Source organism: Perna viridis, chromosome 1, assembly GCF_037379345.1.
Source record: "Perna viridis isolate PV_CMFRI_1.1 ecotype Kerala chromosome 1, ASM3737934v1, whole genome shotgun sequence".
NCBI classification, from domain to species: domain Eukaryota; kingdom Metazoa; phylum Mollusca; class Bivalvia; order Mytilida; family Mytilidae; genus Perna; species Perna viridis.
The window spans coordinates 47572088-47679712 of NC_142445.1; the positions used below are offsets into that span (position 1 = coordinate 47572088).

At 32.7% G+C, this 107625-nt stretch overlaps 4 protein-coding genes across 14 annotated transcripts; 2 read left to right on the plus strand and 2 right to left on the minus strand.

Moving 5' to 3' along the window:
• Positions 1-3397: 3397 nt before the first annotated feature.
• Positions 3398-23132, minus strand: LOC148629078 (3'-5' exoribonuclease HELZ2-like). 4 transcript variants are annotated; one of them, XM_088543442.1, is made up of 11 exons: positions 17496-17950; positions 16096-16249; positions 12267-15688; positions 11849-11934; positions 9232-9369; positions 8812-8949; positions 6774-7414; positions 5177-5404; positions 4629-4770; positions 4094-4261; positions 3398-3601 (listed from the first exon to the last, which is right to left on the minus strand). In XM_088543442.1, exons 2-11 carry the CDS (start codon positions 16171-16173, stop codon positions 3489-3491), a joined length of 5154 nt encoding a protein of 1717 aa, XP_088399568.1. In that variant the 5' UTR covers positions 16174-16249; positions 17496-17950; the 3' UTR covers positions 3398-3488. The 4 variants fall into 4 exon arrangements, with proteins under 4 accessions (XP_088399568.1, XP_088399586.1, XP_088399577.1 ...); XM_088543460.1 differs by lacking the exons at positions 16096-16249; positions 17496-17950 and adding an exon at positions 23073-23132; XM_088543451.1 differs by lacking the exon at positions 16096-16249.
• On the plus strand, positions 22622-50427 carry LOC148629079 (3'-5' exoribonuclease HELZ2-like). Of its 5 annotated transcripts, none has more exons than XM_088543418.1 (18): positions 22622-22699; positions 24206-24631; positions 27048-27087; positions 28211-28302; positions 29235-29441; positions 30954-30990; positions 32683-32822; positions 33794-33931; positions 34165-34225; positions 34528-38170; positions 38938-39023; positions 39570-39710; positions 40862-40999; positions 42309-42907; positions 43160-43381; positions 43708-43864; positions 44218-44385; positions 46128-50427. In XM_088543418.1, the coding sequence occupies exons 2-18, from the start codon at positions 24293-24295 to the stop codon at positions 46352-46354; spliced, it is 6435 nt and encodes a 2144-aa protein (XP_088399544.1). In that variant the 5' UTR covers positions 22622-22699; positions 24206-24292; the 3' UTR covers positions 46355-50427. The 5 variants fall into 5 exon arrangements, with proteins under 5 accessions (XP_088399544.1, XP_088399543.1, XP_088399542.1 ...); XM_088543417.1 differs by lacking the exon at positions 22622-22699 and adding an exon at positions 23198-23305; XM_088543416.1 differs by lacking the exon at positions 22622-22699 and adding an exon at positions 23296-23395.
• Positions 50428-62732: 12305 nt separating this feature from the next.
• Positions 62733-92990, plus strand: LOC148629080 (3'-5' exoribonuclease HELZ2-like). 4 transcript variants are annotated; one of them, XM_088543482.1, is made up of 18 exons: positions 62733-62882; positions 63979-64055; positions 66725-66764; positions 69501-69607; positions 69966-70241; positions 70682-70718; positions 72169-72302; positions 72829-72960; positions 77270-77336; positions 78464-82028; positions 82711-82796; positions 83678-83815; positions 85740-85877; positions 86709-87310; positions 87607-87828; positions 88290-88431; positions 89283-89450; positions 91073-92990. In XM_088543482.1, exons 2-18 carry the CDS (start codon positions 63990-63992, stop codon positions 91195-91197), a joined length of 6045 nt encoding a protein of 2014 aa, XP_088399608.1. In that variant the 5' UTR covers positions 62733-62882; positions 63979-63989; the 3' UTR covers positions 91198-92990. The 4 variants fall into 4 exon arrangements, with proteins under 4 accessions (XP_088399608.1, XP_088399626.1, XP_088399617.1 ...); XM_088543491.1 differs by lacking the exons at positions 62733-62882; positions 66725-66764; positions 69501-69607; positions 69966-70241; positions 70682-70718; XM_088543500.1 differs by lacking the exons at positions 66725-66764; positions 69501-69607; positions 69966-70241; ... (1 more) ...; positions 72169-72302; positions 72829-72960.
• Positions 92991-99140: 6150 nt separating this feature from the next.
• Positions 99141-100221, minus strand: LOC148629081 (uncharacterized). The gene has a single exon (XM_088564746.1). It carries the CDS (start codon positions 100092-100094, stop codon positions 99396-99398), a length of 699 nt encoding a protein of 232 aa, XP_088420872.1. The 5' UTR covers positions 100095-100221; the 3' UTR covers positions 99141-99395.
• Positions 100222-107625: the final 7404 nt, after the last annotated feature.

The window sequence follows — 107625 nt, forward strand, 5'->3', positions numbered from 1 at the left end:
CGATAAACGTGGTGACTTTTCATTCAGTATTGTCAACTTTCCTTTCATCTGTGGCAACATCCCTTGTGGCGTCCACCACACTGGACAAATATGTTGTGAATTAAAAATTCCAGCATTTTGTAAACATCTTCCTCTATATATATGGAAGATGATTTGGAATTATTTCTTACAAAGTATGAGGAATCTCTACCAAGAACTATATATTTGTATCTAGGCGTACCATCTTTTTTTGGAAAAACAACGATGTATAATGTTTTTAAGTCGGAATTTTAACTGAGTAAGTGGAATAGAAGTATACAGTGTTGAAAAATCATAGGTTTTAATGCTATTATATTCAGATAATAGTCTTGAACTGATTATCTCCAAAAGATCTTTCGAATTTTTCAGGATCCACATTAGAACTTTGGTTTCCTTGATTACTTCTTCATTCTTCTAATGATTACAATCAGTCCATAAGCAGTCATACCTCTTTGGTAAATTGATTTAATTCATGTTTAGTCTTTTGTTTTGTGTGCTTTCTATTTGATTTCTATAATCATGGTGTTGTTTCTGTCGCAGTTTTTGTTTGCTTGTTTGTTATTCATTCTTTTGGCTTCGTCCTTATTTTGTGCGATCTTGATTGCCCTTGATTGAACTTTGATTTTACATATTGGCTTAATAAGAATGTTGAATAAGATATTCAACATGAAACTAAATCAATTATAAAATCATAGGTCACGTAAGGCATATAATAGTATAAACAAAATTGTAATTGTAGAGAACTGTACACACAGCAACGTATTAGTGTTAAGACTACAGGAGAAACTCTTACGGTATCATTTCTTATTGATATTATTAGAATCATTATTAGTATAATTATTTTATTAAGCTGATTTTTTTCGAAACGTAACATAATAGCTGTGCCTCAACATGTTATTGCAAAAACATTAAGATCATCATTAAGACTGATTTGTACAATAATATTTCATCCGACTAGATTATTTTCCTTTTAAAATCACTCTGTAGACAATGAAAACATAGGACCTTCAACATTCGTTTCGAATGACATACGGTATATCGATGTTAATTGCTTTGATCTAAAGCCTTGTTATTGTAGAGGTATATATTTTTTATAGTTGTTAGTTGCCTGTCTAGATAAGCATATTTTGATTAAGTCATTGTATCGTTAGTCTTGTATTCAGAAGTTTATTTTTATCATCGTCTTCAGCGGTTTGCTAAAGTACATTATCATGTAACATATATAGGATGTTGGTTTAAGTAGTTATCACAGTTTTTGATTTTCTATCAAAGTTGGTGTTAAATGTGTGCTTAATTTAGGTTAGTTATGCAAGATATTATAATAAATATAGTTGGCGCAATTATGGTATAAAATTGATGTCGAACAGTATATAATGACGCTGATTTTTATTTGAGATTGGGATTTGATGTTGAGGAATATACGGTTTTGGTCTGGAGGTATGACTGCAATTTATTTTATGTGGCTAAGTGTTTTTGACTTTGAAGACAGGTGATGCAAATGGAATATTTTTTTTGAGATTCGTAACTGGAAGTTAACTTGTTTTTATTGATGTACTTGTATTCCGGACGATATGTTCCGAGATTCCGGGCGATGGTGCGAAATGTATATGATTTGTTGATGAAAGGTAGTTCGATACGGTTAGGTCAGTTCTGAAAATTTCATCTCATTTTGTTGAAATAAAGCTGTTTTGAGGCACTTCGCACAGAAATTTCAAGTGTTTTCCGTCATAAAACTTTACATATTTTTCTAATCCTTGGTGTGTGGAGGTTCAAGTAATTTATAAGTTATTTAGTGATTAAACAGTAGCCATGGTAACATACACTGAAAAAATATATTACTGAGTTTTAGTACAAACCAGGAGTGCCTTTCCAAAACTAACAGCCAAATACTATGTTTTATAAAATATCAGGCACTTAGACTCTAGCACAGGATGAAAGCATGCATGGAGTAGGTGGAAAGTGTAAAAATTATAACACCCTTTTGGATTGACAATTTTAGTTCCAAAATTTCGTCCGAAATAAGGGTTTTCAGCCAGCTAATGGTGAGGAGATAACCTAATACGAAAGGGGACTGAAAAGTTCCGGATACCATTTTTCATTAATATTACACCTGATATATTACATCTGTCTATGCATAAATGCTTAACTACATTTAAAAAGTATATCCACCAAGATTCAACTTTTTAATTTTACATTTTAAAATTTGACCTGGTCAACTTGGTGTGCGAAACAGTGCGCCTAACTGTATCTGTTTAGTGCACCGTAAGTATAAATTGTAATTACAGGAAGTAATCGTATTCTGGACAAGGGTCCGAGGTTTCCGACAGTGGTCCAAGGTTATAGATTGAGTAATGTTGATGAAAGCATCACTTGCCTTAACAGGAAGTTATTGCTATATGGAGAATTCGCTTGATGTTGTCTGTTGCGTTGTTCCCCTGTACCATATGGATCCAATCGGTATCAATTTAGGAATTTTATAACTTTTGGAGAAGAATTTGTTTGAGTGCACCGTATACGTTATTATCATTCTGTTACATGTAGTTTCTGTATAATTGTTATAAACTGTAGATATTTGACAATTCTTTTTATTTTGTGAACCCGCCTGGAACTTTGAGCAACTAAATGTCTATGGTTTAATATACGAGCCAAAAGCTCTGTTCACACTCGGTTGCCATGGCATTATAGAACAATGATGAAATCCACGGCAGATAGAAACAGAATTTGTTTTGAAAGTTTGCCTCATTGAGTCCTTCAAACTTGCCGAAGCCCGAAATTTGATAGTTACTTGAAACAGATTTAATGCATTTGAAATTCTTACCTTAGAAAATATCATGAAACTCTGAAGTCGTTTTAACAAGATATCAACACCAATTATTTTTGTTGACTTGTTGTAAATTAGAAAATGACAAGGTAAAATGTTAACGATATGAAATTAATCTCAAGTATTTTAACTGTAAAAAGTAAAACCCTTATTAGACATAAGAACACATATAAGAATTTTGGTGTTTTGCAGCTCCATTTTTTGTTTATTGGGTCTGTAAAGTTCATTGAACGGTATACTAATAATATCCCCTTGAAGGTATCCTGAAGTATTAATTCAATATACTGAGAGATTAAATACTAGTAAACAAATACTTCACAAGTTTTTTGGATCTTCAGACTACCTAAAGTTTAGTATGATTTGTACTTTTTGTTTGAAGAGTTTTTAATATTAGTTTTAATAAAAAAATATTTTACTCTTTTGGTGTTTCTGGTATTGTTTTGTGGATGGATTTTCTCAAAATTGCTTGTAAACAAAACTAAAACCTTGTCATCAAAGTAGCAGGACAATATCTTTCAATGATTTTGCTTAATAAGTGCTCTCAAAGAAATGTCCTCATAATTTTCACTCAACGTTTTATGTTACATAATAGTATACAACTGCTATGTTCGTTACTCGAAATCACACACGAGGATTTTACGCAAACTTATCAACCGTTTCTTATGATTGGAAAGTCTTCTGCTTTGAATACACATCCCTTTCTTCTGTAGTCATTTATCAACGCATTCCATGTAGCATCACATTTTAAAAGAGTTGCATTACCTGAAATGTACAAAAAAAATAATGCACTTGTGTTCCCTTCTGTACCTCGATATGACCGAAACTGTATAATAAAACTGCAGTTTCTACCTCACACTGTATTTGTTGGCATGGATCTGACAGTAGACAGAAACAATTAAGGTATGGTTGATGTCAAAATAAACATGGCATCATTTAGGTACTGTTATACGTATTTTTGTTTTCCTTATTTAGATTTTGTGCAAATATTTGAGTTGCATGTTTTAAATGCAAACTGAATGTTTGTAACTTGAAGAGAAGGTGTTGCACCGAAACCACAAACTATATGATATTTTATTCAAAAACCATTTATTCGTTTCAATTTCTCATATAGTATCTATGTACAGCAAAAGTCAAACATATATAATGTTTAAAATTGTATTTCTAGACATGAACTATTTCCTGTTTTACAATTTTATATCTTAATTCATTAATATACTATACGAAGATTTTGTCATTTTCTTATTACATATCTACCTATTAAAATGAGTCCTCTCTTTGCACGTGTAAGGGCTACATTGATTTGGTTTTGGTCTGTGATGAATCCTAGTGCCTGATTTTTCCACCCTGCCGTTGGTTGTTTTGGTATGTTATAATCAGGAAGAGATCTTACCAAGCTAAATATCACATAATTCCATTCACCACCTAGGTAAATATTCATAAGTTGCTATCATCATCATGATATCGAGTTAAGTAGTAACAGGGATTTCCAATGTTCCAATTAACAATATTTTGCTATTTCAATCGAAAAAAAAACAAATGCTTTAATTTTAAAGGTTTTCTTTATGTTTTAATATCCAGTGAAATTGTTTTACTAGATTAAGAAATGAAATAACTCATCATTTCCAATAAATATCCCATAAATAACCGTCTTTATAAAGATCATCGCGAGACAGGCCTTACACCTTTCTCCTTTAAAGAAGACTCAAAACCTAAACTTGGGTCTTCATTGATAAACATTTCAAGATTGTGTTGTTCCCGTCATGACTGTGAAAGGAATACTTAAACCAACCTTGACTTTGTACAACTGTAGAAATATTGGCGTCGGGTAAAACCTCCCTTAGTCGTGTACATTGAGCGTTATACTGCAATATGATTTTAATGGTCTCTTGAGGTACAGATTCTTCTCTTTGTAAGTACTCAAATAATCGAACCTACATGTTTAAGATATCACACGCTTAAAAATTAAGTTTGGGTAAATAGATACATTGCATTGATGATAACAAGATTTTTTTTAAATAATTTCAGAAAAGATTTTTTTTTACATTACATCGTCACATCAAAAGTCACATATTGTATCAACTATTACAACTGTCATATCTCCTTGATTGAGCGAGGACGCTGCCGACGTTAATACTTATACACCTTGACTGATTCTCGTTGGACAGTTTGTCGTTACAAGACAAATGATGTCATGTTTTTAAGGGGAAAAACAATGCTTAGTGTCAATTTTCATGGCTTTCGCTTTTTTGTTCCCTTTCTGTGTAAATTAACAGAAGCATTTAAACACGATATTACATGATACCGTGTATTGCTTTAAGCTAGACTAGAAGTATTTACCACATGGTCTACTTCATCTGTGTTGTATCTCGACTGTTCGTTACCAGCTTCGGTTTTGACAACAAGCCTCTCTTCCTCACCATCTACATGACAAAATATGTGTGGATAATGATCGCCACCATTATGTGGCCAAATCATCAGTGGTTCATAGTCTGATCCTGTTCCTGGAGCCGTACGTAATCTGTCGTCATAGAACTTTCTTGATGGAAATTCACAGATGGCAGGGTGCTGTTTTCAAAAATAAAATAATATGTTAAAATATATATATATGTATTTGTATATGCTATAAAATCATTTTCTTCGGCCTTTTGCAACCTAAGCATATTTTCGGGTCTGGTCGCTAAATCGGCTTGCTTAGGTTAAAAAAACGTGGAATTCAGTTCAGATGTTGTGTTTATATAGAGATACATACGGATATAACGGTCAAGAATTAAAACCAAAGTACTGCATAATTCATTTTGTTCTGAATGTTTGCATTATATAGACATCGAGAGCATAGAATATGTTAAACACTCAATGCAAGGTTAATTTATCTCTTATCTTAAAGATTGTATTGCACCTGCTTACAGTGTTAAAGTCAGCAAACTCGCCTAATGAAGAAATATTACAGTTCAGTTTAAAATTTAAGAGGCTTTCTATTTAGAAACCAGGCATTTCCTATGATGTGGATAACACATGATAAATTCTACCACATGGAATTTTTCTGTTCCAGTGTAATGTTTATATCATATATATGTCCAATAGTGCAAAAATTTTGTTGAATTGACAATGGACGGCTCAGAAAAAGATTTCACACTTCCCTAAGAAGGCAACCACATTTTGCAGAAAACGAAAGGATCTCTTTTTCAATAAATTTCAATGCTTTCTATGTAATTTCTTTCTTTTTAACCGTTGCAGTTCTTCAAAAAAACACATTCAACTTTGAGGATGCATTTGTGATATGAAATAGATGGATTTTTAAAACATATGTCAGGTGCCATCCACAGCCTGGTTGCTCACTTAAATGTAAAAACTACTGCAGTCGGATCGTAACTTAACAGCCAGTAAAGGACTATTCAACTATTTTTTAGAGCTAAAAGCCCTTTTTAATAACTGTTTAATCGAGGATTGCTTTCAAGTTGGTTTGTTTAATTTGACAAAGTTATGCGATCAAATATATTTTCGAGAAGTTAATGGTCTCCCCTTAAAGTAAGTCATGTAAGAATAACTTTGTATAAAATTAAAAATCTCTAATCGATTTCTTTTGGTTGCCTTTAGTTAGACTCAACTAATAGGAAGGCTTATAATAAATGAAATGTAATTATCATAATAAGAGTTTGTATGTTTGTTTGTTTGTTTGTTGGGGTTTAACGTCCGAGCAGCAATATTTCAGCTATATTCAGACGATCATAATAAGAAAATTGTCTTTTGATCTTGATACTGACTTTATCATAGTTCTTTTCAAGTTCGACTCGACTGGCTCAACTCACATGATCCGTGATAAAGTCACCAACAAAATTGAATGACATTCCTTCCATACATATTTCACATAATGCCATATATACATAAGTTATAGCTTGTTTTTAATCATATCAATACACAATGTACACTGACTTACCATTCTGTATTGGACATTTAACATTGTCGTATATGTATGGTTGTTTGAGTATCTTTCAAACAACGACGTTTCAAGTCCCAACTTTGCTGCTTCACTACATTTTACTATTGGCCTGAGCTGTTTATGGTCTCCTATTAAGACCACCTGCTTTGCTGCACTAGCAATGATAGGAACAATAGTTGATGGTTCTGAACACATACCGCTTTCATCTATAATCAACTGGTACACTTTGCTTTTAACTGCTTTTACAACTTTTGGATTTGCAACCATTGACGCTGTACAGAAAATAACGTCATAATTTGGTAATTCTTCTTTCGTCGCTTTACTTTGGATATCTCTGTACTCCTTAATATGGTCCATTGTCGTCCTGATTTGTTCTCTATTATTTAGGCGACGAACATCTTCCATAAATTGCACATCAAGCTCTTGTAATCGTTCTGCATACGGCTTTCCTTCCTGTCGGACAATGTGATGTAGAACTACTCCACGCTCTTCGAGATAATGATCTGTTTTTGAGTCACGTAAACTCCATTGCTTATCAAAAGCCTTGCCAGGTATAGGATAATCAAGCTGTTCAATGGCGCTACCATACACTCGAACAATTTTTGGAGCTCGCTCTTCAAAGTTTTCAAGGACCAGTCCTACATGATTACGCATGAATTTTAAAAACTGTTGTACAGAAAGGTTCTGTCAATACCTCAATCTACTTCCACCTATTGATTTAACGATTTTTACAAATATAATTTATAAATGATTATTCTTCAGCTGCACTTAACCTACGTAATAGTATGACATTAATGTACAGTCAAACCTCGGTAGTTCGAACTCCAAGGGACCATTAAAATGTGTTCAAGTTATTGGGAGTGTGAAAAGTTCGTAGATTTTTGGATATTTTTCGTTGCCGGTCCGAGTTCGACTATATCGTTAGAAATTGCTTACTTCCAACGAAACTTTCTTAGTTCTAGAATATTTTTCATTCGCTTTTGGAAAGTTACATTGATTTGTTGACATTAAAAATGCTGTGTTTGCTTTCAAAAAATTGTCAGAGTTCGAGTTCATTGGTCAATAATATATTAACATTTAATTTTCTTAAATGATTTCACCATGCAGACTTCCGAACATTCTCGAACTTCAATCAGTACTTTGTTAGATTAAAACTATCTAATTAGTGATGACATGAATATTACATGTACCTGTATTTAACTTAAATGACACTTTTATTAATAATAGGGTTTCAATTTTTCACACCTTTAATTACCCAAGCTAACAAAACAGCTGACGAGGTCGAGTTAGTAAGATTTATTACCGAACGGACCGACTACCCAGTTCGAGAAATCCAAGGTTATTTACGTTGATTATAAATGTATAGGAGAAACGTTTGGTACTTTGAATTGGGTTCGAGAAATCCCGGTTGTTCGAGCCATCCGAGTTCGAGCGAGTGAAGTTCGACTGTGGTTAAACCTGGGATGTTCATTTCTTATTGAGCTTTTGGTTACCTTGTTATCTTGTGTATTCAATTTTTTTATTGTATTTTTGTGGTCTAGTCTTTGTCACCGGATCATGAAGTTATTTTTTTCTTTTTTTTTAAGTTATTGCTCCTTGACTTTTCTAGTAATTACTTATGTACCAATCTATGCGATATCTTAAAAAGGCAAATAATACAAACTTTGATGGTTATTTCAGGAGGTTATCAGGTATAAATATCTAGTTAATGCAGTAAAATCTCTGGGTTTTTTCCTTCACGTGCCTTACCTGATGGTCGATTCTTAGACAGAGAAGTACTTAAATGTAAAAGGTATTAAAATTAAAACAAATCAACTTTGTTCCTTAATAGCAAAATATTAATCATTACACTTGGTACTCCTTATTGCAACCAAAAGCGCATTTTAGTTCTGTTGTATTTTTTTCACTGTACTATAGAAATCAAACAGGCTATATATTATTAAATCAATCGAAGTATTAGTCAATTTGTGAAACGTATATCATGAAAGTCATATAAATATCCATTGACAATCTTTTGAAAATAACATGTACTTACTTGCAACTAAATCTACAGATTTATTCGAGGGCCCACAAAAAACTATTAGGTACTTCGGGTCGCCTCTATTCTGCATGATGTTGTTGACTTTGTTGAACAAATAAATGAGTTTCATTCCAATATACGTCTTACCAGTGCCTTCAATATGTATATGACAATCTTGAAATAAATCTCGTTTGGACTATATCATTAACTCGGTTTTCCACTTTCCAAATACTTGTAAACTTGAAAGACAGTGTTACAATGACAACATGATTATACAACAAGAAATACACAGATGCATAAGAACAACATCATAATTATAATAAAACAAAGCTTATTTTAAAAACTTCATAATAAAATCATTAACTGCATATATGGTACTTCGGAGTTTAGCACCACTGATAGTAGTATTTTAAAATACGTCCACAAAATATTTACCAGGTGGACCTTGAATTAACTTGAATTTCCGTTGTAAGCTAGTTTTTATAGCCCAGTATTGGTTTTCATTATTTTCCCACAATTGAGCGTCAAGGCCATCTTCAATCACCTGATTGGCTATCAGAAAATGGTTCTGATCTAAAACAAGAATATAATATGAAGTTCAGTAATTCATTTTACAGATGAGGTATTTAATGTGACATTCCAAACTAAAGAGCTATTTGAGGAATATAAACTCTTAACCAGGAATAACTCTTTATCTACCCCGTCTGTAATCTGAATACTTTTTATTTTACGAATTCTATCAGATTATTGGTTGTTTCTATTTTGTTTTTTGTTTTGTTTTGTTTTGTTTTGTTTTTTGGGGTTTTTTTTTGGTTTTTTTTTGGTTTTTTTTTGTTTTTTGTTTCTTTGGTTAACGTTACCTAGAAAAAAATATCCATATTACGGTAGTAGACCTGGGATAAGGGAGGTAATTCAAATTGAAAGGATTTTAGTCACTAGAGCGTTTGAATAACTCATAATATGCAAGCTTCAGAAAGATAATGATATTAAATGGAAAGAACTCCAAGAAAGGGTTCAACTTCTCGAACAAAGATGCCAGTCCCAGTAACTCTGCTCATTTAAAGTATTAATTAAATGTTTCAAATAGATAGGTTGAGCAATATATTTTTATAAGGTGGGAAAAAGTTTGAAATTGAAATGATGACTTCTACGCAAACCTTAAATAAAATTTTCAAATTGAAATATGAAAAAAATCTCTGTCATGAGACAGTACGGCTAACCAATAACCTTGGCAGTTTTATAATTCTTAACCTTTTAGAGATAAAAAAATATACTTTTTTCAGAATTTCTCATAAGACTACAAGCTTTCTGTTTTCATTTTGTTGCTTTGTTCAGCATAAGATTCTATCCAGCATTGAACTATGTTTAACATATAAGTTTGTCCCTTCGTGCAGAAGTATGAATATTTGTTTATTATTAATTTTTTGTTATTTTGGTAAATTAAAAGCCTAGTATCTCATCTACGAAATGGATAGAAAATATTCCACGTTAAATCTGATATGCCAGCACTCCACAGTATTGTAGAACTGCCTAATTTTGGTCTTGTAATCTGATGCTTTGTAACATTTATCACTTTAAAAAATTGTCAAGCATCTGTAAATCTATATATCTACAAATAGCTCAAGCCAAGGCCTTCAGGATGCAGTTAAAATTTTATGGAAAAAAATTACCCACAGCATATAGGGTTACCATAGAAACCATGCAAAAATATGCGAAAATTTGCAAAAAAGTTCATAAAATCAGGTTTAAAAATATCAAATTTCCCGCAAAATATCTGAAATTTTTATTTCAATCCCTGAAACTGTTCGAACTTTTCCCTTCAAAAACCCCTTCCTCATATGGGCATCGCAGGTTAGATTTTGAGCTATTTCACTTTGTAATCCACTTATTAAATTTAGCATGGTAAAAAATTGACTTACTTTCACTTTCACAATGAAGTCAAATTGTCATTGAAAAAAAGCCCCTTCAACATTGAAAATATATAAAACATTGCAAAATACTTTTAAAAGTCCCCTTTTTTCAGAAAATGTTTTATCAACAATAGATTCTTCATTTTTAATCACTATAGCAACCACCGGTTTCCATTTATGTCATTTTTCATCCCTAGCCAAAAGTGCGAAACTAAACTAAACTGTGGAGTGCTGGCTATATTAATCACTTTTAAGTGAATTTGACTTAATATTCAGTTATTTATTGAAATATATTGTCAAAATGACCCCAAAATACCATATATGGTTCAGTTTAGCCAATGATTCAGATTTCTAAAAATAGCAATATTTAAGTCTTCATTGTTCAAAATCTGGACGGTGAATTTTCTGAAAACATTGACAAATAATGCGCCACAGTTAGTATAATATCAGGTACAAATTTAAAGAAAATTGAATTATGGCAACAATGTGGGGGTACCCCAGGTCTACTACCTTGAAATAATAGAAATATGTTATTTGATGTCATTTAGCAGATGAATAGATTGATTTTGATGTTAAACTGCCTTAAACATATCCATATTCGTATTTGTTTTTGTGTTTTGATTTGTGTACTCTATGTACAGCGCTAGTATCTATCTATACCTGTATTAAAATAGATAACAATAGAAATATAACTTTGTCGCAACAATTCATCAATTCCGTATGAAGAACTACTAGTAATTTCCATATTTTCCCTTTCGAAACTCTTACATCCTACTGAGTTAGGTTCTGGCCAATGTATGTACTGAGTGAATATTAATATTCGAAAGCAAAGCCTTTGTCACTTTGTATCAATTAAATAAGCAACATTTCAACAACAGTTAATGTATATTTCAATATTTTTCAATAATGTAATTGTTTAAATAACGATTAAAACTGTTCTTATAAACGACAAGTGAATACAGCTACACTGTGATACCAATTTTAAATAATTCACAGCGGCCAATATTCAAATTTTGTTACTTTAAATTTTCAAATTGAGTAAACTCTGTGTTAAAACCCTGTCTGTGATAGGGTATATATCCTGACATTCTCGGACTTGCCACCAATTAAGATATGTGTATGTCACTATATGTTAGTTTTACCTGGAACATTGATTTCCTGTCCTAGAGAAATATTTTTGGCTAGATCAGTTGCATGCTGTAGAACTTTTAGGTTTGCTTCAAGTCGCCTAGGCGTCCAGAAAGTGTGTAGAAAATTCGTATATAACAAAGCAATCAAGGCAATGCGAGTTAATGAGTCTAAAGTGTGACATTGTCAAGACAACCTACATCAGTATTATCAAACATTTATCATTTAGAAAAAAAAAACAATAAAATGTAAACGAAATGTAACAAATGTTGACATTCATTTCTTCATTTCTTAATGTCTAATTTGCATATTTTTTTATTAATCAATTCAGGAAATGCATTGACACAACAGTTTGAATACTATCAAATACAAATAGTCTTTGTATTTATTATATGATATGTTTACGTGTAGCATTTTCTACCTAGGTCATACCTGTCAACAGTTGTCTTGTGTAAAACTTCAAGCCTACAATCAGCAAACCTATCTACTGGTGGCAACAAACTTTTCTCATGCATTTTAAATACCACGCTAAGTTTCCTCCGCCTAATTTGTCCACCTCCTGTAAGCGTTTCGATCTTGACATATTTACAAATTTTTGAAGTTTCAGCGTGACCGCTCCAGATAACCTTGTCTTCGTACAAGAATTCATTTCCAATTTTGTTTTTTGACCCTTCGTCAAGTTCTTGTGAAAACATGATACATAGAAAACTACCACTCGAAAGTATGTGATAATTCCTTCTATCATCCACTGTTGTTCCCATATCATTGTCATCGGTCTCGGGAATGTACCCAAAGTCGAGGTCGCGTATGTCACAAAAATCTTCATTTAATTCAAACTTGCCTTGTCCGTGTCTAAACTGAATAGGAACGTTGTTAATGACTATGGGAATTCCATCTTTTACTGCATTTAACGTAGATTCCATTTCTACAATGGGGATCCATATTTGTTGGTACTCTCGAATGTTTCTATAACTCCTATCTCTTATAGAACTCTTCTCGGCATATCTTGAAAATACCTTAATTGGATCTTGAACATGAGGAAGACACAGTTTTACATTGTTTGTCAAATTCAAAATCTGTGGGACTGCTGTGAGAATTCCTGCTTCCTCTACCGATGTTAACTGGACCGAAATATTTTGACCACGATGAAGGCACATTCTAAAATGTATAGCGTGTTCCACAATGACGTCATCATTTGTTTCTGAACTAACATCAGGAACATGGTCGTGAAAACAATGTAAATTCTCTAGATCTTGTCTGATTTCTTCTTGAACTTCATCATTTGTAATTGAAAGTATTTTGTCTCTAAGCTCCTGGTTATCTTTAGATATGATGTGACTCATCACCTCTTTCCAAAAGCTATATCGAAGAAAAGCAGTTTGTTGATGAGGATCAATCATTAAAAACGTGGTTTCATCGGGAACCGCACATACGATACCTTCATAACTGTACAGACGTAGTCGCCATTCAGCAATTAATCTTTTGTGGTTTTGATCATTCATAACATTTTCCTCTTCCTGAAAATCATTTGCAACGACAAAGTTTTCAGGTAAGTCTGCTCTGCTTTCTAAATGAACTTCACAATCTGTTTCAATTTCGGGAGGATAAGGAACATTAGAGACGCCAATATCTTTAAATTTTATTGCGAATTTTTTCGTCACAGGTTGAAGACCAGGCACTAAAATACCAATTTTTTCCTCGGACAAATCAACAATAACGCATTTGAATGAAACGGAGTTCTGTTTAAAATACGAAGCAATTTGGAGTGTTTGATATTGGTCATCAAACAATTGTTTCTTTGTCATTTGTTTATTGAGCTTTGCACATAGTAACCTTAGATCTCCTCTAGAATATGGAGATGCTGTGTTGTCAATATATGAATGTACAAATCTTTGTGCAATGATATCACAGTATCGGTCAAGAGGCTGAGTGAAATGAACGACTGGGCGTCTTGTGTTTGCAGAAAACATAGAATATTGAATAGGAGGATACTGTCTCATAATTTCGCTCAATGCTAGAAACTGTTTTGGATACAAACTATCACAAGACAGAAGAAATATGGCTTCACTGTAACGTTCTTCATCTAAAAAAGCGTGTATTTTACTTAGTATTTGTTTTGGAATTGAAACAAACAATTTTTTTTCCACATCGTTCTGAACATAAACGTGCGTTTCTAGATCTCTGATTGTAAAACGTGGAAAATCTATAAATTGTTGGTCTTGACATTGCATAGCCAAATTCAAAGTATTTTTGTTGTTTCTATACCACTCTACTCTTTCACTGCCAATAATTTGATTAGGAATGGGTAAAGTGCCGTAGAATATAATGTTGTCAAGAAATCTCTCCTTTAGAAGTTTTCCAATTGTTTGTTCAGCAAGTACAAGAAGTTCTTCAACCATATTTCTTGACTTTACTGTAGTCATGAAACATTCAACGGACGAAAAATCTATTTTAGCATCTATTGAAAAAGCAGCACTCCTCATTCTCTTTTCTCGCAATTTCTGAGCAGTAGCATGTAGAACTCTTATACTTTTAGCATGTTCGCGTGTTGGTAAAATGTTTTCAATTATACGTTTAGATTCGGAATACGTAAAGTGTTCAGATGACTGGACAACGGTCTTGGAGAGATTTTCATGAATGATATCTCCGTCATCATTTACATCAACAAAAATAGATAATGTGTGCCTTCTTTCGCCTAAGTTAAGACTGCAAAGAACACTTACTTCTTCTGGGAGCAGTCTTGCATTATCACCATTAAATGAAAATCCTTTTTGCTTGGCTGTGGCATTCAAGGGGTGATTTTCATGAACTATTCTGGCAACGTCAACCACGTGAACACCAATACGCGTACTTCTAGTGGAATTCTGTTCTGATACACTAAACCCGTAGCTAAGAAACCTCTCTCCGGGCTCTCCTATAGTGAATACACGCTGTAAATCAGGATTTTCAAAATCTCTTAGATTTTGTCGTAAAGTTTGAAATTCATTCAATTCTAAATAATCAGACCATATTGGTAAATTGTGTTGTAATCTCATTAGGGTCATCGATTCCTCGATGTTTTCAGCACAACTTATTACCCCTAAGACAGCACCTAGTGGATAGATATTAGAAATTTTCCATTTTATTAAAACTACTATAAAAAGATAATCTTGTCTGTTGTCCTCTTTTATGGTAAAAAAATGGTCGAAAACAAGGCGACATGTCTCTGGAACATATTTATGAATCTCAACACTTGTTCTCAGTCTGTTTGGAGTGATTCTGCCATGAAGCACGTTGATTTTGGGAACTGTTGTACAAACTGGTATCATTAAATGTCCTTGGTGTCGGTCCTTTGTACAAATAAGAACTGGATGTTCTATATTTTTAAATCTCTTCCTTTCAACAAGGGAGATTACTTTCCCGTAGTAATTACCGTCTACTTGCGGATTACCATCGTTATCTATCTGCACATAAACGATGTCATCTGAATAAGCTTGACCACAATTATATCTACCTTTTATAAGTATTTCTTTCTTTCTACGTTGTGGTTCATTTGTTTCTATTGTGGTGCAGACAGCCTCTTCTGAAGATTTTATTTTCAGTTGAGATTTTGGGAAGATAAGTGGTTGGTTTAGATGTATATTGTTCAATGGCGTGTGAATGTCATGATAACGAAAGGGCTGGTCGTTTTCAGTTCGTATAGGTCGTCTATGAGGGTATTCATAACCGTTAATTTCTAACCCCTCTCTGAACCAGTCTTCATGCCGGTCGAAAAATGATTGAACAGTCTGTGTTTGCACTCCACTATTCATTCGTCTCTGTATCTCATTGTCCCACCATTCTGTATCGGAATCGGAATCCATTTCATGTAATACCTTTTAAAGGGGAAAACTCGTATACATGAAACTGAATTTATCACTAACAGAAGTGTTAACAAGTTATTCCTCTTTGTTTTCACGATGGTGCATTTACTACGTTTCAATTAAGCCATTGGATTACAAAAATACTGTAAACGTATTAATTTTTGCGGGTATTAATTTAAAAAAAAAATTATTAAAAAAAATGATATGAGTTATTAAGTGTAAAAAATCAATTTCGAGTGTACTATTTTTCGCGGTTTTCTGTAAAACACGGACATTGGTTTTTTTTTTTTTTTATTTTATTTTATTTTTTTATTTTTTTTTTTTTATTTATTATTATTATTATCATTATTTGTTTCTTTAATTGTCACTGGTACGATTTTACTTCATGATACTGTGAAAGTACTTAAAGTCGTGGATACCAATTTTCGTGGATCAGAGAAGATACACAAAATCGTGGATTCTCGAATTCGTTGTTTTGAGGTTTTCAGTATACACATCGATGGATATCCGCTTTCCTGTGGGAACCAAATTTTGTGTTCGGGTTAACCCACGAAAACAACGAAAATCGGCACCCTATGAACAATAGAACTTTAACAGTAAACAAATACATTTAGGATAGACTCAATCTTTTAATTCTTGCAGATAACGCAATACGATTTTTTTTTATTTCAAAGCAGCTTGTGTACAGCAGGTACACTTGTGCTCTTTCTTTAACACACTCTAAAGTGGAATAATATTGTAATAACAATGTCATGAAAATCGCAATCACGGACATTGTCAAACCACTAGTATAACTCGATTGTTAACGTATTGTTCCCATGTTGAACCGAAAATTCTCTTTTTTTCTACAACAGCCAAGTATTAACCAAGCCAGCCCCTTTATTTCCCTTAAATGGTGGTGTCGTGACCAGAAAATGTACAAGAAAAAAAGACAAGAGGAGCCCACCGGAGCCCAATTACCAGATTGATGAACAGAATCCGAGAGAAAATCAAGAAGGATGGGGTGGAGAAAATATCGGAGATATCCGCAATCATAGCCAGCTAGGCTATAGCTAGGCCGAGTGGTCTAGGGCGCTGGACTTAGTGCAGGCGGTGTTGCCATAGATGTCACAGCGGTACGAGTTCGAGTCCCGCTGAGGGAACGACCAAAATTTGCTTCGCAAATTTGACAGTTCTAACATCGTTGGGAATTTTTCAGACCCTTCTATAAGTTTACGTTATCTTCCCTGTAACAATTTGATCCGATGGAGCAGTGTAGAGAATAGAGTCGTCACATTCTGAAACGTTGTATAATATTGATTTGTTGTGACATGCATCATTAATTTGATCCTCTATCCTACATAATAACACCTAGGTGAACTGTCCCGTACTACCATACATCGTGTACTAAGTTACAGCCCTAGATTAATCCTACGAGGAGGAATCACCCGGCCAGCGAACGCTATATTTTATATAGCCTAGCTGGCCGAGTGGTCTAGGGCGCTGGCCTTAGTGCAGGCGGTGCTGCCATAGATGTCACAGCGGTACGAGTTCGAGTCCCGCGGAGGGAACGACAAAAATTTGCTTCGCAAATTTGACAGTTCTAACATCGTTGGGAATTGTTCAGACCCTTATATGTATATATATTATTAACAAAAATAAAAATGTGTAGCTGTTTTTCGGGGTGTATTAAATATTACAAAATGAACATGATTCTTACAAAGACTACTACTAAAATGTCTTGTTACTATCAACATCAATATGCGTTATTATGAACACAAAATTCGACAGTTGTTTATGTTACTGAATGTGGTTAACGCCGATATAAATAGCCACCTACCTGTTTTTTTAATATTTGTAAATTAATTCAATATCATCGAGTTCTTGTATTATGAGTTTGTCCTAAACGCTGTCCTAATGGTAACTAAGTCAGGAACTAAGGACATACTAATAAAGATTGTATTATCTCACTTGTGTTGTTACCTTTAAACTTAAAAAAAATCGATTATTCAATGCGCCTGAGTTTTAAGTATTTCTCCTTCTACGAATCGGGCAACATGTATATAAGGTGTGGCACATGAAAGGAAAAAACGCAGAAATTTTGTTCATTAACCAATTAATTATACTTGATTATACTTGGTAAACCACCATAAATAACCATCAAAGAGTTTGTAAATTTGCCTTTTTAAGTTATTGATAGTAGAGGGTTATGTGACATTATTTAGTAATAGTATCTTTTGTTATCTTTTCAGATGACCGAGGTCATTGTTTGATGTAATAGACATAAGTAAACAAATAGACAACGTTCTTTTTTATGACCACGGTTTGATGCACAACAGACTTCAAAATGTCTGCCGTAGGATGCCCAATACCTGGATGTGATTACGTCACTGTCGACTTGACGCCGCTATGGTTGCTGCTCTCATTACAGTGCATAGTGCAGCTAACGCTCGCGAAGTGACCACAATAGCAAAGGTGGAAAAGGTGAAATGTCCAACAATATCAGGAGCTGGAACAATTGAGGAATGGTCATACTTTATTTCCCGATGGACAGACTATGTCGATGCTACAAAAATTGACGGTCGTGATAAAGTAATTAAACTTTTCAAACAAGAAAATACCATGGTATCTCGAGTAACACTGAACAACATGCGACAAGACCGTGACGAACCCGTCAGAAGTTACTGTGCGCGTTTGAATGGACAAGCAGGCGTTCGCAAATTCATTATGAAATCCTCAAACTGCCAACAAGATGTAAATTACACCGATTCAATCTTGCGAGTTGTCTTAGCTCGCGGAATTGCAGATCCTGATATCCAACTCGATTTATTGGGCGACACAAATCGGAACACGACTCTTAAAGAAATAATTCAATTTGTAGAAAGAATCCGGTAAACGTTCTGCTTCACGTTTAATTGATTCACAGTCCGTAGAAGCTGCTAGTAGTTCATACAAGAAAAAGAAACAAGCAGTAGTGAAGGACAAGAATGAATTAAGCTCATACTGCGGGAAAAGGGGACATGGAAAAGTACACAAGCTCGAATTCGCAAGAAAAAATGTCCAGCATATGACAACAAATGTGGACATAGCAATCATGACCACCACTCCACTTTGAATCAGTATGCCGAAGCAAAGAAAAACTGAAATCAAAAGTGAATATGAATGATTGTGAAGGTGCCGTATTTGGTGCTCTCTGTGCAACCTATGATTCGAATGAATCACGACGACAAAACAGGACACCAATCACCATGGATCACCATCTTTATTATCACTTATCTGATTCCAGGATTAAAAAGTGCTCATGGCCACAACCATATATCAGAGTGACAATAAGCATGGCTATAATTCTTTTGGAATCGATCTATCGACATCAACCAAGTCTATTAATGTCATTGCCATGGCAGACACAGGATGCCAAAACTGCCTCACCGGTATGAAAATCATTCATAAATTCGGACTAAAAGAGCCGGAACTTATTCCAGTCACATTCAAAATGCATGCAGCAAATGGAAATGGGATCAGAATCCTTGGTGCGGCTATCTTACGAATCTCTGGGATGAACGACAAAGGAAAGAGTTGAAGACATACATTACGGATTGTTCCCACAAACTATTCCTCAGCAGAGAAGCCTGTATGATCTTGGCAAACTATCGGAAACACACATGGGTCCGTAATCGCTGACACTATAAACGACGATATAAACATGTACGAGACCACTAGCTGCACAGATGAAGCGACATTATGTGATTGTCCAAAAACGCTCACTCCCTCCAAAACTACCAAATCAACTCCCATGCGAACCGACGGAGAAAAATAGGACAAAACTTCAGGAATTTCTGCTAAATCACTACAAGGCAAGCACATTCAACACTTGTGAGCATCAACCTTTACCAGTAATGAAGGGCACACCTATGCGGTTAATGATCGACCAGAATGCGAAGCCAGTGGCCAACCACACTCCAGTACCTGTACCATTACATTGGCAGGCTGAGGTAAAAGCTGGACTCGATCATGATGTTCGCTTGGGTGTAATTGAGCCTGTACCGGTTGGTGAACCTGTAACATGGTGCCATAGAATGGTCGTGTGTGCGACGAAAAACGGTAAGCCACGCCGAACTGTAGATTTTCAGCCATTAAACAAATATGCATCCCGTGAAACACACAATACGCAATCGTCGTTTCACAAAGTACGTAGTGTTCCACCGAACGCAAAGAAAACTGTACTGGATGCATGGAACGGATATCATAGTGTTCCGATTCACGAAGACGATAGACGCTTTACCACGTTCATAACGCCCTGGGGTCGTTATCGCTACAAAACCGCCCTCAGGGCTATATAGCATCCGATAATGAATACACACGCCGTTATGATGAAATTGTTGCGGATATTCCAAATAAAACAAAGTGTATTGATGACGTCTTGCTTTGGTCCGATTCTTTGGAAGAAAGCGTCTTTCAAACTGCTCAGTGATGTACACATGTGGAGAAAACGGTATTGTACTAAACCCAGATAAATTCTTCTTTGGGGAAGATGTTGTCGAATTTGCTGGATTTGAAATTACACAAAGTAACGTCCGACTATCCAACACATACCTTCAAGCTATTAAACACTTTCTAACGCCTTTGAAAATTACTGGCTTTCGATCATAGTTCCGATTGGTTAATCAGGTGTCCTACGCCTTCAGCATGATAGAGAAAATGCTACCATTTCGTGAACTACTGAAACCTGGCGTGAAATTTAAATGGGACGAACACTTAGATAAACTCTTTAACGATTCGAAGTCTGTGATTATTAGCGAAAATATTTGACCGTAATAAGGTGACATGCTTGGCGACAGACTGGTCAAAGGACGGAATAGGATTCTGGCTATTCCAGAAACATCGCGAGTGTCAAGTAGACAAACCATTTTGTTGTCCTGAAGGTTTGAAATTCGTCTTAGTAGGCAGTCGTTTCACACACTCAGCAGAAGCTAGGTATGCATCTATAGAAGGAGAAGCTCTAGCTGTAACAGATGCGCTCGATAAGGCACGATACTTTGTCTTATGATGTGTCAAGTTAATCCTGGCCGTGGATCACAAGCCTCTTCTCAAAATACTAGGAAATAGATCTCTCGAAGACATCCCGAATTCTAGTCTGAGAAATTTGAAAGAGAAAACGTTGCGTTACCGATTTACAGTGGTTCACATACCAGGTATCAAACACAAGGCTGCTGATTGTTTATCTCGTCATCCAACAGGTCTACCAGAAAAACTTATCCTTACGGACGGTATAGCAACAATGAATGATGACACTATAGATAACTTTCTGACGACAATACGTCTACCAAAACCAGTGCACTGTCACCTCGTAGAAGACTTGGTAGCTGCATCCATATCCACACTTGATACGTTTAAGTCAGTTACATTGGAACGTGTTAGAATCGCCACCTCAAATGACGAAACCATGAACGATCTTTTGAGTATGATCGAAAGTGGTCTTCCTGAGAATCGCAGAGTGTTTCCTCAGCCACTTCATGAGTACTTTTAATTTAGTCAACACCTCAGTTCACTAGATGGTGTCATCCTCTATAAGGATAGGGCCGTAATTCTACCGTCACTTAGGAATGAGGTTCTAGACTCCCTTCACGCTGCTCGTCAAAGTGTTACTGCAATGATAGCTAGAGCTGAAGCCAATTACCGGAAATTCCTTATTTTACGTATTTTAGAGTTATTGTAACCCCAAAAAGAAAAGCTTAGCGCCTGGATTGATCAGAGATGTTGGGTACATCATTATCTTTATGAGTTTACAGTGTCGGTATGCTGTGAATGAGAATTCTGGTTAAATTGAGACCAGATTTCTAGGGTAGGGGTAATATTTTTAACATTTTTTTTAATTATAGTAGTTTGTCATGGTTTATTTATATAGAAATTTAAATTATCTATCGAATGAAACCAAATTTGAGACTTCATAGTTTACAGTGTCGGTATGCTGTGAACAACAATTTGTAGAATCGAATTTATGCGGTTATTTACAGAAAAATCGAAAATCCCATTTTTTTGCATCTGATACATTAATTCTGACTACGATAATCACCACAAGTCATCAAAAGAACCCTAGAAGTATTATTATGATAAAACTAAACAGAAAATACCAAAAAAGCCATTTCTTTACTGACGTATAAATACTCTAAGGGTTTTGACATTGAAAAAATGTCAATTGAAGCGATTTTTCGCTGGGGTATTGATACATGTTACAAAAGTGGGCGTCCCATTTTTTGACAATAATTCAAATACTTTTCCAATAGTTCTCATGACACTTCATGATTTTTTTTTTTTTTCGATTGATGTAATCTCTTTTCCAGAAGCGGTTCTATATATTAATTAAAGGGGGTTTCGATCCAGGACTTTACTAGTTTGAGACAGAATGAGAGGGGTTCAGGATATTATTGTCTCATTTTTAAATACTGTACATTTACATCAAATAGGTGGTTCCCGCTCCCCCCGCCCCTCCCACTTGATTAATTCCGCCCAGGGGCGGATCCAGGATTTTAGATTATGGAAGGCGTACAGTCAAAATTTCACCGAGCCCGCAAAATAATTTTTGAGGTTAATTTTTTTAAATATTCTTCTAGAGTGGGTGTAATGTTGATATCTTTTGTGGTAAAATTAACGAGAGATTAAATCTACCACTGACAACCCATACTTTGCAAATTTTAGGGGGCGCCGCACGTCCGCCACGCCCCCGCCTGAATCCGTCCCTGTTTGCATGGCTATAGTGTCAAAAATGTCATTTAACATTAGCGACATTCTATTGTGCAATGCCTGGGGTTCAATATGAGATGTACATCAGTGTTTATAAATAGCCTTAAATATATTATCTGAAAGTTTTCATGTTCCTCGGTGAACTATGTACACGTACACCAAAGTAAATGCATACCAAAGATATTTCTGGAAAGTCGTAAATTTCCCTATTGCTATTTTTAGAATATAATTTTAATTTCCGAACTATAAATGCGTTAAAATTGCACCCCGTTATTTCAGTGTTATTTCAGTAAATCGAAGAAGGTAGGTGAAGTACGATATATATACTTTTATATTCTGCATTTTTTTCTAGTGTGCATTGAAACTAATAATCAAAATACGGATAGAAAATTAGAATATAGCTGTAATTTTAAAGCATAATTTTTATGACGTAATATATAAGTGCTTACTTGACCTTGAGCCTGGGGCCTTCTAATGCTATGGGTTTGAGTCAATCATTATGCTTGTGGAGGTGCGTTAATGGCCTTTTGTTACAATTTCAAGGAGACAGAAATTGAACAAAAAGGGGGGTGGGCAGACTAGTGCTATCAACTGCTCATTTAAGCCAAAACAGTGAGTAATATAAGTCCTTGGCCAAAATAATCAACAAAATTTTAAACAAAAATAGGGATACAACCTCGAACCTTCTCCTTCTCCTGCTTTACGTGATGTAATATTATGGTCAAGTTTGTTCACACAAAACCGAAAGTAAAATCATTCGTTGAAAATGAAAGTAGTGTTTTGATTGGCTGATCCTCATGGATTTTCCAACATCGCTACCGTTTTCCAGTAAGTGAAGAAAATTTTCAAAGCAAGTATGAAAAGATTTCGTCTACAAAACAGTTGAACACAGTGGTCGTCTGTAAACAGGTAATCAGTCATATGACGTAATTATTAGCATACATGTAGATCTAGTTCACAATTTTGTGCGCGAGCGTGAAGTTATCAATCATGTTTCACGTGAGTTGTTTAATTTCCTAATATTTTTTTTAAAACAAAAAAACTTTTTGTATGTATAGATATTATGTATATTGTAGAACGATGACAAGTGTTGCTTTAGAGTGACCATAGATGTATCTTCTAAGATTTAATTCACATATAGATGCATTGACATGTTAACATTTTTTAATGATCGTGTGCATGAAGTTACAGATTATTTATAATTCCTGGATCATGTCCAGAAATATATTTTCTGCAATCTACTTTTCTAGGTGCTATTTGTTTTACTATATAGGTAAATTTTTATGTGGTAGTGATTACTAATAAACATATTTTCCATTGTAGTCAATCCATAAGACGCATTGTGTTATTCATGCAGTTTCTCTATAAAATGCTGTGTAATATTTAAAGGTGTAATGGGGTATAAAATGGCGGGAAATTTTCCCCAACCTTTTCATGGCAGTCACTTTGACAGTTTATATAGATCTACTAAACCCAACTGTTGCTGTCAATGTCAGATTTGACATTGTAAATAGGTTTCCCTATAAAGATGGTTCTGTGTAATAGACATTCAAGAACAGTGGTATTCCAGGGTCAGATGCAGGAATTAATAAACGAGAATTTGCAGGCTCTTAATTTGGCCATTTTATCCTGATTGTTTCACAGAAGTAATCCAAATGACTAATTCCCTGGATCCCAGCCCATATCATCCAAGCTTCCCCTGAATATACACTATAGGCTCTACTTCAGGCAGTTTGTTTGTACTAAACACTGTTAGTTAACAAATAGAAATGAAACATTACCTATAACAACATTTTGTCTTACTTTTAGGCTTTGAAGAATTTTGGTTACAGAGTTTTAAACTTATTTACATCAGAAGTTGATCCATATAACATAAGTGAAAAAAGATCAGACACTATGGATGACTCAATGTCAGATGTAGATCCATATTATAGTGATGATTCTGTTGAAACTTATGTTGATGATATTTTAACAGAAGACAATAAAACAGTACTATATGACAGAGTTAAGTCCTCTTTTATGGATTTGGAATGTTTATCCAGCACTGACCAATCAAAAGATTGTTTTGATACAGTGACTGAATGTTTGAGTAAAACTGTAGCCGATTTGGAAAGATGTGATAATGAACAAGCAAGAAAGCACTGCACACAGGCCTATAGTCTCCTGAATGATGTAACCGACCATAACTCTAAGACCCTCATTGGCTATGACACATGCTGCACCATATTCCAGCAGGTGACACATTTATCTCATTTGAACTGGTACCTCACAAACAGTGATACTTTTACAATACTAAAGCTCTTTATATACATCGTACTTTGATTTTGTGTGCAGTAAATTTACTATATACTTTGTATAATTAAATTGTTTGTATAATTATTTGAAGTTTTTATACATGTACATGTACACTCTTTGTAAAGGGGGTGTGCCAGCTGAGGTTCCTAAAAAAAAAAAGGAATATTATTTGCCATTTTTTGTCAATTTTACACAGGAAAATGACAATTTTTTTCAAATAGAAAGGAAAAAAAAATTGTCATTTTCATGTGTAAAATTGACAAAAAATGGCAAATAATATTCTAGCACCCCTTTTTTTTCAAATAGAATAAAAGAATAGAAAAAAGAATAGGCCTGCAGCAGCGCTAAGCTTGTCGTAAAAGGCGACTAAATAGTGCTCAGAACCCTAGCCGGGGGCTAGGGCGCTCTGCCCACAGAGCAACTGGGTTGTGTGTCTAAGGTGTTGGAATGGGGTACCCCTGGTGTGTTACATGCTGGGGTTGTCAGGCTATAATACGGAAAACCTGACCACAAACCATAGTGGTGTACCATGTTGGGAAAGATGCCACGTTCCTCACACGTTAAAGAACCCTACTGTGGTATTCTCCCGGTGTAGGAACCATAGGGCTTTGCCACAGGAGGCTAAATTGCCCGACCCTACCTACCTCTCCAAATATCCAGTGGCAATCAAAATTTCTCGACCCCATTATCCTTGTGTCCCATCCCATTTTTCATTTCATCATCATTTCATGTTCATTATTTCATCCACTTCATGTTCATCGCCTGAATATAGCTGAAATATTGCTGGTCAGGCATTAAACCCCAACAAACAAACAAACATCAAATAGAAAGGGGGTGCCAACCCCCTGCACCCCCTCTGGATCTGCCACTGCATGTACATGTAAGTAGCTTGAAAATTTTTGTGGATGGGATTTGTGACAGCAACTCTTTTAATTTTCCAATGACTTGCATATTTTGTCAAATAAAAAAAAATTCTCTAATCTTCATGCTCACTGCTAAAAAATGAATGTTTTTAGAAGTTCCTAATACTCCCAATATACACAAAGTAAGGGTTTAAATTTATGTGTTGTCAAGTTAGATTGTTTGAACTTTCAATTGATTTCAGGCATCAGTATTATATATAACACTATATTCAGTCTATAATATTCTAAAATGTCATTAAATTTTCATGTACATTTCCAAAAAATTCTGACAGTAAATTGATTTGGACTGTTAATGTTTTTAAAAAGTTTCTTTTTTTCAAAAATGTATTTTATTTTCATAACATGTACAGGTATGGTTTACTAAAAGCCTAAATAGGAATATTGAATAGAAATGGAAATCAATTTTTTAAAAACCTTTACCTTTTATCACCTATGTTCTACAATCAATATTGTATATGGTTGGTTATTTACTATTACATAAGGTGTATATTTATCTTTTAACAAGGAAACATAAACATCTATATGGCATTTTACTTCCTCTTCGTATGAAAAAAACTTAATAATAATAATCCAATATGATCAAAACAGAGGGGCTTGAGGTATGAAATGAAGTATTGGATTGAACACATAAATATGTAGGTACTAAATGACTACTTTTTTTAATTCCTTATTAATTCGATTATTATGTATGGAAATGTTTTGCCAGTCAGCCATCCATAGAAGTTAAAAATTATGATGTCGTTGCCACCATTGTAAAAAAATAGCATTTTGGGTAGATACTTCTATATCTCTAGAAGGCTATATCACCAATGGTGGAAGCTGGTCTAATAGCCACTCAACTCTGTCTGTCTATCTGTCGTGCTTATAGGGTATCTTTTTGTGTTACTTAAAAAGTCTATAACTATTGTTATTCAAACTTGGCTCAGTGTTTATATTTACACATTGAAGATTTGATATTTTATTATGGAAAATTTAATTATTTAGAAGTTATAGTTATTTTTTCACATAAATAATTTAGAATGTGAGGGTTTCAGTGTTGATCAGATAGTGCATTAGTTTTTAGATGGTTTCAAATTGTTTCCAGAAATACTTATGTATTCTCTTCCAGTAATGAGTGGTTTAAATTATTTCTCCACTCAAGTGGTAAAATCTGAATTTTACCATAGAAAAGTTGAGAAATATTTTAAACAAAGAATAGACAAAGAGTCAGTTTCTCCCTTGATATTTGTAGAAAATTTTTAACATGTGAAATGGCAGGAAACCTCTCCCGGAAATGCATTCCCCAGCCATTGGGTGAAAAGTTGTGCATTTTTCATTATTAGCTCAGAATGAGAAAAATTATTTTATTAATGATCATTGTTGATCAGGTGCTTAAAGATAAGAACTAACCAATAAATTGGATAAAGTTTAATATTTTCTCTTATATATTTCAGTGTGGTGATCATGAATTGGCATTGGAGTGCTACTACAAAGGTATGGCTTCCTGGTTTTATTCTATAAAAACCTTCATGTACAAATATACATATATGATAAGTAACATAGTTACAAAGTTATAGTTTATACCTTATCTACGTGTACTTGTAGTACACAGATGTATGTTCAACCTTCAGTTTTGTTTCTAGTTTTTAAAGTCAGAATGTAATCCATAATATTTTTATGGCAGATTTGATGATGATGGTCATGTAGTTAAGCTGGTCTTCTATTGGTTAAATGACTATCACCTATTGAACTTCTTTCGGTAGTAAACTGGACAAAGAAAATAAAACAGGAATATCACAAGAAAAAGAAACCTCTATCAGATAATTCGAAAGGCTATTTAAGGAGGTAGACCTACGATAAGGGACACAACTCTTACAAATCATTGGAACGTTTGTATTCAGCATTTCACATCAATGTCATGTAAGCATCAAAGAAACTTTTGATTGATTTTATTCTGTGTCAAATGAAAACTTGTTAGGCTTTGGTGAAATTGAATATGATACAAACTTATCACTGATTTTGTGAGTTATGTCCCTTACCCTAAGTCTACCTCCTTAGTCAGAAAGACCAACTCTTTTCCCTAAACATCATCATTATATTGTATGTTTCAGTATGAATGAACTTTTGCTTGGTAAAAAAATATTGCTCTGGGATTATTTGTCTTGTAAAATTGCAGACTCAAATGTTTGAAACTATTTGTATACATCATGTATACAGAATTGTCAAAAGCAGTTGATTTCTATAAGATATCCCTACCACACTTACTGAGGTGGAATACTTTCTGGATTGCAAAAGCAATTGAAGATTTCCTTTATTTATTTGTTTTTTTTTTCAATTTCTGTATATGTAGTTTGCCCTAAGAAGAAATTTGCATTCAAATAGACCATTTTTAAAATGTTTGCCTGTATGAGGCACAAAATAAATATTTGCATATATTTAATGTATATTTGTGTTGGGGGGGCTTGTATAAATAATTAAAAATTATCTTGGCTGTTATAAGTTTACATTTATTATGATATGAAGGGAGCGTCAGAAGACCAGTATTGAGACTTCAGTCAATTTAATTTAGTTTTACATGTTACACAAAAAATCTAAATCTTGGTTGATTTTATTTCAGCCTTTTGGCTAAGAGAATTTGAGAACTACCCAATTCATGCTTCAGAAGTGTTAGTTTATTGGATTCCCATTATAGAGGGAGTAACTCATATAGTAAGTTTGGTCACCAATCTATCTTAACAGTTTAAGTATTACATACTTGTGTGTGTGTGTGTGTGTGTGTGTGTGTGTGTGTGTGTGTGTGTGTGTGTGTGTGTGTGTGTGTGTGTGTGTGTGTGTGTGTGTGTGTGTGTGTGTGTGTGTGTGTGTGTGTGTGTGTGTGTGTGTGTGTGTGTGTGTGTGTGTCATTAAATCAAAGTACTCATGTACTGTGTCAATAAATATAGTATGAGAAACTTTAAATTAGATATCATAAAAATATTGGAAAGAATAAAATGCTATTAAGGTACTAGTTTAAAATGGGATGACTTTTCATAGTGTTGCATGCACTTGCTTGTCCCAAGCATTCATTTCTTTACATCTAGGTTATGATGCCCTTATATAGAAAGCATGATTGGATTTTTCAACAAATAGTTTACTTATTGCAAGTCAGATCAGAATGATAGAAACTGAAACTGATTAAATCAGAAAGCAAATTGTTCAGCACATATACATGTAAATGTTTGCAAGTCATAACCTACATACATTTTTTTTGTTTGAAAGATAAAACTAAAATTTATTTATTAATACCTGGGACTTTTGATAACAAACTTGTGAATGTCTATGGAATTATTTTCTGCAGAAGGTATGTACAGGTTTTGCAAACATTTTGGTTCAGTTGACTGCTTCATGCATCATGTATGTCGATTTCAATCATCTTAATTTACAAAATTAATTTTCATACAGAGATTGGGATGGTTGATTTACATTTTCTAATGGATTAAATATTTATATTCATTTGATGTTTCACTCTTTTAGATATTGTACTGAATATCACAATAATTTGCTAATTGTATTATAATAATATCTTTATTTACAGAAAGAGAATGTTGAAGTAAAAACATCATCAAACCTTGTATTCATATCAGTAATTATTTTTCATGTAGAAACTTGTATCCTGTATTAGAAGAATCAAGACTGCCACAGATAAAAAGTTTAAAGAGAATCCAGCTGAAAATTGGCATAAAGCTCTGTTCATTTACCTAGATCTGAACATATCTTTGAAAAGTATTCACGGGCCAAACTTTTACTCAGCAGTTATTGATGATGTTAGGGGTGTCCTTTTACAGATAGCTAAATGCTTCCTTTGTGGTGTAAGTATTATTTTTAGGTTCCAAGTTGATGCTGCCAGCTATACTCTGAAACTAGTAAATCATGTTCATAAATCTTGAAAATTAAGTAAAGTGAGTTCTGAGAAAAAAATGAATTTATTAGTTTTGAACAATAAAACATTCTTTAAAGGCAAGATTAATTGCAAAAAACAATTATTTTCTTACTGAACTCTTACTCGGCACACATTTTCAGTCGTTTCAGATTTCTGAACTATGAGTTTGATAAAGCTACAAGCTAGGGAAGGTTTTTTTTTCTTGTTTTACAACTCTCACAAAGCTACTTCACTTAACTTTCCATTAGAATCATCTGAGATATAGTGTTATTTTGCATTTATATTGGTTGATATTGTCCTGAGCAGATATTATAATGCACTGGTTTTGGAGTGGAATATGATACTCTGTGAGAGATAATATTCACCAATATAAATGAAATAACTCTTTTTTATTAAGAAATTAGTATTCTAGACACCCTGTTGCTTGTATGGATAGGATACATCCTTCAACAAAAATGTTTGATATTGAATTAGTTTTGATATCAATTAGAACTTTATATTTGAACTAGTGGAATATTTTGATCCACTCAGTCATTTTAATTCTGAAATTTCTGTTTGACAATATTAATCTCATCTGCATGTTCTGTCAGTATATCCATTTTTGAATTTTAAGAGGTTACTCATGTAAAAAATCAGTCAAATCCTGTGATATGGTTGGCATATGGTAAATTTTATCCCGATGAATTTTTCTTGGTCCAATGTAATGTTTATATCATATGAATGTCAATTCGTAAACAGATTTATTAATGCGACTGTGGACAGCTCAGGAAACGATTTCAAAGATCCCTAACAAAGCAACCATATTTTGCACCAGAGTAAAGCGTTATCTCCCTTTTTCAATGAATTTCAATGCTTTCTGTGTAATTTTTTTCTCTTTATCTGTTGCAGTTAATCAAAAACCAACATTCAACTTTCAGAAACGATGCATTTATGATATGAATCGGATGAAAAATTTTTGAAAACAAAATTAGTCTTGTGCAACCCACTGCCTGGTTTTTGCATAGACAGCCTCTTTGTTCAAAATTGTCATTTTGTATTTACTCTTGACAACTATGCAACATATCTGAGTTTGTATTTATCAGGTTTTTTAAATGATAACTTCCCCTATGCAAATGCAGGGATATATTGCACACTCTTTTTCTCAGGATTTTGAAATGAAGAAATGCTATGTAGTTAGTACATTACTGGTATATTCGTGGAAATTAGAAAGAAAACAGCTACTTGTTTGTGCCCTGACCAACAGATTAATGCTTTTATAGTCAATCTTGTAGTGGTCATCTGTTTTTTGCAAATAACTGGTCTTTAAAGAAATCTTTAGGTAGTGCATTGTATGATTGATTAAATTGTATATAAAGACCACCTATCTCCTTTGACCATAATTTTGCTTTCCCTTGGAGAGTCACTAGACATATTTTACTGTATGTAACTTGACTACTTTCAGCACAAGAATGTAGAGGCTTGTCAAATTTGCAAGGACAGTGAGTATTGCTTAATGTTGTTTCATGTTAATTTAGCTGTTTCCTCAAATTTGTCTTTTATCAATGATTTTTTTTTAATCAAATAAACCCATCTATCAGCAGATATACTTTGGTTAACTGGCATATCATATTTTATTGTGTAGCTGATAAGGCCAAGTAAAATTGATTAGTATATATTCATCCCCTCCCACCCTTAAAAAAATCAACAAAAACTTTAAAGATTGGGATGGAAATTTCAGGATTTTTACATGTCAGTTTCTAGTATTGAGGTACTAGAACACACAAATCTTTAATTTTCTGGTGACAAGATTGATGTTTCTTCTTTGAAACTAATGTGGCTATGGATTTAAAACAAATTTTTACTTCAAATAGCTAAAATTAGGCTACCAAAAATTTGGAAATGAATAAAATATAAAAAAAAATAAAATCCTTCCACCCGGCCCACATTTTTTGTGAAGGTTGAAAGAAAATTTTCCATTTAAGTTTACATGGCCTAACCTTAACTTAATATTATTTTAATTCTCTTACAGTAGAAAAAATGACAAAAGGAAATTGAAGGAATGACTGTTATATTTGTTATATTCTTTTGTCTGAAGTAAAAACATAAATTACTTGGCACACACTAAATCACCATCAAAGTATATTTATTTCAAGTGTGCACCATAGACATTGAGATTACAAATATTTATATAGGTGTAACCTCTTTCTGGTGTAACCTATTTCCAGTGCAGTCACAAATTCAGATTTTTTATAACAAAGAGCAAGGGCTTGCGTGTGTGGATCAATACGTCATCAAGGTTATGTTGAGAGGTGTATTCCAACATATTCAAATCAGCTCAACATTCCATATATGGTATATTATTCTTTTTATAAATTCCCCATTGCGATTTACTGTATTCCTTAAACTAAAAATTTAATTCACATTTTAATATTGATTTTTAACCCTCAATGAAGTAAACAGAACTTATTAATGGTCTGCTATATAGGAGGCATTCTTTGCTAAAATCAGATCATAATAAATGCACCCATGACCAAGAATTTCACCCTTGCACAGGAAACAAAACAATAATGACGACCAATGACACTTGTCATCCATTCATCCCTTAAGTAGGTTGGCATAAATTTTTTACAATCATGATGATTTAATTTGACGTTTAAATGATGAATATCCAGACTATGTTTATAGAAACAATTGTTGTTTTTGAATTTTTATGGAAGGCTAAATATTTTGACCACCAATGTGGGGTTAATCCAATATAACAGTCATTCTGTATAATTTAATTTTAGTATCAAAACTTAGTAGATCATCAGAAAATGTTGATGACGTCACATTTAGTCTATGCAACAATAGACAAAATTTTGTATCCTATAAGAAAGCTTGTTATTTCTAAAATTTAAAATATCATGGAAGAGTCATTACATGATTAAAAAAAATTACTTTTGATTTATTTAAATTATTAAACTTAACATTGGACTTCAGAAAAAAAATCCTATGGTGTTAGTACATGTAGTCAGTTTGTTACACTTTAAATGTAGTTTGAAACTATATATAAACAGTATAAAATTCCATTTCTGAAAATGACATTATTATATGAAAAAAAGTATCCCACAAATTTTAGGAAGGGAAGTCTCCAGAAGACACATTGGCACTTTTGCCTTTCTTACTTTAGCTTGTATTTCTACTTTTTTCAGTTCAAAATAAATTCCCTGGTGGAACCAATGCAATGAAAATAGAACACTTTATGACCTGGGCACAGGCTTTGTTAAATCTTTCCAATTTTGAAGTGGCAAGAAAGAAGGTGGAACAAGCAATAGATCATATATGGGACAAGGTAAATTGCTTTATATTTGAATTGAATTTAGAATTTATACTTAAGCGAGAAAAGTACTTTCAATTCCATCTTCAAATTTGGCATTTTTTCAAATGTAATTTATCATATATAAAAAGAAGAAAAAAATATCCATGAAACATGTCTTAACCAAATCCTGAAGAATCCAAAAACCAGTCTTAACTAAACCCTGATTCCAAAAACAGGTCATACCCAAACCCTGAAGAAACCAAAGACCTGCCTAAAACAAACTCTGAAGAAGCCACAAACTAGTCTAAACGGAACCCTGAAGAATCCAAAAACAAGTCAAACCCAAACCCTAAAGAACAAAAACTCGTCTAACCCAATCTCTGAAGAAGAAAAAACTGTCTAATCCAAACCCTGAAGAATTCAAAAACCTGTCTGAACAAAACCATGAAGAATCCAAAAACCTGTCTAAACCCTGAAGAGTCCAAAAACCAGTCTAAACCAAACCCTGTAAAATCCCAAACCTGTTTAAACTACACCCAATAGAATCCAAAAAACCTGTCTAAACCAAACCATGTAAAACCCAAACATGTCTAAACAACACCCTGTAGAATCACAAACCTGTCTAAACCACATGCTGTAGAATCCCAAAAAATGTCTGAACCACACCCTGTAGAATCTCAAAACCTGTCTAAACCAGTCCCTGAAGAATCCTTACCAAATCCTGAAGAACCCCAAAACCTGTCTGTTTTTTTTGTTTTTTGTTTTTTTTTTGGGGGGGGGGGGTTATTTTCTAAATATTTTGAACCTCTGTACTTTTCATGTACACATTTGAGTTATACTGTGTAAGTACTTGAATTAGTGGATACCAATTTTTGTTGATTGTGAGAGAAACATTAGTTCATGGATTCCTGAAACCACGAAAATTAGTACCCAACGAATTATAGTACATTTGATGCTATTTTTGACATTATAAAATAATATTTAATTTTTTTTTCATTTCATAGAAAGATCGGTCAGCAGCAAGATCATTGCTATTAGAAATAGACCGTAGAGAAGAGAAAAAGAGGAAAGAAAATGACGACGAAATAATTGATAGTGACAATGAATATGTTAGAGATTCTAACTACAGCAACCTTGAACAGGTAATTATTAAAAATAAAATAAGTGGTTACTTGATAAAAAAAACTGGCTGTTGTAAGAAAATACAATAAAAGCTTAGTGCCAGTGATGTTTTTTATTTGTTTTATAAGTCTTGTTACAGAATGCAGTTTAACAACATGTACTAAAATAATTCAATTTTATTTTTGAGGATCAATCAAATGCTTATCTTTATTTTTAATTTAAAAAAAGTTTGATTCTACTTTGTTATTTTCAGATGAAACAGAAAAGACATGAAGCAGAGGAAAGGCATAACAAGAAAGGACCCAGACATAGACGTAAGTATTGAAATGTAGTGGCCATGTCTCAGAGATTTTATTCATGTCTTTTTTATAAATTTTCTGACTCTTTGTCTTTACATTAACAGGTTCAAATGGGACTTGATTAATGATTTTGATCGTGAAATCTTTTAGTTATACACATCAAAGTAATTAAATTTAAGGTTGGGCTACAACTATTTGATTCATAGTGCAATTGTAAAAATGCAACTGAATTATTGTAACATAAATGAGATTGCATTTGATGGCAGTACCTTTAAATGTCTGAAAATCAACTTGAAAAATGTTTTTTTTTTTAATAGCAAAAAGAAATTCAGAGTCTCAAGACACACAGTATATGTTAAATGCAAAATGGACGGATGTTCCTAAGAAAAGAAGGGGAAGAAAACGTCACCTGACTGCTTCATCTGTCAGTAGCCAAACCCCATCAGAGAATTCTGACAAGCCATTACCAGAGGCACACACAGATTCTGACATTGATAATGATCCAGATTTTGATGCAATGTCTACAAGGACGGAGCTGTATTATAGTGCAGACTCATCTAGTGATGACGACACTAACTTTGAGGACTTTACAAATGTTGATCAGTTTGAGAGATGTTCATTAAAGTATGCTACAGGTACAGATGATCAAGTGAATGAGCAGGATTTGCTTCAGAATGGAATAGAACTGTCTGACAAATTTATTGATGGTCTAAGAAAACCAGGTCATTTCACATACCCAGAACTTTATAGCAGAGAAAAGAATGAAGAATTATGCAGGCGTAACCCTTTTAAGTTTAAGAAATGCAGAATCAAAATTGAAAGTTCACATGGAGCTGTGTGCACCAACCTGGACCATTCAGACGATATACAAGAAATAGAAATATCAGGAAGGTCTAAGATAGGAAAAGTTTTTAATGATGATGAGGTGTATGTGGAAATATTGTCTGATGAGAGAGATGCATACAAAAACAAAAATTTCATCCCAAGACTCCAGAAAATACTTGATCTGTCAAAAATGAGTCTCAAAGTGTATGGACAAGTAAGGGGAGTGATAAGAAGACATAAATACCAAGATATAGAGCATCCTGTCTTTGTCTGTGTATTAGATGAACAAGAGTTTCATTTGATGTTACCTATATCCAAGACAGTTCCCAAACTCCATGTCTTAAAAAGTCATTGCCAGAACAAGTACCAGGTTGATGTCTACAAGTATGATGAGGTAAAGGGAGAACTGAAACACAAAGAATTATTCAATGTTAAACCTGGTGAAATCAAAAACTATATATTCTTAGTAGCCATGATATGTTGGGAAAATCTGTATCCACTTGGTGCAGTCATCAAGGTTATCAATGCTAAAGATGGATTGAATTCTGGGATGGAAATCCTTAGACTTCATCATCAAGTACCTACTGAATACAAGTTTGAAACTGTTGAAAGTGTCAAAAGAATGTTATTGCAGAAGAATAGACAGAATAAAAAGGGCAGCACAAGGGAAGATTTGACAGGACTTGAAGTTTTTACTATAGATCCTCCAAATTCTAGAGATTTAGATGATGCCTTGAGTGTTGAAGAGACCTCTGATGGAAACTTCAGAATCGGCGTACACATTTCTGATGTCACAGCAGTTGTACAGAAAGGTGATGCTGTTGATTTAGAAGCATATGATAGAGCTACATCCTTCTATCCAGGTCAAGGTTGCAACCCATATCATATGCTGCCTGAACCTCTCAGTACTAGATTATGTAGTTTAGTACCAGATGAACCTAGACCTGCTATTTCGGTATTTTTCGTTTGCAACAGTGAAGGAAAGGGATTAGAGATGCCAAGCTTCAAGAAGACAACCATTAAAAGTCACAAACAGTTGAGTTACAGAGATGCACAAGATGTAATACTGGAAATAAAAGAGACAAATATCCCAGAAAGTATATGCAAACAAATCAGGATCTTATTTAGCATTGCTCAGAAAAGGAGAATTAGACGACTAGGAGGTGGCATGTTTCATGTTCCTGTGGAGACTCGTGACGATGATGATGACTTTAATGAAACCAAGGAAGCTCATTATTTGGTAGAAGAGTTCATGATTTTAGCAAACCATACAGTTGGAACATTTCTGTTTAGAAAATATAGAGAAACAGGATGTGTTCCACTCCGAATCCAGTCTCCCCCAGAACCAGAACTTGTTCAACAGTGGTTGACAGCCAATGAATATTCAGCAGACTTAATTTTGAAACTTCAAGAAATTCACCCTCTTCCAACTGTAGAAAGTGAGAGGAAACTATCTGTGAGCAATGCGCGTACTGGAAGATATAATAGAGTACTCATGTTTCAGCATTTTGTGTGGCAGAACCTGATACAAGCCATAAAGCAGAGAGATATTGCAAAAGCTATGCAGATCCTTGGATGTGATGAATCACACCCCTTTTCATGCCTGGGACTTGAGGAATGGTATGAATTCCAAGAAACAGCTGAGTACAAATGTTCTGGAGAAGTCAAATCAAAGAGAGATGGAATGCATTTTACTCTTGGAGTATATCCTTATATCCATTTCTCATCACCTATTCGTAGGTATGTGGATATTATCTCACATAGACTCCTCCATTGTGCATTAGATGGTGTTGACCCATGTTATACCATGGATGAGGTTTCAAAGATGTGCTTGTATATCAATGATGTCACTAGTCGAGCTCGTGCTTATGAGAAAAAATGTAGAGCATTGACATGGGGTTATAAATTGAGAAAGGAATCAAAAGTTTTCCATGGCTTTGTCAGAAGTGTATCAGAAAAGGATGTCACAGTTATTGTACCAGGTCACAGAAAGTTACCCAAAGAGTCAACAACTCTACAGTTGAACTGTCTTGGAGCTGTAAAGAAACCTGTTTTGAAATCTGATACACATACCAAGAGAGATATTTTAGAGCTACAGTGGAAGAAAAGATTGTATTCCTATAATGGATATGCTCCTATTAAAGCACAGCGAGAGGAGTCCAAGGTTTATAGATTGAACCCACATAATAGAGGGTACTTCCAGCAACAAAACAAGTGGAAACAGCTTCTCCAAGTCCTTACTGATAAAATAAGTCCAAAGGAAAAAATGTCTCAACTTGGAAAGATAATCAGTAATTCAGATCTTGGCCATGCAGATACAAACTTAGTCGATCTTGTCCCCTCATGTACAAAAACCCATTGGGATGTGAGTTCAGAGGTCAGGCAGGGTAACATCACTTTACAGAGCTGTGACTACAGCCTAACTTTTAACCATGGTCAAATTTTGGCTCTTCAGATGTCAGCAGAATCAGTCAAAGGAGCCCTTGTCCCACAAATAGAACTAGTTGATGTCACAAAGAATGTCAAACACTGTCTACTACATGTTAGAGATCCTATCAAACATTTAGAGAAGTATTCTACTAGTTCATCTAAAAGTTCTTATCCAAGTACAGTAGATTATATACGAACCTGGAAGCCTTTGGTTGAGATGGAAGCAGCTACCAATGCTGTTAGAGATGACATTGCCACTATTAATGATGTCCCAGTGAAATTTCTATCACAGAAAGAAGGAAAATTTTCCCTGAGAAAAGCATTCCTTGAACAAAGAAATTTGGAAATCAATAAAGTTCCCCTTGAAGTTTATCTGAAAGGGAATGGTCAAGAAGAAGAAGACAAAGATGGCATAAAAGAGATAGCAAGTCCTGACTACTTATGTATAAAGAGTGTAGTATACAAGACAGAGATTAAAAGACCAGGAATGCAATTTGGCAATACTAATGAGTGTGACCCCTCAGAGTACCAGATATGGAATGCTCATGCTAAGATAGATAGAGTAAAAGTTCAAGGAGAAAAGGGGAAAATTGACTTCATCTTTAAGCTTCATAAGGACACTAAACCATTACCAGCTCAATTCTTGTTGGAGGAAGTAAAGCCCAGATGTAGCATTGAAATTCTGTTCAAGTCAAGTGCAGATTGGTAGGTTATCAAAACAAAGTAATGAACTTTATTGCTGTTTATTTATGTTTAAAATATTTTTTTACGGAAATGAAAGTTTATCAGAAATTGAATAAAATTAAAAGCCTTTATCTGCACCAAAAGGCAATATTTCCTTCAAAAGAACAATATAATTCAGTCTGTGGAGGGATCATGTAATTAAAATTGCACAAAGGCAGATTGGTTGTAGAAACCATGAAAAAAAGGTGGTGCGAAAATTCACCCAATTTACAGCAATTTAAATTATTAAATTATTATATTCAGATTGACAAATTTAATTTCAAAAATGCCTTTTACTTGCTATAGAATGTTTTAAGTACTTCTCCTTCTAAGAATCCGGCTAAATGTATATGAGATGTGGCACATGAAGGGAAAAAATCCAAAGATTTTTTTTGCATTAACCAATTAATTATGCCTGACAACCACCAGAAAAAATCATCAAAGTGTTTGTAAAATTTGCCTTTTTAAGATGTTGGTAGGTCAAATTTAGTTGAAATGCACTACGAAAAAGGCAGGAAAATTTTCCCGCACTCTTTCATTATATAAGCAGGCAAAAAATATCTACATCACAGATGCGTCAGTATAAACTTTAATATAATATTTGTAATAGTATATATTTTTTTGGTTGTTTTCTAGATGCACTGAATATATTTTGGGCAAAATGACTAATATTGGGAAAATTATGTGCCACCCATTGCCTGATTCTTACACAGAATTGTACTTAAGTATTAGATATTTGTACTTTGCAGCCGTATTGATTCCATTGTACAGTGTCTTGACAAAGCTAGTCCTTTGGCTAAAGCTATAGCATTAGGAACAAAGATACCAAAACTAGGTAAGATGGTATAGAAATCTTTTATGAATGATGTAAATTGGCATCATCCACTTTACCTCCAGTTTTTTTATGATTGCAAAAAAATTGTGTAAAATGGAATATTAATGGTACATGTATCATGCAGTTATCTGGGTTCCATTGGTTTTCAGACAATTATACCTGAATGGATCTGTTAGAAAAAATTGTATCACAAGATGCCATAGCACAAACGTAAGGCCTGGATTGATTTTGGGGGATTTTGACAAAATAAGCATTTTCCTGATCTGTGTAATTGTATAACTATGTGTTATAACCAAAAGGAAGGCTTGGATTGATTTTTAGTGTCGTGACTTGATCCATGAAGGATTAGGGGTCTAAAAGATGTCACTAATACAAATGTATTATGGTCATTTTTTTATTCTGTGTCAAATATTTGATTGCAATCCAAATTCAGAGCTATATCAAGCATGAATTGTGTGTCCATCTGTTTAGCATTAAACTATTTTGAATAAAGGTTCATATTTCTCATTAATAGAAAAAGATTAACTGTGCTCCGATTCATTGTAGATAAAGGACACTTTGAGATTGGCAGAAAGATGGAACCAGATTTGATGAACATGAGAGGTATTGTAAGAAACAACCCCAAACAACACACAGCTATACAAAAAGCTCTTGTGTCATCCTTCAGTCTGATTCAGGGTCCTCCAGGTAATTTGAATTCTATATTGGTAAACTTAGCAGACTCATGGTAGAAAACATGTTATGTCTTTTTAGATGAGATGTAATGTGGTACTAGTATGCAATTTTCTGTCTATCTGTCTTTCACACTTTTCACAATAACTCAAAAACCCTGCCACCAATTGTCATTTTTTATTTCTTTCTTTATAGGCTTTCAATTTCTTTTATATAGTATTTTTGGGGTAAAGATTTTGTTTGTTGGGGTTTAACGTCCGAGCAGCAATAAACCCCAACAAACAAAATCTTTACCCCAAAAATAGAAATTACAGTGTCCATCCAACTGTTTATGCATGTTATCATGTAAAAGTTTTTTTAGTTGCTAGTAATTCAGTTATTCTATTATGTTCCAAATCTTAAAATATTTATTTGTACTCAACAAAGCATTTTATTCATTAAAATGTTCCATGGTCAAAAGATGCCACACTTATGTTGTCTAGATTTTTATACTCCAGTCCAAAAGGAGACGGGGGTATACTGTTTAACCCTTGTCTGTGTTTCCGTATGTATATGTTTCTGTCACAGTTTTTGCTGCAATTTCTTATTACAGTGGTTTGAAATTAGAGTGGGGGGTACTGTTTTAACCTTGTCCGTGTATCTGTGTTTCTGTGTGTCCATGTTTCAGTAATAGTTTTTTCTGCCACAGTTTTATCAGCAACTTCTCATCACAGCGACTTGAAATTTTGAAAAATTCTTCCTGTATGTATGCCATATGATATAGAATTTTGAGTACTACTGTTTACCAAGGACTTTTTTATTTTTTACTTTACATTTTGATAGTTGAAATTTTCAGTGCATTTTTCTCAGTAAGGACCATCACTGCAGCTTGAAATTTTTACACATTCGTCCTGTAGTTATGCCATAGGGTGGGTACTATTTTCTGAAAAATTTGACAACAACTTCCTGTTTACTATGGACTTTGTTTATTTTTCTCATATGGTGATTTAAAGCCAGGGTATCAATACTGAATCATTGCTCACAGATTTCTCATAGACAGCCTCTTGACAGTAAAATAGAGATGTAATACACATCTCTAATTGTGGTGAAACAAATAAAAATTGTGCATTTGTCCTGAAATAGCCTCTAGCTAGCTTTGTGATGGTATGGTTTATTTCTGTTTTTAGGTACAGGGAAGACATATACTGGTATCAAACTGGTATATCTATTCAATCAGATGAACTTGGGGTGGAAAGAACTTGGAAATGAGAAGAAGCAGATCATTTTCTGTGGACCATCTAATAAATCTGTTGATCTTGTTGCTAGTAAGTTGTGTTCAGCTGAAAAATGACAGCATTTAGTAATTGATAGAAGCATGGAAAGTTTTTCATGTACTTTACCTGTTTGTGTTCATTTTCAAGATCAGTGAATTGTTGCTTTTCTAATGTATGAGCTAAGCAAGTTTATTTTATATTAAAAAATGGATCGAAATTTAATTTTAAATGTTCAAAATTATATAAAATTTTCTATTAATAGAGTTTATGTCATTGCAACCCTCTTAGATGTCAATACAACAAAAAAAAACTTTCCATCAAGTGTTTGGAAGATGTCTATATAAAACAGATTCATTTCATGAAGACAATTTATACATAGACTAATACCTTTAAAACTAACTATAAACCTGATTTGACTAACTGTAATATAGCATTGTAGGTGAATTTCTTTAAGTATTGCTTAATTTGCCAGAATTCAAGGCTTTTGCTTTCCACGTGTCAGATTTATAAATGTTTAAGCAGACAAGTATTTCAATGAAGTTTGCTAAGATAGAACTTTGTTGTACTTACTCAGATGTAACAGATGTGATTACTTGGTATTAAGTGGAAAGCTGTAATGTTATAATTGCTATTTTATGTTCACGTTTTTCTAACAGTGTGATTGCAGTATAGCTCCTCATATATATGGTCTCCAAAAATATGGGAATTTCATTAGGGACCTGCCTTAGGCAGGTTGCCCTATAGTGATCAGTCTGTCCGTCCGTAACAAATTCGTGTCCGCTCTATATCTAGAGAACTGCTGTGATTTCATTCTTTATACATAATATGTATATTAACCAACACCAGCAGGTGTGTCATGATGTATGTACAACTTCCTAGGTCAAAGGTGAAGGTAAAAAAACTTTGGTTTCAGTTGACAACCCCATGTCCTGTGGTAAAGATCATGTCCACTCGATATCTTGAAAACCATTATGATTTCAAAGTTTATACTTGACATGTAAATTAACCAACACCAGAGGGTATATCATAATGTTTTTACATATCCTAGGTCAAAGGTCCATCTGTCAGTCGTACTGTCGGTCCGTCCATTCTTAACAAATTGTGTCCGCTTTAAATCTTGAGAACTGTTATTATTTCATAGTTATATCGATGTGTCATAATACCACAAAAAAATGGATGTGGAGTATCATACGTCAGTCAAAACATTATTGACAGCAGGGCCCACAGAGATGGCCCCCATCTCAATAATATCTAGTCGGCTTGAAGAGTTTCCAAAAGATTTTTTCATTAATGCATGTTTTTCTAGGATCATGTTAGATTAATGTGAATGCATACTATTTAATTGATATTCCTTTTGTAGAATGGATGAAGAAAAAACTAACGGAAAACTGCCCTAAAATGGTCAGATGGTACGGTAGTTCCATAGAGGATCAGGAGTTCCCTATTCCTGGTAAATCATCAAATCTAGGTCAAGGTGAGAGAGCTAAGGCTGATGAGGAACTTCGAGAATATTCCATGCACATTCTTATACGTCATCTTGGTAAGCCATATGCAGAAGAAATAACAGCTTTCGACAGACTTTTCAGGCAAAATCCTGATGGTGTTGACTTTAAAGATGTCAACAAGTACAGAAAACTTGTGAGGAAAGCAGTCATTGAGGAAGTTGCCCATTATGATGTTATTTTCTGCACCACTGCCATGGCAACCAACCTGAAAGTCATGGCGGGAACAAAAGACAGAATTTTCCAGATCATCATTGATGAAGCAGGAATGTGCACAGAACCAGAAAGTATGGCAGCCATAATTGCTTCCAAAGCCAAGCAGGTGGTTTTGATTGGTGATCATAAACAGCTCCGTCCTATTGTAATGTCTACTGATTCTGCCAAGCTGGGCTTAGAGGTATCTCTGTTTGAGAGATATGCTGACAAAGCCACTATGTTAACATCACAGTACAGAATGGTATGTCAACCAAGATTCTCGTTTAACTTGAAAAAAATGTTCTGGAAATTTTGAACTATTTATCAGTGAACAGCAAAATTGCTTTTATTGTTTTACATTGTTGACTTCGTATATTTCTAGGCAAAATAGAAAAATTGAGACCAACTTTGTAAATAAAGCGCCCTTTACAGATTCTTTTTATTTTTTCTGTTTTTTCTGTTTGTCCTTCAACAATATAAAAAATGGTGCAATGAAATCTTTTTTTTCCAACAGAATCCAGAAATTTGTGCGTTCCCATCCAAACAGTTTTACAAAAACAGACTGGAAACAATGCCATCTAGTACTTGGTTTACAAATACACCATTGAAATCCTGGATAAAGAACAGTGTTCCTGTTACCTTCTGTCATGTGGAAGGTAATGAAGAATATCTACCATTCAACACAGATGAAGGCAATGAACAGTCCTGCTCTAATAAAGAGGAAGTTGATCATGTGGTATGTTGGCTTATTTTCAAAGATTATTCATTAACTTTCAGAATCCATCAAACTATTGTGTCAGCAACTTTTCTGAAGCCACTTGATTAATTTTAGAACTTCCAAGAAATGATCTTCAGATATTTTGTAATTCCATTCTGCAAGTGCTATTTGGATTTTTAGTTGGAATGACATTTTTTGTTATGACTGACTTAAAGTAGTCTTCCATTATTCCTCATACAAAAATACTTGTCAACAATATTGGAACTGAAAAAGAACAAATTTAAACTTATTCTCAACAATATTGATTTATATCCAAATTAATTTTTTTCAATGTATTATTACAGGTGAAAGTATTTAAACACTTGGTTGAGGATGAAGTGATTGACCCTCACTATATCAACATCATGAGCCAGTACAACTCCCAGTGTCATGCTATTAGAGCCGCCCTCAAGAAAGACAAATTTATCCAGTTTAATGTCAACACTGTAGTCGCCAGCCAAGGTATGCCTAGTTTTAGTATAATTAATGAAGTCGGTCAGTACAAGTATTGATTAACAGTGTTTTTCAAGATGATTTATTGTACAAGAATTCTTTTCATATTCATGACACTTTATTGCACTCCCATTCTATTTCATGAGAGAGGATGTTCATTACACATGCACCACATGCACCACATGCAAAATAATCAGAAGGATTAATTTTTTTGGCAATCTGTTGCGACTGAATTCAAATGATATACCTTTATACCTTATGAAACCTCTCCTCTGTGTTCCTCTGTATCATGTAATGTAAAAATAACAAAATGTTTCAATGCTTAACTTAAAAATACAAAGAAGATTATTTGATATTTACAGGTGGTGAATGGGACTATGTTATAATTAGCTTGGTGAGATCTTTACCAGATTACAGAATAGAACCTAAACCTACGATAGGATGGTGTAAACAGAACCTTGGATTCATCACTGATGAAAACCAAACTAATGTAGCTCTCACTAGAGCAAGGAAAGGACTCATTGTTATTGGTAAGTTTGTCTGTAAGTCTGTTCATATTCATCTCTTACCAGGACCACAATAGAACTTATGTGTTTTTTTAAGTGCATAAGCTAAATCTAGATGCATTCTTGGCTCAAGTAATTATACCCCTACTCTATAGCAGTGTTCTCCCCAGGCCCTTGAAGTGCTGTGCTTTACAGCGATATTGAGATTGAGGGCTGCGCTATTGAGATCGGTACATGTACTGTGATATCTTGCTACCAGCGCTGTGCTATAAACTTAAATTTAAGGATTAAAAATCAATTACGACAGAAAATGTGTGTGCCCTGAGGTCATTTACGGCATCCTACAAGGTAATTAGCAGTAAACAGTGACCGCACAGGTGTCTGAAGCCAATAAAAGTTATGAAATTGCCGACATGATTCTTTAACAGTCACCCCACCTGGCCACAAATTAATTTTAATGAAGGTGTCAATCAGATATCAATATCTGATATGAATCAGATATTAATATCTGATATGAACCAATCAAAACTGACTATGGTAAAAATTCACTCAACCCTGGGCAAAAGCATGTGACTATTTACAAATGCAGAGTTGAATAATTGCACAATCACATGATGTTTTAACATTATGAAGCTGATTTACCTTATAAAAGAACATATTAAATTACCATACAATATTTATTCCATCAGATACTTCCAAAACACTTTGGAAAGAAAAAAGGAAATGGCCATCTTTTGTTTACATTGCCATGTTGTTGTGTATCAAGAGCACATGTTTTTGGTGGGAATATTAATTCAGAAATAGATCATAAAATCCCCCAAGTCTGAAAATAGTACAACAGGTGTGGGGAAAAAAAAATTATTTGTAAATCATGTTATGGGGTTTTGTCATGAATAAACTACATATAAACATAGTATTTAAAAGCAAAACAAAACTAGTGTGCCAACTTTAAATAACAAGAATAAGATTATGTTTTTTCCTGGTATGACTAGGTCAACTCCACACTACTGACTTCATGAACATTTTTTGGAAACATGAAAATTAAGACCAGAGTAGTCCTTTACATGTACCTGATTAGATAATTCTGAATCTATAAATATACTGAAAGTTACAAAGACTAGAAAAAGAGTTTAATAGAGATTGCTCTTAATCAAATGAATATCACATTCAAATGAGCCATTTAGGCCTCAAAACAAATTGAACATTGTAATTTCCAAGGGTCTGCTGTCAGCAAACAATTGAAGAACACTGGGTGTGTATGAATTAGAGGAAATATTTATGAAGAATTACTTATCATAATTTGATAGATTATCTTCAATTTTTCTGTTAATTTAAAAAGGAAAATAAAAAATGGTATTAAGTTAAAATGACTGCAAAAGAAGAAAAAAGGTAAAATATTTACCTTCAAAATGTACATTTTTAATACACTGATCAATCTTTATATAATACATTAAATAAGAAGTGGCAAGTTTTGACACGAGACATATTAACATAGTGTCATGCACGCTGAATACAGCGCTATCTGAAAATCGTGGGGAGAACCCTACTCCATAGGAGGGGGTATACTGTTTTACCAGTGTCCATCATTCAGTAATAAATTTATTCCTCACTTTTATAATCATATTCATGGTACTGATTTGGTAACTTAATATTACTTTCTTTTGAGCTTTTTTGACATAATTTCATTATTTGATTTTCCGTGAAATGAATTCTTTTATGCAAAAACAAATATTTTGATTGTTGTCATGAGATCATAAATTTTGCAGGGAACCAAAAGTTACTGAAATGCAATGAGGTTTGGTCCAACTTTCTGGATCATTATGGAAGGAAAGGATGTGTTGTAGATTGCGACAAGTACCCTCCCCCTCCACAGCGAGTCATAGAGAAAAAACAGAGAAAGAAATCACGCCGTGTACAAGCTCTGGACGAAGATTTCTACAGAGGCACAGACCAAGATCCCAATCTTATCCATGAAGAAAATCGCACAGAATGAACCATAGACATTCTTGTCTATGGAAGGGTGTGTGAAATGGCAAGAATATCATCAGTTATTGGTCAGTTCATTTTTATTTTCACTTAATGTTAAAGAAAAAAAAAAAAAAATATCATCAACCTTTTATTTTTCATGTCATTTTTTTTCACATTTATTTTACCATTATTATTGCTAATAAATTGTGAAATAACTATGTTTGTTTTGTTATACTGATTGAATGTGCTACACATTATCTGTTGATATATAATGTAATGGAAGACTTAATTAAAAATGAAATATTTCAAAAGCAATGGCCTCTTTGAATTTGCTGTCCATTGTGTTCTGTGTGTATGCAATATTAGAATGGTGTATGATACTTGTATCTTTGCTTTTAATTGCTAATGCACAATATCATTATGTAATCAAAGTTTCATTTCTATTATTAACATTATCTATGTCATTGTTATATACTGACTTTGTGTAATGCAACCAGATTTATCTCATTGACTTTTATATTTATTTACATTTTTTATATTGTGTATCAGGGTGTGACAGTATGTACAATCATCATATAAATGTCTTATATTGTCTGTGATATTTTTTTGTTGTATGATATTAATGTTTAAGTTTAGAGGTCACGTACACCATGTCCACTTTATGATTCTCAATAAGAATCTTATTGATTTGACTTTAATTGTAACATGGTGTTCATCGGTATTGAATAACTGTTGTTTAACTTAGGAAGATGGTCATATTAGATATTGGACGACTGTTGTCTCACTAACAGGAAATGAAGCTGTAAAATATTTTTGTGTATTAATGTTATATATTAGCAATCTACACCTTGACATAAAGGAGCCTGAATGACAAAATAATCACCCTAACCAGTTAATGAGACATTGTTATTATAGTGCTACTGTGTCTTTAAGGTTTTTTTTATCTTTTACTATAGTCGGCGTCACATAAATAACATACTGTTAAAATTTGAATAAAAATATTTTCTACGACTTTATTGACACCTACCGTCGTTTAAATTGTCTTAAATGACTTGCTCATTCGTTTAGCCAAACGGCTTCTCCCTAAACATTGAATCGTTAAATTCCGGTCAGATTTTAATTCTAGGTGGCAATATTTACATTGTAAAAAGTCGGCCATGTTTACAGTGATCGGGTTGCTAGGAGATGTTGTTTACGTTTAAATGGTTTGTCCAAAAACCGAAGAACCCAGAATGCAATTCGGCGTTATTTCGGATATCTCGGATTTATTTTACGCGAACAACGTATAATACCGAGAAGTTGATCAAGCAGACGATTGTCACCGGAGTTCGACGGGAACTTACGCACTTCCGTTTGTAAACAAATCGTCCCGTAAAAACCAACATGGCGGATATTAGTATGGGATTTTCCCGTAAGGATTTGTTACGCATGATTTAAGCTAATAAGCGACTTGTTTTTGAGAAGCTGTTTGGCTAAACGAATGAGCAAGTCATTTAAGACAATTTAAACGATGGTTGGTGTCAATAAAGTCGTAGAAAATATTTTTATTCAAATTTTAACAGTATGTTATTTATGTGACGCCGAGTATAGCAGTCTTTATAAACATCTGACAGGAGGTGATTCATACATGTCAAAAACTTACAGAATTCAGTTTTATTTCTTGTTCAGAAACAGTCACTAATTACATAACCAGTCTTAGTTCATCATTCTGTTGTCATAGTTTCAAGATAAAAAATTTATTTAGATTGTGAGCAAAATTGGCACTTTGTAAGTGTTATTATTCTTGATTTGGTTGATTTTAGTTGGAGATGAATGTAAGATTTTCTCAAAATTACAGATCTGTTTAGAGGAAGTACTATTGTTACATCAGAATATAACATATATTTCGTATGGTGAGTTTTTCTTCGTCATGAATCACCTCTACCATAAGCAGTGTTTGAATTTTATAAGGTTTGTACTTTAAATACTTTCATTACTTAATAGATAATTTTAGATAATTAACGTTTTTAATAGAAACGTGTATCAAGTGCTACTTAAAACCATCTTTTATCATGGTGAGAGTACAATTCATGACACATTAGAAACAGTTGATCATTTTGTACCTTTCAGGTTTTTCAGAAGATTATGTATTTTTTCCGTCCAACTTTCTGCGAACAAAATGAAATTGGTTTTTTTTTTTAATTAACCCTCATTTTTATTATATTTTTTTAATATGACTGCACAATTGATCTTGCTTTGAATGTGTCAAAGCCTTTTCTTTTCATTGGGTTGTTATCATGATGAAAGTTTGCTGCTACATTGTTGGAATTTCTGTTTGAAAAATGGCAAAAAAATAACTCTAAATTTTCTGAATAATTGAAAATATCTTTTAAATTGATCGTTTTAATGGATTTGTTTCACATGGAGTACATACTGTTTTATATTAATTAAAAATTGATGTGAGATATGTAATCACTAAAGTCATATAGTGCTGTGCTTTTTGTTTTGTTTTTATTTTTATTTTTTGTATATATATTCATACTGTCAATATTAATCTATATTTTATTTGAAATATTCAAGACTAAATCAAAAAAAATACTGTGATAAGTAGGCTGTTGATTTTAAAAGAATAAATAATATACAATTTGTTGTTCAAAGCCTAGTAAACTGTACGTGTTATTGCTTGTCAATATCTATTTTGTGCCATATAGAATATACACTACTCAACCACTTAAAATTCATTTTTTTTTCAATTTTGCCATGTAAGTACTTCTCCGTCAAAGGATCAGACAAAATGTATATAAGATGTGGCACTTAAAGAAAAGAAACACAGATATTTTATCACATTTTCCAATTATTTTTACCACATATTTCTCAGAAATAATAAAAATGTCAAGTTTGCCTTTGTAAGATATTGATTTGTTAAGTTTAGTTGAAATAAGATATGGAAAAATGGTTGGAATATTTTCCCTATAATATCTTTGTCAGTGATGCTTCAGGATAAATTTAATTAGCTTTTTGGTTGTTTTCTAGATGTATTAATATATTTCAGGCAAGAAATACTAAACTGAAAAAAATAATCTGCCACTCATTGCCTGATTCTTTCAAAGAATATTACTTATAAGTCAATTATAGGTATTGCCTCATTTACTCATCATTATTTTGCTAAAGTTTGTACTGTAAATTTGTACATATTGTGGTTTTGTTTGTTTTTTTTTTTTGTTTGCATTAGTTTAAACTATATATTGAGAATCAATCAGGTTGGGAAAAATCTTTGAATTTCAATATTAGTTTGGATATTTCTTCTCTTACTGTTGTTACATTTTATCAAGTAACTTCCTTCACTTCTATTTTTGTAAAGATATTTTTTAGTTGTTTTTATTTGTTTTGTTTATTTTTTTAAGTAGAATGTAGATATGTAAATATTTTTTTTAGTTCTGAGGGAATTTTATATAGATTTCAAAGTTTAAACTTCAACATAAAGAATTGCATTTTTATTTTATTTTTTTTATTGTCGTGCATATAAAATGAAAAATTACAATAATTTAATGTAAAAGGTTAAGGTAACTAGTTAAATAGCATGAAATAATCACTATGATCACAATGATTTCTCAAAACATTGTACTATAAACTTATTAGATGGCACATTGTAGTCTTTGCCCTTCCAAATGTATTTTAATTCTCAAGTTAAAAATACTGTGTGCTGTCAAAAGATGGCTTTATTTTGTTGATACTACAGTAAATAATGATATGTCTTTTTATGTGATGTCTTTCAGTTCTTAGCACTCATGACAAGTCTTTCATTAAGTTGGGTTTTTTTTTTATTTATTTAAGTTTAATTAATTTTTGTGCTAGTTTCAATTATTCATTAATCATATGCATGAACATATTTTCTTTTAAATTTCAATTTTTTGAGAATGAAAAAAAAAATCATTCAGTCATGAAATAGTGCCTTTGTATGTGTTTATCATGTTGTTTAATCATAATGTCAGAATTGCCAGCAAAACTTTGCACATTTTTTGCTAAAATACAAGTTGATTATTTAATGGACCAAATTGCTTTTTGTATGTTCAAATTTTTGTTAAAATGTTGAATAAATGGTTTCATCAAATTAAAAAAGGATTTTCTTTACAATTCATTATTATGACAGAATGTTCTGGACGTCCTATTTACATGTTTGTAGATTCTCTAAAATCACAAATGGCTCAAGGGCATGAGGTATGTTATAGAAAGTCTTTCACATTTGTGTTGGTTATCAGTGATATAACAGACCATTATCCATAAGGTCAACAAATAACTGGGTGCTTCATAGGCAAAGCCTAAAGTATACTTTATATAACGATAATAGGTATGGTGTGCATGTCAAAGAGACAACAACTCCACCGGGATGAAAATGTCAGCCCACAAGGCCATCCATTGGTCTTCAATGAACGATGAGGAAACCTTCATACCACTGGGCATTATATGCAGGTGCAGCGGAAGAGTTGCCCCTATATACTCAAATAACAAAAAAAACAAACTAAAGGTGAATACGAAACAAGACATGCAGAGGCCAGAAATTCCTTACTCTGGACAGGCGCAAAAAACGCGGGGAATGGGGTTTAAATACTTTGGCGTGATAACAACCCTCCCCCTTTATACATGTATTCAATCTTTAACACATGGATTCATGGCACTAAAGGAAGGTTGGATTGATAAAACATAAAAATCTGGCTCAGTGTTTAAAGTAATACATAGCAAGATCTATTCTAGTCCTGAAGTGGATGAAATAAATATCTGCCATAGGATGTTAACACAACGATCATTTTTAATCAATTTAATTTTAAGTGCTTTTATTGTGTTTTTAAACAAACCTGATTTGATTTCGCTGTTGTTGTACACCGTGAAATTTTTGAAAAAAAACATTCATAAATACTTAGAATTACATTGGGTACTTTTTTGCCACACACTTGCATTTGATTTATGGAGCAATGTTTAACTTTTTAGGAGAGCAAGGAACGAATTTGTAATAAAAAAAAAACCCAGACTAGCTTAATAATGACTTCCTAAGAGTAAGAACGAAAAAATCGGCGTAAACGGTGTTGCATAATTCTTGGTCCTGTCGGATACAGAATGTTAACTGTCTTATTCTGTATACAAATATCCTCCCATATAAGTATGAGTCTGGTCTGGTTAATATTGGACTATAATTACCTTGAACAAGTAATGATTGAAATATGACTTTATGTCTAGAAATTAGTTATTCACCTTGAATTTTCATTAATGTTTGTAGGTCTTGGTATGTATACATATATATGTAATTTCGATAGTTTGCAAATATACACCATATTTACATGTACATCCGCTGTGAATATATATGGAGACCGATTTTTAAGGTCCATCACGACCATTCTTTTCTATATAGTTCAATATCATACTTGTATTTTTTTTCAAAGCGTAGACAATTTATAATACATAAAATCAGGTATGTTTCGAATGACAAAAATTGAAAGCATACATCACGGTACCAAGATATATCATCTTTAGCTCACCTTCAGGCCAAAGGCCATGTGAGCTATTGCCATCACTTGGCGTCCGTCGTCGTCGTCGTCCGTCGTCGGGTTAACAGTTATACTAAACTCTTCTCTGAAACTACTCGACTAATTTGAACCAAACTTGGTATGAATGTTCCTTTGGGTATCCTGCATAGAACTAATGTGGGGATTTTTGATTCGTCGAAAAACATGGCCACCGTTACTAAAAATAGAACATAGGGGTCAGACAGTAGTTTTTCCCATATATCTCCTAAACCGTTAGGTTTAGCTGAATTCTGACATGGATAAAAGTGTGCAACATGTTGAGATCTATCTCTGGGCAAATTTTGGTTTTAATCCGTTAAGCCATGTTGGGGTTATTGCCCTTTTTCAACGATTTTTGCTATTTTTAATGTTATTACTTTCAAAAATCTTCTCCTCTGACACTACTTGACCAATTGAAACCAAACTTGGTATGAATTTCTTTAGAGTATCCTGCATAGAACCGATTTGGGGATTTTTGATTCGTTGAAAAACATGGCCGCCGTTACTAAAAATAGAACATAGGGGTCAGACAGTAGTTTTTCACATATATCTCCTAAACCGTTAGGTTTATCCAAATTCTTTCAATAGCTGAAATGATCCATATTATTAGGACTACAAAAGTCTTCAGACTCCTTGTAAGAGTTATTGCCCTTGAAAGGGGGAAAATGACTTTTTTTTAATAGTTTTCAGTGAATATCCTGAAAACTATGATAGATTAAAAGAAACTTACAGTTGTTGAAAAGATCTTGTGACAAGTCCTACCAAAGACTTCTTGAGTCAAAATTGTTGGGCAACTTCTTGTTTAATTCATTGCATTTGAAAGGCAAATTCAACAAGGTGAGCGATTCAGGCTCCAGGGAGCCTCTTGTTATGATAAAAGTTACTTACAAATTTGGATAAATGTTTACCTGTAACTTCTAAAAGGCATACTTTATATATTTCGAACAAAACCTCTATTTTTTTAGTGAATATCAACTAACTTAATATTTTCTGTAATATTTGAAAAAAAAATAATTCAGTTCAATTCATTTGGATACCTTGTCATGTTCATAGTCTTAAAAATATTAATAATAAAATTTCGACTTTTCCCAAAAACTCCTCAAATTTTGTACTATTACTAAAAATTGTAATTGATATTTCTGGTATCATTCACTAGGGAGAAATTCACAGCGACCGATTTATTTAGACCCGTGTTCGAGAAAGCTACTATAATCATTGTTTTAGATTTCAGTAGTTTCACTTAATAAATACTTTATAGCTGATCTGATCCGAAAGACTAAACATCGTTTAGCTAGATCCTTTAATCTCCGTTTCCGCTATATAGATGACGTATCATCGTAAAACAATCCTAGTTTCGGGGATTTGATATATTGCATGTACTACAGACACTGTGAAATCAGCCTCATATCTTGACCTACACTTAGATATTGATGATAAGAGAAAACTATTGATCAAACCTTACGACAAACGTGATGACTTTTCATTCAGAATTGTCAACTTTCCTTTCATCTGTGGCAACATCCCTTCAGCACCTGCGTATGGATTTTTCATATCAAGACTCATACGTTATGCCAGGGCTTGCCGAAACTATACAACTTTTTGTATCGCGCTAGACTTCTAATAAGTTGGCTTCTGGAACAGGGTTATGTTGCAACAAGATTAAAGTCATCACTACAAAAGTTTTATGGTCGTCATCATAAACTCGTGGGTGGTTACGGTGTATCCATCTAAGCCATGAAAACTGATTTATTCGACGTGTCATAGTTTTCCTTTCCTCTTTCGTCTACCCCAGACTTGACTTTCTATGAGCAACTCGGCGAATGCTTCTAAAAACGCAGAGGACGCTTACCCTACCAGTGCACCTGGTCTATATTCCCAATGTTTAGTGGAGCTACAACATTTGTTCCCTGGATTACACTGCAACACTGTTCATATATGAAAGTACACACGGTAATTTTTATGCCACACACTTGCATGTATACGGTAATGATAACATTTTTAAGGAGGGCAAGGAACAAGAAAATTGAGATAAAAAAAGAGCCCGAATTACTTCGTAATTGTTTCTAATAGTAAGAACTAAAGCACTGTGACAAATAACTTTTATGTATGTAATCCCACATCATTGTCGCAATTTATACTTAATACGGAAAAGTCAATTCTGATCCTATATACCCTCCTTCTCCCAGTTAATTCTATGGCTGCACGTGTTCTCCTATGCCAGGTATATTATGGGTGTGAACATGTGTGGAAATTACTGGAGAAGAGTAAGCACAGAATAGTCATTTTGCTAAACAAGATAAAATAATGTCGTTTCATTGTTGCCTTGCTTGGCAGTATTCCAGTATTAATATTTGGATATTTACAACTTAATAAATCCATGTTTTATCACTTTGAATAATATTTTACTATAACGACTACAACGATGACAACCCACACAAAAATTGAAACGCTTGCAACATTCTGACAACTTAGTCTTTCTTTACCAGTACCTTTTCAAACAAAAAACTTCACACACAAATCACGATGACTTAAGGTGCAAATCTTCCGATTAGAATGCAATATATGCAGTTTGTATTCGTCGGTGATACTCAAGAAATCTTAACCAAATGAATGTGCAGTCATCGTTCAGGAATAACACAAACAAATTCTTAACAGTTTTTCAACAGTTCAATCAACAATATCATTAATACCTCTCTATAAAAATTCGTGTTCTTGAAAAAAGTACACCACCCAACGAAGTGTCATATCCAAAGTTAAAACTAAGGTCAAGAAGAAAAAAAAATACCGGATACGCGGTGTAGGTACTGCAATACCTCACGGGAAATATTTAATACAGATACGTAAAGAAGTATAATGTGGGTTAGAAAGGAGTTGAATAATGGTGTAAAGCTGTTTGATGATGTCACCAAGGGAAACATGGGACTTATTAGCAGACTAAAAGATAAAACATTTGATGGACAGAAGTTACATTAGAAAATATTAACCTTAGATTGAGTTGGTTGGTCATAGGGAGGTAACTCCAATAACTCTATTCACAAAACATAAATGTGATGTATGCTGTACATAATAGTATTGAAATATTTTTGTTTTAATTTATTTTCTTATCACAATATAATATTGTATGCTATTTTTTTATTTTTTTATCAAAGTAGATTTTGCTAAGATTTGTTTGTGCGAAGTTTGAAAAGCTATGTGATAGTATTAGGCTTTAAACCAAATTATCAAGATTTCTTGGAAACATATAATTCTTTTAGAAACTCATCTTTAATTTTCATTTCCTTCCCTCTCAATTTCTCTTTTGTATTTATTTATATTCTTTCAACTTGGAATTAATATGGCCTGTAAAGTTTTAGATCCTGTATACTCTTTTAATTTCTTTTGTCCTTCATACTTAACATTTACATACTTATGTAGACTATTTAAGAAATGGGATTCATTAACATTTTAAAAGTGAACTCTCAAGGTCTTGGTGATCCTGGAAAAAGAAGAGATGTACTCAACATGCTTAAATCAACTTATATTATTTACTGCTTACAAGATACTTATTTTGTGAAAGAAAATGTACCGATAGTCAGATCTATTTGGGGATATGTATGTTTCATTTCATCTGTAACTTCAAATGCAAGATGAGTAGCGGCATTGTTATAATTAATGTTGATTTAAAGTGTATAAGGAGAAAAAATTATACATGTGGTGATTTCCAAGCCTAAGATATGGCTGTAGATAGTAATTAAATGACATTTGTAACTTCCTATGGACCTAAGCAAGACAAACCTGATTTTTTTGTTAATATCATGCCCATCAAAGAAGATTTTGATAATAAAAACTTGTCCTTTGTAGAGGCTAATCATGAATCCAAGGACTGACTATTGTAGATATTTAAGTATTTAAGTAGCAGTCTTTATAAAAATCTGACATAAGGTGATTCATATATGTCAAAAACCCACCGACTTCAGTTTTATTCCTCGTTCAGAAACAGTTACTGATCACATAACCAGTCTTAGTTTTTCATTTGAAGGTTGCGCTTTTGAGATAAAAAAAATATGTAGATTGTACTTGAAATCGGCTCTTTGCAAGAGTAATCGTTCTTGATTTTGCTTGATTTGGCTGATTTTAGTCGAAGATAAATATAAAATGTTCTCAAAGTGCAGATCTTAATACAGAAATACATATTATGTAAATATATAGCATATGCAGATTGAAAAGCATTGTTTGTTCGGTTGGTTTTTATACACCATGAATCACTTTACTATTGGCGGTATCTGGATTCGATGTGGACTGGTACTTAAATATAAATAACCCTAATTCAATAGGGAATATTTAAAAGATAATAGAAACCTGGAATCTAGTTGATCCTTTAATGGAATTTTCTCCATATACTCCAGGTACACATGGAGAAAGAAAATACCACTGTGCCTGACAATATGCTTTTCTGTGTAAAAGGATGAAAAGTGGTAATCGATTCGAACACTCTATAATGTATAAGAATTATTTATTAATCCATTCATTAGAGGTAAAGGTTTGTGGAAATCTAAAACTCATTGTTATATGAAACTGATTATGTCAAATGTATAAAATATCAATAAATCATAATAAACAAAAAAGCAATAATGTGTTTCAGTTTAAACTATGATAATATTGAAAAAATAGAAAATAAGAACCTAAATTTATGTATCAACAATCCGCTATTTTTTTAATACTTTGCTAATGGAAATAGGAGGTAAAACAGTATCCTATTCAAGTTATTTGAAGAAACATTTTATTTTTCAAATCTGATCTTTGTGAAAGAGTAATCACGGGAACCAAGATTTTAGCTCAAATCAATAGAATGTAATCCAGGGAAAAAGACCAGACATAAAAAAACAGACAAACACAACAAAGGACATAAAATTACCAATAATAATACATACAAAGTAATTAGGTAAATGCACAACTCGGGCTCCACTAAAACAGGAAGCATGGACCAGGTGTACCGGTGAGGTAGGCACTTTAAGCTCTCCTAGAAACACCCACCGAGTTGCTCATAAAAAGTCCGGGGTAGACGAAAGAGGAAAAGAAATCTATTACACTTCGAACAAATCAGTTTTCATGGTGCAGATGGATACACCGGAACGATCCGGGAGTTTATGTAACGACCTTAAAAATTATGTAGTGATGACTTCAATCTTGAGGCAACATAACCTTGTTCCAGATGCCTAATTGTAAGACGTCTAGCGCGATACAAAAAGTCTGCGTAGTTACGGAAAGCTTAAGCATAACATATGAGTTATGATATGACACTCCATACGCAGGTGCTGAAGGGATGTTGCCACAATTGAAAGGAAAGTTAACAATTCGGAAAGAGAATTCATCGTGTATGTCGTATATTTTGGACAATAGTTTTCCCTCACCATCGATATCTTAATGTAGGTCAAGATATGAGGCTGATGTCACAGTGTCTGTAGTAGAGATTAAAGGATCAAGCTAACCAATGTACCTTTTTTATCAGATCTGCTATAAAGCCAGTAGTCTCATAAGAGTGAAGGACTAGGTCAGCAAATAGAGGAGCACAATTTGTTCCCATTGGAATACCGACCGTTTGTTAAAAACGCGTCCACTACACTGGACAACTGTTAATACTGAACACATGTTAACGAACAAAAACTCCAGCATTTTGAAAACTTCGGTATATTAGGAAGATGATTTGGTATTAGTTTTTACAAGGTATGAGGAATCTCTACCAAGAACTACATATTTGTATCTAGCTGCATCGTCTTTGTTAGAGTAATAACGATTTATAATGTTTTTGAGTCGAGATTTTAACTGAGTATGGGGAATAGAAGTATAGTGAGTTTAAAAATCATAGGTTTCAATGCTATTGTATTCTGATAATATTCTTCGATTGAGGATTTCCAGAAGATCTTTCGAATTTTTCAGGGATCACATTGAATTAATACCACTACGGGAGTAACCAGTGTCAATGTAAGACTGGAGATCCTCTTTGTGAGTATTAAAGTTAGAAGTTGTGAAAGAGGTTTGGTAGTACATTTTGCAGATCCAGCTATGTGAAGTTGTTTGTATGGATTCTTGTGGAGTTAAGGAATCCAGTACATAGACGGTAAATCACAGTCATCGTCTTTGGTAGAGAGACCAAAAGAGGATAGGACAAATTTATTATTTTCCACTATCTCTTCCTTCTTTCGAGAGTGTAGTGAAAGTATAGGTCTTATTACTTATATTATTTTCTGTGTCTACCTCTGATAATAAATATTGAAAGTAATACGTTTTGCAGAGGAAAAAAAACCAATGTTGTTTTGGACTTTTTGCTGGTACGACAACATATTTGTCATGTATAGTAGGCAATGTTTTTGCTACATCGGGGTCTTTTAAAACAGCTGATGCAGCATTCACACTCATTGACATACTTAAATCTCTCATACGTTTCAGAATTTATCTGTACAAAATTTGAATTTCTTAGAATAAAAAAGGTAGATCTGGAAAAGCTGCGTAAAGAAAAATGAGATGTTAATTGATCAGATCTAGAGCAAAAGTGATAGAAGGGGAGTAATCCACAAAATATTTCTGCTTCTTGAGTCTAGAAACTTTCAAGTTACAACATGCCAAAAAGACCACTTTGGTATATTGAAAGAAACTGAAACTTTCTACCAAAACTTAAATAACTCTGAAGACCATGTATTATATAATGTGGGGTAGAAGATATTAGATCAGACTTTATAGATCATGATTTTTAAACACTCACTGATGTGCAAAAGATGTCTTTAGAAGTGGCAATAACTGTAGTAGGGGCGAATGAAGTATTGAAAATATGAACAATTATAAATCATTAGGATCTGATGGTTTTCAGTAGAATTTTTAAGTTCTTTAGGATAGATATTAGTTTCTTTGCTATTCAATCTTTGACCTACGCTTCAGGATAAGGGCATTTCTCAGTTACACAGAAGAATTTACTTCTTGTCCAAAAGATTACAAACCAAAATATGTTTTGAAGAATTTGCGTCCTATTTCTTTACTTAACTCCAAAGATTTGATAAATCTTGATCAAACCAGGGGAAGGGGGGTACATAGGAGATAATATTAGTGTCGCGGATATATTAAACCCTATCGGCGCCAAAACGACATTTTTTGTCATTTACTGCAAGAACGCCATAACGACATTTACTTAAACAATAAGTAAAGCTGAAACTATTATGCTAAAATATCTTGTATGAAGTTAGGAAAATAACAGATATGTGTTCGAAAATGTAGGACGACGTCGCATTGTGACATCGTTATGTATATGACGTCATAGTTTAGACGGATCCGTAAAATATGGCCGACGTCAACCTTGGAGCCAACATAACTTTATGGGATTACTATTTGAAGTTTTTAGACCATAGTATTGTTGACATTTTAGTTACAGGAACAAACAGATATGCAGAACAAAGTATAGCTGCTAAGAAAATACAACCGAGCCTAATACCAAAAAATCCTTGATGTAGGAATTGGAAACCGATAAACCGCCTGGAAATGCTCGCGTTTATAGGTTTGGTGCTGACTTTAGGAGTTGTATAAAAGCCAACATATGAATCGTGTTTGGAGAATAATGCACGGATGTTAGAACTGTCAAATTTGCGAAGCAAATTTTTGGTCGTTTTCAATACTAGATAAAGATATATCAATAAAATGTTGAAATGGTATACTATATCAGTAATTGTACAAACAATTTTCAAAGCATGGAATGTTATTGTTAAAAAAGGAAAAAAATATAATTTAAAATGTTTTTAAACTAGCTTAATATGGTGCAATAATGATGTCACTGTGAAAAAAAACACATCTTTTGTAAGAAATGGTTTGAAAAAGGAATATGTTTTGTTTGTGACATCTTGAATGAATTGACATTTCAGCTAAGTCACAGAATTGCAATAGAGGACGCTTACCTTACCGGTGCACCTGGTCCATGCTCCCAGTTTTTAGTGGAGTACGAGTTGCTCATTTACTTTCGTTACTTTGTATGTATGATTTTAGTTACTTTATGTTCTTTGTTGTGTATGTCTGTTTTCCATGTCTGGTCTTTGTCCCTGGATTACATTCTTTTGATTAACGCTATAACCTTGGTTCCCATGATTACTCATTGACATCATGGAGTACAATGAAATTTTATCTGCCTTAAATAAGTTATAAAAACATTTTAATCTGAAGATATTATTGTATCATATCATTTTGTTCCATCTTTTTGTTCACTTATTTTTTAACAGAGCATTTCAAACCTGATTTCCTTCCAATTATGCATGTAGGTCAGTACTCATGGTTGCACTGAAAATTATTTTAAAATGCAACACATATGTGTTTAATGTTTTATATATTGCAATACTTTAATTGTAAGCAAATTTCTTTTTGGTATTATGAACTAGTGCAAATGAAATCAGCTAGAATATATGTGTGTATAATAATAGTATTGCTGTAAATGGTTGTTAGTACGTATGCATATAACATGTAGTCATGTGCTGATTTTCTTAAAATCCATATTCCATATTCCTATACTTCCCCTAAATCGATTTTATTTTTCAACTACAAAAAGGTATTACAGGACCATTAGTTTGAAAGCAAGAATATTATCAAATACGTTTATATATATATATATATATATATATGTATGTGTGTATATATACGGGTCTGAAAAATTCCCAACGTTGTTAGAACTGTCAAATTTGCAAAGCAAATTTTTGGTCGTTCCCTCCGCGGGACTCGAACTCGTACCGCTGTGACATCTATGGCAACACCGCCTGCACTAAGTCCAGCGCCCTAGACCACTCGGCCAGCTAGGCTATATAAAAATATAGCTTTCGCTGGCCGGGTCATTCCTCCTCGTAGGATTAATCTAGGGCTGTAACTTAGTACACGATGTATGGTAGTACGGTAGTAGGGCGCTGGACTTAGTGCAGGCGGTGTTGCCATAGATGTCACAGCGGTACGAGTTCGAGTCCCGCGGAGGGAACGACCAAAAATTTGCTTCGCAAATTTGACAGTTCTAACATCGTTGGGAATTTTTCAGACCCTTCTATAAGTTTACGTTATCTTCCCTGTATCAATTTGATCCGATGGAGCAGTGTAGCGAATAGAATCGTCACATTCTGAGACGTTGTATATATATATATACATATATATATATATATATCAATGGTATGTTCAGCCTTTTGAATAAATCAGTTTTCATGGTACGGATGGATACACCATAACGATCCACGAATTCATTATGACGGCCTTTAAACCTCTGTAGTAACGACTTCAACCTTGTAGCAACATAACCATTTTCCAGGAACCTAACTGTAAGAAATCTAGCGCGTTACAAAAAGTCTGCATAATTACGGCAAGCTGAAGGAATGTTGCCACAGATGAAAGGAAAGTTGACAATACGATAAGAAACCCAACAAAATTATAAAATTAAAATGTTGCTTATAACTGTCTGTTTGCAAAAACCAAGGATTACTACTTACAAACTAGAAATAAAAGCAAATGAAAAGGTATTTAATAACATATTGCGCCGTTATGCTAAATGCTAATGCATAACATAGTACATTTAAACAAATTTACTTACAATATTGGGACTCTGTACATCAGATAAGGGAAAAAGATGATTACACTAGTTTTTGTTACCATATACAATCCAGTTCAAAACAAATAATGAGAGCTGTCATTAAAAATTGAAATGTCCTCCAATGTTATTAAAGATATACCTTCATATTCAAAAGGAAACACAGACCAATTCCTCTGATGGCTATACATCGTCTTAAGATTACCTAATCATTTATACATCAGAATATATACTAGACTGCTTAGATCAGCGAAATAAAATCATTGTAAAATTGAATTTTAATTACCAAGACATATCATTTTTTTATAAAAATACAACGTCATCTCTTTAAAATTCTTGTAACATATAAATTGATACAAAACCAGTTTAGTATTAAATTGGTCAAATGTATATCTGTATGCATATTGCATGTGTAAACTAAAAAACAGTGTCAGTTTTCCTAAACATAAATACGTAAATAATTAATTCATATCACTCAGATATAGATTTTATGACAAATTTCTATTTTTAATAATAAGATAATTCAGATAACAGTATCCGTATCTTATCAGTGTAAACATTTAAATAAATGTGTTTTATTTTAATAATTACAGATGTAAAATGTTTTTTTATGCAATCAATTTTGATGAATGTCAAATATGCTAACGTCCAGGTTTGATTTGTCAAATTAAAGTTTTCAAAAGTCAGTCTATAGTAAGACTGTGCTGATATCAATTTTTATCATCCGATTATGTTAATCCATATCTAAAAGTGTCGTTATGTCATATTAATATTTGTTTATGACTTTAATTGTGCAAGGTTTAATTTCTTAACAAAATCGTGAAATAAAACAATAACATAAATCAAACAATAATTAATATTGTCTAACTAGTTGAAATTTCATATAGTACATAAATAATCTTATAATTTATACCATTCAGAAGAAGATTGTACTAGTATTTGGAGTTTTGATTGAAGATATCAGGACCATTCAAGAAATGGTCGATATTAAAAAAAAATCATATTTGACACTTACTCGTGTAACTTCTATTTTCTTTTTTTAGTCGTTATCTCTAGATTGCGATCTCTGTGATTATAGGTTCCTTTGATTCCCTTTCTTGTTAGATATTCCATAGATCGGGTTTATTCTTGTAATATTATCGTAGATTCTTCAACTTTAATTTGCCTATTCCTCTGTTATTTTTAATTTGTCCCACCAATAATCCCTAATTAATTGAAAAATGAAAGTGAAAATAGTTCTTAACATGTTCCGAAAATCAAATTTTGTAACCATTTTTATTTATATCTCCAGGTAATTTTTTATGACCCGGAACTTTACCATAAAAGTAGATGATATATTGCATTATCTACCATTACAAATGAACGGCTGCCAATGGAATGACGACTCCAAAACCATCGAATGATTTATAAATAAATCAAACAGCTATTGTGTTTCGATTAAAAAGGTAAGAAAAAATATGAAAAAATCGAATATACGACTGATATTTCAAAAGACAATTTAATGTATTGAAACAATATATTTTATTTTTCAATATAAGTTACCCGGTTTACCAGTATAAATACATGTATTAAACTATTTACGAGCTATCATTTTTTTTTTATTTGATTACAATATGAATGTGAATTTTTTTTCAATTGAAATTAATTATAACTAGTTCAAAGGAAGAAAACGAAAGTAATTTATGGTTGAACCCACCCGTTTGGAATTTTCAGAAACTCAGTGGATCATATTCTATAATAAGTTAGGTTAGTAATTTAATTTTAAATGAGCTATTGTCTAAAATGACAATTGGAATTTTCAGAAACTCAGTGGATCATATTCTATAATAAGTTAGGTTAGTAATTTAATTTTAAATGAGTTATTGTCTAAAATGACAAAACCCTTTAGAGTGTACCATTGATATTTACATAATCTAATTACAGCTTCATATGTATCTATTTTTTCGTAGTTTAATCAGTCGAATCTTTTGTATCTGCGAGTATAGTAAATATATTGACCAGCGATTTAAGAAAATAAGGAAAGAAAATCATGATAAACAATACAATATAACACAATACAATATAGTTCTTGTCCTACTATATCATGTCAGACTTAGTTCAAATGTTCAAAGTTTTGACTTATTTTTATTTATCAAAGTTTTTATTTAATGAATACATTCGGTGAATATCATTAGCGTGTCCTATTTTTGAAAGTCACAGTCAGTTCAGATATTTATCAGTCAATTTTCTCAACATTTATCCCGGACTATCAGTAAAAACATCTATAATAATCAGTAAGACTCTCCAGTACTGACTGGTTTTATAAATCTGTGAAAATCTTTTGTAATCATTCAAATTGATAAGCAATGGAAAATGAGGACGACTAATCAAAGGAACCAAAATTATAGCGAAAATCAAAAGGAGGTAAGCAAGGAAATCAATTTTCATACAGAAATTATAAAATGACGTCCCAAACAAACAAAAATAGAAAAATGCGGATGTATTATTTTGACCTTTCTATACGTGAAATGGTTATCATTAGTTTTCCTTGTTTTTATGTAGTTTCTTTAACCATGGCACGTAATGAGTTATCAGAAGAAATATTGTATATGAGAGTAACGGACAAAGAAGAAAGCCCGGTAAGAATATGTAATATTAAATAGTGTAATAAAATATAGTTTAGCATATATTTCAGATTATATAACAATGTTTATGAACATAAATTTACTTCTTTCATAAATAAAAGAAATAAAAAAAGTACCTACAAAGAGATACTAGTGGGGCATGAATCGCTAACTCAGGCTATTTCTATGCTATTTTTTTCGTCTTATGAATATGTGATTTCAGGAATATTCCAGAAATTGAAACTTCTTTTCCTATCTTTTACGGTTCTTACTAAGAAGAGAAGGTGGTTATATTTTATCCTCCGAGGGTAATAAATGCTTACAGAAGTCATCTATTCCCGAGAAGTCTTACTTCGGACTGATTATAAAGATGATTCAGGCTCCTTTGTATTTATAATGGCTTTCAAGATTCTTTTTCCATTTAAGGATGATAGCTTTTTATACGGAGTCATCCTACATCTTCGACTTATGAAGGCTGATTAAATAGGTTCATTTCATCAGTTGAAAGTTTCTTTTTACCTTTTACGATTTTAAAGATTTTGACTAAAGTTGTAAAAATCTTTTGCATCATACTGGAAATAACCTGTATAAAAAGTGAACCTACAACTCGACACACAAAAGACTTTCTTGATTCTTATTAAATACAAAAAAAATACCAATTTTATATATTGTAAGTTTCGATATACTGTACACGTGTTTCAAGAAGTAACCAATCAACAGCAGCATTAAAATCAAATATGTAGGTAGATCACGATAAAAAATTAGTTGTATACAAGAAGTACTCAAAACCAAAACTATCGAAAGAGGAAGCCAAATCCATCACCGAGAGGTTCTACCATATGCAATGCAAGGAATGAAGCCTCAGTGTTTAAAGTATTTTTAAATTTGGAATACTGTTAGATTTCATTCCATTCCATTGATCGAAAGTTTTTAACTACCTCTACTTAATTTCCAGATATTGTCTGAAAACTGAAAATATTGCCACATTGGCATTTCAAAGATAAAAAGAGTAATCAAGGGAACCAAGATCATATCGGTAATCAAAAGAATGCAATCCAGGGACAGAAACCAGACATGGAAAACAGACACACACAACAAAGAACATGAAGTAAAAAAAAATTATACATACAAAGCAACAAAAGCCAATGAGCATCTCGGACTCCACCAAAAGTTGAGAGCATGGACCAGATGCACCGGTAGGATAAGCGTCCTCTGTTTTTCTAGAAACACCCATCGAGTTGCTCATAAAAAGTCAGGTCCGGAAAGAGGAAAGGAAAACTATGATACATTGAGTTTTCATGGTGCAGATGGATACACCATAACGATCCACGAGTTCATGATGACGACCACAAAACTTCTGTAGTGATGACTTCAATCTTGTTGCAACAGACTCTGTTACAGAAGCCTAGTTGTTAGAGTTCTAGCGCGATACAAAAAGTCTGCGTAGTTTCGGCTAGCTCTGGCATAACATATGAGTTGTGATATGAACACTCCATACGCAGGTGCTGAAGGGATGTTGGCACAGATGAAAGGACAGTTGACAATTCTGAATGAAAAGTCATCACGTTTGTTGTAAAGTCTGGTCAATAGTTTTCCTTTACCATCGATTTCTAAGTGTAGGTCAAGATATGAGGCTGACTTTACAGTGTCTGTAGTATCCTTTATCTCAAGTTCTTTGGGGTAAATCCCCAAAATTAGGATTGTTTAAATATGACACATCATCTATATAGCGGAAACTGATATTAAAGGATCTAGCTAAACGATATTCTTTCTTTCTGATCATATCAGTTATAAAGTCTGCCTCATAAAAGTGAAGGAATAGGTCAGCAAGTAGAGGAGCACAAATTGTTCCCATTGGAATGCCTGTTTGTTGAAAAACGCGTCCACCACACTGAACAAATATGTTGTCCATTAAAAATTCCAGCATTTTGTAAACATTATTTATTACAAAGCATGAGGGATTTCTACCAAGATCTATATATTTGTATCAACGATGTATAATGTTTTTAAGTCGGGATTTTAACTGAGTATGGGGAATAAAAGTATGCAGTGTTGAAAAATCATAGTTTTTAATGTATCAAAACATTAAAAACTCCACCAAAAGTAACTCTTAACTTCCGTCGTAATAAAGTTTATTGTGAAACTTATCATAAGGATTATTTCTTTAATTGAAAGTTTTGATTTATCTATTACGGTTTTCAATATATTAAGTATGAGCTGCAAAACACTAATATTGTTTTTGCTTTTCAATGCATTCTTCAAAAGTTCACATGGTCCATTGGTCCAATAAGGCGAAAAAGGGTTAATTGCTGAAAATTTCATGGCTGTTATGGTATCTTTATAAAGTATTTCTTAACGCCTGTAGGAAGTTATTATCACAACAAATTATTTGAGTTGTGAAGGCCATTGTTTTATGTTACGAGGAGTTGAGAAATGTTTTGCAACATAAATTTACAAATCTTTAATTAAAACATCATTTCATCCGAATTTGAGAAGTTCACACGATTTTCATTTATTCCACAAACCAAAATAGAGAATCATTACAAAATATAAAAATCAAGTTAATAAACGGAAACTATTAAGCATCCATTCAATCGATAGATTTGCGTAATAAGAGTTAAAAGTATTTCAGCAATGTACAATATTTGAGTCTACCTTGAATGTATACTTAATGTATTTTATAGGTTAGTTCTATTTGTTCTGAGATAGAACAGTTTTATCAAGGTTAGTTAATTTTATATTATCAGCCAAAATCGTTGTTTAATTCTATTAACTACCAGAAACAAAAGGGAAGCACATGAATATCATCGCCAATGTTCTGTAGTCTTTATCGCATTTGCTGTGTTCATCTCCATAGAATTTGATTCACGATTAAAATGTTTGATTTTCATAAATGGCTGCATGAAGCGGCTCACCAAGGTTACTTTTAAAAGAATTATACCAACAAAAGGCAAAGTTCGGCTCTCAAAGCCTTCTACAAATTTCTAAATGTTATTATTTGAACGGGAATGACTTATACAAGCTGCAAAACGAATCTTTTGAAATAATTAACATTTGTTCACACCGATTTCACTTAGTTTATTATAGTTTTAGGTGTGATTAATGATGATGATATCTGTTGTGTTTTTTTTTTTTTTTTTTCTAAAATTGATACGAGGACTTTGTCACATGGCATTGTCTGTAGACTTTCGTTTGGTACCCGTCCATGTTTTTAGACGGATTTTTTTTGTTTATTTGGCACTACTTTCTCCAAGTCATTTGGGGTTAGATGAACTATCAATCGGCTTGTTATAATGAGAAGACATACTGAACACTGTTTTAGCCGACAAAAGTGAAAAGAATTATTGCGTCAAACACCCAAAGTCTTTCTTAACTCTACCCAACGAGTGAAAAGTCGTTCGATTGACATTTATAATTAATGGTATGCTATTGCTCTAACTTTTTGGTTCTATTGACTCTCCAGGCAACCTAAACACGCAAGCAATATCGATGTTTTTTTTTTTTTTTTTTCAAAATTGAAGTTCCTTAAGTGACTTGTATAAAGGATTGATACCTGTATATTTAGTATTAATGCATTTCAACTATATTAACAGATCGGGAGTTTTACTATATACGGGCATTGAATACTTGTACACATATAGGGGATGACCCGGAATGACCTATCAATCAAGTCAATGAGATACCCGAATACGTCATTATTGCATATTTACTATAAGTTGTTCTCACGTGTTTTAATATTATATTTAGGTACATTTTCAATTGATATTATCACCTCTCGACTTTCATTAAAGTCTTCTTTTTTATATTGAATATTATATGTATTGAATAAAGTTGTATTTCTATGAACCAAGAGGCCGTCAATACATTATTTAGTAAAAAAAAAAACAAGTCTTGAAAGGAAGCGTGCGCCTCTGTAGAAAATGCTTTATCAAGTAATTACTTGAAAGTGAAATCCTAACAGCGAGGTCAATTTTTAAGCGGCCTGATTAACTTCCTACACTTTTCTGTTGCGATAATCTTTCCATACACGGCTCTCGTATTCAACTTGTAATCTTTGCTTACACTTTTCAGCCGTTCTTCCTTGAATATCAGCTTTATCTGCTCTTTGTCTAAACTCACTGAATCTGAGATTTACTTCGTTTTTTTTAAATCTCCTCATCTTGGGAGAGTGAGTTGCGGCGTGAATTACTAGAATCAAAAGTTAAAAACAGTGTCAAGGAATTCCATAAACTTTGACATTCCACGCTTTTTTTTCTAGGACTATTTCAATTTTTTTCGGCTACTTTAAATTGATCGCCTACTAGTAAAAGAGTAATCAAGGGAACCAAGGTTATAGCGGTAATCAAAAGAATGCAATCTAGGGTCAGAGACCAGATATGGAAAACAGACAAAGAACATAAAGTAACTAAAATCATACATACAAAGTAATAAAAGCAAATGAGCAAAAACTCGGACTCCACTAAAAACTGGGAGCATGGCTCAGGTTCACCGGTAGTGTAAGCGTCCTCTCCTTTTCTAGAAACACCCGCCAAGTTGTTCATGAAAAGTCAAGTCCGGGGTAGACATACGAGGAAAGGAAAACTATGACACATTGAATAAATCAGTTTCCATGGTGCAGATGGATACACCATAACGATCCACGAGTTTATGATGACGTCCATAAAACTTCTGTAGTGATGACTTCAATCTTGTTGCAACAGACCCTGTTCCAGAAGCCTATTTGTTAGAGTTCTAGCGCGATACAAAAAGTCTGCGTAGTTTCGGCTAGCTCTGGCATAACATATGAGTTGTGATATGAACACTCCATACGCAGGTGCTGAAGAGATGTTGGCACAGACGAAAGGAAAGTTGCCAAGTCTGAATGAAAAGTCATCACGTTTGTCGTAAAGTTTGGTCAGTAGTTTTTCTTTACCATCGATTTCTAAGTGTAGGTCAAGATATGAGGCTGACTTCACAGTGTCTGTAGTATCCTTTATCTTAAGTTCTTTGGGGTAGATGCGATGCATCAAATCCCCGAAATTAGGATTGTTTAAAGATAATACGTCATCTATATAGCGGAAACTGATATTAAAGGATCTAGCCAAACGATATTCTTTCTTTCTGATCAGATCAGCTATAAAGTCAGCCTCATAAGAGTGAAGGAATAGGTCAGCAAGTAATGGAGCACAATTCGTTCGAATTGGAATGCCGACCAATAGTTCGTTATGGTTTTCTCGTGTTTTTGTATCTGCTCTCAGTAAGATCAAACAAATTTATAGGATTTATTTTATTTATTATTCTAGTAATAACTTTTGAAGAATGAAAATTTCCTTGGTCTTTTGTAAAACGCTATATATTACATGATTTTTCATTAATGTCTGTCTTTTAGTTCATTTTGGTTTTTCTTATATTAAAGCATCAAATGTAGGATTTTCCATTTCTAAACTATAGTTAAACATTTGCATTATCTTTATTTAAAAGTTTTTTTACTGGACGGGGATGTAAAACCATATTTGGAATATGCCGTTGAAATCTGCTTTCTGTGGATGCAACTTTTTGGATGTTTAAAAACGCATGAAGACAACCAGGTAATGGAATGACGTTCTTAAATCTTGTAAAGAATTAAAGAATAACGATATTGAATATTTCAACTAGTTTCTTTCTTTTGATAATGTTCAATAAATCTTAAGATTTCTACAGGTATTTATTTGGCTAGAAAGGTTTTAACAAACATGATGCTAATCATATCACATTGCATAGTACTAGTTTCAACATAATTTAACTTAAATATAATAGTGCGTTACGAAGTGGTCTTTCTTCTCAGGGTTCATGCCTTAAAATCCTTATAACGTCGTTTCCGCAATCCAAATTCACGTTGCCGCGTCACAATGTTACACTTAACATTAATTGTTTTTTTTTACTAGAACACAAATCTTATATTTTCAGGTATTTCTTAAAGCCGTTGATAGTATCGGATTTAACACCACAAAAGAACTTCAAGAATATGAAACCAACTCAGACCATACTATCAACAAAAATGAATCTGACACCACAACCAACTTTAAATGTATAAGTGACGCCATTTTTGAGAAAGCTTTTTATGTTTACATAGATCTCAAAATGTCATTGGAGATGATCCAACAAAAATTAAGAAATCCAACAAGTGTGAACCTGTATATTCGAACGAACCAAATCCGGATTGCAAAGTGTTTATATCTCCAGGTAACAGTTCTTATCTTCATTCTGGTTTATGCTTGATAGTTTGTTGTGTAACAAGAGTGAATAACCTTTATGTATTGTCGAGACGATGGTGTTTTAGCATCGTAGTGCATCGTGTAAATATTTTTATCACAATCAAAGTCAATGTTTTATATATATCTTAACTTCAACGGTTGTAGTAAATACAAATGCATAGTTCAAAGTTGTTGAGCATTCTTCGATTAAGAATACATTTTGAGCCCTTTTAGAAATATTTCGAAAGGGAAAATGATGAAAAATAAATATCAATTAAAATATTTCCTCTTGGATTTTGAATCAGACAAATTCTTCCATTTCTTTAGGAGTTTCTTATGATCGGTTAACCTTGTTTAATCTTTAATTGTTTTCTTTAACAACTCATATTCTATTTTTATCAATTCTTTTTTAATACCTTTAATGCACAGGGCGAGTATGAGCATGCATGCTTGATACTAAAGAAAGGTAAGGTCTTTAACTTATCTGTAAATGGAGCTTAAGCAGCAATAGGTACAGGTTATCACTGTTTAGGTTGATGTTTTAGTGAACTATTAGTAGGAATTTTTATGAAAGCTCCGAACCGTATTTCGTGATTTCATTGATCGATTCGTAAAAAAGTTTAAATCTAAAAACTACTTTTGAAGTAGAATAGATTTTTATTGATTGTGATCAATTTTATGTAATGGTTGATTGTACTTTTTTATTTTATGCAATAATTGCTTATAAAGGGAAAATGAAGGGAACCAGGAATCGAATGGTAACCAAAAAGAACATAATCCAAGCATAACGCCTAGACAAGAAAAAATAGACGCACACAAAAAAAGAACATTAAAAAAAACAAAATTACAGACAAATGAGAGGGCATTAACATTATAAATTGACTCCCCAAAGGACGATTATTTTGTTGGATACGATGATAATGCCGCCAGCCACAATCGAGAATATTATAAATGTTAAAGTCAATTTCACTTCCCATGGTCATTCAGTTCATCCATAATGACATCTGCACGGAAAACTATTGCGTTATTTTCATTGAGGAATTTTAAGCAGGCATTGCTGTGTGTGGTTATGCCGCCTTTGCATTAACAGAACTGAGACTATGAAATCAGACTCAGATCTTGACCTTTTCTAAGAGATCGATGGTAAAGGAAAAACTCACACAATACAACATATGTGATGATATCTCGTTTCGGTTCGCAAACTTTCCTTTCATTTGTGCCAACATCCCTTCAGCACCTGTGCATGGAGTTTTCATATGGAGTTTTCTGGTTATGCTAGAGCATGCCGAAAATATACGGACTAGTCTCCTCACAATTAGTCTCCTGAGTAGTGTATGTTGATACAAGGTAAAGTCACCATAAACTCTTGGATTGATATGATGTATCCATCTGTACCATGAGAACCGATTTGTTCACCGTGCCATAGATTTCCTTTCCTTTTCAACACTGGAGGTGACATTTAATTAGCAACTTGGTAGGTGTTTCTAGAGGAACAGAGACTCTTACCCTTCCTGTGCAACTAGTTAATGCTCCCATTTTTTTAAGTCCAGGTTGTTAGTTTACTTCTATTTCCATGTACGTGTTATTTTGGATATTTCATGTTCTTTGTTGTGTGTGTCTTTTTCTTCTTTTCTGGTCGTTGTTGCTGGTTTGTGTTCTGTTTTTTTTAATGTACTTATCTTTGTACCTTTGGTTTCTTTATAATGATCACCACATGACAATGTTTTAACCAATAAGTACAGTTCATTCTCCGCTGATAAGAAATAACTCAAAGTAAAATAATTTATTGATAGGCTGACTTTTTGGCATTTACAAATCAAAACAAAACAAAACTCGTTAAGGCAATATCCATAATTCATGTGATACAATATGTCTTAACTGTTTCTTTTCAATCCTCAACGTACATTAACATTCAGTTGAATGCAACCTACCGGATACGAGAAGTTGTCCAGGTAATGAGGATTTCTACCGGACATGGATCAAATCGTTGGTGAAATTGGGAAAATTCGAAATCGCCAAGAAAAAACTAGCTGAATTTAAAAGCGATGGGGTAAGCTTTTTACCTGAATGCACATACATTAAATTTGTTTTAGCTAAAATGGAAGTAACAATGGATAGTCCTAATGCAGTATTTCAATTTTTGTTAATCTCGATTTTTTAGACAGGAAAATAAACTTAAGACCAGCACAAGAAATGCACTTTTGTCACTAATTTATGTTTTTGACAGATGTACTACTCGCATTTTAACTACATTTTCCTTTACATATTTGACATTAATTCTTGCATTTAATAATGAAAAGTTCGGGATTTTTTTATATCACATGAATCTCAAAGAACCTATATATATTTCTACTATGTTGACCAGGTATACATCTGCATCCCTCTGATTTTGGTATATAAACCTATAATGACATCTGAATTGCTTGTATAATGAAACCCCAAATTTAAATCCGATTTTACTGTTCTGTATGATTTCTTATTTTGATTTGTAATTGTCTAAATTCTCTAACTTATTTGCGTTTCATCTTATTGCCATAATTTTCATTTTATGTCGTTTTTCTTGATCTCATACATAGAAAAAGCAGCCTTATGTATCAGAGTTAGATTTAATGATACATGAAGCAGAGGCAGCCGTCCTATTATCTGACGATAGTGTCTATAGCGACGACGAATATGTCAGGGATTCAAATTATAAACAAATGAAACAGGTTTGAAATTAAGCTTTCATCAGTTTGTAACAAGTTGTAATCACTAATTCAATTAGTGACATTTCATTTTCATTATCAACCAATCGAACTAGATGTAGTTCTATCGTTGGATATTTCTTCTTACACTTATACCAAAAAATATTTTCTGTTTAAAATATATGAAATATATAATTTATTCAATAAATTTGCTCTGGCCTTTGGTAAAGTTATCATTTTGTATTAACCGTATATTTATCTAAGCGCTTGGAATAAATCATGGGCCAGCATAACCCTTCCCCTAGAAGGATTTTTGTAGACCTATATTGTATTCATTAATGATGTATTTGAAACATATTTCCGCCTGTATGCCAAAAAATAAGTGCAGTGCTAGCTACGTATTTAAGAAATGGTGAAATAGTGAAGGCGATGACGTGAAAATTACGAAATTTTACAATAGTAAAGTGAAAATTACACGCGATACAGAAGGCTCATGTACGGGCCACAACTATTTCTGAATCATTACTTCATGGGGCTAAAATATAAAAAGAAACTTTTTTGCAATCATTTCTCGATATTTTGATAGTAACTTTCAATGAATAGATGAACTGTTGATATTTTATTGTTTTGTTTTTTAATTGATTGTTGATCACTAAAAATAGGGTAACTTCTTATGATGATGACTATCCAATACATTAAGAGACTGTCCATGAAGAAGCCGGGCAGTTCCTATGATATGGATGGCACATGGTAAATTTTATCCCACGGAATATTTTGTTCCAATGTAATGTTTATATCATATGTATGTCAAATGGTACGCATATTTTTTTTTAAATAGACAATGGATGGCTCAGAAAAAGATTTTAAAGTTCCTTAAGAAAACAACCAAATTTTGAATGAATTTGAAAGAATTACCTCCTCTTTTCAATGAATTTCAATGCTTTCTATGTAATTATTTTTCTTCAACCATTGCAGTTAATCAAAAACCAACATTCAACTTTGAGAAAGAATGCATTTGCGGTATGAAATGGATGATTTTTTTTAAAACAAAATTTGTCATGTGTCATCCACTGCCTGGTTTTGGCATGGACGCCCTCTAAATGTTTCATATATATGTGTCATCTAAGTCTACTCTGCTTATATATTTCATTTAGTTTTTAATTTTGAACATTTAAATTTGAGTAACTGAAGTAAATTTCTGTAGAAGGAGACAAATTCATTCTGAGAATATTATCGTTTTAAATATGTGGCATTGAAAATAAATGGAAATACTCGTGTCCAACGAAATATGTTTGAGCTGTATGTGGTAAAGATAATCATTTAAGAAGGAAACTGGTTGATTATGATATGCTTTAATCAGTTTCAATAGATGGATACAAAACAACACTTTCAATAATTGTGGGCTATTGACATAAGTTCTTCATTCTCAGATGTGTTTTAAGACTTTTTTCAAATATTCAGTATCCATTACAGATGTTTTTGATTGGAGCTTGAAGATTATGAAGCATGCCTTTGTATCGCGCTATACGTCTTACAATTAGAATTCTGGAACAGAGTTATGTTACTACAAGATTGAAGTCATTACTACAGAAGTTTTATGGTCGTCATCATGAACTCGTGGATCGTTACGGTGTATCCATCTGCACCATGAGAACTGATTTGTTCAACGTGTCATAGTTTCCCTCTTCTCTTTTGTGTTCCCCGGACTTCATTTTTAGCAACTCGGCGGATGTTTCTTGGAAAGCAAAGGACGGACGCTTACCCTATCGGTACACCTACTACATGTTCCCAGTTTTAAGTGGAGTGGAGTTCGAGTTGCTCATTTACTTTTGTTGTTTTGTACGTATTATTTAGATTATTTTATGTTGTGTGTGTCTGTTTTCCATGTCTGGTCAATTTTCCTGGATTACATTCTTATGATTTCCGTTAGAATTCCCCTGATTACTTATTCTCAAAGATTTTATTTGAAAATTGTTAACCAACGGCAAAATTATAGTTTTAATAAATGTTTGATAAAGCATAAAATCCGAAAAAATGCAAATTTGATGAAGAATACCATAAAACCCGAAAAAAATCAAGTACCTAATAGTATATTATAGTTTTAAGTATAAAGCTTTATAAATCTGTGCTATCCTCTTTTGGTTTCTCTACCAAGGACGATGATTGTGATTTACCGTCTATGTACTGGATTCCTAAACTCCACAAGAATCCATACAAACAACGTTTCATTGCTGGATCTGCAATGTACCACCAAACCTCTTTCAAAACTTTTAAGTTCTATACTCACAACTGTCAAAAAAGGTCTGCATTCCTACCACAACACTTGTTACTCCCGTAGTGGTATTAATTCAATGTGAAACTTGAAAAAATCGAAAGATCAGTTCAAGACTATTATCTGAATATAATAGCATTAAAACCTATGATTTATCAACACTGTATACATCTATTCCCCATACTCAGTTAAAATCCCGACTTAAAAACATTATACATCGTTGTTTTTCCAGAAAAGGTCGTACACCTAGATACAAATATATAGTTCTTGGTAGAGATTCCTCATACTTTGTAAGAAATAATTCCAAATCATCTTCCAAATATACAGAAGATGTTTACAAACTGCTGGAATTTTTAATCGACAACATATTTGTCCAGTGTGGTGGACGTGTTTGTCAACAAACGGTCGGCATTCCAATGGGAACAAATTGTGCTCCTTTACTTGCTGACATATTCCTTTACTCTTATGAGGCTGCCTTTATAGCTGATCTGATCAGAAAGAAAGAATATCGTTTGGCTAGATCCTTCAATCTCAGTTTCCGCTATATAGATGACGTATTATCTTTAAACAATCTTAATTTCGGGGATGATTTGATGCATCGCATCTACCCAAAAGAACTTGAGATAAAGTATACTACAGACACTGTGAAGTCAGCCTCATATCTTGACCTACACTTAGAAATCGGTGGTTAAGGAAACTATTGACCAAACTTTACGACAAACGTGATGACTTTTCATTCAGAATTGTCAACTTTCCTTTCATTTGTGGCAACATCCCTTCGGCTCCTGCGTATGGAGTGTTCATATCACAACTCATACGCTATGCCAGAGCTTGCCGAAACTACGCAGACTTTTTGTATCGCACTAGAACTCTAACAAATAGGCTTCTGGAACAGGGTTATGTTGCTACAAGATTGAAGTCATCACTACAGAAGTTTTGTGGTCGTCATCATGAACTCGTGGATCGTTACGGTGTATCCATCAGCACCATGAAAACCGATTTATTCAACGGGTCATAGTTTTCCTTTCCTCGTTTGTCTACCCCGGACTTGAGCTTTTATGAGCAACTCGGCGGGTGTTTCTAGAAAAGCAGAGGACGCTTACCCTACCGGTGAACCTGGTCCATGCTCCCAGTTTTTAGTGGAGTCCGTTTTGCTCATTTGTTTTGGTTACTTTGTATGTATGATTTTAGTTACTTTATGGTCTTTGTTGTGTATGTCTGTTTTCCATATCTGATCTTTGTCCCTGGATTACATTCTTTTGACTACCGCTATAACCTTGGTTCCCTTGATTACTCTTATAGAAATGTGCTAAAATCCTTGAGTAAAAACGTTGGATTACATTGATGTGTATACTGTGAAAATTAATCATGTGTATGGAACATTATTTTATCGTTAAAAATGAAATTGGTAATTTTATATCATAGAATTTAATGTTTGTAGTGCATTTTGTGCTTTATGACAATTGTTAGAATAAAATAAATACATTTGGTGGCAGGACGAAACTAAATCCTTTCATTGCAATTTTTTTATAAATTTGAAAATTGCCTACATTTCAGGTTTGGTCACAAATATTTTTAACGAAAATGATGCATTTTCTGCTCTTCAACCAATTTTTGTTAGACATAAATGCATCATATTCAATCATTTTTGTTCACTGTTGACATACATATGTTAGCCAGATAAAATGTTTTGTCTTACAAGGCGATTTTTAACGCAACACTTATTTCTTGACAAACAGGCGGATTTGTCTTTCTAATATACATATCTATCAACCTATATATGTCCTCGATAGTCCCTCTAGGGGTTCCATATCTGAAATATAGATTGTTGAAAATTAAACTTATTGTTTTATATGTTTTTTTATAATTGCGATGGCGAATCAACTCTTTTTAATTTGGACTATCCGTAAATCATGCAATACAGTATTCCTATACCACAATTAATCAAGTCGCTAAATCTACGTTTAGTTTTTTTTCATGTAATGTTTTGTTTTATGTTCGTTGCCCACAATTTGCTTTTCAAATAAGAATAATAAAAAATGACAATTGTCTGTTTTATAGCAAAAACAAAAAGCTAAATTCGTAAAAGAGAAATACGAGAAACATGTGAGGAAAAAAAGAAGACGTCGTAAGTGTGATTGTTTTATGTAATTCTAACGGCAAAATATTTTTACTTACAAGAAAATACAATGTGATTTAAATCATTCAGTTTTTAAAAAAATGGTTTTTTTTATTAATTTGGCCACATGTTTAAGACTCTGAACTTATCTTTAAAAGTTCATTCGCGATTTGTTCAAAGTAGAAATAGTATGATGTTGCTTGTTTTTTCAAGATAGTGTTTTTTTTAGTTCTAGTTGAGATAGTACCATCACTTTGCATCGTCCGTCGGCGTCGTTAACAGTTTTTCAAAAATCTTCTTCTCTGACACTACTTGATAAATTAGAACCAGAACCAAACTTGATATGAGTATGAATGCTCCTTAGGGCACTCTGCATATAACAGATGTGAGGATTTTTGATCCGTGGAAAAATTGGGCCGCTGTTACTAAAAATAAAACATGGGGTCAGACAAAAGTTTTTGCATATATCTCCAAACCGTATGGTGTAGCTAAATTTTGACTAGATAGAACTGTTTAACATGATGAAATCTATCTGTGGTCAAATTTTCGTTTTGATTTGTTAAGTCATATTGGAGTTATGGCCGTTTTTCGACGTTATTTTGCTATTTTTAATGTTTTTTATCTTCTCCTCGATCAATTAGAACCAATCTTGGAATGAATGTTTCTTAGTATATTCTGCATAAAGCTAATATGTTGATGTTTTTATCCGCCGAAAAACATGGCCGCCGTTACTAAAAAAAGAACATAGGTGTTAGCATAAGTTTTCTCGCATATCTCCAAAACTGTAAGGTCGAGCCAAATTATTTCTATTGCCGAAATGATCCTCATGATAAGGCCTACAAAAGTCTGCATTGGAGCAAAGATGTTGGACGACTCCTTGTTAGAGTAATTTCCCTTAGAATGCAGAAAATTAAAGTTTTTTTAGCAAATATTTTGAAAACTATGATAGGTAGAAAAAAACTTTCAATTGTTGAAATGGTCCTTATATTATGTCCTACCTAAGTCTTCTTTTGGGTCAAAAATGTCCGACAACTCCTTGTTAGAGTTAAATTAATGCCCTTCAAAGGAAAAACATGAACCAGGTGAGTGATTTAAGCCCATGTGAGCCTCTTTTTATACAATATTCCTTTTTGTAGCGAAGAGGCGTTGGACAGAAGATCACTTAATGACGGAAACATGGGAAAGTGTTGAAAAAAAAATCAAATCAAACGCAAAGATTGAAGATGTTCAAGAAGATAAACCTCACAAAAATTTTGAAATCAAAGATGACAAAGAATTTGATGAGATGCATTGTCAAAACATTTTTGAAAATAGCCAAGCAAATGATGCTGATTCTGATTCCGAGGCTGAGGATCCTGATCATGAAAATCTATATGAACAGAGTTTGAAAATGTATAATGAGAAGAGGACTACTGAGATTGATGAGCACTTTATTATACAGAATGGTCTTAAACTTTCCCAAAATTGCGTCGACAAATATAAGGGGAGCAAGAAACACGATTCCTTTACTTATGAAATCTTCAAAAGTAAGACAGACTTGGATAATTTACTTTCCAAATACCCACAAAAGTATAAACGATGCATAGTAAGACTTGAGTCGGCACATTCAGCTATCTGTACAAATGCTGATCATTCCGACCAAATATCAGAAATCGAAATATCTGGCAGATCAAAGATTGGTAAAGTATACAATGAAGATGAAGTGTGTGTAGAAATTCTTAAAATAGAAACCCAACCAAATGAAACATCTACCAATGCTGATGGTAAATCAAAAAAGAAAGTTTATGGAAAGATATGTGGTATACTCAAGCGAAATCACTTTTCTTCAGTTGAGTATCCAGTATTTGTTTGCACAATAGATGAAACAAGTCATCGTTTGATGATACCGATTTCTAAAATTGTTCCAAAACTCCATGCCTTGCACAGGAACAACGAAAAAGAAAGTGAAGTCGGTATATACAGGTATAATTCTGATGAAGAATCGTTTGAGCATCAGAAGACGATTGATGTCCAACAAGACGAGAAGCAAAGTTACGTCTTTCTGGTTGCATTGATTTGTTGGGAAAATATTTACCCATTGGGTGCTGTAATAAAAGTTTTGAACGCCAAGAAAGGTTTGTCATCAGGAATTGAAATTTTGAGACTTCAAAATCAGATACCCTCAATCTTTACTGAACATACTGTTAGCAGTGTTCAATCTATGATAGAAAATGAAGATTTTTGTGATGAAAAAAACAGGAAAGATTTAACAGAGTTAAATGTTTTCACTATAGACCCGGCGAATGCGAAAGCACTAGATGACGCTCTTAGTATTGAGAAAACCGTAGATGGGTTTATGGTTGGAGTACATATTTCCGATGTAACAACATGGATAAAGATGAATGATCCAATCGATACTGAAGCAAAAGAACGAATGACAACATATTACAGAGGAAAAGGCTTTTTTCCATTTCATATGATTCCAGAGCCGATTAGCACACAAAAATTAAGCCTACTTCCTGGAGAAAAAAAGGTTGCTATATCGATATTTTTTGAATTTTCTAAAGATGGAATTTTATTTTCTGATACGCCAAAGATTCAAAAAAGTGTAATTCGATCTAAGTTAAGGTTAACTTACACTGAAACTCAAAATATTATCAGAGAAGGGGAACCAAACGTATCGAAAGAAATTTACCAAAGCGTTCGCGATCTATTCAATATTACACATAATCTTAGACAGAAACGATTGGGTAATGCAATGTACCATGTACCCATACCAAATTGGAATGAAGAAGAAAATGATGGTGACTTTGAGGAGACCAGGGAAGCACATTACCTCGTCGAAGAGCTTATGATTTTAGCTAACAATGCAATAGGTACATTTCTATTATCTCGATTCAAAAATTGTGTGCCACTTCGAGTACAATCTCCACCAGATTCGAAATCTATCAAAGAGTGGATGGAGTCTCATAAGAGTTACTCACATTTGGTGATGAAACTACAAAATTTTAAGCCTTGTCCTTCAGATTTACCCAACTACAAGTTTGAAATATCTAAAAATGACGACTGTCCAAACGAAACGATGCTTTTATTTCAGCGATGGGTTTGGAGGGATCTTTTGTGCTCAATTGAAAATAAAAACTTCAAAGACACTGCGAGAATTTTAGGTTGTGATAGATTGCATCCCTTTGCTTGTGTTGCACTTGACGAATGGTATGAACACCAAGAAAGAGCTGAATATATATGTTCTAGTGATTTAGGTTCAAAACAAAATCAGATGCATTTTAGTCTTAACCTGAATCGTTATACAAGCTTCACTTCTCCATTGCGTCGATACGCCGATATCGTTGTACATCGTCTTGTACACTGTGCTCTAGATCAGCGGACACCTTGTTACACTGAGAATGAAATTCAAATGATATGTCAAGATATCAATGAAATGACAAATCGAGCTCGAAAATTTCAAAAGCATTGTAAATCCTTAATATTGGCATATAAACTTTCTAAATATCCAAGAATTTTTTACAGCTTTGTCAAGACAGTTTCTGAAAAAGAAGTTGTTGTCAGTTTGCCAGATGTAAAGGACCTCCGGCAGCAATCAAAGGTCTTACCTTTGAAACTACTTGATGCTGTAAAAAAGCCTATATTCATTACTGACAATATAACAAATAAGACAATCCTACGCCTGTCTTGGAAAAAAGTATTGTACAGTTTTGACAAGAGAACCATTGTTGATGTTAAAAACAACGATGAAGAGGACGGTTTCCGTGTAAACCCTCATCGTAAAGGCATTCACAAACCAAATAGAAACTGGAAAGCTATGCTTAAAGAACTCATATCTAATAAGTCACAAAAGGAAAAATTAAAACGGTTACGATGTGAAGTGAACCGTAATAACAATGAATGTCCAAATGAACTTAACAATGGATTTTCAAGACAAATACCATCTTGCTATAAAACCGTTGATGATGTAAGTTCAGAGACAAAATATGGACCGCTTTTAGGTAATAGCTGTGAATTTTCAATGACATTTAACTACCTGCAGGTAGTCGCTTTGCAAATGTCAGCAGAATTCATCAAGGGTATTTTCGTTCCACAAATCGAGCTGTTTGACATGACCAATAATGTTAAACATTGCCTTCTTCACAAAAGAGATCCAGTAAGATATTTGGAACGTTATTCGTCAGTACCGTCAAAACCAAACTATACAAATACTGCTGATTATGTCAAGACGTGGAAGCCGATCGTAGAAATGGAGGCAGCAACTGATGCTGTCAAGGGAAATCCGGTCGTTATAAATGATGTACCAGTGAAATTCCTATCAGAAAATGAAGGCAAATTTTCTCTTGGACGAATATATTGCGAGCAGAGAAATATACAGGTTTACAATAATCAGCATCTGTACAAGTCTAACAAGGGAAATGACGAAAATGAAGAAGGGATAAAGGAAGTAACAAGTTCAGATTACCTCTGTATAAAATGTTCAGTATATAAACCAGAAGTTGAACAAAGCAAAGTAAGAAAAGAAGACCTCTCACCAAAGGACTACTATATTTGGGTTGGCCATGCTAAGCTCCAGAGGGTTCGGATTAGGAAGAATTACATGGACTTCATATTCAAACTGCATGCATTGTCAAGAAATGTTCCACCTGAGATTTTTTATAAGGAGAAACAGATATCTGTATGTGGAATTGAAATTATTTCAAAATCTACTAATGATCAGTAAGTTATATGCATAAAAAAAGTTTACATAAAAGTATATAACCAAAATAATTTATACACACGCTAGATTTAAAACAGAATATGTGCAAATATTATGCATTATTATTATATAGATAGCAGTGATTTATCGAATGTACCCTGTGTTAAAAAAAAATCCGATTACACGGATTACTCATACTAATGAATAAATTCGGTAACTTCACTCTCGGACTTTCTCTCGCCCAAACGTCACAACGCGAATATATTTTTGTTGAAAACAGCAATAAATTATGGAGAAAATCTATATACTAGTAATTAATAGGATAATAAATTGGCTAACAAAAATATAATGACTCGGGTTAAGAAGCTGGAAGATTTATTTGTGCGCGGAACAAGCTCTGCAAACTCGTTAAACCTAGGCGTTCTTCGGCACTCATGATCATATTTCGGTTTAATTCACTCTTTCCAATTAGTCATCTTGTTATTATTATTATCATTAATAATACATTGCCGTTCGTTTCATGATCTTATGAAACGCATTTCTGACTACGAAAAATATTAGAGTATAATTTACCGTGAATTAGTTTAATTTTTATTATTTCCCATTTGACATTGAAAAAAAATGCTTGACTTTTGTTTATTTTAATTTTTTTCGTTCAGTTATCCACTTTTTTAATGCAATTCTATTCTTATATTTGTTCAGGAGAACTGATGCGATTTTACAGTGTTTAGAAGAGGCGACACCTTTGGCTAGAGCCATTGCAATAGGACATGATATCCCAGTATTGGGTATAAAAACGTTCCAATCAACCCTTAAATTTTCAAACGAGAGAAAATAACATGTTTAATAATAGACACATTATGGTAGATTTTAACGTTAACAATCAAATAAAAAAAGATTGCTTAAATACGTAAACCTTTTAAGCAGCATTGAATGTGTCAATGTATCCATTATCTTGATATTTCCATTAACAATTTACGTGTTTAATTTAAGATCTGCATATATATATATATTTTTAAAAGTGGAAGCGAGCAATATGAAATAACCCCTAGTCAATGAAAATTTTAACTTGACACAAATACAAATTTAAGGAGAGGGACTTATACCAAATCTGGTGGAAGTTTCAAATTATTGGAATCTCAAATACACTTGATCGAAAATGCATTAAAATACCATCAGACTAAACTCTTTCCACCAGGTTCAAAGTTTAGTTTACCGGTGTAACTGGTCTATGCTCCCGGAATTTAGTGAAGCGCGAGTTGCTCATTTACTTTTGTTACTTTGTATGTATTATCTTAGTTACTGTATGTTCTTTGTTGTGTTTGTTTGGTCTTTATCTCTGGCTTACATTCTTTCAATTTCGCTAGAATATAAGTTCCCTTGATTACTCTTTTTTAATAAGTTTATATTGGAACTACTCGGTTTTTCGCTTTACACAAAAGAAAACTCGTTTGCACCAGGCGGAAGAATCTGTCCGTAATTTGTGTGATCTGATTAATATTATGCAAAACATGAACTGTGAAGTTATTTTTAAATTATGTCATCATAAAAAATCATAAGTATGTGTACAAGTACAATGAATTTAATTATCATGGTAACCCGAAACAAAAGAAACAATGATTGCATGCGTCTTTGAAAACTTGAGGTTTTTATTTCATCTAATTACCAGACAAAGTTAATCTAATGGAAAAGGAAAGAACAAACGAGATGATGCACGGTCCATATTTAACAAAAAGCAACCGTAGCCAAACACGAGCAATCAAGAAAGCTTTAGAATCGTCCTTTAGCTTGATTCAAGGGCCTCCAGGTCAGTATATATTAGTAATGTAAATCATCCATTTTCAACCACTCGTTTTGAAACTTTTATGCAGTCAGTTTGTCTCATTTTAAAAAAAATAGACACAATATAGAGATGGTTTCTTTTACTGGTTTATTTTTGGTTATCCGAACATCTTACAAAAAACATATAACATATTCTGTTTAGACTTAACCTATAACTTAATTTTCAAATTTTATTCTAGTCTTTGCCAATTCATGTATCATTCAATGTGTCACTACGATTTGTGAATTGTGATCATGTGTCCGGTAATTTTGTTATCACCGGCAATGATTGAAATTAAACTACTTACGTATCAGTGAGTTTCCTACTGCCATTGTGTTGTTTTGTTAACTTGTCCTTGAATTTGAAAACGAAAACAAAAACCTGTCTATGGGCCGCCATTTACGTATATGGAAGCTGCATTGTGCTCACTGTATAGTTAAGTGTAGACCGCTAATATCTTTTAGCACTTATCGGCTACCATGCCAAATATATGCTTTTTATTTTCCGTTGTTGTTTATGTTGTTCCTTTTATTTTGAATTTTTCGGAGGAAAATACATATACCCTATATGGACGGTGCTTTTTAGTGGCGTTAGTGTGCTTTCAATCCACAGCTATTGCCTGTACTCATATTGTTACCGAATAATACATGTTTTCATCGTTTAAATCGCTCTATAACGCGAAAATGAGATAGCATGAAACTAAACCGAAACAAAACTAAAACTGAAACGAAATGAAACTATATTACATGCAGTGGTTGAAACATATTTAAACTAACTTAGATCTAAGATCAATAGACGCTTTGATAGATAATACAAGAAATATCATGTACTGAAGGTATTTTATTCAATAAAGTAACGTCATTTCATTGTATTTATTCTGCTGCGTATGTGAAGAATGCTTTTAAAACATAGGAACCTATGTTGAGGCCAAGTAAGGTAAATTTCAAGTCGGTTTTTTTTTATTTCTGAAATCCTATTGAAAACATATAATTATGAATTAGAAACAAATATATAGGAAGATCTTAATCCAAAAATTCATTGTAAACAAGATGTACCCAAAACCCAAAACCAAAAATTATAGGAAGCCAAATCCATTACCGAGAGGTTTTTCCATCTTCTATATGGAAATGATGCCTAAGTATTTAGGCATTTTGAAATTTTGAATTCTGCAATTGTTTATAAATATGATAAATAAAAGTTTATATTTTACGGGGCCCGACAAGTCTGATTACTGGTTTGGTGAATACCCTCGGGAGACCTTTGGTCCACCAGCAGTGGCATCGACCTAGTGGTTATTAAAAATAAAAATACCAATTACATGTATATATATTGCGCATTTCGATATGCTGTACAAGTGTTTCAAGGAGTAACCTCTCATCAGCAGCATTAGAATCAAATATATATGAATAAGATATAATAATTTGATCCTCTATCCTACATAATAACACCCAGATGAACTGTCTCGTACAACAATACATTGTGTACTAAGTTACAGCCCTAGATTAATTCTACGAGGAGGAATGACCCGGCCAGCGAAATCCATATTTTTATATAGTCCAACTGGCCGAGTGGTCTAGGGCGCTGGACTTTGTGCAGGCGGGGTTGTCATAGATGTCACAGCGGTACGAGTTCGAGTCCTGCGGAGGGAACGACAGTAAATTTGCACCGCAAATTTGACAGTTCTGACGTCGTTGAGAATTTTTCAGACCCTTCTATATATATATATATGTATATATATATATATATATATATATATATATATACGTTGCAAGTTTTCTTGTGTAAGGTATTTGTAGGTTAATTTGCAAGATACCATCGATTTTACTATTATGCACTTTATTGTTACTTAGCGTTTTACATCAATTATATTTTGTTGTATTCTCGTCCTTAATTCATTTTATCATTAAAGGCACTGGAAAGACTAACGTTGGGATTAAACTTGTATACCTGTTCTGCAAAATAAATTCTGAATTATCTTTCAAAGATAGCGTGAGAAAACAAGTATTGTTTTGTGGACCATCGAACAAATCTGTAGATCTCGTTGCAAGTAAGTGGATCTAAATAACCTGCACTACAGTGTACCCTATAGCAGTCTTTTATGATTCTAGACGGTTAAGCTTTACCTGAACAATAACCGTCAAAACCAGAATAACTGTAACCACGTGTAGTTCTATCTATCTTATTTTGCATTGTATGTTAGATAGTAGTTCCTGTAATACGATAGCTAATAAATTTACGAGAATCTTCGAACAACATTAAGTCCTTTATCATTTTGTTATTTTCATTTTATTTTTGTCAAAACATCGAATTACTCTTTACTAAGAGATTATGGTTTTAAAGTTGTTTAATATGTCCCATTAGTAAGAGATTGACGTTGAAAAAGTGCTAGACACATAGACATTTCTATCACCTATGACTGAGGCACAGCAACTTATATTTTTGTCAAAAACGTTGGACAAAAAGGTTTTTATCGTGTTTAGTAGAATTCGAAAAAAGAAAAAAGATACAAAAAGTAACAACCTGGCCGTTAACAAAGAATGAGTAAATATAGTTTTTTATATTTTTATTCTGTAACACGATTATATAGTACTAGAAAATGTATATGCATCACCCGATACAGAATTTGATTAAACTAGGCAGATAACTATTTTATATGGATAGCAGCTAACGGTTCAGAAACTTTCTTTTATTTTATCATTTAAATTATTTCATTTTTTACGTGTGTTTTTCTGGACAGAGGTATTGTGAAGCTTGATTAATTTTGCATCGACCTATCAATTCAATATATCGTGGCCCTGTTGGCTTTTTGCACTAGTATATTCACACATGAAGTTTTTCTTAGTATACAATTATTCAGCTACTTTTGTTTGTTTGTTAGAGTGGATGAAAAAACGTTTTCAAGACTGCTGTCCAAAAATTGTGAGATGGTACGGAAGTTCGATTGAAAATCAAGACTTTCCTGTGCCAGGGAAAGTTTTTCCTCGTATACGAGGCGAACATGCAAAGTCGGATAAGGGTTTACGAGAAATATCAATGCATGTTTTGATTCGGAAACCAGAAAACAAATATTCAGAAAAAATTGCTTCCTACGATAGAAAAATGGACACAGGTACACTGGATAGTACCGATATCAATAGATATAATAAACTGGTCACTAAAGCGGCAGTTGAGGAAGCAAAGAAATATGACGTCATATTCTGTACAACATCCTTGGCCACAAATCCAAAAGTAATAAAGGCAACCGACGGAAACATTTGTCAAATTATTATTGATGAGTGTGGAATGTGCACAGAACCGGAAACAATGGCTGCAATTATTGCATCCAAAGCAAAGCAAGTTGTTTTGATTGGGGACCATAAACAACTGCGACCAGTGGTCAAATGTACAGTAGCAGAAAATTTAGGCTTAGGCAAATCACTATTTGAGAGATGGGCAGAAAAAAAAAGCAATTTTACTATGCTTAACAAACAGTATAGAATGGTAATTTTTTAAGCTTCTGACTTCGAAAATGAAAGCTAAAATATGTTTACATTTCATGTCATGTTTTATTTTCAAAAAATATTGATTCTAATTACTTGATTCATCAACATAAAGCATTGACTACACCTTTCCAATATATGTTCAAATGTAGTACTAAACATGAGGCAAACGTTTTCGGATAGATTTTATGGTAGCAGTTCTATTTATTTTCTGGTCTTCCTAATAATTGTGTGTACTGTTGATTTTTAAACTTTCATATTAAACGAATTAACATTGAAAAATCTGTTTATTTATAGAATCCGAAAATTTGTGATTTCGTATCAAAAGAGTTTTACTCCAACAAACTAAAGACAGAACACTCAAAGAATTGGTGTACAGACGTTCCGCTTCGGTCTTGGATTAACCCTGCTGTTCCTGTCATATTTCGCCATGTGGAAGGCACAGAAGATTATCTCCCTTTTGACACCGAAGAAGGAAATGAGAAATCTTGCTCAAACTATCAAGAAGTTAAACTTGTTGTTAGTTTCTGATATTTGAATTTATAAAAATGAAATTTGTTCGTTTTCATGAAATTCCTGAATTCGGACAACAATTGATGCTAATTTTTTCAAAAATCATGAATAATATTTCATTTTGGTTTTAAACGGTGGTTCATTCTAACAACGGTTAATATCTTTTTGTTCAGCTGTTAAAAGTAGTGAAAATTTTTCAATCAAATGTAAAAACAAATGAAAGGTTATTCAAAAGATGTGTTCGTTTAGATATCCGGAAGCTATTACTGTCATTTTAATCTAAAAAATGCATTTCATAATTCAAAAGCAATATTTTATAATGATTGGCCTTATCACTAAGAAATGTGTTATCAGCATTGATTATTTGTGGTATTTTTCGGACAAATTTAATTGATGATTATTTTAAGCAGAAAGTTGCCATTTAATATTTGAACGGCTCATTTCAGTATTCATTTTACCTTATTCAGGTACAGATATACCAACACCTTGTGGATGAGGAGCTCATAGAATCTAAGTACATTAATATCATGAGCCAATATAATGCTCAGTGCACGGCTATTAGGAAGGAATTACTGAATGCGAATGTTAATACAGTTGTTACAAGTCAAGGTACGAAAAGATAATATTTTTCTATCCCAGCTTTATGTGCATCATGTTTCCAATCAATTCAAAGGCAAAATAATTCGGAAGAGATTTCTTTTAATCGATTTTCACAGGACATTTTCATGAATTGATTTTAAGATATATTGTTTTTTTTTTTTTTCGCAAAATGAGTTTTATATGATTTTCATATAAAAGCGTTACGTTATGTTGATTGAGAAGGCTTTTGAAATTTTCTTATAAAAAATCATGTGAACATTTGTTCTTGTCAATGTAAACATAAATGTTTATATAAAAAAAGTTTTGTATTATTATTCTATTTATTCACTGATTTATTTATGTATGATTCATTTAATGAAAAACATTATCAAACCCCGCTGGCATGGTCGTGGTTATACCGTGATAAGATTGTCTGTCCTTCCGTCCGTACTTCTTTCCACCTCTATTTCCTTATGTCCGTCCATACCTCCTTCCGCAGCCTCCTTTTATCAATAACTTCTCCTACTCCACTGAACTTTCACAGAATGTATATTTATTATTGAAGATGTGTATCCCATATTTCAGACTTTATCTGAATGTTTTATAGTTTTCTATAGAAAACCTGTATTTTGCTTTTTCTGATTGTATAATACCCATCTAGTATCTGCAACTTCTCCCATGGAATTCATCGTTACTTTCACATAATCTTTATAATATATTTCGATTGCTCATCTCCTATTTAAGACTTTGATCTTAATCAAATTGGACGTCAAAACATTCATGTTATCCAACGGGGAAGCGAGGATATCATATAAGTGAGCATTGCTCACGGTTTGGTTGTTGGTATATGTAAAAAAAAATCCGTTATATTTTACATATAGGAGGTGAATGGGACTATGTGATCTTGAGTCTTGTAAGATCTTTACCACAGTACAGAATTGAACAAACACCGACTTTGGGTTGGTGCAAACAGAACCTAGGCTTCATTACAGACGCAAATCAAACTAACGTTGCACTAACAAGAGCTCGTAAAGGGCTAATTGTTGTAGGTAAGTTTGTTTTTATTTTAAATCAACTGTTCCAATGGTTCAGAACAACAGCAGAATCGCTGTGGTGCCATATGAAACCTAAAAGTAACATTAAAATTTTGACTTTATGTATCAACACTGTGAAGATGACGATTTTCTTAGTAAAAAGAAATTAGTGCAATCAATTTATTGTTTTACCTTGCTACTGACAAGATTTAACCCATTGCTTGACTTGATATATATGTCCAAAACAAATTATGAATCCTGCATATAACCATTCCATATTTCGCGGATATACTCGATCTATAACTTATTAATCGTATTTGTATAGTAATTCATTTATATTTAAGGTAGTAGACCACGGGTACCACCAATATTTTCAAATAATTCAATTTTCTTTAAATTTGTACATGATATAACACTAACTGTGACGAATCATTTGTGAATTTTTAAGAAAATTCACCGTGCAGATTTTGAACAATGAAGACTAAAATATTGCTATTTTTAGAATTCTGAATCATTGGCCAAACTGAACAATAGCTGGTATTTAAGGGTCATTTTGACAATATATTTAAATAAATAACTGAATATTAAGTCAAATTCACTTTAAAAGGATTAATATATCAGATTAATATAAAATTTTATTCTATCCATTTTTTAGAAGAGATACTAGGCTTTCAATTTACAAAACTGATATTATATGGATTATTCATATGCAAATAAATGAACAAATTTTCAGAAAAGTTCTCCGTGTATTTTTTTTTTATTTTTAATGATTGTAGGGTAAGGCATTGGATATTTGATTAATGATTAATCATTATGGCTAAAATCATGTTAATATTCAATAAGGTTACCAAGTATCAAGTTATGGTGACTTATATTGATGGAAGATCATTGCCGGGGACAGCTTGAGTCAACTACTGATGCAAATTATTGTCTCACAAATATTCATACTTCTGCACGAAGGGACAAACTTATATGCTAAACATAGTGCAATGTTGGATAGAGTCATATGCTGAACAAAGCAACAAAATGAAACAGAAAGCTTGAGGTTTATAGGGAATTATAAAAAAGTATATTTTTTCACACTAAAAGGTTACGGAATTATAAAACTGGCAAGGTTATTGGTTACTTTCTCATGTCTGATTATTTCATATTTCAATTTTCATATTTTATCTAAACGAATCTTGGTTTGCAGTAGAAGGTATCATTTCAAACATTTTATAAAAATATATTCCTCAGTGTACCAATTTGAAACATTTCATCAATACTTCAAAAGAGCAGAGTTACTGAGGCTGAGACTGAGTTGAACCCTTTCTTAGAGTTATTTCTCTTTAAAATCAGTATCACTTTGAAGCTTGCATATTAGTTGTTCAAACGCTCAAGTGACTAAAATCTTTTCAATTTGGATGATCTCCCTTACCCCAGCTCTACTACCTTAATAACAGTGTTTTTTTTTTCTGTACATCATTTTCATATTAATCTTCTCATACGGTATTCACTCCAGTAGACAATAAAATAACATGAAATTATTTGAACAAGCACTCTTAGACTATTGTCTGATAAAAGAAAACTTGAAATATTCGGAGTTGTTTTTCAGTATCTACAAAATATGAAAATCCCTATTGTTATATCTTTCACAGGAAACAAAAATTTATTAAGCTGTAACAAGGTGTGGAAGAACTTTTTGGAACACTATGCACAACTAAAGTGTATTGATGACAATGGTATTTTCCCTCCAGTATATCATAAGAAAAAGAGGAGTTAATTACATTATGATTATGTATATTATCGGTGGATTGTTATTTCCAAATTTATTTGTTGTGAATTTTTATTCCAAATGATGTTATAATGTTTCCTGCATTTGAAAAATCTATAACGTTTTGGGTGTTTGACGTTAAGAAGAAAGTTTGAAAGTTGGGCGTAGAAATAAGAAGTATAATACTGAGTTGCACTGAAATTGTTTGAGGAATATAAAACTACAAGGATATCTAAAATCGGTCTGTGCTGGTAGTTATTCCGACTTTGTATGTACCACACGTTGGAAATATTCACTGTTTAGTACTATTCTGTGAAAAAGCATCATTCACTAACTTGATCGGTAGTTACTCTAGTGTATACATATTGTATTATTCAAATGTTGTGACGTTTTGTATATCTTGATAAAGTGTGAACCATCAATTCATATCTATTCATTAAATCATAGTTTTCTACAGGTTATTTTGAATACATGTTTATGAAGAGATTGCATAGCTCTTTCACTCCTTTTCCATAACAATCTTACATGATATTAAATACAAGTTAAGTTAGAAGCATAACTGAAATATCATTGGTACTGAAGATAATATCAAAGTATTCATCAGAACAGATAAAAAGTACTTCAATGTTGATATTGTATTAAATATAAACATTAAGTCAAGAGACCTGTTTGAAGTTATGACATGAACAATTTGAATGTCAAAATGTAAAGATCTTAAATTATGTAGCTTTGTATCCTAACTACATCATTCATTTAGACCTGCTCTTTTTAAATTAGGTCATCATTAACGTGTAAAGAATCATACAATCAACCCTTTACATAGATTTTTTTTAGAATTGTGTACCTTGCTTTTACATTTTGATATATGTAAATTATGATTTACTCATTTTAAATGTTTTGTCTTTTTATAATTGCTCCGCATATTTGTGTTTTATTGGAGTACTCCTATACACGTAATGAGACCATACCTACTTTTCAAATTAAATAAAGCCTTTTAATTTGAAATCAACAAAACACCATGAAAATACACGTAAATCCATCGTATGTCATTCTCTAATGTACTTGTGCACTTTTTGAAAATAAGCAAGAAAATGATTCCGAGAGTTGTATTAGTCAGACTAAGACTAAGACTGTTGCCTTTCGGTTGGTCTCGTAACTTTTCTTTATTTCTTTCTTAGTTTAAATCAAAACCTTGTAAATTTTCTAAGATTCTTTTTCATGAAAGGCTACCATTAGTCAGTCCAAAACCACATAAACGCTTATAACATCTTCATAACATGTATCATATTATTATTTGCTTGAAACAAAGATGTTTTATTTCATCTTATCAATTCAGTTCATATTGTTATTTATTCTTAATGCATGCAGAATGGAGAATGAAACAAAATTATTAGTTTATTAGTTTATATCATATTTATAAAAGTGCATTTTTTCATTAATTTTGTGTTTCTCGGCAGTATAGAAGATTTTCTTCTTGGGTCTTGTGGTAGTCTATCAATGTTTGTTGTTTGTGTAGGTCTGTATTGTTTTGTATTGTTTTAATTTCGATGTTTTTGTAATTGTGTGTTTGTTTGTTTTTTTGTTTTTTTTTTGTTTTTTTTTTTTGGGAGGGGGAGGGGTGTTATTTTGTGGGTCTTTTTTACAATCTAATTTCAACTAGTTTGATTTTTCAAGACATTTTGACATTTTGCTGTGTTTAATTTTCCCTTTAACTTATGTCTTACTACTCAACTGTCATCCTTAATTTATTTCTTCCAGTATAATTAGAAGTATCCACTATTATTAATAAATTTGTGAATTGTTTTGTGTGTGCTTTTTTTTTCCTCGTCTTTAAAAGATTGGTGACCGGATAACCTGTGATAATTCCTACTTGGTGTGTGTTTGCATAAGAGTGCAGGTTTCCCTTCGGAATAAGTTTATACGTATACGCATCTTTTTTACGTTTTTTCTTCTTTTTTTTCTTCTTTTAATCTTACATAAAAGTGCCAATATCTTTATTCCATCATTGAAGCGTAATCCTTTTTTTAGTTTTAACATGTGCCAATGATTTTTTTTTAAATAATTGCATTTAAGAACTTGCAACAAGAATTAAGTGATATATTACATGTTATATGTGACACTTTATTCAAAATGTCTGGTTAGTTAAGTTAGTTATTTACTTTTTGACAAATTGGTACCTGCCATTTAAATTGATGGCCCATTGGGAGATAATATAATAACATCAAAAGGAGAAAAGGATAGATAGGTGCTTAAAAGGCAATGAGTTTCCAGATGTTAAAATGAATAGAACTTGATTTAAATGTAATGTATCCAGATGGTGGAGATGAAACATAATCCCGCAGTTGAATATTTTGTCAAAGTAAAATCTTTATAATAGTGTGTCATTTTGTCGAGATTCAAATTAAGCCACGGCATTCAGCAGAGAGGCCACAACAAAAAGAGACACTCAGCAAGACGACACACGCTGTAAAATTTAATTACACGGTATGGTTGTCTTTTGCTGAAGCACTTAAGCATTGTTATTTGTTGAAATTGATAACAAATTAGTTAAATCGCGTGCTAGTCACGCACTGTAACAGTCGGGGTATGGAAGCGACATGTTTTGTTAATTTTTTTTAATTGTTTAAGTCACATACCCGTGTTTAGTATTAATCATTTATTTAAAAAATGAGACCTACGATTTAAAAAAGCAGTCTACGAAATTTCCAAAATGATTATATGCATATGTTTATGGTTTATTGAAATGGTAATGACGGGTGTGTGCGAAGAGTCTTCAGAGCTATTTTCTTCCAAATACGCAAACTTGGACTATTTAGGTTTTCATTGAGAACCTCTAAGATCTCGAGTTTGTCTCTTTGTTTTGTTTTTGATTTTAAGTTTTGTGTTTCGTATGTAATTGTTGACTTCTTGATCTTGGCATAGTCAATTCTTGTAAAAACGATAGCAACACCAAATTTTAGCAGGTAGATATCCTTGTACAAGACAGTACCTTGAATAACAAATGGACAATGTTCGATTAAAACATACAACACTAATATTAATTAAATATTTTATTTCTTCTTGATTGTTAATTTTCTTGAGATTTTTTAAATGGAATTCTTCACTCATTACTGTAAAAAAAAAAAAAGAAGAATACGTCACTTTTGTGAATAGGGTATACGGAGATTGAACATACCTACACAGTTGAATGGGAAGGTATAATAAATCAAATCGAAAAGGGAGTTTATTTTAATAGTAATAAAGATTCACCGAAGTTTCAAGCAAATTGGTGGAAGCGTTTTTGACTTACTAGTCCGAAATGGAAAATGTCTCTTTTTATGTAAGTAAAGTCTCATAAATCCAAATCATAGATTTCTAATTTTTGTAAATATTAAAAGGAAGCTAGCAACGGTAGAAACATTCCAAAACGATTTTATTAAAATTGATCTTTTTGAATTATTGTGTGATGTGTAGACGGACGGACAACGGTATACCACAACACGTCTAATTTCGAAAGGCGGGTGTATAAAAGGATAATAGCTTCTACAGTAATTGTTCTTTGTTTAAAATTTGAGCACAAAAGACGAAAAACAAAGTTTTACTTTAATTGTGTCCTAAAACGACTAAATCCTTTTTTCATTCTTATAAAAGATTATAATGGTTCCCGCAGTTAAAGCGTTAAATGTAAAGCACAAACAAAATTTAGCTGTATTAAACAATAAATGTCTTTGCTTGTCGAATAAAACTGTCAGCAAATTCAAAGAAATTCTTGTTGTTGGTAACTGTTTCATATCATCTGCCAATTGAGAGCAGTTAATTTTGATTCACGCTATTTCCTGGTCTATTTCACACTCAGAGTGTGGATGAAGTCGCCATCCATCTTCGTTTGAGATGATATCAATTTAAACAAGTGATTGTCAGATCATATCATGGTACTCCCATCCTGCTATAGATAAAACCAAACTCATTTGTCAGTCATATAAATGGATTATTGATTGCTAAAAATAACAGTTAACTTAATAAACATCTTATTTAATATAAGATCTAAAGCTTCATAGAATAGAATTGACATGGCAAGATTTATATCATACAAATGTTTTAAATTCACCATGTTCTATTTTCTTTATTTATTTATTTACTGCTAACTTTAATTTTTCAAGGGAGAAATCACGGACTGTAAAATGCTTAGGGTGTCAGTTGTAAATTTGTTCGTCATCAACAAAATTAATACTAACTTGAAAGAGTAAATCAAGCGGTAATCAAAAGAATGTAATCCACCCAGGGACAAAGACCAGACAGGGAAAACAGACATACACAACAAAGAACAATAAAGTAACTAAAATCATATGTACAAGGTAACAAAAGCAAATCAGCAACTCGGACTCCACTAAAAACTGGGAGCAGGGACCAGATGCACAGGTAGGGTAAGCGTCCTCTGCTTTTCTAGAAACACCCGCCGAGTTGAAACATTTGATTTGATTGCATTCTTCAATAAATCAAATTTTCCGACCATAAAAACATAATGTAGCAAGACATATTACGAAATATTTAGTTTGTTGCATGTGGCCCATATGTCCGGATTGAAAGGCAACTGCAAAACATCATAATATCTTAAAAAATTCATGAAACATCTTATGAATTTTTGTTGTCTGAGTTTAGTCATCATTTTCATACAAAAATATGCCAATAAGTATTTTAGGTGGTAAGCTGATTTTTTTTTCTTTTAGAAAATAGCAAAACCCGGTATAAAAGAATAGAAAATTGTTATCTTTACCAATTAAATGTCTTAAAAGTGACAGCGTCATAGACATATTCAAAACAAATCCGAGAGAAAATTTTACGTCACTATTTACTATGTTTCCAAAATTGGGGGCGCTCTATAGGAGACTGTGTAATCAAAGACTGCACAACTTTTAAAAATACACTATCAAAGAAAAATTATTGACTTTAAAAAAAAGTAATTTTTGTTTTGTTTTGTTGTTTTGTTGTTTTTTTTTTTTTTTTTTTTGTTTTTTTTTTTTTTTGTTTTTTTGTTTTGTTTTGTTTTTTTGTTTTGTTTTGTTTTTTGTTTTTGTTTTTTTTTTGTTTTTTTTTTGTTAACTACAGCTAGGGATAGATTTTCAAATCATTCGGTTAATTTCACTAATGTATATTTCGTCTGAGTGGCTATCGATCATACTACTCAAGATGATAGACACAAGTTTTGATTATAACAACTCTCCAGTAAATATTGATGGGAAATATTCCAATCCAAACACATCGAGAGTTTAGTTAATATGTCAAATTGCCCATACATCCCTACAAACTGCGACGATGAATCAATAATCCACGAAATGCTTCAAAAGAGATTTCTCGGTTTAAAAGAATAATGAATAACGATTTGCGTGTCTTTTGCCGCTGCAATAGCAAATGTTATTAAAGCTAAAGCATCACCAATGACCCAACGGACCTTAAGGCATACACAAGACACTAATAATCTTTCATGATAGTTTTTCATCTTCGTTGTTTAACAATGTTTTTGACGGAAAGAAAATTGATTTCTATCCTTGTGGAAATTTTGGCGTAAAATGTTTCTTCAAAAGACGTCTTTATGGAAATACCAGCAGCATTTTAAGTGGAAAATCTAATTGGCTCAATAAAATAGAGAAATATTCTGTCGTTTGGTATTAAGTTATTGTGTTAAGTGACAAAATTCTGTCGCAAGTGCCTATCTATTTGTCAGCTAAAGGCTGAATGATAAATTAGATAGTGTTTATATCTTGTATTGAGCAACTTACTCATGTAAACTTAGCATTGAATAATGACCTGCATTAGAGATTACAACGATGACAAATGCCCATCATTTTTTTCTTGTTGAAGCATTACTTAATTTTTTCGACTCGCTAAGTCCTTAATAAATGTTAACCATATTTAAAACAATTGTGTCAAATATTCTAATAACAATTTATTTGTATATTGATGTAATAATTCAGTGGAAAGGGTGTGTGTTTTTTCACCTTCCATTTACTTTAATTATTAGTAAGCAATTATGCAGATGACACCATTTTTAAATATAAGGATCATTCAAAATTAACGAGACCTCAAAACTTCAAGACGTTAAAAAAGTGGAAATTGATATGTGTGTATACAGTGTGCATTGTGCTAGTGTAATTCATCAAGCACTTGATAAAAAGCAAATACAATAAAAATTGATTTTCATGTGACCAAAATATTCCCATTTTTATCAGTATATATTTTAAAACAAGACCAATATTTATTTCGCTATGGGCATGTAAAAATATGAGAGTATGAAAATTCTAAATTTATCACTCATGTTTATTTCTACATTTCTTCGACAAAGGATAGACCTGTATTAGTTTAGGTCCTTGGACAAAGATTTTAAGTTTGAGTTCCTCCCTCCCCTTATAAAAGAAAACTGTCTTCGAAATTCACGGACATTATGCATTAATAAAGTAGATACAAGCATCGTTTCAATTGATTAAAATAGAGAAATAGAATTATGTTTAGAGATAAGAGAAAGTGGTGATGTTAAATCGCCATCACTATCTCTTTAATCAATGAAGTGTTGCCGACCATCAAATTTAATGCGGTTTTGTTTTCAAAAATTCTTGCTATAAGTGCGAGTAATCCTTGTATATTTATTTTTTATTGTATCCTTATTAAAGAAATATAATTTTTTTTTGTCTTTATTCCTGGGAAACTGACTAAATTTGAAAATGCCATGGTAAATGGTGTCGTTATCTTATAAACATATATAGGAATACAACGTAGTTGGTTTGGTTGTTTTTGTTTTTGGTTATAATTTGGAAAGATATTGTTTAAGATCAAACCCGGTCAATTCTTAATCCCAAATTTAAAGAAAAACTTCTCTTCTGCTCTCACTTCCTGTTTCGTTTTATCTAAAATGTATATATCTATCAAATCTCCATTCTTCCTTCCTATCTTGAAAGATTGTAATGTCTCCGTGATTCAGCAGCATGTTTACAAACATTTTATGTTTTTAAAAAGACACCAGAACTATTTCGTCAAATATGTACATTAGAGGAATAACTAACACGTATTTTATTACTTGATTGGTAAAAAGGATCAAATAAGAAAGAACATTTTTGACGAATAAGAAAAATTCGTAAATATACCTGTTAAAGAATAAGCACATCCTGTAATTATAGGTATCAAAGGGTTAACAGCATAAGAAAGGAACAATTTTAAAGTAATCCTTTATTTTACTCAATTTCAAATACTTGTTTAACCAAAATAGAACTTTAACAGGACATCAATAAGGGCTATTTTCTTCGTTGATCATTATATACCTAGTTTAAATATTTTTTATATAAAAAAAAAACACTAACAAAGCATTTACAAAGGGATTCAGAACCAAAATACATTTTAATTCTGGCTCCGTATTATGTTTGACAGCACTTGAAAGTGAAAAATAAAATCACAACCAAATAATTATGATGCTGTTATGTGAACATATAGCAACAACGAATGGTGAACAGACGAATGTCCAAGACTTTGAAGTAGTTGTAAGCGCATCATAGGAGTCTGCAAACAGTTTATCTTTTAAAGAAATTTCAATTGTAGCAACTAGGACAAAATTGTCTCATTTCTTTATCTTTTCCTTTTTTGTCCATAAAGAAGTAATAAAAACCGGTTCATAATATTTTCTTTTATTTCGTTTAAAAAGCGGTATCAAAAGAATGGGGAAATCGCATAATAAACACTAATTAGGGATCAAAGTTTCAGTTGATACACTTCGTATTAAATTGATGATAATAGCATGTGAAAATATTTTTTTTCACAAAGATCATTATATTAGACCGATTTTTTTTTTTAATTTTGCTTATAAGGTAATTCTCCCAAACATTAATTTACAGACGAACTAATAAATATGCATTTTAATAACCATAGGCAAAGAGTCAAAACATTTTTATTAAACGAAAAAAATCAGAATATTTTCAATGATGAAATAATGAGTCTTTGTTTTTCCATGATAACCATTACTGGTACAGGATTAATTCTAGCAGATAACCAGCTAGAACATAACATCAATATATGTATTTCAATATTGTTGTATTTATGTTAAATGAATAATAATCTAAAATTTTTGAATACAAGTAATATGTGTGTTTAGTCACTGTCCTATAATGTCGATTAATACAATACCATACAAGCTAGGATTCCAATAAAAACAGTTTTCATCTTCGCTTCAATAAATAGTTCCAGGTCTAAATTTTTTTACCATTGTATGGCACATCACAATTGGAAGCTTGATAATGAGTAGAAGTTTCTGGTGTTTGGCTTGGTAGTCTCTGGATATCATGTAATCTTTGATATGATGTGTATGGTTCGTACCGACCAGGCGACGAAGATTTCATGTATGCTATCATTCGTCGCATTTCCTCCAAAGCATTAGCTTGCATTAAAATATAGTTTTTAGCGAGAAGAAGTGTCGCAATTTTTGAAAGTTTTCTTACAGATGGACTGTGTGCATAAGGAATAACTGACCTTAAGTCATCTAACGCGTCGTTAAGATCATGCATCCGTCTCCTCTCACGTGCATTAACGTTCAGTCGAATAACTTTCTGTGGACTTCCCCTTCTTCCAGACTTGATTTTTCCTTCAAAGTCTTGACATTCTTGTTCATTGGTATAATCTTGGTTATCACTGTCTGTTCTAAACGCCCTGTTATCCATGCTATCTGAACTACTATTATCCTCTACGTCGATGTTAAAATCGTCATATCCAGTTTCATATTTAACATCGTTTTCTAAAAATCTGTTTTGTTCATAAGCATTGGTTCCACTAGGTCCTTCCCTTTGAAATGAATGTGATGTCATCGCATGAGGCTGGAAGAGTTTTGTCATATTATTTCCATCTTTTGTTTCCATAAGTTCATTCAGTTTCTTTTCCGTGTCTTCGTTCATTGCAATTCGAATGAGTAATTAACCACCTTCCCTCCAAGCTTGACATGAAGGAAGAAGAATCAGATTAATTTCTTTCCAGTATCTTGTCTTAATATGTAATCACTTTGATAAACCCCGTTTTCGTTGAAAAATAGAGCAAATGTGATTGGCTGAGAGTTTTTACATGACCAATCACATCGCACACGAAATTGAGATTGTTATTTTATACATTGATTCCTCTGATATTTATCATATATATTTTTATTGTTTGCTAGTGCATATTTTGTAAAATATGATATTATATGTAAATGAAGTTTTTTTTTAATTATTGGCTTCGTTAATATTTCTTTCATCATTACCTCATTTTTACGCAGGTGCATTATTTTTTTTTCATTTAGTGTCTGCTGTCCATTAATTTCAATTTTATTGATTTAAGTGTTTATAGTTTTTAAGCTCTGCAATGCAATAGTTTTCACATACATTTGATATATAAATCAAAATTAATTATATGTTAAAAATATAAAGTGTGTAGTTAATATATTTCGAATAAACTGTATTATAACCCTGTATGATACACGGTGCCCATAATATTGTAGCCATGTGTTATATCGTTGAGGTTTGTGGTTCCATGAATAAGGCGTTAATGTTGATAAAGAACATCAACATATTTACACGGTCGGTCTGTCACGCTATAATATTAAATAGCATTTTATTTGAACTTAATTGCTTGTGGTGTATTCAAAGAAATCATCCGAACAAGTTCAACTTCGTGCCTCAATAAGAATATAATAGCTTGCGAAGGTATAAAAATTCAATTACTTTTTTGTTAAATTGCTGTTAGCGGAACAAAGATTTAGAGAAAGAAATCTGTCGATTTAATTTTGAAAGAGGTTGATTGTGATAAATAGTGTTTTTTAAGTGTATCATTTAGTATAAAAAGATGTAATCTGGTATAAGATGGCGAAATGGGTAAGAATTATTTTTTGCACATCAAAATATGAAACAAATTTTGAAAAAAATGCTATCAAAAGCTTAATTGAAACATGAAATTACTGGTAATATATACGTTTCAATCAAGGTTTGATGGTATATTTTTTTTAAATTTGTGTCATACTACGATGTACGAAAGATAATTTTACCCCATTGCCATATTATATATGTATATATAATTTTACCGTAGAAACATTTAAAAGTGTGTGGGTTTTTTTTTTTTTTTTTTTGTATTGTTTGTTTGTTTTTTGTTTTTTTTGTTGGTTTTTTTTTGTGTTTTTTTTTTTTTTTTGTTTGTTATTGGGATGATAATTATTTTTTTCCGATTATAGTGATTATGCTTTTACAGTACATGATTGAAGGATTGGTCAAAAAGACCACTACTGTCATCGGGAACTCTGTCAGTATATGGCTTTAAAAAGCTGGCTTGCTTTTACGATTCCTGTAAGATATAAAAACAAGCTTGATTTGGATTGCTGCTATTCATTTGTTTTACAATTTCTAAGCGAACACGAGCTTTTCATATCTCTTTCGAAAAAAAAAGTTTTTAGATATATCTAGACTGTGCTACTTGCAGAAATACATTTCTGCTATGTTGATATTTCGTACGTTCAAATGGTCCCAAATTAGAAGCTAAGTAGCGTTAAATCATTCTAATATTATTCTTTGTAATGCCACTTGACACTTCTGAAGCGACTTCAAACAAAATTTACAGAAGTCATATGCAGGGCACCGTGTGTTTCTTTTGTGTGTCACGTGATTCATTTATCAAGCTCTTGACATCCAGCAAACAGTGACATACCCCCACCAGTCTGTTACTTTAAGGTGTAAGGACTGCTTGAGATTTCAAGATATTTTCTCTGTTAATTTGAATAAAAATGAAATATTTTAAAATGAACAAATGTACCATATGCCTTTTAAAGCCCTCGAGTGTCACCAAGTAAAGTTAAAGGGAAAATTAAATGTGTTCATTGTGGGACGTTTAGTTGTAAAGACAAGGTCAAATCATTAGTGAATTAAGGGGTTTCCAGAAATTTTTTTCTAACATTAAAACTAACTATTATTTTGTTTTGTTTAGATTCGTTTCTTTGTAGTCAAACTTCTATTTCTTGTTAAGATAAGCCATTTTCAAGCATTATGCAGTTTTTTATATATATTTTTTTTCATCTTTTATGGATGAATATAAAAAATAGAATACCCAATACATATAGGTAAAGATATCGATCATTTTCTTACAACCGTAACTTATGTGTTATTTGAAGAATGAATTTTTTTTTCTTTAGGAAACGTCAGGTATATATATTTCTTTTAACATTGCTAAGCGAGATTGTTTAACTATTAGTTGATTAGTAATAATTCTACTATGGCTTGTTTTTTCCCTAGTTTGTAATGGATGAAAAAACATTTTTGATAAATGATAAATGGATATTTTCGCATGTGCTATGAAAGAAGGCATCAAATAAGCCTATTGAGGCGGTAGTTTGAAACATTACAAGAAACTATTACATGGTCGGTTTGATTGTGTGATGAGAAACATTTTTCATTATACTCTGCATAAAAGCACAAATTGAATTATTTGTGAATTCTCCTCCGAACAAATCAGATGAAGGACAAACAGGGCCATGACAGATGGCAATAGAATCAGTTTGGGCTTTGTCATGGATCTGATTAGGTTTTGCCAAGTTACTTTAATAAAAGATAGATACAAAATTGGAGCTATCTGATATTTGATAAATTTATTGTTATTTTCGTTTTATTTTACTAATTCGTCGTCATTCACATCTTATCTATGAAGAACAGTTCAGATGAATAACACTTTCTACTTGATAAATCCATGATTATAACTGTTTGAACTCTTTGATTCAGTATTTTAAGATTGCGTGGGCTTTATCAGTGCCGTTATTGACTTTTTTTGTTTTTGTTTTTGTTTTTTTGTTTTTTGGGGGGGGGTTTTTTGTTTGTTTGTTTGTTTTTTTTTTTTTTTTGGTATTTGGTTTTTGGTTTTCTTCTGTTTTAGCCAACACTCCACAGTATTGTAGAACTGCCTAATTTTGGACTTGTAATCTGATGCTTTGTAACATTTCTCACTTTAAAAAATTCTAAAGCATCTGTAAATCTATATATCTAGAAATAACTCAAACCAAGGCCTTCATGGTACAGTCAAAATGTTCTGGAAAAAAACTACCCACAGCAAATAGGGTTACCATAGAAACCATGCAAAAATATGCGAAAATTTGCAAAAAAGTTCATAAAATCAGGTTTATCAAATTTCCCGCAAAATATCTTAAATGTAAATTTCATGCCTTGAAACTGTCCAAACTTCTTCCTTCGAAAACCCCTTCCTCATATGGGCATCGCCGGTTAGATTTTGAGTTATTTCACTTTGTTATCCACTTATTAAATTTAGCATGGTAAAAAATTGACTTACTTTCACTTTCACAATGAAGTCAAATTGTCATTGAAAAAAAAGCCCCTTCAACATTGAAAATATATAAAACATTGCAAAATACTTTAAAAAGTCCCCTTTTTCGAAAAATGTTTTATCAACAATAGATTCTTCATTTTTAATCACTATAGCAACTATTAGGTTTCCATAATGTCATTTTTCATCCTAGCCAAAAGTGCGAAACTAAACTATACTGTAGAGTGCTGGCTTATTTTGTTTTATAGGCTAGAAACCACTAATTCCACTTCCCATAGGCTTCTATGCTAATTTCACAATATTCAATGGCTTCTCTGGACTTTACCTTAACTTTAACCGGCAGAGGACTATATATCAGCATGATTCTACATATGTCAGCTCACAATCCTCAGAATGGCATGTGGGGTTAACAGACTTGCAGTGCAGTACTGGTCACCGGAAGTGAAGTGTCTATATTAAGGCTAAAAACCACTAATTCCACTTTCCATAGGCTTCTATGCTAATTTCACAATATTCAATGGCTTCTCTGGACTTTACCTTAACTTTAACCTGCAGAGGACTATATATCAGCATGATTCTACATATGTCAGCTCACAATCCTCAGAATGGCATGTGGGGTTAGCAGACTTGCAGTGCAGTACTGGTCACCGGAAGTGAAGGGTCTATAAATAGCATGGGAAATCCCAGTGTTTTCACAAGATAGGGGTATATTTAAAAATCATTATGGAGATTAGGCTTCACATCACAAGAAGCAAAATGCACCTATAAAATGTACAGAAATGTTTTTCCTTCCAGAAACTGTTTAAATTTTTTAAATAAGATGAGAACTTTTTTCACAGCACTATGAGGAACAGGGGTAATTTCTGCGTAGGACTATTTTTGCGTACGTTCCAAATGCTCATTGGTTGAATTGGTGGTCTGTAACCTAAAGAGTCACTTTTTGTCTTAGAAAAAATAAATAACTATACAGGTATCTTCCTACACACATACTGAATGCATTTGCAAAGTTTCAGTGAAATGTGACAAGCACTTTTTTAAATATTTGATTTTTAAATATAGGGTAACCAAGTTGTGCCAGCAAAAAAGTGACAATATTCTACCATACTTAAATGCATTAAATATTTGCAAAGAACTTTTTCTGACTTTTCAAATAAAAAATATCAATCACAACTTGTTTTTTAACAATATTAATGAAGAAATAGTTTTAAAAGTAATCATTTTCTGAGAAATTGGTCTATTTTTAAAAAATTATTTCTGACATGCCTCCCCCTTTTTCTTGATCACATGTCAAAAATCCTAAATCTTTAAATTTTCACAAAAGGTGATATATTTGGCTTTAAATTTGTAAATACAGTGTTTTCACATTAAAACATGACCAGTAAAGGGCACCTAAAGCAAAAAAAGTACTCAATAATGGATTTTCCATGTTGCCATAGGGGAATGCTGATATGGCCTTAACCGCAGTAATGAAAGTGAGTTTTTCCTCATTTCTAACCTAATTTTTGCTCAAATCTACACAAAACTTGATTTCAAGTGCTTATTACCACCATATTTAGGTAAATATAGCCCTCAAAGTTTAATATTTGATATTTTTACTAAATTTTCTACACTTTTTACAAGATAGGACATAAAAATCAGCCAAAAAGACCAATTTTCCATAATTTGGACCTATAACTTAAAAAAATGCACATTTTGAAGGATTTTTGTAGTGTATTCCTCTCATGGCAAAGTTAACAAGATCTTCAAGTAGTTTAAAGCTATTTCAAGAAACTTTTCATTTTGCCATGGCTTCATCTTAAGGCTAAAAACCACTAATTCCACTTTCCATAGGCTTCTATGCTAATTTCACAATATTCAATGGCTTCTCTGGACTTTACCTTAACTTTAACCTGCAGAGGACTATATATCAGCATGATTCTACATATGTTTTTAATTTTGGTTGTTTTTTGGGGGGGGTGTTTGTTTTTTATATATATATATTTGTTTTTCATGGTAATTCTGGGTCAATTACTAACACATTTCATACAAATTCTCTTTATGACGCATTACCATATGATCAGTTATGAGAAATGATCAAGTTGTTACTAAGGTGTAAAGGTACAACATTCAAATATCGTTTCTCATTTTTTCGTCCATATGGTTGCAGTTCGATTATGTAACACATCAAAAGACGTGCACGTTATCACTTGCAGTAGTCTAATGCAATAACAAGTTAATTGGTTTTTAATTTCATTTTAACATTCAATGTCCTTACTATAAAGAAACGAGATTTTACCATGATTACAGTGCATAATATTAACCACTGAGTCTGCAGTTGGTCTTTGTTTCACGTAGAAGGACAGTTTAGCTTTACTTCGAAACAAATGTTGTTCGAAACTTTCTTCAAAGTTTGAAATATACTTAACCAAAATTCACAAAAAAAATCTCTATTTCTTAGCAATGTTTTGTGTGGAATCTTTGTATGGTATTTAATGTCGTTAAGGTGTTTTACAAAATATATGTAAGATATCTTTTATACCGTTGGTGTGCGCATTTATTATTTAAGGTTTTTCTAATCTTTTAAGATTAGCTACAAACTTAACTGGACTCCGGTGCAATCTTTCAATATTAGGGGCAGAGCGATAGCGACGTCCTTAATTATGCAAATGCTCAAAATGTGAATGGCTCTAAATCGTTCTGTCGGAAGTGACGTATTTCGGAAATGATGATATAAGGTTAGGAAGTGATTGTTTGCGCCTTTACGGCAGTGTGTTTTACAGGAAATCTCGCATATTTTGTTGGTTGAAATATCGAAGATGTCAAATATCCGCAATTAAAGCCTAAAATTACATTATAGGAGATAAATATTTCCCAATAAAGCAATAAGAAAATGTAATTTCCTTGAATAAATTAAGAGTTTTTTGTTTTTTGTTTTTTGTTTTTTTTTTTTTTTTTTGGCGCAATTTCACTACGATTTTCTATCCAATTGGCGCAAAAAGACGATGCCCGTTTTGAAGTGACCTAAATTTTACACCTGGTTGTGACGTAACATTGGCTTGATTGTTAAATGCGGGTCATTTCAATTAAAAAGAAATAAATACCCGCTTTTCTCATGCAAGATTGGGAAATCACATCAACCTTTGGGTAGATGTAATAGTTCTCGGCGGTGACTCGTTAGAGAACGATTAAATTTTACCCTCGGGCTATCTTGCACTCGTACAGTATTTAGATTCTTATACTTTTTAAAAGCATTTCGATTTTTTAATTTTAAATTTTAACCATTTAATAGTTTTTCGTTTTTAGACTACTTTCTGCCAAAAAAATATGTCTTAATGAATTTAGCTGTGGTAAAGGAAGAGTTCAGTTCTATTGAATTTATTTTTTGAATTTAGTAAGTTTTAGACTACGTATCTTTTTGAACAAGAAGATGAGATTATGATTTTATTTTATACTTAAAAAACATTTTGGTTTTAGAGTTGTTTGTATATAAGTGTCTGATAAGTCTTATAAAGCTTGATGTTTGATCTTTTAACAAGTGATGTTTTTTGTATATATATTTATGTATGATCAAATATGTGACACTATAATAAACTAATTTTATTTATTTATTTAATATCATCCATACTTGCATGTCAATGACTAAGTAGGTATATGACAAGGCAAACATTTTATTTAACCTCGGACACGTAGATAAGAATATCATTTTAGGATATTAAGTAGCTGTCTTTGTTAGAATCATGCAAAATCTGAAAAATGTGATACACCCGAAAAAAAGGCTACATATTTTTATTTTTGTAATTAAGTTGTTTTATGGGTCTATATTATGAAATGTGTTATTATTCATTTAAATCAACATTGAAAAGCCAATAGATTCTATTGTGTTTGAGTGTCATTTACAGAGTTATCTCTATATCTCTATTGCATTCTATACAATGTTTATCTCCTATGAGCACGGGTTATATGAAAAACCACATATTAATTTCTGTTTACTAAAGCATTTGAAACAGAATATCAAAAATAAAAATATGTTGGCTTTCCAACCATGTATCACATTTAGCATGATTTTTAACTGGAGTGCTACTTAAGACAATCATCATTGTTTATATTTGGATACGTCTTTATAAATTAGATCTTGCAATTTAATAGCGTTATATATGAATC

Bases quoted from the DNA above. Each gene is read 5' to 3' on its own strand.
- LOC148629078 (XM_088543442.1), bottom strand. From the start codon at position 16,173: ATGTGTATACTGAAAACCTCAAAACAACGAATTCGAGAATCCACGATT. The intron at 15,689-16,095 runs GTATCCACGACT...CCCCTTTAAAAG, and splicing joins TCTCTGATCCACGAAAATTG to GTATTACATGAAATGGATTC. The intron at 3,602-4,093 runs GTAGATATGTAA...TGTACATTTCAG, and splicing joins GAGAGGACTCATTTTAATAG to GTAATGCAACTCTTTTAAAA.
- LOC148629081 (XM_088564746.1), bottom strand. From the start codon at position 100,094: ATGAACGAAGACACGGAAAAGAAACTGAATGAACTTATGGAAACAAAA.
- LOC148629079 (XM_088543416.1), top strand. The intron at 28,303-29,234 runs GTAAGTTTGGTC...TTTTTCATGTAG, and splicing joins TAGAGGGAGTAACTCATATA to AAACTTGTATCCTGTATTAG. The intron at 39,024-39,569 runs GTAAGATGGTAT...GATTCATTGTAG, and splicing joins AACAAAGATACCAAAACTAG to ATAAAGGACACTTTGAGATT.
- LOC148629080 (XM_088543482.1), top strand. From the start codon at position 63,990: ATGGCACGTAATGAGTTATCAGAAGAAATATTGTATATGAGAGTAACG. The intron at 70,719-72,168 runs GTAAGGTCTTTA...ATTAACATTCAG, and splicing joins ATGCTTGATACTAAAGAAAG to TTGAATGCAACCTACCGGAT. The intron at 89,451-91,072 runs GTAAGTTTGTTT...TATCTTTCACAG, and splicing joins TAAAGGGCTAATTGTTGTAG to GAAACAAAAATTTATTAAGC.